The sequence below is a fragment of the Canis lupus genome, chromosome 8 (genome assembly GCF_011100685.1).
Source record: "Canis lupus familiaris isolate Mischka breed German Shepherd chromosome 8, alternate assembly UU_Cfam_GSD_1.0, whole genome shotgun sequence".
NCBI classification, from domain to species: Eukaryota; Metazoa; Chordata; class Mammalia; order Carnivora; family Canidae; genus Canis; species Canis lupus.
The window spans coordinates 6592067-6736245 of NC_049229.1; the positions used below are offsets into that span (position 1 = coordinate 6592067).

The window sequence follows — 144179 nt, forward strand, 5'->3', positions numbered from 1 at the left end:
CTGGAGGCTCTCAGGCTTATCATGAGTTATCACCTATTACTACTTCACTGTGAATGATATTTATCAGATCCTTTACAAATGATAATCAGCTATAAATATATTGTATATATAGTGTAGAGACTGTTCAGAATTCAAAAGAAAGAACTACTGCCTTGGGGTGTATTCCAGTTATCTACTCTTGTATAATAAACCACCACAAAATTTAGGAAAATAAAGCTATATTTATTATGCTCATGGGATGATTCAGTGACAGGGGGTAGTAGTTCAAGGGCTGAAGACTGTAACAGTTTGGGCCAGAGGGTACCCTTTCAAGATTCTTCACTCACATGTTTGGCACCTAACAGGATGCAGAAGAATGGGCTCCTCAAGGAGTGTTCATTGGTAGATCTACATGACTTTACTCCACATGATAGTAATATAATTGTTAAACTTGCTACATAGTTGTTTAGGACTCCTAGAGCATGTGTTCCAGTAAAGAAAATGGAAATTGCATAGATCTTTTACGACCTAGCTGTGGAAGTTAACCTGAGCATATTATATTGTAGGCACAGCCTTGCCCAGATTCAAGTGGAATCACCTGTCAATGAGACAAATGTCAAAGAATTTGTGTTTTAAAACTGCATCAGTGGAATGGATGGGAGAACAAGGCAATGGCATAGTTTAAACTTCAGATGAGCAGTAACATTAATCATAAGCTTTCTCTATTGCTGTCTCTAATTGTTACATATCATTTTAAATTTAGAAGAAATAGAAGTAAAAGAAAAAGAGATATCAAAGAAATGAGATCTCTATCTTTAAAGTTTTTTGTAGTTTTTCTTAAATAATGTTCTCTCCTGTGGCTTATGTAAAAAGTTGTGGTTTGGTATCTTTATGACAACCAGAGGTAACAGTAAGAAAATAATCATTTAGGAGGTAAGAATGGTGAAGATTTAGTCCATAGTGATTTCTTTAAAACTGTAATGAACACTGGGTGTTATATATGATATGTCGGCAAATCAAACTTCAATAAAACAAATGAAAACAAAACAAAACGAAAAAAAATTCATTTCATGCCACCATCAAAACAAAAGAGATACATTTCTACTTACTTGCACCTGTTAAGATTTGTCACAAATATGGCTTGGAAACATTTTAAATAAATTACTTTGCTCTGTTGGGAAAAAAAAAACCACAAACTGTAACTCAAGATATCTTGCCTAAAGGTTTTATAGTAATATAAGTGAAAATTCGGCAGATATACTTTTTGCCAATTGGGTTTAAAACTTCTTTTTATCCTTGTCTTTCCATTTATTTCTATTATCAACATGCAAGGTTATAAAACTTAGAGTAGGACAAAGTAGATTGGCATAACTTTTAAAGAAAATGAGTGATGAATGGGACAAATGAATTGATTTAATTAGTCAAAATGAATTCTTCAACCCAGTCAAGATTTCTTTTATTAATTGCTTGAGTGAGTTGCTCAATGGTTGCTCCATTGGCAGTATCTGCTGAGCTAGGCAGGTTTTCTGGTAAGAGATCTGGGCCTATAGCTAGGGCCATTTAAATTATCAGGAGAAGGTGAGTAAAATTTGTGAGGTTAAATTTTTATGGTTCATCTTAAGTTGAGGCAGAATGAACTAGGGATCTGTAGATAGCCATCTTTTGTTAGGAATATGAAGAAGCAGTGAGAGGTAGAAATAAAATTAGAGATCGAGGATAATAGGTGGAGAGAGAGAGAGAGGAAGAGAGAGAGAGGCAGAGGCTGCCAGAAATGTAGTTAATGTGCAGAGAACCAGAGATGAACAACTACTTGGGTGCACAGAGAGATAGACAGGGGAGCCTCTGTGTTTCCCAATGGCTTTCCAGTCTCCAGTTTTAGGTATTTATTAAATGTGGAGAGGAAAGTATCTGATAACTCTCATTTTAGTGAAACATTCATATACTAAAACTTAATTTGCTTTATTTTAAAAAAATTGCTTGTTTGAATTTGTACTCTTTATACCAAAATAGTACTAAGACTTACATGCAAACCAAAATGCTGAACATTGTGAATGGCGATGTGGTTAACAGAGATAAATTAGACATTAATCTTCTCCTAATGGAGACCACAAACCAAAAAAGGAAATAAGATATACACAAATAACTGCACGATAGTGTGTAATATGTAAAATAGCTTAAAAGAGGGAAGAGTCATTCTTTCAACTTTGATCTAGACGCTTGAGATATATTTGTGATCAAACATATTTAAATAATGCTATTATAGATCTTGCATCCTAGTAGGAAGAGATGGAAAGATAAGCATTGTATAAGTAAACTAAATAACATATTAGAAGGTGATAAATACCATGGGTAAAGAAATCAAAGAGATAGAGGTAATCAAGAGTGTGTGGTGGGAAAGTTGTAATTTTTTAAAAAAGATTTTATTTATTTATTCATGAGAGACACATACACACAGAGAGAGAGAGAGAGGCAGAGGGAGAAGCAGGCTCCATGCAAGGAGCCCAACGCAGGACTCGATCCTGGATCTCCAGGATTAGGTCTTGGCTGAAGGCAGCGCTAAACCTCTGAGCCACCTGGGATGCCGGAGAGTTGTAATTTTAAATAGGATGATCAGAGTAGGCTTTATGGAGAAGGTTGTATTTATCTAATGACTTGTCAGAGGTGAGGAATTTGGTCATAATGTTCTTGATAAAGAACACTCTAGACAAGATAAACCAGTCACTGAAAATGCCCCAGAATGGAGTATGTCTGGTGTATGTGAGGAATAGCAAAGAAGCAAGTGAGACTTGAGTAGAATGGACAATGGAAAAAGGAGTAACTGATGGGGTTAGAGAGGTAATGGAAATAATGATTCATGTAGATCTTTGCAGACTGTTGCCTATTGTATCATGAATAGTAAGAAAAAAACTTGTTAATCAGTTAGAAGAATGTTACAAAAATGCACACAAGGAAATAATGGTGGATAAGACAGAGTGATAGCAATTGAATTATTGGGAATTAATTTGATTTTGGATGAAGTCTGAAGGTAGAGCCAAAGGATTTTCTGATGCATTGTATAGGATTTGCAAAAGAGAGAGAGAGAGCTAGAGATGTATAAAAGACTATATGAAATTTTTGGTGTGAGCAACTGCAAGGATGGTATGTTTACCCTCTAAGGTAGGGAAGAGCAATTTTGGATGGAAGATCAGGAGTTCAGTTTGGAACATGTCATGTTTGAAAAGTTTATTAAACTTTCTGGTGGAAATATCAAGTTGATTACATAGGTCTGGGACACTGAAAACAAGACTGGGTAGGATAAGTCAATTTATGAGTCCTTGGCAAAGAAGTGGTATTTTAAGCTATGAGATTGGATGACTCACCAAGAAGTGAGTGCAGATAATGAAGAGGAGGTGATCATAGATCGAACCTTCGAATATCCAAAATTAGGAGGTCAATTCAAGGAGAGAGTGGTTCATGTGGAAAATACAGAGAGATTGGTTTATGTAAAATAAAGAGATTAGTTTGAGTAGGGAAAACACATGAATGAAATAATATTTCAATTGAGTCCTGAGAATAGGAGGCATTTGGAGTATGTAAAATTGGGGGAGAGTGTTACATTATAGTAAAAGGAATAGGATAAGCAATGTATGAATGAGAAACATCAAGTATTTCACTTGGACTGTAATATCATATATCAAGGTTTAGCAGTAGGTTACATAGTTAACATAGTAAACTGCAGGATAATATACTATGTTAATACATACCGTAGTATACTGCAGCCAGGAAAGAACTGTGGAAGGCCTTGACACAGAGTGACATGATGAAATGGTGTTTTAGGAAGAGTAAACTAGCAGCATAGTGTGGTTAGACTGAAAGAGGTTGGGTTTGGTTTCAGAGAAATGAGCTAGAGATTAAATGAGATGATATATGAGAAAGTGTATGTGTGTGTGGGTGGGGTTCACTCATACTTTGTCACTATGATGGTTAATTTTACGTGTCAACTTGACTGGATCATGAGGTACCCAGACATTTGATCAAACATTATTCTGCTTGATTCTGTGGTGATGTTTCTGGATAAGATTAACATTTGAATTGGTAGGTTGAGTAAAGCGGTTAGCTCTCCCTAATGTGGGTGAGCTTCATCCAGTGAGTTGAAGACATGAGTAGAACCAAAAGGCTGACTCTCCTACAAGGGGGAACTCGCTCTGTCTTTGAGCTATGACATTATTTTGTTCCCATTCTTCAGACTGGAACTACCTCATTAGTTCTCCTGTTTCTCAGGGCTTTGAACTGGAACTAATGCCCTCAGCTCTCGTTGGTCTCCAGCTTCCCAACTACAGATCTTGGGACCTCTCAACCTCTATAACTGTATGAACCAATCCCCTATAATAAGTTAGTCTCTCTCTCTCTCCTTCCCCATAAACACACACACATACACACACACACACACACACACACACACCCTTTTTGTCTAGAGAACTCTAACTAATACACTTACTAAGAAATTGGGACAATTATTAATCAGATGTGACTAATGGCAAAAAGGGAAAGTTATTCTAGTTGAATGTGGCCTCGTACCAGGCCATAATTTTGTACCAAAATTTTTAATATCTGCTCTCTAGATTAGTAAATTTTTCATATCAAGGCTTATACTAACAGCTGAGAGCACCAGTCTTTCATTCTTTAATTGCACAAAGCTTGCACTTAAAGTTACAGGTTCTGTTTTTATAGCTCAAAATACAGCTTTAATTCATATATTTTTAAAATTTTATTTATTCATGAGAGACACAGAGTTTTAAATAAAATTTAAAACAAAAACAAAACTAGATGCAGACTGACAAAAGTGTTCATAGTTTTAACCCTAAACTATTTAACCCTAGACTATTTCCATTTTTTGCATGATTATATATTTTCCCTGGAGGTAACAACCATGGTTCCATTTAAAAGTTTTATATATACTTTGAGATCTTGAAAATTAAGAGAAGATTAGTGTGTTTAAGTTATATGTTCCCAAGTAAAAACAAAAAAGGATCAAGAAGAGATTTGAAAGGTGTTACAAAAATATTTGAATGAACATGAGGTATTTATGCTAACGTTGACAAAACCTAAGGACATGGCATAATAGGCAGGAGATAGAGATGGCAGTAACTATGAAAAGGACTATATGGGATAGATGTGAAATATTGTAGTGGGAGAATCAGCATGGCCTCCCAACTGACTCCAGGTAGAAAGCAAGATGTCTGAACTAAAAATTGAAACTATTAAGTTTCAGGTATGAGTGATTGGCCTTTAGCCATTAGCTGAAAGGGAAAATGTAATAGGAGAAGTCATTTTAACTAGCAATCTGAGAAGTTCAGCTTTGTGAATCTGAGCTTTGAGATTTTGTTATGGTTTGAAAGTAGATTAAACAAATAGGGAGCTAGAATTGAGGATGAAGAAATAAGGTAGTAGGGGCACCTGGCTAGCTCAGTTAGTAGAGCATGTGACTCTTGATTTCAGGGCTGCAAACCCCATGTTGGGCATAGAGCTTATTTAATTTAAAAAAAAGAAAAAAATAATGTAGTAGATGTAGACTTACTACTGGGCCACATAAGTAATCCTGAAAATCATGAAGTATGGTGAGGAATAGCTAAGAGAAAAGAAAAAAGTAACAAAAGAGAAAGGGATAGGGGAGAAGGGATAAGGACACCTTTTTGGAAACTGGATTGGGGAAAAAGAGCCAGTAAGGTAGATAGGAGAAGAAATAGTTGTAGAAGGTCAGAGGGGAATCAGAAAAGGACATGGTCAGGCAGTGATAATCTGAGAGTCTCCAGTGGAGTTTACAGGTCATAGAAGAGGATGAAGAATAAATATATTTGAATTGATGAGTAAGTTATTGTTAAGCTTCAGAACAGTTTAAATTCTGGGGCAAGAATTAAAAGAGCAAATGGCAAGAAAGAGAAAAAAATGGAATAAATTAGTGTTTAGAGAAAAGTTGGCTGTATATAATGCTGGAGGTATGCACAAAAAAAACACTCACTGAATCTCAGTAATGATTTTTTATTTTAAATTTTATTTCATTGTGGTAAGAATATTTTACATGAGGTTGATTGATGCTTTTAATCAATTTTTGGATGTCGAATACAGTTATAATGTCCTAAAACAGATCTCTAGAACTTATCTCGCTTAGCTGAAGCTCCATTTGAGTCTGTGCTAAAATATTCGGAATAGTTTATGACTTTTTGACTCGTTGGTCTATTTTCCTGTCTTGAGGAAGCTTGTTTCTCTGGTTTTCAAACAGTTATTCTTCTCAGTTAATTTACAGGATAGCAGTGCAGAATTCACCCGATTAGACAGACAAAATGTAGAAGAGTTAAAGAAAATATTGATAAAAATGTGATTTGTTTTTGGAGCCCATCGGGCAAAATGAATATTAATCCAAGATCTTGCACAATAGCAGACTGACACATTTATCTCTTGGTGTATCAAATCATATTTATTTTTGATACATTGTTCATAAGAATTCTTTGGATTCAGTGCAACTGTCTTTTTTTTTTAAATTCAGGTTTATTGAGGTATAATTGACTTACAAAATTGTAATATATTAAAATGTTAGGGCACTTGGGTAGCACAGTTGATTGAGTATCTGGCTCTTGACTTTGGCTCAGATCATGATCTTGGGCTGTGACATTGGGCCCTGTGTCTGCCTCCCTGTTCAGTGGGGAGTCTGCTTCTCACCTTCTCCCTCTGGACCTCCCCCTGCATGTATGCATGCTCTCTCTCTCTCTCTCTCTCAAACAAAAAAATAAATCTTAAAAAAATAAAAGTGTACATTATGGTGATTTGATATACATATTTTTGTGAAAGGATTTCCCTCCAATCAGTGCAACTGTCTTAATGATATTATCCATAAACTTTTTTTGTTACATGAGAGAATATACTCATATTCTCAAGAATATAGCATTGTAGTGAGTTACCAAAGTAAAATAGAGGCCAGAACCACAAATGGGTAATAATTTTTGCAAGATAATCTGTCATACATCTTACTTGCATGGAGAGGGGAATCTTCTTTTAGATTTTAACTATTCTAAGATTTTTTTTTCATTAATATCTCCAGGATATGTGTGAGCAAGTGTTTATTGTTTAAACTTTAATTTTTAAGGACTATTAACACTTTTAAGCAACATCTGGAAGATATTCCTTTTTTTTTTTTTAAGATTTTATTTGTTTATTCATGAGAGACATAGTGAGAGAGAGAGGCGGAGACACAGGCAGAGGGAGAAGCAGGCTCCTTGCAGGAAGCCTGATGTGGGACTCAATCCTGGGACTCCAGGATCATGCCCTGGGCCGAAGGCAGATGCTCAACCAATGAGCCACCCCGGTGTCCCATGGAAGATATTCCTTAATGTTAAATAAAAATGTCAGAAAGAAACTTGCATATTTATGACCTGAAGTGAAAGCTAAGGAAGTTTTACATTCTTACATTCTTCCTATTGTAGTGAGTAATATTGTGAACTGAGCTTTCACTACTAAAATTGAGCCAATTTCAAGGGCAATGTCACCGTATGGCTGACATATTCGACTTTTTTAGCTTTCTTCTTTGCTATAAGTTTAATTAAACTTTTTCATATGACTTCCATCCAAAAAAAAAAAAATGGTGATCTCATCAAATTTTGGCATAGCAAGAATTTGAAGTGTTATTTTTTTTCATTGTTAGCATAGTAAATGAATAACAAAAAATAGTAGATGTTGTCATGATGCTCTTTCTTTGCTTTTGAGATTAGGAAATTCTCTTTTATCATTAGGTTATTTTAGCTAAACTATTTATGTATAATCATTCATACAAGTGACTTCTGGAAATACAAACTTGAGTCATTATTAATGAAAAATGCTTTGGAAAGATATAGACATTTATGTGAACCTTCAAGAATAACTTTAGTTTTATCCTAATAAAATAATCAGAGAAATGTTAAAGAATATATCAACCTTATTTTTTAGCCTTCAGAAATCTCATTCATATATGAGAATTTATGTTGATGAAAAGATACCTCAAAAGATGTAATTTAACTCAGTATTCTTAAAGAAACTGGGTTTCCATAGGAAATGACTTTCTTGTTTGAAGAATTAATGCTTAACTTCTAGAAGAAATGATCACAAATAAAACAAATTAAAAATAATATGACCTATGCTTTAGACAGAAACCCTTTTAAACAGCACAAACATCATTTAAGTAGGGTGGTGCAATTGCTGATCATACACTTACTTAATGAATTAAATAATTAATGGCAGTGGATATGTAGGTAAAGGAGAGAAGGTGGAGCAGCAGGAAACAGCCAGAGTTCCCCCAGGAGTGAAAGCCAATAGATAGTTTCCATAAGAGAACCAGGACTTGGCAAGGCTCTATGGCCAAGCATGTGATTATGATATAATTTTTGAAATACTGTTGATTGTATCCTTAATATTTTAAATGTTTTGAGCCTTATCTGTACCCATTAAATTGTAGCTGTTTATGCATTTTTGGGAGAAAAAAACACATGACATTTTTATTTGTCTGTATGCCTGCTTGCCTTTTATCCTCACTTAAATGCTTGAGAGTTTTTCCATTTCTGCTTTTTTAACTTCTAGTTTAAATATATTTTAAAATTATTCTATATTGCTCTAAGTAAGTCTATTGCTTCTATGTGGTGCTTAATATATTATGGTATATATTTTCTATTTTTTACTCTTGTTTTCATGAGTATAACTGAACCTGAGAAGTGAGAATTTTTTTACCTCAGTGAATTGCTGGTCTGTTCCAGAAGCCTAAATATTTATTGAACGTTATTTGAATCTGAGTTCTTTTCATGAAATATTGAAATAATAGGGGCTATTTAAATGAATTTTAAAAATATTTTACAACCCCTGATGTTACAGACTTGATTTTTAATTTAAGGAAATATATTTACAAGTCAAACATTTGTACAAGATTTGTGATTTCGTTATACTATAGATAGAAGCATTTCTAGGGGCACCTGGGTGGCTCAGTCTGTTGGATGACTGACTCAATTTCAGCTCAGGTCGTGATTTCAGGGTTGTGGAATCCAGTTCTGCCTCAGGCTCCACATTTAGTAGAAGTGTACTTGAGATTCTCTCCCTCTGACCCACCCCTCATGCTTGTTCTCCTGCTCTTGATCTCTCTCTCTCTGTCTCTCTAAAATGATAAATAAATCTTAAAAAAAAATAAGCATGTCTAAAGTCATGTTTATCAAGATTGATGATGAACATGATAGATAGACAACAAAAGATTTTAATGTAATCTATGTTTGGAAAACAGTACATAGAAGGTTATTTTTCAAATATATTTGATATAAATCAGTGAAATATAAGCAAAAATTAGAGTGCTGGTGTAGAGCCTAATAACACCTTGATTGGTGATCCCTGGGTGGCTCGGCGGTTTGGTGCCTGCCTTTGGCCTAGGGCGCAATCCTGGAGTCCGGGGATCGAGTCCCACGTCGGGCTCCCGGCATAGAGCCTGCTTCTCCCTCCTCCTGTGTCTCTGCCTCTCTCTGTCTCTCTATGTCTATCATAAATGGATAAATCTTAAAAAAACAAAAAAAAGAACATCTTGATTACTTAGATTCTAGAAACCCAAGTAGAGCTTGGGTTCATATCCTGGCTCTACCATTCACTAACAGTCCCACCTGTGGTTGGGCTCCCTATGTCTCTCTGTTTTCCTTATCAGTAATAATTTAAGAAGTGTGTTATATTTATTAAAATTGTCTGACATATGCTAAGCAATATATAAATATATGCTGAATAAAGAATCATTTACAAAAATACCTTTAACCTCTTGTGATTGATTCTAATTTTGTGTGTATGTGTGTGTGTGTGTGTGTGTGAAGGACCCATTTATTTTCATCTATATCCAGAATCAAGTTTGGGTAACTTTTTTTTTGGTCTGCTCTGTTAGGCAGACTTTCTTCTAATAATCTCTCTCTCTCTCTTCCCAGAATCTGGCACTCAGCATGACCTCTAGTCAATCTATCTCTGTGAGGGTGCAAAACCCAAACCACAGTTCTCTCCCAAGTTTTAGGATCTCTGGGTTTTTCCTTTTTCTTGTATATTTTTTTATTGGGGTTTGATTTGCCAACATATAGCATAACACCCAGTGCTCATCCCATGTGCTTGTTGGCCATGTCTATGTCTTCCTCGGTGAAATTTCTATTCATGTCTTTTGTCCCTTTCATGATTGGATTGTTTGTTTCTTTGCTGTTAAGTTTAATAAGTTCTTTATAGATTTTGGATACCAGCCCTTTATCTGATACGTCATTTGCAAATATCTTCTCCCTTTCTGTAGGTTGTCTTTTAGTTTTGTTGACTGTTTCTTTTGCTGTGCAGAAGCTTTTTATCTTGATGAAGTCCCAATAGTTCATTTTTGTTTTTGTTTCCCTTGCCTTCATATATTGCAAGAAGTTGCTGTGGCCAAGTTCAAAAAGGGTGTTGCCTGTGTTCTTCTCTAGGATTTTGATGGATTCTTGTCTCATATTTATTTACATCTTTCAGCCATTTTGAGTTTATCTTTGTGTGTGGTGTAAGAGAATGGTCTAGTTTCATTCTTCTGCACAGGGCTGTCAAATTTTCCCAGCACCATTTATTGAACAGGCTGTCTTTTTTTTTCCAGTGGATAATCTGTCCTGCTTTGTCGAATATTAGTCGATCATACAGTTGAGGGCCCATTGCTGGGTTCTCTATTCTGTTCCATTGATCTATGTGTGTTTTTGTGCCAGTACCACACTGTCTTGATGATCACAGCACAACTTTTGTAGTACAAAAGTACAACCTGAAATGCAACATTGTGATGCCCCTGGTTTTGGTTTTCTTTTTCAATATTCCCCTGGCTATTTGGGGTCTTTTTTGATTCTACACAAATCATAAGATGATTTGTTCCAACTCTCTGAAGAAAGTCCATGGTATTTTGATATGGATTGCATTGAATGTGTAAATTGCCTGGGTAGCATTGACATTTTCACAACATTAATTCTTCCAATCCATGAGCATGGGATATTTCTCCATCTCTTTGTGTCTTTCTCAATTTCTTTCAGAAGTGCTCTGTAGTTTTTAGGGTATATCCTTTACCTCTTTGGTTAGGTTTATTCCTAGGTATCTTTTTTTTTAAGATTTTTTAAAAATTTATTTATTCATGATAGACACAGAGAGAGAGAGAGAGAGAGGCAGAGGCACAGGAGGAGAGAGAAGCAGGCTCCATGCCGGGAGCTCAACGTGGGACTCGATCCCGGGACTTCAGGGTCGGGCCGTGGGCCAAAGGCAGGTGCTAAAGTGCTGAGCCACTCAGGGATCCCCTATTCCTAGAAGTCTTATGCTTTTGGGTGCAATTGTAAATGGGATTGACTCCTTAATTTCTCTTTCTTCTGTTTCATTGTTAGCGTATAGAAATGCCACTGATTTCTGAGCATTGATTTTGTATCCTGCCACACTGCTGAATTGTTGTATGAGTTCTAGCAATCTTGGGGTGGAGTCTTTTGGGTTTTCTATGTACAGTATCATGTCATCTGCAAAAGAGAGAGAGTTTGACTCCTTCTTTGCCAATTTGAATGCCTTTTATTTCTTTTTGTTGCCTGATTGCTGAGGCTAGGGCTTCTAGTACTATGCTGAATAGTAGTGGTGAGAGTGGACATCCTTGTCATGCTCCTGATCTTAAGGGAAAGCCTCCCAGTGTTTCCCCCATTGAGATTGATATTTTCTGTGGGATTTTCATAGATGGCTTTTAAGATGCTGAGGAATGTTCCCTTTATCCCTATACTCTGAAGAGTTTTGATCAGGAATGGATGCTGTATTTTGTCAAATGCTTTCTCTGCATCTATTGAGAGGATCAATTCTAAAATTCTTATTTAGTTTTATTTTCCTATGATCAGTAGCTGGTCCTGATGAACTAAATTTATATTATGATCAATTATATATAGTTTGAAAAACAGAACATTTATTTTTTGGTAGATCATAATGTACAGAAACTGCTTAAGCATGTGGAGATGTACAGAGAAAAGAAACATATTAATCATTTCTTAGACAGTACTACTTGTTTACTTTTCCATAGACATCTCTTCATTTAAGCCAAGTATAGTAGTTTGGATTCTAAAATGGACTTCCAAGATTTCCTACCTTGATCCCCGGGATAGTGAATATGATGAGATACTCTATCCCTGCTTTTTTTTTCTTACACCAAAGAAGAGTTTTCAGATGTAATTAAAGTTACTAATCAGCTGACTTTGAATTAATTAAAAGAGAGGATATGTGGATGGTCCTAACCTAATCACATGAACCTATTTAAGATCAGAGTTTTCTCTCAGTGGTGTCAGAAGGAAAGTACTAAAGGTGCAATAAGGATGTGATACACTTTTGTATTACTGGCTTTGGAAATGGAAACAGCTGGTTCAAGGACTCAAGTATGCCTCTAGTTGCTGAAAATAATGCCTGGCTAGCAGTCAGCAAGGAAATGGGAACCTCAATCATACAATAGCAAAGAACTGAATTCTGCCAATAACGTGAAGCAGCTTATAAGTGGATTCTTCCTCAGAGCCTCCAGCCTGTTTGATACTTTGGTCATGGCCTTGTGAGACCCTGAGCAGACAATGCTGCCCTGCCTGTTTGGACTTCTGACAAACAGAACTGTGAGATAATGAATATATGCTATTTTCAGCTGCTAAATTTATGGTAATTTGTTACACAGTAATATAAAACTAATATACTAGAATACACAACTATAAATCAAAATAAACTAATGATAAGAAAATAACTATAGTTTAAACACAGAAAAAAGGTATAAAGGAAGATTTTACATTGATTTTAAGTGTGGTTATGTCTTATTAGTACAAGCAAGAAAAAAATGTTAGTTTGTGGATGGTTAAGGTTGTTCCATATATCTTGTTTTTTTTTTTTTAAGATTTTATTTACTTATTCATGAGAGACACAGAGAGAGAGAGGCAGAGACACAGGCAGAGGGAGAAGCAGGCTCCCTGCAGGGAACCCGAGTGGCACTCGATCCCAAGACTCCAGAATCACACCCTGGGCTGAAGGAGGCACTAAACCGCTGAGCCACCCAGGCTGCCCTCCATATATCTTGTTAAAACAACATCTTGAAAAAGCATCAAAATGAGAAGGCAAAAACAAATGAAATTCCTAAATCTTTTTCGTGAGCTTATGCTATTTTTCATGTCTGGAAAGCTTTTTCCTTTATTTTATCACCTGAGAAAGAAACCATACCCTTTAGCTCTCATACCCTAATTCACTCATCTGTCTCCCCAGCCCTTAGCAATCACTATCACTATAAATTTCCTTATGATGGAGTTTCATATGGATGGAATTGTGTAATATGTAAATTTTCATGACTGGATTCTTTTACATAGCATAATGTTTTCAAGATTCCTTTATGTTATGTGTATTAGCACTTATTTTTATAGCAGAGTAATATGCCATTGTATGGATATACAACATTTGTTTATCCCTTTGTTGATTGGCTTTTGGGTTATTTTCATCTTTTGGCTTTTATGAATATTTCTATAAATGCTGTGTACACGCATTTGGACATATGTTTTCATTTCTCTTGGGTATATATGTAGAAGTAGAATTTCTAGGTCATATGCAAACTATGTTTTTAATCCATGGAGGAACTATGTGATTATCTTCCAAAGCAGTTGCACCATTCTGTGTGTCCACTGGCAGTGTATAAGGCTTGTAGTTTCTCCATATCCTCACCAACACTTATTATCTGACTTTAAATATCACCCATCCTTCTAGGCCTGACTCATATGCTGTCATTTCTGCAAAGTCATTCCTGATTCATTAGCAAAACATAATAATTTCTCCTGTGGACTTCCAAAGGATTATGTTTGTTTGTTTCTTGGGGCTCACTTCACACTCGTCATTGTATCATTGTTAGTACAGGTCTTACCTGCCTACCAACTTCATCATCTTTATTTTAGAATTTGTGTCTAATTTCCTAATTTCACCCTTCAAAGCACAGCTGTTCTAGGTGGCTTGAAAATAAGTTCAGAAAGTATTTACTGAGGGTTTTAGATTAAAAATGAACCAGATGAGCTAATTCACTGTAATATATGACAGTTTCTACCAGTGTGAGCCTAGAGAGCTTGTCTGGCTTAATCATACATACACAGAGTTATTCAATTTCAAATTTTGTGCTACCACTTATTAATTATGTACTCTTAAGGAGATTTCTAAACTTTCTAGGATGTTTCTCTATCCACAAATGTGAATTTTAATATTGTATAAGGTTATCATGAAACATAAATATGATAATTTATGTGGAACATTTAGTGTTATTCCTGACACATACTTGATGCTCATTACATGGTAGCAAAATATTTTATAAATAATGCTATATATAAAAGTAGTAATCCCTCTCATAGCACATTTCCCTTAATAGAATTATGATATATAGATTTAATTCTAGTTACATTTTATCAAATTTCAGTAATTTTTGGATTAAATAAGTGTGGATTACAGGTCACTTAAAATTGTAGAATCAAACACATTGGGTCTGGTTGTCCCATCTACAGCCTGCTATAAGGCAATATTGCACATCTGTTGTCTTTTGCATGTATTTTCTTGCTCACCTTAAAGTACACTCCATTCATGTTAATATGTTTCATAAAACACCCTTTACTTTGTGATGTGCATGTTACTGTCTGGTGCTTAAATTCCACATCGTAATACTGTATGATACTCAGTGATGTAAAATTTCAATAGCTCTGAATCTCTATTTAAACAAGTGTGGAATGGAGAGGTACAATCACCTAGAGTAGGAACAAATGAATAATGACAATACTCCAAGAGAGTAAGATATGTAGAGTCTTTAGAAGACAGTAATTAAAGTATATATGCAGTCTCAGGATGCTATGAGGCATACAAGACGAGGCTGCTGTTAGTCCTGCTGTTGCAAATTCTAATTGTCACACTGAAAGATCAGTGATAAGTGCATTCTTTAACTGTTTATTTGAATGGATATAAAGATTTTTACAGATTTCTTTTAATTTCTATATGATATCTAAATATTTTATCTGTGAGTTCAAATCATATTTTTAAAAAAATTTTACTGTTGTGTGGGAGAGATATTATGTAGAGAGGCTGCACTGTACTGGATACAATATACTGAAAACCAAAAAACTATTTTTATACAGATTCTACTGCTTGCAAGTCATTAAAATCTCTTTGAGTCTCAGTCTCCTTGTCTACAAAACAGATAATAGTATTACTTATGTTTAGCTCAATTTTTAGCTCAATTTGTCTAGAGCATAGCTAAGATAAGAAATGCTCAGATGGTTCCACTTTGCAATCTTCAAAGTGCTCTATAAATATGTATTATCATTAAATACTAGAAACTGATCCTTGGTACCGTTTGGCTTCCTATCCCCATCAGAATCTACTAGTAAGTTTTTAAGCATTACGGTATTCCCTACCAGGAATCTCCTTCCCCAGTATTTACTACCTAAGTTGTCTTTCTTTGGAAGATCCTTAATAAAATTATGACTCTTCCATATTAACTTTCCATGTTGATGTAGATATGGCCATTCCATAGTCCTCTGCCTTATGGTTCCAATCCATTTACTTTCCTATCAAACATGATGTTCCCTATTCTAATCATTGATACAATGATTAGATACAAAACGTAAAGTTTTGTTCAGAAAAATGAAAACAAGGAATCCCTGAGTGGCGCAGCGGTTTGGCGCCTGCCTTTGGCCCAGGGCGCGATCCTGGAGACCCGGGATGGAGTCCCACGTCGGGCCCCGGTGCATGGAGCCTGCTTCTCCCTCTGCCTGTGTCTCTGCCTCTCTCTCTCTCTCTCTCTGTGTGACTATCATAAATAAATAGAAATTAAAAAAAAAATGAAAACAAGCAAAAAGGGAATTAGGTGTTTATGGGGAATTGGGTATTTACAGAAGTATTTCAAGGAGGTTGCTATTGACCTTTTTGTTATAAGATCACAACACAATAGCTACGATAAAGACAGAACAAAACTCTGCTATTGCTCCTACTACTAAACTACCACTGCCACCTTATACCCAGATGGTTAGTGACAAGGGAGCAAGAACACACAGCCTGTCAGAGCTTGCTTTCTAACCACCACTACCTCCCAAGTAAGATGTGAATGTGACTAATTACTTCTAGAAACCTAGTTTATAAGGGAGTTGAAGTAGTATGATTTTTGCCTTCTAATCTCTCCAAGAGGAGGGTAAAGTGAAGTATAGGAAACCAAGTCTAAGAAACCACCACAGTTTCTGTGTAGTTAATTTCACTTCTTTAGTTCTTCAGTGAGCTTGGAACTTTTCACCCTCAAACCCTGTGTCCCAATATACTCATGAGATACTGCAGCTCCACCTTGGTCCTTTAGAAATTATGTGAGGGAAGACAAAGGGGCCTCACCTATGGAGCACGATCATTAATTAAGATATCATTCCTTTAACTCCTCTCAGTTAAGTTGGTATGTATTTGCAAAAGTAACAGAAAGGAATTCTTAGATATACATATTCTGAAGAAGCATGTAACTCTTACTGAGAAACTGAAAAACTCATTCAAAGATTTGTTTCATCAATCAAGAGAAAATGAGTATACACTTATAAATGGGTAAGTAGGGTCATTGGGTTCTCTTTTAATTTCCCATGTGAGTGAAGAGATATATTTATTCAAATACAGTGTTTGTCATCAGGCAGTATGCATGGTATCGATTTCATTCCCTTATCACTGTGAGAATGATAGAATTCTTATCTCCAATTGGAGGGTAATTGATATACATATTCTTACACACTTTTGGACATTTAAAAGTGTCTTAAAAATTTAAAAAAAAAGTGTCTTAACATTCTAGGACAAAATTCAGACCTTCTTTCAAAGATGTAGGAGGAGTCCAAAAGCTACTGTGACGCTCATGGAAAGGGACCTCATATCTCCTGTTGTGGGGAGCATAGTTGAAGACATATCCAGCTGTCACCTCTCTGGATCCACCAGCATGTCTACAATATGGTTGTACTTCCCTAAAATATACTGAGTCACTGATTAAGCACAGCAGGAATACTAATGTTGGCCTATTCTGATAGCAGATTGGATTCTTCTAGTGGGCAAGTCTGGGTTGGGAATCCTCCAACTTTTTGGCTGAGATTTTCTTAGAGTTGCTCTGCAACCAAATCTTCCTTCTTGCTCTTCTTCTTTCATAGATGACAGAACTGAGTCGCAATCTGAAGGTTTTCTTTGCATATTCCTGCTTCCTCATCTTTATTCTTTTAAGGTGTTACTCTAAGTTTCTTAAAAGACTGATGTCATCTCAGTATCTACTTCTCAGATGACCTGAACAATACAGTGACTTTGAAGATTACAAATTAGAATTTTAGTTTTGAAGATGGTAGACATAGAATTTCCATAGTCATGGAGAATAGGAGTGGGAAAATTGATTAAATTTTAACAAATGAAGTTACTTCAAGTAGCATTGTCAGATACAAAATCTTATAGGTTCTGAGATGGGATAATATTGGAAGACAAGTTAGAAATACACTTTTTATTTTTATTTTTTTATTTTTATTTTTTTTTTAGAAATACACTTTTTATAGAGCTTTGGGAGGAGAGATTGACTTATTATATTCATAACATATAAATATTGCCGAAATCTATGAACATTCTCCCAGAGTAGTAGACCCATTTGTTTTCAGCCATGAAATCGTGCTGTTGAACTGTTGATACTATTCCTAATACTAGTTTTGGACAAGTTGAGCCACACTGTAGGTTCAGTACACTCAAGGTTGCCAATTATCATTTATGGTATGTGTCTGCATACCATAATTGTCTGCATACCATAAATGTGTCTGCATACTAGAGTGAATGAATTTTGGGTTTCGAATATGGAACAGAAGCTGGTTGCAATATAGAAACTATTTGAGTTTTCTGTTGTTAGTGATTTAAATAAGAAAAAGTCACCTTTATTATAGCAAGTGCTCCTATCAGGGTTGTGGTAGCTCTAGTTTAGAAAACTTTCTTGTTTTCCCTAGTCACTCCCCAGTATTGCCCATCATTAATCAACATGTTTCTTTAGTATAGAACCCTGGCAGTTTTGCCCCCTCCTTAGGATCTGCTCCTGTATTGTAGCTTGCTTAAAAAAAACATTTCCCTTTTTCCCAAAGATCTCCATTTTAGGATGTGGGCAGAGTTCTGTAAAAAGATGAACATGATGTCTGTAACATGTAACAAGAGCAAAGAAAAAATTTTAACTATTCACATTTGATATTTCATATTAAACTGTTATCTTTTTGCAATAATCATAATTTGCGAGCCTGTTCAGAATGTGTGATTATTTTTCAAAATCTTTGGTAACTCATTCTTTGCACAAAAATATCAAAACTTAGATGGGAAATATTTTAAGTAATTACATATTTTGAATGCCAATCACTAAAATAACTCAAACAGATTTTAATGTATAAAGTTTTCTATTAGATGACTATATGTTTTTATACTTAGTATGATTTCAGAGATACATTTTTATGTACCTATTTTATATACATAAAATACAAATATAAGATTATATATATATATTTCTGTACTCTCTTAGTTTATCTTATCCTAGGTGTATAATTGAGGCAGTTTTCCTTCAGTCTGAGTTTTATGACTTCTAGGAGCCTCAGCTTCATAACTATTTTCTTTGGAAGGCTGTATTTGTATAAATATATTAAGCTTGATTTTTCACTGAAAGCAAATATGACTACATTTATTATTCCCAGTTTGAAAATAAAACTGTAAATCATAATCTCCAGATAAAGGACTTTCCTTTCATGGTTCTAAGTAAAAAGAAAATCTGTTTCACTGTTTACTTAACATTTGATGGTGATGCAATAAATAAAACATTAGCCAAAGAGTGACTGTGTCTTTCTCTGCTTTTTCTTTCTACAGGTTGTATTTCATGTGGATGTGGGTATGATGTGCCACAGCAACATGATGTCTTGATTAGGTAAGTCTGCTTTAAAGAACATCCTCACAAAAAAAAAAAAAAAAAAAAAAAAAGAACATCCTCACTGCAGAGTTCCCAGGTCATGACATTGTATTGTTGGTATTCCTAGCCTAAATGGTGACAAAAATGGGATCTTTTTTCTTTTCTGGTGATCTTTGGTAGAGAAAATTGAGTTCCAGTTTCCATGGAGACACTATTTGTTGGTTGGTTTATTTATTTATTTTTATGGGACTTACATTAAAAGTGCAATCAGGGAAATATCTAAGAAGCCTATTGAGGTAAGGGAAAAGAAATATCAAAACAGAAGTTATATATATCATCCTTTTTATAGAACAGCCATAGTAGAGATTTAGAGAGCTCTAATAGTGGACATGTCTTATGTTGAAACAGTTCATTATTTATATATGCAAGAAATAATATCTTAATTAATATCTTTACCCAATTGTACATATGTAATTTTTCTGCTAACATATATTGGCACCAAATACATAATTGTGAATGTTCACTTCCAAAATTTTCTTTTCCTTTTTTTTTTTTTCCAAAATTTTCTTGATTTGAATGTAGTCACTCTTGCTGATTGATGTTTTTCTTATTGTATTGACACCAAATGTAAATAGGTGAGCAATCTTATACTATGGCTGGTTAAGGTGCTAGAAGAACAGGCAGGTGAACATCTGAACAAATGGCTTCTCCTGTCTCCTTCATGACCCAGTGGGTAAGATCTTGATTCTCTTTGGCCAATAGAGGAAAATGTCCCAGACTTTTCATATTCCTGTTAGTTTCTGCTGCCATTTAGGTGTTGATAATAAGTAATAAAGGGAGTCATACAGTTAGTCTGGTGTAGTAAAGTGAATGTTCGCCAGTCAGGTAATCAGGTAACATCTCTTCATATGAATCTTGTTATTTTTTCTGACTGTGTGCGAAACATGTCACTTTTTACAGTCATAGTCTCTTTATCTGTAAAATGAAATACTCCTATAAGGTGATTCTACGTTTAATTCTAGGTTAGTGATTCTATAGATTTTTAATGAATGAACTTTTTATGTCTGATGAATGATAGTAGTGCTCTGGTTGCCAGAATGATCACCCTGTATGCAATTGGACAGATCGATTATTAACATGATAAGTATTTAAAGTAATGTGATTTTCTCATGTCTGGAGTATTTCTAAATAAAGCCAGAAGCTAGTGAATTGCTTTGTTTGATTCAAGATGCTATAGTTGTTTTTCTCCTTTTTCTAATTCTCTTTCCAGATGGCATGGGTGTTGAGTGAATGAAATATTAAGAACCCTTCCAATTTTATGATTTTATGAAATATTATTTGAGAACACCATATATTGTTATTGAAAGAGATGAGAACTTTTCCTGATTTCTGTTCCTCTTTTCTCTTCTTTTATTTTCCTCCTAGGAAAACAACATATCTTTTCTAGATGACCACATCTCTTTGTAGTACAGAATAATTAAAATATTCAAAAGCAAAGTGTCACTTTCCACCATCACCTTTTAAGAATGTTCAATCATATTTTAGTTGAACTTATGGGTTTATGAAAATTTCCTTTTCAAATCACTCCTCATACAATACTAAAATATTAATATTGACCATGGTGTGAATTTGTTAGTTTTAGTAGGAGTACTTTCAGTTGCTAAGTAATTAGTCTTATAAATAACTGATAAAAACCACTGTCATATCTGTAAGAATTTAAGCATCTTGTGACCTTTCCTTTTGTTGTAATTACATATTCAGATAGCTGGAAATATTTTTTTTTAACTCTTATCAGTCTTATTATTTTTAGTGAAAAGACACCGATCTCAGGATATTTATACATTTACCTGGGACATAATAGAAGGAATCAGTGATACATGTGGTACCAAGCACATTGTATATCTTTAATGCTTAAATATTTCAAATTAATGTATATCCTCCCCAGAGTGATTAGATCCTTTCTGGAGTTACAGTAACAAAGGCTTTACTTGCCTAAAGGGACAAAGGGAACCATTTAGGAGAATGAGGCAATTAATCAATTATATAACATTTTGAAAACATTTAGTATTTCCTACCATTTGATTTTTACTTCTGGAAGCTGCTTTTCTTACACTAGCAGATTAGAGTAGTTAGATCCCCATGCCCCCACCCCTGTCATTTTTTTCATTCTTTTTTTCACCATGAAATTATATGTTCTTTCATAAAAACATTTTCTGAAAAATTAATGCTTACATTGAATTTTTCAAACTTAGCAAAAATGATTTAAGATGTTTTACTACAAAGAATTAACATAAAATAATTTTTTTAAGATACAATTTTTTGAAAGTATTATCACCTCCAAATTGTGTCTTGCAAATCATGTCTGTATTATCACTCCCATATATTCAGGATAAGATGTAAAGCAAATGAATGAGGGATGCCTGGGTGGCTCAGCGGTTGAGTGCCTACCTTCCACCAGGGCATGATCCTGAAGTCCCCGGATCCAGTCCCACATCTGGCTCCCTGCATGGAGCCTGCTTCTCCCTCTGCCTGTGTCTCTGCCTCTCTCTCTGTCACTCGTGAATAAATAAATAAAATCTTTTTTAAAAAGTGGATGAAACAAAACAAAACAAAAGGAAGAAAATAATAGGGGAGAATACTCTTATCATAAAAGAAGAACAAGGGCAGCCCGGGTGACTCAATGGTTGAGCATCTGCCCTCAGCCCAGGGCGAGATCCCAGAGTCCCGGGATCGAGTCCCACATCGGGCTCCATGCATGGAGCCTGTTTCTCCCTCTGCCTGTGTCTCTGCCTCTCTCTCTCTCTCTCTCTGTGTCTCTCATGAATAAATAAATAAAATATTTTTTAAAAAATTAAAATAAAAAAATAAAACAAGAACAAAAGCTCTCAAAGAGAGCAGAGAAAAAGCAAGTGGAAAAAGTAGATAAGTAAATACAATCTGTGGTTGACCCAAAAATCTCAGTATAGTTTAACATATCATTATGTAGGAATACAAAATAGTTGCCAAAAATTGTTAACAAGTGCTAACACTAACCATATTAAAATATGCAGTTCTCCCTTCTGCTGGTTCCTCTTCCTTACAAAAATAATTAGCAATAAAATTGAAGGCAAGGAAACAAGGAGTGATGAAGATCTTGGAAAATCCAATAAATGGATTATCATTTTCTAACAATTGTTTATTAGGCTGTATTTCTTATGTGGTTATGCAGGAACAGTTTTTCCTTGCCTTCCTATATGTTAGGTACTGTGTTATACTTATCTTAGGCAGAACATCTAACATCTGATAAGAATTCTAAACATCAAATGATAAGATGATAGTTTTTTATCTCTGGGTCTTAATAGCCCTGGAAATCGCAGATAACAGTATTTCTTTCTTTCAAAGAGAAGAAAAAAACAGCTAGAAGAAGGTTAAGTGAATGAGTTATGTAATATGGTCACATAATCTTTTCTAAGTAGTAGCCTATTAGGGAGTTGGCAGTCTTCTAAAAAAGAAAATGAATTATGATGAGGAAACCGGGATTTGTTTCTCAGCACTGATACACTCTTGAGGAAGTTACCAAACTTCTTCGTGTTTACTTAACAGTAAAATGAGATGATACGATTAAATAATCTCAAAACTCCTTTTTAGTTCAGATAGTTTATGACAGAATAATGGTATATAAGATTTACTTAGGACTTAGTATGTGTCAGACCCATGGGATGCTATCACACTTAGAGTTTTACATGGATTGAATAATTGTCAAACAACCCAGTGAAGTAGATACTATTATTAGTTGGCGTTTTTTAAAAACTTTTTTTATTTTTTTTAAAGATTTTATTTATTCATGAGAGACAGAGAGAGAGAGGCAGAGACACAGGCAGAGGAAGAAGCAGGCTCGCAGGGAGCCAGATGTGGGACTGGATCCGGGGACTGCAGGATCACACCCTGAGCCAAAGGCAGATGTTCAACCACTGAGCCATCAAGATGCCCCTATTAGTTGGCTTTTATGATGATACTAAAGCTTAGGGATTCAAGTATCTTGAGCAATGCACATGTTTAGGAACAGCAGTGTTGAATGTTTAAATGAGGCCATCTGACTCCAGAGTCCATCAGCTTTAGGGCCATGTTGTACATCCCTAACATTATCCACAAGCCAGTCAAGACAGGAAGTCACATGTGTGTGAAACCTGCATTCTTTCCAACTTTATTTTTCTGGAGTCATTAGTTATTTGCCTATCAGCCTGGCTTGTGCTACAGTAAAACATGGTTCCCCTTTGGTTAACATTTTCTGTTCATGCTCATTCTTTAACTATAATCTAGAGAGTAGCACTTCTTTCAATGGAATATTTCTACAGAGTATTTTCCAGAGACTGCCCATGCGGTCATTGAACATGAATCAGAGGGAAGGTTTATGGAAATTATAAATGAACAGTCAAGGGAGAGTCTTTTGTAGCAAAATTATAGGAGTGTCTCCTTAGGTCAAAGTCAAAGTAAGGATGAATTAACTCCCGAAGCAATTTCGAAAAGGTGAAATTCAATGATATTGCAGTTGTTGGACCAGGTGTTAAAATGTTATTGGGTGTTAATTTAATTTTCATCCTGTCAACACTCATCTGAACTGTAACAGCTGCTAAACACGGTTCCACAAGAGCAAACCATCCACAGAAAGGAAGCAGATGCCTAATCAATAGGGCCAATAGAAATGTATGGCTCAGCTAAGCAACCTGCACAAGGGGGAATGAATCCCATAGGGCTTCGTCTTACCTGAATGGAAAAGAACTTTAAAGATAGTGAGACGATTTAAGCAGTAAGAACAGAAGACTGAAAGTCCTAGGTTGGCTTCCTATTGTATTGACTCTTTCTTTCTTTTTTCCTTTTTTTTTTTTAAATTCTACATGACCTTGGATTTACAATTCCTTGGTTTCTCAGTTCCTCTGAGGTTTCAGAGGTATTGAGACTGTTGTTTCAGATCTGTTGCTATCTTTACTGCTGTTATCATCACACAGTCCTTGCAGTCCAGAGTAAAAACTGCTTCTTTACAAAAGTTGTAACATAAAAGATATACCAATGATGATGTAATAGTATTTAATAGCTGTTCTTCATTCCATCTTAGGCGGATAGGAATAGATGACTTGTGACTGAGAAAGGCATTTTGAATTTGAATAATTTTTTGACTACTATACTTGCTAACATGATAGGATATGTAATTTCCCCTATTGGAGATTTTCAAATAGAATGGTAGATTACTGTGTTTATGCCAAGTGAAATCTTACCTAGAAATTGTGGATTGACTATATAAACCTCTTTAAGTGAATTAATTTGCCATGCATTTAATAATTTTTTGTAAGTTAGTACAGCTCTTCAAAAATATCACCTTCATTTAATGCATCTCAGACTTGACTATAAATCCTTCTCGGATTATATGATTGTGTGCCAGCAATTCTCTAAACTCTCCTCCACTGGAGAGTTGTGGCATCCTGGAGCTTCAATATTATTAGAAGGTTTGGGAGGGTTTTTTTGTTTTTGTTTTTGTTTTAATAAGGGAAAGCAACTGGATTTAAAGGAATAGAATGCAAATTTTGCATAATTTTTAAGATGATTCATCTTTCAAACAATTTGAATGTTGAGATACACTTTTTTGGCCTATATGCAAACACTTGGTGATTGTTCTCCTTCTTGGGATCAGCAGGGAAAAGATTCACTATGGCTACTCATCTAATATGTTCTGCTGCAGGAGAAATCTTTCATTTTCCTGAGCTTGTTAAATGTCAAAATAGCAAAACATCGCAAAACAAAGAAACACCTGTATTCTACTTAGAATTTCACAGTGCTTATATTATTCCCCTTCTTCTGTTTGTATTTCTGTAGTAAGTAAAAGCTTTAAGGAAGTATGCAGTGTGGGCTATTTTATCCTATATTGGAATAGTAGTACTGTGTCCTTACTGCAAAAAAGGATTAGTTTTGAGGAGATAGAATAATTGTGGCATTTAGGCTGATGAACCAGCCTTTTTTTTAAAAAAAATATTTTGAAGATAAGGTGAGTTATTATTGGGGAAAATTCAAAAGACCGTCAGAGGCATATTGAGAATTTTGTATTATGAAATTCTTAGCCCAAACGTAAATGCAAATAAGGCAGATAAAGGGAACTAAGCCTGCTTTTTCATAGAACAATAATTTTGAAATGGCTCTTTGGAGATCTTGGTAGAAAAACAAAAGGTAAAAGCAAGAATTATATTTCTTAGCATTTAACCAAAACTGGGGATAAGAGCCAGTGTTGGCTATGTTTAGTATGATAACATACTACATGGTTTCCATTTTGTGTTAGGTATTTGAAAAGCCAAAAATTTGGTGCAGGAGTATGATGTCAGATAAGCATTCTTTCCTTCCTCTCTCCTCTCCTCCTCTCATTTTCCTTCCTCCCTGCTCCTCACCCTTTTTCCTAGTGGTAAGAAATGAATGTAGATGGAACACTTTGGTGACTGGATTTTGTACAATTTCAGTGAAGAAATGTATACTTAAAGGTTAAATTGGGCTTTTAAATGTGTTCACACATTATCAGAGTTATTTATTATATAACCTGTATTCTTATGGCTGTGGATGAATTTCATTATACAATTTATATAAAATAGATAATAGATTAATGAATGTTATTATTTCCTTACTTTCACTAATTAGGTTATTATTAAATGAGATCAGCTAAATTCTGAAGCTTTTAATGGAAAATTGATGTAGCTTTTGTGAGCCCTAGAAATCTTATTTCTTTGTTCTATCACTGTAATATATGGAGAGATTCATCATCAAAATTTGATATTTAAATCAAATTAAAGGGTATGATCAGCCTTATAAAATTTATTTTAAAAATTAAAGTTCATAGAGAAATTAATGTTTTATCTTTTCACTTACAACTAGCAGGCTTTCTAAAAGAAAACTGCTTACAGCCGTTCACTCTATTTTTGATGATTTCAGTACAAAATGAACAATTTCGGGTGCCACTTTATTTTGACTATGCTGTCTAGTAACTAGTGTGATTGTTTGATAGAGCAAAGTAAAAAATGAAAGACAAAGGAGGAGACAGAATGCTAGCAACTGATTCTGTGATAACCCCTGAAAGATTTAGACATGATTTAATCTTACTTGGTTAGTTCACATTTCACTCAAGAATATAGTGGGGGAAGATATTGACATATATAACTATTTATTTTCCTATATAATTTATATAGGGCTGTAGGCTTATTGTAATTTCTTTGATATAAAGTTATAATAATATGACATCCTACTACTGTTATCATACAAATAAATACTCATTGCCTTTTTTCTATGGAACCTTGAAGAGTTTAGATACTTCACTTAGTAAATGCACTGTCATATACTCATTCTTTAAGTCTATACTTAAGTTTTAGAGTGGCATATCTTTCTTCTAGAAAGATGAATTATTTAGTGTTTGTTGTCTTCCTCAATGTACCTCTATGCTTATCATAATACCTGGTACAAGATGTGTTGAATTAAATTGAACAGAATTTCTCAGATACTCCTTTATATTTATTTGAAAGAGCTTATCCGCATTTGCTAGTTGGAGGAAACCAACAAAAAGAGATTAAGATTTTCTCATGATCTCATGATCTCTTGAATCACTAGAATCCTCATTTACTGAGTTTTATTCTAATGCTCTTCTTAAGGTAATACCATAATCCTTAAACCTAAATGTAGCCTATGGCTAATGAAAGCTGAATGCTAAGACATATATCTGAGCATAGCCTAGAATTCAAAAATGTTGGATCCTGCACTAATCCTGCTACTAATAAGTTTGGGAAAGTTTCTTATATAAGTATGAATATAAATGATCTTTGCAGAAATTGTTTTCTTGTTTAATAACTCTAAAAACATTATAGTGAGGTTATTTTAAATTATATTTTGAAGATATTTGGTACAACATGGTCATTTGAGAATTCCATACTTTGCTTTTTCTCCAGAGCACTTAGCATTATTTTACATTTATATATTTTATGTAAGTTTTTTCATTCCAAGTGGAAGCTCTGTGGAACTTTGTTTAGGTTATTCACTTCTGAAACACAACCACCTCCCTACCCCCCTGCTCTTAGAACCATGCCTGGAGCAGTACTGGTGCCCAGTTAACATTGGGTAAATCACTGAATGAATGAATCATACTTGTGGGTGATCAGCAGTGGCTCTACAGCTGATCCTCAATCTTGGTGAGCTCTGAACTACCTGAAGTGATGGCTATACTTTCTGGCAGTATCTTTGTTTTGATCTTGGCTTTGGCTTAGGTTGTTTCTTCATTTTTGTCTTTTGTCCAGCTGAATTAACTGATATTTTATTGTGGCTAGACATAAATGTAGGGGCTCCTTCCACTGTTACTGTAAGAGTTTAAGATTGTGGCAATTGTTGTTGCTTATAAGGAATGGTTTTTGTAGGGCAGACCAGTCAAGGATGTTAACTTGCTAAGGTGCTGTGATCACATTCAAAGATCTATGCTCAGGTGGCTCACTTGCGTAGGCCATCTACTGGTGAGGTTTACCTCAGCAACTGGTAACTGAAATGATACCTATATACCATACATCAAATAAAATAATGGTATAATGCCTAGCTAGTCTCAGAGAAAGAGAACTGTTTTGTGGAACAGAAGGAACCAATATAAATGCAATAGCTTATTCTAAACAGTAATTGTTACTCATTACTGTAATCTAATTTTGACTTTAAATTCCAAGCCTAAGTGTCTTACCCTGGATCTTTTGATAGTATTAGATGGCCCTTGGCTTTCCTTAAAGTCCAGACTCTTTCCACGTCCAGGTGTTGAAGACTTACTTTACTTGGTAGGCCAAATGACTGAAGAATCAATTTGTATATTTTAAAATATAGGAAGTATCACAAGAATAACGTAACTATGGCATGTTTCCAAGACATGATTTGGGAATAGATTTTATTGGACAAAATATATTCATAGTATGTGAGTGCTCTGTAAATTTTGGCCTACAGTAGTAGAATATGTGTTCATTTGTAGATGCAAGGGAGAGGAAAAATATAATTTGCTGCTATGCTGTGGTAATAATAAGTTCCTAGAGGAACATCAGGCTAAAAATAATTTATTGAAACTGCCCTCGATTTCTAAAGACATTTCTGAGTTGCATTTAGAACATAGCCATTGATTACAAAGTGTGATTTGAGAAGGCAAAAGAGGCCAATTTTCCGGCAAACAAATTAAGAGATGCATATTGACTGCAGGGAAGTATGTCATCACTGAGAAATCGAAAGCAATGGGACTTTAGGAAATCAATCAGCAAGCAGTCCAGTCAAATTAGACTTTTTTTTCTCATACGTAGTTGCTGGAACCCTATGTGGGATGTACATATTTTCAACAGATATAAACTTTTTGCTTTTATAGTAAACCCAGGTTAATAAAATGAATGGAGGGACAGGTTACAGGTTCTAACTCATTCACATTGCATATTTTCAGAACCCTAAAAAAAAACATAGAAGTTCCCTGAGATCCTATGTAAATGTGCATTCTTCTATAATAAATTTTGTCCCAATGACCCATTTTTCTTAGCAGTTTGGGTGCCCTTTGGGAAAATATGACTCTAATCTGAGGCCAATAACCAGTTGCCACATTTATTTGAACAGTTTGGGGAATGAGAAAAAAATCAGTAATTTTTTCAATACAGTAGCATTACATCCTAGTCCATTCAACATGGAACTCTATGCTATAAGATTTAAAGTTTTTTTTTTCCTTAAATCTGATAGGAAAATATTTTTAAAGATAAAATTCAAAAAATACTGTTAGATCTCAAGTACAAATGATTCATCTGAGCATATACATTTGCTCATTTTGATACTAAATACTCTTTGTTTTTTTAAGATAATAAAACAGTTTATTTATTTTTTTAAAGATTTATCTATTTATTCATGATAGACATAGAGAGAGAGAAAGAGAGGCAGAGACACAGGCAGAGGGAGAAGCAGGCTCCATGCAGGGAGCCTGATGCAGGACTCAACCCTGGGACTCCAGGATGACGCCCTGGGCCAAAGGCAGGCGCTAAACCGCTGAGCCACCCAGGGATCCCCCAATAAAACAGTTTATAATTAACAAGTGCACAATATGCCACAAATTTCTTATCTTCAACAGAATGACATACATTCTTTCCAGAAACCTTTTTAAAAAGTATTTTTAGGGAATTGAAACATATCCCCCAAATATATCAAGTTAGGATATATTAGGTGGTTAATAAAATGAGACTGACATGTGAATAATAAGCCAGTTTTAAAATACCTAAGTTAAATTCAACTTACCTTTCATTAAGTACTATGTGCAAAGTCCTATGTTAGCTGCATCAGAGTATCAAAATGCCTTTGATGCAGTTTTTATTTCTAAAGAGATTATACTCTAGTAGTGTGTTTATTTAATTAACATAATATAGCCTCATAAATAAGTAGTGGCACAGATCTGAGTGAATTTCTTACTAGACAGTGCCCATTTTCCTTCTATAGCTAATGTAGAACAATAAAAGTAAAAATATTTTTAAATGTTTTTAGTTTTTCTTTAAACTAGAAGATATGACTAGGGATATTAAAAATAATAACATGTTGTATATTTTATAATTACAAAAGTAATACATGCCCAGAGTAGAAAATTCAGATAGCATGAATTATCTTGAAAAAGAAAATAAAAAGGATTTATGATTCTCCTACTTAATAATGAACACTGCAACATAGAGGTAAGCCCTGTCGACTGCTATTGCAAATTTTTCCAATATTTTCTCCAGTTTCTTTTTAAAAATTTTTTTATAAATTCAGTTTGCCAACATATAGTATATGTTCATATATATGCTCATATAGATATAGATAGATATATATAGATATGTAACCATCAAGTGCCCTCCTTAATGCCTGTCACCCAATTACCCCATCCCCCCCACCACCTCCCCTTCAGCAACCCTTTATTTATTTCCCAGAGTTAGGAATCTCTCATGGTTTGTCTTCCTCTAATTTTTCCCCACTCAGTTTCCCTCCTTTCTTATAATCCCTTTCACTATTTTTTATATTCCACATATGAATGAAACCATGATGATTGTCCTTCTCTGATTGACTTACTCTGCTCAGCATAATACCCTCCAATTCCATCCATCCACATTGAAGCAAATGGTGGGTATTCATCCTTTCTAATGGCTGAGTAATAAGCCATCCTTTTCTGGCTCAAGCCTTAGTTAGCAATGACAGGTATAAAAGTAAATAAATGCGTGTATATGTAATATATAAATATGTATATGTATTATACATATATGTATATATATAAGCATATTGGTAAGTGGTAGACAAAAATTATGATTATTTCCTTGAAAAAATTAAATGGGATCAGATTAAAGAAGGAAACATAAACTGACATGGGAGGGGCCAGTTAAAAATGTTGATATTGTTTGGAGACCTGGATGGCTCAGTTAGTTAAGCACCCAACTCTTGATTTCAGCTCAGGTTATGATCTCAGGGTAGTGGGATCGAGCCTGCTGTTGGGCTCTGCACTCAGCAGGGGGTCTGCTGGAGATTCTCTCTCTTCTTCTGCCTCTCCCCTTGCACTCTCTCTCTCTCTCACATAAATTAATAAATTTTAAAAAATGGTTGGGATTACTCAAAGACTGTTCCTCAGACAAGATAGTGAATTGTCCTCTCCACTCCCACCCTAAGAGATTTATCAATCTGCACCAGGAAGCAGTGAGGATTTGACCCAGTGTGTTTCCTAATTAAAATATGCATAACTATAATAGATATCTAAAATATTTTCAAATTAAAAATCATCATTATAATATACATACCATTTTGTAACTAATCTGGCAATGTATTTATTGTAAAAAAGAAATATTGCCTGATAGATCATAGTCATCAGTTGCAGTGTAATTAATTTAAATATTTAAATACTTGTATTTTTTTTTCACTTTTTTAAACAAGGCTGGATTGACAATCTTTATAGGAAAACTTTCAATTTATTTTGTCTTTTATCAGTATAGCCTTTAATAAATTTTAGCATCATTTTATAAGATTAAACAAAAATAGGGCAACCCCGGTGGCGCAGCGGTTTAGTGCTGCCTTCAGCCCAGGGCATGATCCTGGAGACCCTGGGTTGAGTCCCACGTCAAGCTCTCTGTATGATGCCTGCTTCTCCCTCTGCCTGTGTCTCTGCCTCTCTCTCTCTGTCTCTGCCTCTCTCTCTCTGTCTCTATGAATAAATAAATAAAATCTTTAAAGAAAAAGATTAAACAAAAATAATATTGAGATTTTAATATTTTAATGTTAAATATTAAATCTACAGTATTTAAAAGGTGAAAGGTTTATATGATTTTTAAATTTTTATTTATTTTTTTAAGATTTATTTATTTATTTATTCATGTGAGACTCAGATAGAGAGAGAGGCAGAGTCATAGGTAGAGGGAGAAGCAGGCCTCCCACAGGGAGCCCGATGCGGGACTTGATTCTGGATCCTGTAAGCCAAAGGCTCAACCACTGAGCCACCCAGGTATCCTTAAAATTTTAGTTTTTAGGAGAGAGAGCACCAGCAGGGTTGGTGTTATGTGTTGGAGGGATGACAGGGAGAGAGAATCGTAAGCAGGCTCCACCTCCAGTGGGGAACCTGAGGGTGGGACTCCATCTCACCACCCTGAGCTGAAATCAGAAGTTGGACACTTAACCAGCTGACCCAATCAGGTGCCCCATGATTTATATGATTTGAGAGAAACCAGAGTATATTTAAATCTTTACCATATTTGCAATATTTAAACTTATCATCTATGTACAGTGATATCTCTTACCTTTTCCAAGTGTTTATATTTTTCAGTACTTTTGCAGCTTTCTTCATTTTAATTCTAGATTTTTTTGGACAAAGTTTTTATAAGTATTTTCATTGTTATTATTTTTTTTATTTGATAAGATATATATTGAGTTTTGCATATTAATTTTTAACTATCTTCCTCGGTTCCCTAATTTAAATAATTTTTAGTTGACTATATTAATTATAATTTTTCATGTACTCTCAGAGTGTCTTCTCATTGCCAAGTTGTTTTTTCAACACACGTCCTGACTCAAGCTGTATACATTTGCAATATCTGATTTTTAACCACATACTCTTCATCCTATTGACCCAGAGTGAAAATTGATACTCTTGTCTGAAGGACTGTTCCCTTGAGTATATTTAAACCAGACCGATCTCTGTGTTTAATCTGGGTTCATCAGGAACCATTAGCCTTGATTGGTTTGTTTTTCTCCCCCTCCATCTCAGGACTTGATTCTATTGAGTTAACAACTATTCTCCCCAGAGAATAGCTACCACAAGCCTGTTTCAAGTAATTCCAATCTCTTACTTATAGAAATTGAACTGATCTTTTTTTTTTTTTCCTTTTTAGTTTTATTTGAAGACCTGCTGTAATGAATTCTGTATTTGTTCAAATCTTTGAAGATCTGCGAGGACAAAACAGTTATTCAAATCTCTATCATGTTAGCATGCTATTTATCATACTTTCCAATCGTCGTTGCTGAATTATGCGGTCCAGTTGAAAAGAATAAGCATTATTTATTGAAGACTCATACGCTGATATCCAGTAAACCTCGTTAATCATGATTTGACCAACTTGAGATTTATGGTATTTCATAAAAGAACTAGGTATATGTTTATTTTTTGCAAAATATCAGAGAAATAGATTAGTAAGCATTTTAGTGATGTAATAAATAAGACTGTGGTAGAATTATTTGGAACAGACTGTACTTCTTTTAAAATATTATAGCATAACACATTACTCAGAAAATAAGGTAATCTATTGAATTATTGAATTTGCTAGGGAGCAAATTACATCTATGAGCCCCATCATAGCTCTTTTATAATCATGTTTAATTAAGTTGTGTTGCTAATATGTGTAATCCATCCCTGAGTACAGTAAAACTCTCATTCAGATTTTGCTACTATAATTCTGAGATAGAAAAGCCATTGTATTATCATTCAGAACATATAGTTCTAGTTCTACTTTTGAATATCTGTGACTTATGACCTCAAGTAAATAATTTATCTCTTCTGAGTCTACTTGCTTATCACTTAAATGAAAACAAACAAACACCACCACTGTGCCTACCTCACAGAGTTACTTTGAGAGTTAAATGAGCTTGAGTTTGAAAGCCATCTTAAAAATCATAAATCAACAAAATCCTAACTATTCATTATTATGTATTAGATTACTTTATTATAGATTCATAAGATGATTTTGTCCTCAGTTTTTGAATTCTTTATAGGAAGGAGCACAATGGCTTGTGCTAGCTTGTCTAAATTGTAATTTGTATGAAACAGCTTTGATAATTGCCTTGGCTACAATATTCTTGAGTAATTCTCAGTTTCATTTAAAATATTTGAATAAGTGAATAAATACCACTGATATCTTGGAAAAATAGTAAGATTCCTCATTTAAGCTCTCAAACCCTTTCCATTCTGTAAATTAAACTCATCACTTGTATTTAAAAGTATATTCTTATAAGCCCAAATTTACTCCAAAACTATTACAGCACAGATTTTACATGTGACAGGTTTTTAAATAGTGGTGCTGGGTACCTGGGTGGTGCAGTTGGTTGAGTGTCCAACTCTTGATTTTGTTCAGGTCATGATCTCAGTGTTGTGATATCAAGCCCATGTTGGACTCCATGCTTGACATGGAGTCAGCTTGAGATTCTTTCTCCCTCTCCCTTTGCCACTTCTGCTTATGCTGTCTCTCTCAAATAAAATAAATAAATAAATTAGTGAATGCTGTTTTTCCATGAAAACAAAAAGAAAACTCAATGTAAAGCAAACTCAAAATATATCCTTATAAGAAATTCTGTAGACAAATAACATAAAGGTTAATACTTGCTTATTAAGCTGTCATTAAGTGATTAAGTTCAGAAAATTATAACTTATTATTGAAGACTAAATATGGAAAAAATTAAGATATTTAATATTAAGTCTTCTTGTATACTGAGGAACTTTTCTTTTTCTAGATAGCCACTCACAAGATGCACCCCTCGTTTAGGGGAAGAGTTTCTCAAGAGAATAGCAGAACAAAGGCAAACCCTAATGTTCTTGCCTTTTATATTTTAAAAGATACCATCCAGGTATGAGACTACAAAATTAGGGAAAGGATACATACCACTCAGAAGCAAGTTTCCTTGCAACCTCTCCCCCACCCCACCAGAACCTTCACCAGACTAGAGAAAGATCCTTTGAGCTGAAAGAAGTTTAGCAAAAAGATACTATGTAACTTTCTCATCTCTTCTTGTTCCACTTGAGGTGATTCTAAACTGATGGAGAGAAAGTAGAATCCCCTGATAACTTTAGGGATTTGCAATTAGGTAAAATCTGTGCTGCTATGGTCCTATGCGTCTTCTTGGCAGAAGAGAATAAAACGAAATAGCTAACTGGGTCCTCCATGCACCAAGACTTAGAGTATAGGCGAATGACTTTTCTAAATAATACTGGCATAGCTTTTTTGAGTCAGAAATATTGGAGGATACTAGCAGCATCTTTTGTGGCATGAATCATATGATGAGACCACATGAGAATTGAACACCTCAGATGATACCATTATGAGGATTTTAATGCCAGAAGCTAGATTGTAGAATATACTTCAGTGGATATCACTATAGCAATGGTGATGGAGGACCAAAATGCCACTATCTCACATTCCACATCTCACCAAAATGACCTGAGTATTTATATACAATACCAGGAAGAAAAGGAAAGGTAGGAGGAATCCTTGAGTCTACCTTGAATTGACAAAATGATACCTCTTTTTGGTCTGGGACAGAATGGGATTAAGATTGAAACTAGGTTGAGTTCTAGAAAATAAAGAAAATTGCTGTTTTTTACAGTTGAGTTTGACAATATTGTACTTACTACTCTTGTCTTACTATTCTATTGATTGAGCTCTCTTCCTGATATAGAATTCACCACAGTAACTTATTTTTATGTATGTAAAACACAAAAGAGAAAGATAAGGACCCTGGCATCACCTTAACAAGTTTTCTCCTTTTCCTTTGACATATGCTAAATTTATCTACAAGGGAGGGGTCTCAGTTCTTTCTAGTGTCATGTTTGGATGCCAGAAATAACAGTTTATTTTCCTCTCTGCTTTTTTATCCACTTGAAGATGATTTGAAGAAAGTTCTCACTTTGTCTAAGATGGGTAGAAACTTTGTTCTTTATTAAAATCCTTTCAAGGTAATGGTTTCAGTTCTAAGTAATGATTTTTTATTATAAAATATTTTTAGCCAATGGTGGCTACTAAATTTCCCTCAACGAGCTTAGGGAGGCAATCTGCTTGGAAGATGGGGAAGTGGCTGCATTTATAAAAACATATATATATATATATATATATATATATATATATATATATATTATCTGGATAGAGGTAAAGGAAAAATTAACAAGGCTTACTCATCATCCTTCACCTAATGGAATCTGCAGATGACAAAACATTTCATTATTAGTTCTGTGTGCTGCCGTCTGCAATTGCTTGTATATTTTTTATTTAATTGCTAATATATTCTGCCTCAAATTTGGTCAAGGATTAGGTAGAGAAGATGATTCTCAATGGTTTTAGCCTAGCCAAGGAAAAATGTCCATAGAAAGTTCTTGGATAAGTTAGAACTGAGTTTATGTCTGGAAGCCTCAAAAATAAACGTAAAACTGATACCTTTGATCTTTAATTTTTATTTTTAAGGTGTCTTAAATTATGTAATAGAGAGCATTCTAGAACTACCTTTCATTGCTCTTCAGTGTATTGTACATTCCCTAATCCAACTTTCAGACTTAATTCTTCACTTAAATAAGACATGAATGTATCAATGTATTTAATCTTAAAATGGCAAGATAGCATTCTCCTATTTCTGGGGTGATTGTTTTATATAATTCTGAAACTTGGGGAGAAATATATTATAGGACCTAGAAAGTATATGACTTCATAACGTTGATTTCACTCTTCAATAAAAATACTGAGGATTTTGGTCCAAGTAGTAGAAAGTTTACCAGCCTATTCATTTAACAAATATCTATTTAACACATACAATGAAAAAGGCACTTGTTCTAAACATAAGGATGTAGTCATTAAAATGCCAATTCTTTTCTCTCAAAATCCTAGTAGAGTGAGTAGACAACAAGTAATACACTAATAAAATAAATAGCCAAATTATGTTTAGTACTATGATAGCAACAACAAACAACAGAGTTTTCTAATGAGTGCCTGGATGATTATTTTACAATAATTTTCAGGGAATGTTCTTCTGAGAAGTTAGTATTTAAGCTGAGTCCTAAATATAAGAAGAAGATAACTGTGAAGATTGGGACAGTTTGGGAGGCAAAGGACAATTATATGAATAGAAATTCTGGAGTGTCAAAAGTCTGCTAGATGAGAGTGATGGAAGCATGAGGGGAAATAAATTTAGAAGGGTACATGTGGGCTGATGCTGTAGGTATCAGGGAAATTGGATTTTATTCCCACAGTGATAAGAACGTAGGGTAGGTTTTAATACAAGAGCATAAAGTGATTTGTTTGATAATTTAAAAATACTACTGTCTGTATTATAATCTCAATGATAAAATAATATATCTGAAATTTGCTTTAAAACCATTTGTAGAGATGCCTGGGTGGCTCAGAGATTTGAGTGTCTGCCTTTGGCTCAGGGCTTGATCCTGGAGTCCTGGAATCGAGGTCCACATCGGGCTCCTGCATGAAGCCTGCTTCTCCTCCCTCTTCCTATGTCTCTGCCTCTTTCTCTGTGTCTCTCATGAATGAATAAATAAATAAAATCTTTAAAAAATAAAATAAAAACATAAGGAGAAGTGTTGGGTGGGAGCAAATGAGGTTCAGATGAAATAAGATTAGTCATGATTTTGAGACTTATCGAAGTACATGAAATTCATTATACCATTACCACTACTTTATATGTACTTGAAAATGTTCATAATATAAAGGTTTAAAAATATATAATAACCTCAACTTTCCCCTCAGTGTAATAAGCAATCTAGTGCCCAGATGTAGATCTGTAAATACTACCCCTCACAAAAGGAGACAGTTAATAGTATAGGTTGTGAGAGAGTGTTGGGCAGAAATATAGACTGGATGGTGATATATTTATTAAGACAGGAAAGACAAGAGTGCAGCTTGGAGAGGGCACTGGAAATTTAAACTTCGTTTTGGACATGGTAAGGGTGAGATGTTTATTAGACATCCAATTGGAGTTATTGAGTAGCTTTAGTGTGTATATGAATGAGGAGTTCAGAGAGAGGGTAGTGCCATAAATGGCATTATTCTTTCACAGGAATTTGTCCCTTCTTCTCCCTTACTATTTCTTCTAATAAGGTAACATATTTTTTACCCTGATACTTTGGATTTAGCCAGATAAATAGCTTTGGTCAATAGGATATGAAGAGACTTGAAAGCTGATGTATCTGAGCAAAATCTCTAAATGTGCTAGCATGTTTTAGTTCCATCCCGTTTTCTACTCTCTACTGTGAGAATAGCATTCTTTGATCTTCTCACTTGGGATCTGATGAGATGAAATGACACTGAGCTGCTCCTAGTCAAGCCTATCAGAGTTGTTAGCACTAGAGAAGTGGGCACAAGAAATAAGTGTTGTTGAAAGCCACTGAGATAATTACAGATATGTGTTATCTCAGTAAGGTCACCTGATATAGTCAGGGATAGAGATACGAATTTGGGAGTCATTGGCATATTGATTGTATTTAATGCCATGGTACTAGGTGAGATGATCGAAGGGAAATGGTGATCTTATATTGTTTTTTACAATGGAAAATGGGCTTGACAAAACAAGACAACCCCACAAAACCAAGAAGTTCTTGGAAATTTATGACTAAGAGGGCATTTATTTTTTGTTTCTGTAATGTTTAGGTTAGTAGGATTTCAAAAATTGGCAAGTAGATATTTTAAATCAAAGTTTGAAAAGGATTTTTTCGTGATATATACTGAGTCAAACGGAATGTGAAATGCCTTACCTAAATTATACATCACCATAAGACAAAATTTCTGATAGTTTTTCAAGTTTCACCATATAGTTGAAATTGGAATAAGTTCACTTGAAATGAGTTGATTGCTCTCTGCCTAAGGTTAGGTCACTTAGCTTTAAAACAACAAATATGATTTTAGATTATATTGTTTCTTGGTGTAAATTTCTATCACAACAGGTATTAGGCTTTGTTTTAATTAGATGAAATAGGCATTTCTAAATTGATGATAAATGTCTCTTTAAAGTGCATATGAAATTATGCTGGTGGTAATTTGTTAAATTATTATGGAAATTTCACACTTCCACAATAAAATGTTTCATTTGCTTTTGATTTAGGTAAGTGTCCCGTTATAAACTACCCACTCCATCTCCATATACACTCTGCTTAGCAATTTCATGGGCATCTACACAGACTTGTATTTTCCCTAAAACAGGGTCCCAAACAAATTATAGTCAATGTTGGGGTGGTAGGGTTAGTAGAAAATTATTCTTAAACTAATGCATCTCTTTTCAGTTTTCATGTTCCATTATTTTCCTTTGAGTGGTTTTTCAACTACGGTTTTAGATTTTATTATTATTAGCTAGTATATTTCTTTAAGGCAATCCCTTTCCTTAATCATTTTTATAACAAATATGGAGTTCCTTTTACTTGCTTGTTTTTATAGTTATTAAAGTCCTAGAAATAATACTGAATTGTGGTTTTATACTACTATAATCCATTCTATCTAAATTTATTTGACTGGTGGTAGGATTTGCCTCAATCCTTTGTTCTCATATAAAAATTTTATCATGTTTCATTAAGTTAAGGAGGGATTTTTGGGTGACCTCATGAATTCTGTATTTTCAGTTATTTCATTAGTTAACAACAACAATTTTTATAACTGTCATTTTTAAGCTCTTACTGTTTCAGGTATCACTATAAAAACATTACTTAACATATTTAATCCTCATACAGCCACCCTATGAGGTGGGTTTTGGTAATATTCTTATTCAACAAATGAAGGAATAGGCTAAATAACTTGTCCTGTGTTATGCAGCTAGTAAATTATGGAGTCAGGATTAAATCTTAGCTCTGTCTAATGCCAAATTCTTCATGCTTAACTCTGTTTTATATAGTTGCTATTGGAGTAGACTAACAGCTCTATCATATAATCTCCAAATCTCAGCAGTTTAAGAAGGTAAAAATTTATTTTTTTCTCATATCATAGTTCAATTGGATAATTGGTATCCAACCTTGTAGGTTCTTTCTATCTAGAATCTTTGTACTTCCCTAAAACCATAGTAATGGTGTTCATTGTTCATGTGGCTATTAAATTTCAATGGATTAAAATGAAAAATTCAATTCCTAGGTTACCGTAGCCATATTTCAAGTGCTCAGTAGCCACATCTGACTCATTAGTATTGAAGAGTGCAGATATAGAGCATTTTCATCATCACAATAATTTTACTGGACATCCTTGTCTAGAACCTCTGGTTCTTCCTCTGGGACTTCAGTTTTAAGCCTTACTCTAGTTTTTCAGGGAGATTTTTTGAGCTAGACTGAGGTCTAGTATATTACTTGATTCTACTTTCCACTGGACAGAATTCAGACAAATGACTGCACCTAAACGTAAGGGAAATTGTAAAATGTGGTTGACCTGTGTATCTAAGAGCAAAAGGGAAATGGCTAGTGAACAATTGGCCGGATTCTGTCTTGGTGTTGCTCTAAATCTCTCTCTATTCTAAACATTAGCTGAACACTTATTGAATAGCAGTCTCTAAGCATCTGAAATACATTTTAAAACCCTCACAGGAAATTGCGGGAAGATTAGATTATGTTCAGATAATTGTCTTTGCCTTTCCCCTTACCACTTCTGGGGCGGGGGGAGGGGGTTGTTTTCTTTCACACCTCCTTGATGTTGGGCCTGCCATATCATTTGCTTTGATCAATCAAATGTGAGCTGAAGTGGCATTGTCATTGTGTAGAACCTGGGTCTTAAGAAGCAGCACATTTTATATTTAAATACCTAGAAGCTTCAGAAATCCACCATGAAGAAACCATGCCTCCAGGTAGCGACTGCCCATCCAACTCAAGCCCCAGAATGGAGTACATGGAGCTGACCTGGACTTAACCCATTCACCAAGACATCTTGCAAACCTTTGAGCTAGAAAATAATTATTACTCTATGCCTACATGATTTTGTGGATTTTGCTATGTAGTGAAAACTAGCATAAATTTTTGAAGAAGCTATTATAAAGAAATTGAAATCTAGACTGGTTAAGTCCTACATCACATGGCTAATGAACAGTAGAACTGAGATTCATGCTAAATCCCTCTGATTCCAATATATATACTTTAATCATTATTCCATGCTACCTCTAAGTAAGCATATTATTTTCAGGTACAAGGAAACCTTATTTAGAAAATATGGCTTCTTATACTTCTCTTAAATATTTGTTATTAATTTTCTCACTCCACTCTTTAAGCTCTCCATATTTGTAGACTTAATTTATGTGTATATTTGTACATATACATGCATGATAACTAACAATGAACAAAATTTTGATATTTTCTAAAGAACATAATTCCTCAGGTGAATTGTTTGATTTCCAACAAGTTTCTCTTTTTGAAAAATGGCTATCTCTTAGAGAGGTGATCCTAATGGGTCATCACATTGTGGCAAACTTGAATGCATACAGTGCAGGAAATCAAGTTGGGTTTGAACAATGATCTCAAAGAGGTAAGCACCTTTTGGCAAGAGCTCAAAAGAGATGCTTTTAAGAATGCTCATTTTTCCATTTGTGCAAAGAGGCTTTGTTATTACTTAAGCAGCATATGGCTATGAAATGAGAGATGAGCTCTTGCTAAGCTGCCAAGAGCACTTGTGGACACTAAAAATATGAAAAATAAATAAATGAGCAAGATGCAAGGAAATCTTGTGGTTGAGAAAGTCTTAGTATAGTTGTAAAGTGTTAGTGTAGTTGAGAGTGTTGGCTACTGAACTAGATTGTTGCATAGTTAGGATATGCAAAGCATGTTCAAAGAATATAAAGGGGGGAATTTAAGAACTCTAAAGTTATTACATGTCCTTTTGTGTATTTTTTTCTTTTCAACTACATGGTGGTGTTGTAAGTTAATATTATATGGCTCTGTAATCATTGTAGCCAGTATGAATTTAATGAAATGCAAATTGAATATTCCCCTAATGTGATACAACCTTGTTATTTGAAGTGTGGTCCATGAACCAGCAGCATTTGGCATTTCCAAGGAAATTTTTTGAAATGTATGATAACTGTCCCTCCCCAAAACCAACTGAATCAAAATAGTTATTTTAACAAGGTTTCAAGGTTTGATGAAAAACAATGACAGAGAAATTAAAATTTGTTGTCCAGAAGTCACCAAATTGCAATTCTGTTATTAACCAGGCTAATATTTTCTTTACACAGTAGTCAGGAAAGGAATTATTTACTAACATCAAATGGAAAATAAGATGAGAAGAAATGCAAAAATATTAGCTCTCTTATGATCTGATACTTGACTACCAGTTAATGTCCAGAGCAGTGTGAAGAGATGTTGTTGTTATAATTGGTGTTGTTATTTTTAATGGTCAATAGGGAAGAAAATGTAACAATTCCATATCTTTCTTTAGTTTAAAATCCTATCAAGTTAGCATACATATTTTCTTTAAGTAAATAAATAAGGGCAGTATTATACTTACTTCATTTGACTAAAACCGTGCCCAGAGCATTAAAATACATAAAATGAATAGCTTCGGAAATTAGAACAAAATTAACATATCAATAATGTGTTAATTGTCTTTCCTTTCTGTTGACTTTAGGAAAATTTGGGCCATAATATATTTATAAGAATGTGATTTAGTTCTGCTATTTGATGCCATATTTCCATATCTTTGTAATAAGCCAAAAACATATTTGTTCCAATAATCTTCAATTTAAGATTGATGTGGATTTGCATAAATTATACTAGAACTCATGTTTGTTGAAATATCTGTAATAAATATTCAGGTAAAATTATTTAAGATTGTAGAGATTACAATGAGGTCATTGATATATTTTCTTTTGGTGAGGATTTTCATAAGAGCAATTGACATGTCCCTACTGAAATGGGTTTTAATTTATTTTCTAATTTATTATAATTGAGTCAAAAGATTGACTGCCATTTTACTTCCTAATTTATGCTGTTGTCTTTTTTTTCTCTTGTTTTGGTGGGTCAGTTTAAAGGAAGCTCTGTTTTGACTGAACATCCAGTCTCAGTGGGGTTCTTTAGCATTGCTTCTCGTGATATCTCCTTGTTTCTGTGTTTTATATGACCATTGATGGTCAAACTAAAGAATCTAATCTTATATGGAGGGGCACACTGGGCAAGAACAGAATGTGACCTGCTTATCTTTTCAAAATGAGGATATAGGTGGAAGTTTAGCACCTTTTCAAAAGTCAGTCACTAAAAAAAAAAAAAAAAAAAAAAAAAAAGAAGAAGTCAGTCACTACTGGATGCCGTTTGTCCAAACTTGGAGACTGCCTATAAGTCTTGTTCAAAAATATCTATTTCCTCATCAGAGGATACCTTTATTCTTCCTGAGTGCTATCAATTTAGTGCTTCCTGATGCTGTGGTTTTTTTTTTTTTTAAGGAAAGCCCCTTTGTTTTCTACTGCTGATTAATAGATTTTTTCTTTCAATTACATGACATTTATCTATTTCATTTTATTTTTCTTTCACTTTTTAATTAATTAATTAATTCTTAAAATTTAAATTGAATTAACCAACATATAGTACCTCATTAGTTTCAGAGGTAGAGTTATTTATCTATTTTAAAAATTGACACATTCTATATCATTTAGAATGAACTTTAAAAATGACAAATATAATTCTTAATATTCATCTGTGTGTCCACTTAAAATATTTTGATTACTATGAATTTTGAAACATTGACCTTTGGTCTGGGTAGTATTTTTTCTAATAACGAAGTGTGTAGCATAACTTGAGAGCTTAATTAATTGAATAGGCTAAATGTAGTAGGAGGTTGAATGGTGGGACCTAAAGCTAGTGACAGATGTCATTAGAAAGGCAGGGGAATATTTGAGACACACAGTGATACAAAGGAGAAATCAATGTGAGAATGGACATAGAGGTTAGAATGATATATAAAAGCCAGAAAATACCAAGGATAGCTACCAGCCTCCAGAAACTGGAAGGGGCAAGGAAGAACACGCCTCTAGAATCTCAGAAGGGAATATAACCCTGCAGATACCTTTATTTTGGATTTCTGGCTTCCAGAACTGTGAGAGAATAAATTTCTGTTGTTTTAAGCTACCAAATCTGTGGTAATTTGTCAAGTTGATTTTAAGAAACAAATATACTATACCAAATTTCAAAACCTAATGACTTAGCAAAATGCATGTTTATTGCTTATTTACATTTCACAGTCTATTGTGTTGGCAGGTGTGACTCTGCTTCATGCAGTCATTCACAGACCCCCCATTGTGTGACTCTGCTATTCTCAAGAAATGGCTCCTAATATCTCTAAAAAAGAGAAGAAGGAGTATAAACAATCACATAGATTTCTGTTTTTGTTTTTCCATGTGTGGAAGTGGCACACATCACTTCTATTCTCATTTCTTTGCCAGGTTTCAATCATATGACCCACACCCCTAACCACCAAACAAAAGGATGGTTGGAAAATGTAGTCTTCCCATGTGTTAAAGAAGAAGATATATTTGGTGAGTACAAAGTGTTTTCTCTGCCAGAGTCAGTCCTTACAGTATGAAGTATGTTTCACTGTTTCTTTTAAACATAGAGAACATTAATGATCTCTCCAGTGATGCAGACAACCCAAAGTTAATCCAGTCACTGCCTCCAGTTCAAAGTCTAGAATCTCTAGGTGATGCACTGTCTGTTCTACTGGACCAGCATCCTATAAATTGAAGAGCATTTATCTGACCCCCTTCTCTCAAAACCCAACAGTGACATGATACATTCTCATATGAAAAGGTGAAGAATGGCCTCCACATAATAGACTCTGGAATAGAGAAATGCTGAAACCTGCTTAGTGAACATTGTAAAGGCCAACAATCCTCCATTGTTTTAGACCAGCCTCATGTTTTCTCTTTTTGTCGATAGAATTCTGCTACAGATTTTGTGTCTTTTGACCTATTTATTTCTTGTCAATTCTATGTGCCAGTAGTCACATCTAAAGATCTTCCTTAGATATGTTACTGATGGGAGAGTCTGGGATGTGTGAATGGTGGTCTCCATTCTTGGATTCCACACGAATAGATTTATGTGAGGATCTGCACTTGAATAAAGATAGCCAGAAGGAAAGTAGCAAGCAGAAAGCAGTTTATTAAAGGGAAAATACACTCTTTAGTGTACTTAAGGTGAGAGAGGGGACAGATTCCATGAGGTGGAACAGTCCTCTAGGATGTTTTGGGACTGGTATTTGTTGGGTCTTTCTGGGCTGGGAAGAGATGTGATATACAGTGAGGTGATCTCTAATGGAGTTGCTTCCAGTCCTTTGGGAAACTCCGCTCACAGTTTGGGAAGGGAAGTTTTTGATCCTATAGGGTTTGTACTGGAAACTCATGGCACCCTTTCTCCATGGTGGGGGTGGTTAATCACAATGCAAATGCATTATAATGAGTCTAGGGATTACCCAGGGGCAGAGGTAGAAGAGGAGAGCACATACTCTACACCTGTGACTCTAAGGCCTTGGAAGCCACAAGATCAGGATGCTGTACCCCTGGACTTCTTTTTCTGTCTTTTAAAGATTTTATTTATTTATTCATGAGAGAGACACAGAGAGAGGCAGAGACATAGGCAAAGGGAGAGACAGAGACATGTGGAACTCGATCCCAGGACCCTGGGGATCATCCTGAGCCAAAGGCGGATGCCCAACCACTGAGCCATCCAGGTATCCCATGCCCCTGGGCTTCAAAGATGTACCATATTTATCACCACCCTTTCCTCAAGCTCATGTCTCTGTCATTTCCCTCTGAGGGACTTGGGATTTGCCTTGTGGTGTTCTTCTACTGCTCATATCTTGCTTCTACCTAAGAGCTCTTGCTCACAAATCTGTTTATCTCCTTTCTTCTTTATCATCAAGCTTCTGACTCTCTGTTAATACCAGCTCAATTCTTAAAGCTGTCAGTCTTTTTAGGAAGGTTGGATTACAAATTTGAATTTGGGCACAAGACTGAGTCACAGAGTGACTCATTCATAAAGATTTTTATGAATTCCTTCTCTTACTAGTTGTGGTCTAGAGACATAGAGCAAGGCCCAGCACTTCTAGATTTTTATTCTTTTTAATTTTTGCTTGCAAACCTAGCCACTTTTTCTTAGTCCATCTCTTTATTAGAACTATTACCAAACAGCAGAAACAACTGGCACATACTATTATTGGTTTTGTTCTCTAATCTCTTGCCTAGAATAAGTTCAGCAGGCACAGACTGCAGGTGGCAGTTTATAAAACATGTTCCTAGCATTAAACCTGTGATATCTGTTTCCTCATCATCTACCATCTGACCACTAAACCAATTCTATACATTTAACGCTTCCGGGTTGGCAGTACCCCACTTCAAGTTTCTAGTTTCTGTATTATTCAATGCAAATTGCTTTACTTGGTCAGTTAGGGACCCAGGCTCCTATCTTCAACATAAAATTCCAAAAGCCTGCAGAGGAGAATAGTGAGAATGCAGGATTGTACACGTGGTTTATAGTTGTGTTTAAAAGTGATATACTTCAATCCTACCCAAAATCTACTAGCTGGAACTAAGAGATAAAAGCCCAACCTAAGAACAAGGTAGTCTCAGTATTAGGTCTTCCTGTATTCATAGGAAAATGAAATGGTTTGGGAAACACATGGCGTTTTTCAAATGTAGGCTTCAATATAATCTTTTCTTTTTTCTCTCTAGCTAAATAGTCAAAGGTAGTTCCAAGTCAGAGGATAGTGACTAGGAAAGGGTCATGATCCATTCATCCAGCTCTTCAGGGTCCAGGCTGCAGCAGCTTTATCATCTTCCAGGTCACTCTGAGCTTTGATATCTAGCCAATAGATAGTAAAGGAAATGGGAAGAAGGAATACCCATTTTTCAAATATCTGGGCCAAGAAGTAGCACATTGCTTCCATCCATTTTCTATTGTTTAGAACTGGCCCCATTTAGATACAAGAGGGGCCTAGAAGTGAAATTCTAGCATAACAGCCTGTTTCCTGGTGATGATGCTAGAAATGAAAGAAAGAAAATTTGAAAGACAGACTGTTGTAAAGGGCCAACGTGCCTATAAATAAGAGAAGCTTCAAGACAGAAAAGCAAAGTGAGGCTAAAGGGCTTACTCACTCATATATTTGGCTAGATTTTGTCTTATGTGATTGATTTTTAAGTCTGTGATTGCCGGAATTTATGACACATTATTATCTTAAAGGATTTGTTTAATTTACTAGTGTTTTTATCTCTGCCTCATTGTTTGGGTGAGTGAGTGTCTTACCTTCTCAATTAGCTGTGGGTGTGACTTTATCTTTTGAATATCTGGACGTGAGTGCACAAGGCTAGAGTGTGACCTTTCTAGACCACACAATGAATCATTTTTTAATTTGCAATTTTTTAAATGTAAATAACCATGATGAGTCTTTTTTAGGACTGAGAGAGCAAGATCCACGGCAGCAGTAAACACCAGGAACTTTTAAAAGCAGTTTCCACTTAACAAAACCACAAGATCAACCAACCCATAGTTGGAACTTCATTGCTAAACTTTTTCACCTGTGTCTGAGGCAAGCCGAAATCTGACTCAACTGCCTTAGCTACTCCACCAGTTAAGTTGTACATTTACCAAGATTCAGCATGTGTGTTCCTAAACATGTTTATGCTAATTATGGATTATAAGATATTATTTTTGTATACATTAAATCACTGTTAAAATAGTTCTATTAAATACTGTTAAAAAACATGACACAGAATTAGTTGAGGGTAAAATGACTGTAAAGGCTTGGAGAAAACAAAATTATGAAAACTAAATCATCTAAAGGAATTTGCACTTTGCTTTCCAAGTATCTTTAATTTCCCACTACTTTAAAGGAATGGAACATTATAGAAAAAAGATAATAGCTTTGGTTTAATCAAGAAAAACAATGAGAAATTCCACCCAGGGACCCTGCCCTGCCACTCACAATAATAGCAGACACTGGGGTTGCTTGATGCCCCATTTACATCCTCTCTGTTTCCCTACAGTTTCAGTGCAGAGTACTCAGCACCTTTACAGAATCCATTCCGAAGTATGCATTTCTCTGACTTTCTGTCTAAGGAGTCTCCCTGGGGCTACAAAATCTTGCTCAGTCCAGCGCCATTTAATACTTGGGGGTCCTAAATCCCAAAGTGCTAAGGATTTAATACTCCTGAATGCAACTCTGATTCAATGAGGCATAGGGATCAGTGAATAAAAATACAGCCTGGGTCTATCTCTTTTTAGATGTACCACACAGTTTTTCAGAGGGTCTTCAGTATGATTGGGTTTCAAGAACCATGGCTAACACTACACATTTTTGTTTTTTCCACCATCTCTGAATTGCTTTTACTGCATTCTTTCTGGGATCACCTTCCAAATAAGCCACCTGCACTTAACATCTTGCTCAGTCCTGCTGAACACAAACTAATATACCTACCGAAAGAAAAAGTTTGGTCATATATGAAAATATTGTCACATCTGTGAATATCTCAATCTCTTTTTCTGTATCTGTTTATCTAATAAATTGCTTAAGGTATTTTTGTCCTCTAAGTGACCTTTTTGATTAACTGGTCAACTTTTATCTAGTACCTGTTATTTTAGATAAGATTTCTATCAAAGTTTGTTTTTTTTGTTTGTTTTGAGATTTGGATTAAGCTTAGTGACTAAAAACTCATACTTTGTATACTTCACTGCTTTGTTGAACAAATATATCTTTTAATATCATGGTATTTGGGGACGATAATCAGCTTTAAGTTCTAGGAAGACATTTGATAAAATACACTTTTGTAAATGAATGTCAGGGGTAATTAATTACATCCATACAACAGGAAATTGTGGGATGTCACCTGCAAGACCTAAAATTCTTGTCATCTCCCTCCCTCCCCTCCACCCCACCCCACCCCCCCACACACAATAAAACAACTTAAATTTGTTTTCTGGTCAGTGTGAAAATCAATATATTTTACTTTCTTTTCAACCCCTAGATTTTGTAATTTACTGACATAGACCTTCATAGGTGTATTTTTACAGCTTTAAAAAAAAAAAAAAAAAAAAAAAAAACTATGCACAGACGCCTGCGTGGCTCAACAGTTGAGCGTCTACCTTTGGCTCAGGGCATGATCCCACTTTAGGGATAGAGTCCCACATCAGGATCCCTGTGAGGAGTCTGCTTCTTCTCTGCCTATGTCTCTGCTTCTCTCTGTGGCTCTCATGAATAAATAAATAAAATCTTAAAATAAATAAATAAATAAATAAATAAATAAATAAATAAATCTATGCATTAATAATATGGGGCATTCACTTAGTTTAGGCCAGGGCTGAGCAGATTTAAACTGAATTTTATATCATGTTGGTTTTATGTCATGTGAATATCTACAGGATCCACAAAATTATTTCGAAATGATAATGTCCCTGATTTCAAAGTTTCTCAAATGAAGAGAACCTTCCTGGATTAGCATACAAAAAACACAGTAATTTAAGGTCTAGAATTCACCATCTATTTTGCATGAAGCATTTGTAGCTCACTTTATGCAAGCACCAATAGCAAAGTGCTACAAGCATTAATCCAGGAGTGCTTTTACTGTATGGTAGAAATGTGCTAGGGAGAGGAAAAAGATTTAGAAGTGGAAAGATTAGCTTTCTTTCTTTTGGATTTCTTAGTCATAGGATCTTTGTTAAGGAAGAGAATTTTAAAAGCCTTCGGACAAGTAAAGAGAGGAAGAACGACAGGACTGAGCAAGAGAAGTTGAGCAGGGTTTCCTGAATGTTCCAGAGTGAACAATTGGAGAGACCGAGGAAGTCATGATATTTCAGTGCAGTCACACAGTGTGTTTAAGTAAAGTTTTCTTTGCCTAAAATAAATGTGAAATGGAATTTAAATTCTAGCTAGGAATTAGGCATAAAATGACTCTCTTTTTCTATTCAGTTATTTTGTGAAAGTGTAGAAAACCTTTTTATGCACCTGTAAAATTGAAGGAGCAGACTATACTTTCTCTGTCTATTACACGTTGATTTTTACATAAAAAGAGAAAAAAGGTGTTCAGACTATTATGAAATATCCACTGATAGATTTCAGGAGTCTTTGGGGTAGGATATTCGAGAACATAAAGCAAGTTTTAGATTACAACCCAGAGTGGCAAAGTTATTCTCAAAATTTCATAATTCTGGGTCATTTTAGGCAAGTTATCTAAGCTAACCAATAATATTTTAAATTTAATAATAGCCAATTCCTCTACTGTTGGAAGCAGAGATGCTACCGCTTTTATAAAAGTTCTTGCCTTATTAACAAATGCTAATTATGAGTAATGGAAGTCAAATTAGTTTCCATTTCTCAAATAGCTGTACTGTAGTTGCAAAGAATTTTAAAGAAATTGAATTAATCTGAGTTTGTTTTAATTACAATTTGTTTTCATAACAACCAACTGACAGGTGATACTTACACTTGCTTGAATTACATCCACGAGTAATGTTTTCATGTTTGTAGCTGTATAAATTTTTTAGCTCAATGATAGTATTTAGTCATAAAATAAAACATATAAATATTTTAAAAACAGACTGAAGGTGTTTATTCCCTAAATAGATTATTACCTATTGTGCATGCACTTAACATCTGTGATAGCTAATATAAAATCCAAATTACCTTGAACACTCTCTGCTACATTTCCTGAAGAGTTTACATTTTCCTCTCATGAATTGGGTTGCCACATTTAACAAATAAAAATAGGCAATGCCACTGTATTTTCCTACATTTTTTCTTCCCCACCCGACTGTTAGCTCAAATAATAGAAGATATATATTTTTGCTTTTTAAAGTGGTAGAACTTAAAAAAAAGAAATTCCTTTTTCAGGGCAACTAATCATCAAGCTAATGTGGAACAGATGTGCCTCTTACTTGCTTTAAAAAAAGAGTTCCTTATTAGACACACTATGAGTATTTCTAGATAAGGTTCTAGGTGTAATGCAGTGGGGGAAGCAGAGAGAATTACAGCTATCAAAGGTAGGTTTTATGAGGGCATATTAACACATACTTAGGGCCAGGAATCTGAAAGATTTTTTTGTTACAGTAATTTTTTTTTGAACTTCCTTGAAAGGAATGCCCCATGGAAAGGGGGAAAAAAAAAAAGAAAAAAAGAAATCATAGGTTATAGGAGTTAAAGAGGAAGTCTAGTTAAATATTGTGGGATAAATCATTTAATTTCCTTGAAGTTCAAATGGTGTCTCTGGAAATTCTAGGTATTTTTGTCAATCAACATTTAATGATTCACAGTTTTCTTGCTCGCTCTTCTTTCTTTCTTTCTTTCTTTCTTTCTTTCTTTCTTTCTTTCTTTCTTTCGTGTTTTTTTAATTTAAATTCAATTTGCCAAGATATAGTATAACACCCAGTGTTCATCCCATCAAGTCTGTACTAAACTACAAGACTCATAGGAAGACTTGATTTCTATCAGCGAGCCCTATTGATTGCTAATCCTAATACTGTAAAACAAAATCTCAGTTGTTCAATGTGCCCTGATTTCCTCATCTGTGATACTAGATGGGACCAATCTGCTCTTAACAAAACAGAGGTAACATTTCTTACTTGTGCCCAAGATTGTGAATCCGAGAAACCACCAAGGAGCCGACACCGATGCAAATGCACGAGGGTTTATTTACAAGCTGGAGCTTGGGTCCAAGTGCACCTGACACAACAGAGCAAGGGCTTGGACCCCGAGGTTAAGAGGTGTAGCAGTTTTTTTTTTTTTTTTTTTAATCTTTTTTTTTTTAAACATTTTTATTTATTTATGATAGAGAGAGAGAGAGAGAGAGGCAGAGACACAGGCAGAGGGAGAAGCAGGCTCCATGCACCGGGAGCCCGACGTGGGATTCGATCCCGGGTCTCCAGGATCGCGCCCTGGGCCAAAGGCAGGCGCTAAACCGCTGCACCACCCAGGGATCCCGAGGTGTAGCAGTTTTATAGGGGCCGGTGGCCAATGGGGATTGTAACACATACAGAAATTTACATGGTCACATCGGTCCACTCGCAGGTGGCCAATTGAATTACAATTCATCCTATAGGGTCCGTTTGAACTAGCCTGTTATTCTGGTCAGCACTGGGGCGCGGGTTTGGCGAGCAAAGGGCGGGGTTTACATTCTTCAGTGGTTGGGGGTTCCGCATTCCTATATGAGCCGGTGGCTTGACTGGAGTGGGGGAGTGGTTTCTTCCTGTAAAGTTTAGCTCTTATTCACAGGGGCCTGAGATGGCTGTACTTGTGCTAATGCTAAACTTGAGGTGGAATGGCCTTAATTTTCTAGGCCTCCACATTACTGAATATTGGTCTTAACATGACCGAGGTTTTAAATGAATTACATCAACATTTATATCAACCTTCTTGTCTTTGCATTTTCTTCTTTTTGCGTTTTCTTTTTATGTTCTTGTTTCATCTACCCACTCCAAGGTTTAATTTTGATCAGATGTTTGAATATAGAATTAATAAAAATATTGTGAGGTTCACTTTCCCATAGAGTAGAAGTTTGGCACGTAATTAAATGGCTCTGTTTATTGCTATAAAAACTTCTTTCTCCTCCATCTTCTACTTCTTCTTCCTGTCTTCTTCCTTTTTAAAACTCTTATACTCCTAAATTAGGGATTACCAGTAGGTCAGTAATTTTTACTTTGTTGGCTATATGTTCTATTACACATTTTTACAAGTTTTCCCTGACTGATGGGAAACAAATCCAAAGGGAGTTCCTTCTGTTGGAGTTTATACTTTTGCTTATTGGGTCTTTCTTTTGAAAATATTTTATTTTAATTCCTGGATACATTTCAAAAGAATACCACGCAAGAGAAATTGGAAGAGATTAATTGGGTAGGCTTGAAATGTATAAAAGCATTACCTGCAGACCTGAGCTAGTATAATAGTGTGTAATACTTCTAGATGTATATGTCATTGCTTAATAATCTAGACATAAATAATTTTTAGAATACTTACAATGGCCAGATAAAAGATCTTCCTTAACATCCTTTATTTCTAAAATTGTTTCATTATTTTCAGCAGATGGTGTTTTTCCTACAAATACCACTTCCTAGTCTCAGATGGCTACTAACCAAAACCTCATTATTCCTTAGAAGATGACTTAAATCTCACTCTCCCTGAAGTTTGCTTCTGGTACCTGCAGTGAAAATCAAGAATACGTTTTGTTTTGTTTTCTTTTGTTTTGTTTAAGATAAGAAATTGATCTCGGCAGTCTATGTTGTGGCTGACTGCAGTGTCCTTATACACTGGGTCAGCTGGACACACTCTTCTATCTATGTTGACACAACGTTTCAAGAACTCATCTCTGAGCAGCATTCATCTTTCCTTGGAAGAAGGAATGGATAATGTTTAAGAATAAAAATAATGAAATCATGATGGGATCTGGATTACTTTAATGAATGAAAACAAAACGAAGCAAAATCTCTGGAAGAGAGATCTTAATATTTTTCTGTTTGTTTCTAAGTTTCTATGACATTCGGGAAATACTAGAATCACAGCCACTTTCGAGTGACAGTTGCCCTCCCAATAAATGTCCTTCCCCGCATTATGAAAGCATGGATTACTAAGGGTTTATTATCAATTTAACTTAATTTCATGTTATATGACAATGATAACATTAAAGAATCAAATTTTCCTTCCACCTGCTTTTTCAGGTCTTCACCATTTATCAGAATCTCATTTTATTTGAGACATAAATAATTATATGGATGTTTTATCAGGGAAAAAAAGGCAATCTGTTATCATTTTTGGGTTTCTTTATGAAGGCAAAATTAAATAGAAAGCTGAAATTATGATCTTGGAATTCTGCCAAAATTCTCCTCTTGAGAAAAATATTTGGAATCTGGGTTGTCCATATTGGCTGTGTTTATTTTCACATACATTCCACAATTACTTTTCTGTCCACATTATTTCTCTTGAGTTGATATATATTTAAAGACACTGTATTTTATGTAGTGTTAATTGTTTCTTAGTAGCCAGCTTACATAGATATATTATTATGAGCTTAGTCATTCACTGGAAAGCTGTTCTTTGAAAATAAGCACTTTTAAATACAATGGGCTACTTGTTTGCAAAAATTTACTACTGCATGACCCCTGGGATATTCATGTTGCTGAGGAAAGATTCTTGAATGCTATTGAAGTTTTATCAGTTTCTGTCTGACAAGAAATAGCTTGGATTGGCTGTGAATGGAATGAGCCAATAACCTAGATAAACATCAGATAATACGTGAGTTCTTAAGACACTTTTGAGATATGATAAAACATGTCAGGGGAACCTATCTCAGTAACCTTCGAACCAGAGAGTATTAGTTTTGAAAGATTAATCTTAATAGATTTTGAATCAATTTATGCCATTCCCTCACACACAATGAGACAGCAAGGTGCTTCTGTCTATTCTATTTATATTCCCTGAAGGTTAACTTTCAAAATGTATGTGTACTTTGCATTTGGAGAGCTGTCAGATGATTTTTAAGACTAGAAAACAGATTAGATTTTGAGACTGAATTTCTTATCCCAAAGGGAATTTAAGCAGAAAGCCAGGTTTTACGTATAAAAATGAAAGGAATTTGAAATTTCTACTTAATTTTTTGCTGGATAAATAACACAGAGTTTGCATTAGTTAAGCCATAGATAGGAGAATAATTCTTTAAAGTTTTAAATATATTTGAAAACAGACTGTGTACTCTAATTACATTGGATGTACAATTTAAAATACATGGTTTTAAAATCATCGAAAATTTTCTGAGGCACATATTTTCATGGAAATTCTTGAACTAGTATATATGTTTTATGCATGAACACTTGCAGTGGCAAGCCAAAATGACTTATTGAAAAGGGTGCATTTCCTGTAAGCACCTGAGCACTTGGGTGATCTATGCTTTTGGTACAGCACTAGCTTAACTAGATGTGAGAGGGTTAGATATTTTGGGAAGTAGGGTTATTAGCATAATGTGGGTTCTTCTGAAGCCAGGGGAATATAGGTGATCTAAACGCAATCAAGGTCACGAAGCAGCAACTGATGTTCAAGTCAGCTAACATTTTTTTTTATTTCGGCCACCTTGATAGAAGGATTTTTTCCCCCCTAAATATATGTAACCATGCTAAACCCATTATAAGATTATATAAGGAAAGTGATCATTATACTAAAAATATGCCTTTGTAGAGCTAATCCTGTGAATGTTTGTGATCTTACACATATGCAATTAAGGTAGCAAATAAGCCACTTTAAAGAAAAGGCAAATTCACTGTTGCAGCATGAAGTCAGTCTTCTTTGTTTATAAAATTTCTTTCTGAGTGGTAATCCTTAATGATGGTGAATTAGATGTGTTGTCTTTTTTTAAGACCAGGGAATTGGCAAGATAAGATGGCAACAATATGATTTGTAATTTTCTGTCTGGAGCTTTTATAGTTAATAAGTAAACCTAATTATAACTCTCCCACAGTAAATTATGACAATATGAAGTTGATGACTGCTAAAACTCAGTAAGTTTGCAGTGTTTTCCAGCAGCTATTTCAGGCTACTTTATGAAGGGTGTGAAACAAAGATCAGTCAATCAAATCAGGATGACATTCATTTATAAGACTTTTGAGAAAACTAAAGATACAGCTGAAATTGTAGCTCAATTATAAACCCAATTTAGAGAAATTATATGGGTTTGTCTACTCTTTTTACTCCTTGTCTTCTAGGTCAGACATGGTTTTATGTATAAGTCCAGAGTTGCAATTTGCCGTTTAAAGAATTACATAGAAAATTGCAAGAGAGAAAAGAAATTCCTAGCTTTGTACTTCTTCCCTCTGACATTGTCACAAGAAAAATGTAATTCATATCATTACCTTTAGGTTATATTCCATGATTCCCTCCCAGGCTCATATGAAAATTAATGATTAACATGGATATTATGTTTGAGGGAGGATTTCAAATATTCCTTGAAGCCTCTCTCAGGTTTGTAAATATTTGGATTAGACAAAACTTAGATGTAGGCTAATAATATATATATTTATATAAATATATGTATATATTTACTTGCAAGATCTAATCTGTAATTGCACACGATTTTATTTCTAGGCCCTTATCAATTATTTTGACCTTTTCTCACGGATCTTGACAAATCATTTCCATTATTCTATTCTGAACACATTCCAAGGTTTCCACAACTCTCTTAGTAATGGAGACACACAGAACTATAGTGATCTTTTTATGAACAAAGCTGAATGGAATCTCACTTGTTTTTCCCTCTGTTGCAAGACTCTGTGGGACTGTCAAGGAGAAAATAAATATTTGTTACTTTTGGTAACGAAAAAGTATGTGTGACTCAGCAACACATGGGGAGCAGATGTGTTGAGTAAGAGCCCACTCTTGTGCATCAGACCTGTCACTGAGTGAGTCTAAAAATAGAGAAAAATTAGGGGAGGATAAGCTACATCCCTGATTCTGCTCAATCACATTGATTGGAAATGCTAAAGTTTGGGTTTTGGATGTAACAATGATCCTGTTTGTATGGATGACGGGTCAACACATATTAAGTGAGCTATGAGGTGGAAAACAACTGTCCTTCAAGCCCCACAACCACATACAAAGGCAGTCTGAACAGTGAGGGTCTTCTGGATGTCGAAACAGAAAAATTCAGTGGTAGATGTCTTGCTTTAGAAATTGCTAGATTTGCCTGATTAAGTTGAGCATCCTGCCTTTTCCATTCTAGTAGGTGAGAGCTAAAATTTTATCTTGCCCATCATGGATGAGTAGGACTTGCTCTGGCACTTTTCACCAGACATGGTACTAAGATTCTAGTTTGCAAAGTAAATGCTTGCAAAACACATTGCTGGATGGAAATCTGCCCTAGCAAGTTGGCCATATTTTTTTTCCAGGTCATTTGTTCAGTTTGGGAATTGACAAGAAAACTAGATTTGGATTAGTAACTCTAAGAATTTAAATGTGTAGTTTACTAAAGGACCACTACTTAGTAAGTATTCTTTTTTTAGGCGCTGATTCCCTAGAAATAATATACTTGTGATTTTGCAGTATGACTGTTTTCAAGCTTGTATTAATACTTTGATACTTATAATAAACAATTTTTTTTTCATAGTACTTATAAGATGCAATGGAACATATCTTCCCTCATGTCTTATAATTTGTTAGATAAATGCTCTATAAACATAAGAAAAATGGCAGGGCAATTTGAGAGATACTATGAGAAAAGCCTACTATGTTATCAAATTGAAGTCTAGGAACCAGCTTTAGTCATATCTGTATTTGATAAAACACTAGTACATTCCTCAAACATAGTATATACTCTGTATTTTTGTCAGATTACATTAACAGTTCTCTCACAGCTAGCCACTATTAGAATGAAATTTTGAAACTTTCTCCCAAAACCTAACTTCAAGAGTGTTTTCTCTCCCAAACTATCTCTTGGTCGTTTCATAAAGTTCTCTTTAGTTATAATAAGGTTCTCAAAAAAATTGATAAGCCTATTAAAAAATCTACTTTTTGTTTTTTTTTTTAAGCAGGCTGGAAAATTTGCCTGCATCAATAAAGTAAAATTTTAACCCTGGGCCTTGATAGCATATAGCATATGTTCTTTTATTTCAAAGTTGAAAATAGAGTAATAGCTAAATGAAATAACTATGATCACTAGATTGTGATGGGACATACTCACTTTCTAAAACAGTCAGTAACTGAGACACTGCTTTGTTATTTGTACTGCAATGAAAAATTGATAAGAAATTTGTGCCACTTAAAAAATGCTGATTAAATCTCATTTAGGTAGGAGTTTCACACAGCTATGGGCCAGCATTTATTAAAGTGCCATTCTTTCCTTTTGCTTTCCACTCCCTGATTTTTCTTTTCCACTTGGTTGCCAGGACTGCTTATTCACTGAAAATTACTAACACTTTGACCTCTTGTTTGAGAATGACTTACTGATAGACATGGGAAAGATGGATAATTTGCAGAATGACCTAACTAAACTCAATTGCAAGGAAATCAAGAGGCCAATCTGTCAATAGTGGACACCTGAGTTCTTATCCTAGGAAGAGGTGTTTTTGCTCCTTAGGCTCATGGATAGTAGACAGTTTATAAGTTCTATATCCAAATGCTGTAAAGTTGAAGTAAATAAACTTTTGGGTTAGCTACAGTCAGGAATACTTTTATTTTCATTTATTTCCCAGGGAAATAAAAAAATACTCTTTGTAAACGTAAGCTTTCCTTTTTTACAGCCCCAGTTTTTCAGCCCCTTTCTAGTATCTTGAGTAAACTTCCAGACTCCCATCTCACTTCTTTTTCCTCTCTTCCTCTATTTATCTTAGGCATCAAAATCTCCCCAAATGAGTATCTCTTTCCCATAACTTAATGCACTATTTCACCGGCCTTACTTACAAATCCCCTGTTTTCTTACTATATGGAAAAATAATATAATACAAAATAATTATCTATATACAAATTAATTACATAGAATGTGGTAATACATTCTACCGTAATTATTGCTTATTGACATAAAATATCTGGCCCAAATCAGAAATTTCACTTGCAATTTTAATGGCTGTTTTATTTTCCTCTTAAGAATATATACTCTTATTTTCCTTACTGCTTCATTCTTAACTCAGTTTTATTTTAAGGGCTTGATCTATTATTGAGCCTTCTTGGCATATACATGTGTGTTCTCTTTACCCTAATATTTTGTAGTGTATAATGTGTATCATCACCAGTTCCCTATTTGTCATATATCTTGTCCCAAACCAAGTCTTGCCCATGTTAAAAATTCTATAACTGCCATCATCTTGGAAATGTCATGACATTCATGGATCAATAAAATCCTTTCCCAGAGAGGATGAGAAATATATGAAAAGAGCTTACTAAATTCAAACGGTTTCTTTTAAAGGTCCGATGGATGAGTAAGAGATTTGTATGAAAGTGATTTCAGGGAGGGGTTGTTGGATGAGAGTAGGATGACACTGACAAGGTAGGTTATAGTGGTGAGGAATGGTGGGGGAGAGGGAGTTCAATTTGAGATGCCTTTAAGATTCCTTCAGCCTAGAGATTATTTTCCTTAGAGTAGTGCGAGTAAAGGGGTGAAGAAATCAGGACTGCAAAGTGCAGAGGCTCCTCAGTGGCCATCACATCTCTGCAGTTTACTAGGCCACAATGAGATATAATGAGGTGCTTTGTATTCACTGTGTGTAAGAGAGAAAATCAGTTCACCAAATGCCTTTTTCTTGGGGAGTGGGGAGATGAATTATAGTCAGGGGGCAGCTTTGTAAATTTGAAGGAACAGAAGGATGCTGGAAGGAGCCCTGTGTGTCCAGGGAATTGGATAGAAAACAAAAAAGGATTTTCATGTCTGTGCCCTCAATGTCACCCTAGAGCAAATAAGGAAAGGGAAGAATTGTGTGATAAAGGCTGTGACATCAGAAAAAATGAGCAAAGTAATTTTGCAGTTATAGTTAGAAAATCATTAAAGTCTGATGTCTAATAGGTAACTGAAATGAAGAAGGTAAGCAGAATGTCAAGGTCCTTTTAAAGAGCTTAAAGATTGCAAAACAAATAAAAGGTTCTGGCAGCTTCTTAGACACTTGCAAGGTGGAGAATTCACAGAGCAACAAGATGCATGGAGTTTCTCTCTTTTCCATTCCTTAAACAAAAAGCAAATTTACACAAAAAAGGTACAGTGTATGTAGCAACAATGCTGCCAGATGTACATGATGAGACCTTTAAAACTTACCCATTTTCTAAAATCAAACTGAAATAGTTTGGTCTATTACTTTCTATGGATTCCAATAGGAGCAATTCAGATAGATATGCTTTTTCAAAGCATTTTTAAAAAGTCAAGGTCAACCAAAAACATAAGACAGTCCTAAAATTCAACAAGATCTTCTCCAAAAGGCAGAATTAATATTCTATACTTATGTTCCAAGGATTACAAAACACATGCTCTTTTACTAATATATTATTGATTAATGATGTATTAAAAATTAATTTTCAAAGTGTTTAAAGAAGTTAGAAAATTAATAATTGGATTAAAATTAACTTTTAATTTTTCAAGGTAACATAAGTATAGAGATTTTGCTTTTCTGTCATCCATTGAGTGGAAAGAGATAATGAAATTATATTTAATTCTAATTTTAAGATAAACTTGATAAATTCATTTCTGTAGGGCTTACTTAAAATTAATCCATTTAATAAACCTACAATAAATATTTATCATTTTTCAGTACTTGGATTTTGTGAATTTCTGAGGTAGAAAAACAAATCCATTTGCAGAACATAAAGTCTTCGTGGACCAGATATCATGGATTTGTTATAAAAGATGAGGATAAATATCAGATGATCTCACTTTTATGTGAAATCTAAAAAAAAAAAAAAAAAGAAAACTTTTTTTTTGAGATGGCCATTTTCAGATTTTTGAATAAGAATGACATGATTAAATGTCAGCCTAATCTGACAGTAGTGTTGTACTATAGTTTGGAATGGGAGAGACTGAGACGTGGAAGATAATTAAAAGATGGTGATGAGAGAAAAGAGCACCCTCAGCTTTCAGTGCATTCATGAATGTTAGAAGTGTTAGGAGAGTATAGGGGGCCTGTGAACAATTTTGATTCGAATCGTTTGATTCCTGTAGCAAAAAGAACATCCAGAGGAGAATGGGAGAGCTTATTTAAAAGTAACATTAGGCAGGACCACTAGAAGCCTTGAATGATGTGCTACAAACCTTGAAACTCATTTACTAGAAAGTTGAAATGGAATTATTGAAGGCTTTTCAGTAGGAAAACGACATGATTAATTGATGTGTTTGTTGTCATGGAATATGACTGCTAAAATATCATTAAAATGTGTATTGACTGCAAAAAACACATCATCATTAGTGTATTAATGAAATTGGATTATCTGAGACTTGAGGGTTTATTTATTACTGCTCCATTAGCACAGAACTGAACATCAACTCTGTTTCTATTCCATGTATCTGTATGTGCACGTTTTGTATCAGCTCTCAATTTCAAGAGTTATTATTGAAACTAATGTGATCAATATTTGCTTTATTCAAGTTTGAATACACAAAGGCATTTGATTAGTGTGCTGATATTACTTCCTTTTCCAGTTGCCATTTTTGACTACATGCTATAATTTTTCCATCCATTTCAAAGTACCATGTGATTTTTAATTGCTATGCACCAGGATCCTCTTACAGACAGTGTTGCACACAAAGTATATGATCTTTAGCTATATTTTACCTAGAACCAGATACTTAGACATTATTCTGCATGGACAGATTATGTAGATGTTAGACTTTCTTCAAATTTAATTGGTGTCAACCTGTATTCTAGAGAGTTTTTTTGTGTAAATTTGAATCTACTATTATTTTTTTTTAAGTAATCAAGTGAAGACTTGAGGAAATACCAATGAAAATGCTAAAAAAAAAAAAATCTATCTGTGCACGGGGCGGCTCTGTCCTCTTAAAACATATATCATTTTTGTCAAAGCTCTGAGTCACAATCATTGTCCTTAAGTTTTATTGAATGAGTTTTTGTTCATCTTCGTCAGATGTGCCTTCCTTGAACTACGTGAAAGCTACACCCTTCAATGTGATGAATTGTGGATAGGTTTTACAATACACAGGAAGACCCAACAGTACTTAAACTGGAGAATCTTTATACACAAGAATTTACTTTCACTTATACAGGAACATACACTATTAACCAACCTGAGTAAGCCTGGCATTTGAATCCTTGTTGAGGTAAAAGCATTGTTGACTTTACAACTTTAACAGGACTCCTGAATCCAAATGTTATAAATATTTTCCAACAATTACAAAAGTATAAAGAATAATGTAATAAAAAATGTTATATTCATCATGAAGCTTTGTCAGATCTTAACAACATTTGCATTGGCTGGCATCTGAAATAAATGTGTTTTTTTCTTTCTTTATTATTATTATTATTATTTTTAATTGGAGTTCAATTTGCCAACATATAGTATAACACCCAGTGCTCATCCCGTCAAGTGCCCCGCTCAGTGCCTGTCACACAGTCACCCCAACCCCCGCCCACCTCCCTTTCCACTACCCCTTGTTTCCCAGAGTTAGGGGTCTCTCATGTTCTGTCACCCTCACTGATATTTCCCATTCATTTTCTCTCCTTTCCCCTTTATTCCCTTTCACTATTTTTTATATTCCCCAAATGCATGAGACCATATAATGTTTGACCTTCTCTGATTGACTTATTTCACTCAGCATAATACCCTCCAGTTCCATCCACATCGAAGCAAATGGTGGGTATGTGTCGTTGTTTTTTTCTTTAATAAAGAAATAAATGCTAAGTGTGGAGATGGTAGACTTTTTCCCTCTCTTTTTCTCTCTTAATGACCTGCTGTTTTTTGCTGGGTTTCTTGTGATGTCCCTTAGCATATGAGTGCACAGTTTGATAGGAAGCCACTGAACCTGGAAGAATTTGATGTCAGGTTTTGGAGTTCACTTTTCTGTGGTTCGATCTTCTCTGGGAAGTTGCTCCTCAAACTGTAGTCGGCTTGATTGTCTCAGACTCCAACCTGTTACTTATCCCAGAGAGATCACTGCTTTCTGTAAAGGTGATGTTTTCTACCATCTGAGTGAATTGGAATATATCCTCAGGAAAAAATCCAGGATAAATGTTGACCTCCTGTCATGCCTATCTTCTGTCAGTGATAATCGCTCCTTCAGTTCCTTCTTTTAGGGACTCTTTAGTGCTTTTGAAAAGTTATGTCTTGCATATTACATAGCTCTTATAATTTTGGTAGAAGATCTATTCCAATAATATTTAGTCATTACCAAAATTCAATGTCAAATAGCTTCTCTTTTAAAATTTTATTTTCCTATTGCTTGTTACTAGTTTATGAGAATTCTATATAAGAAATTTTTATGAGCTAATGAATTATAAGAAAAATGAACAGCTTTCTCATTAGTTCTAACATTTTGCCTTTATATCCTTTTTCATTTTTTTATGTAGGAAATTCTTTTTTTTTTTTTTCTGTATATAATGGCAATGCTCTGGTTCATTTATAGTCCTTTTACTTAACATTTGTTTTTCTTTGTTACAAGTTTACCAGGACTTCTCCTTCAATGTTGAATAGATGATACTATAAATATACTATAAGTAAATATCAGAGTGAAACTGTGAAGAAACAAAGTTAAAAAAAGAGAAGCATAAAACAAAGGATGCACTGCTTTTAAAGGAATACCAGGGATCCCTGGGTGGCACAGCGGTTTAGCGCCTGCCTTTGGCCCTGGGCACGATCCTGGAGACCTGGGATCGAATCCCACGTCGGGCTCCCAGTGCATGGAGCCTGCTTCTCCCTCTGCCTGTGTCTCTGCCTCTCTCACTCTCTGTGTGACTATCATAAATAAATAAAAATTAAAAAAAAATAAAGGAATACCAGCCTATAAAGACTAATTATGAAAAAAGAGTAAAACAAAAATTACCAATATCAAGAATTAAAGAGGACATAACCCCAATTCTTGTTGACATCAGAAAGAAAATAAGAAAATATTATGAATAACTGTACAAATTTGACCATTACTTATAGATTTCTAGAAGAAATAAAAACACATCTGTATAGTCTGATACCTATGAAGAAATAGTATATGTTATTTAAAAATCTCACATTTTTAGGACTAAATGACTTTCCTTTATATATTTAAGGAAAGAAATAACATCCATTCTGTACAAACTCAGAGATTAGAACCAAATTGAGACCATTAATAACTTGATTCAAAAGTGTGACAAAGAGATTGATAGATGGAAATTTTAGGATATTCACCTCTTCTAAATATTGATAAATAAACTTATTTAAAGATGATGTGATTGTGTATAGAGAAATTCCTAAATACTCTATAATCAAACTGTTATAAATGACAAATGAATTTATCAGGTTTGCTCAATAGAAGTCAATGTAACAAAAATGGATTGTATTTCTTTCTATATTATAGCAACAAATAGGAAATAAGTAGTAATGACTGTAACAAAACCATTAGATACCTAAGAAGTAATATAACAAAAATATGCAAGAATGATATGTTGAAAATTTTAAGGCCTAGGTAAATAAAGGATGTATACCATGTTCATGTAATTGGAAGATTCATTATTGTAAAGATTTTTAATTATACCATAAATTCATATAGATTCAATATAATTCCTGTATTTGAAGAAATTGATACTAAAATTTACACACAAATGCAAGTAGAAAAAGTAATCATTGAAAACTTGAAAAAGAATAATAAAATAGTAGGACTTACACAAGGAGATATAAAGACATATATATATATATATATATATATATATATATATATATATATATATATAAAGACATTTTAAAGCTATAATTTTGGGAAGCCTGGGTGGTTCAGTGGTTGAGCACCTGCCTTCCTCCCAGGATGTGATCCTGGGGTCTGGGGATCGAGTCCCACATCGGTCTCCCTGAATGGAGCATGCTTCTCCCTTTGCCTGTGTCTCTGCCTCTCTATCTGCGTCTCTCATGAATAAATAAATAAAATCTTTAAAAAAAATAAAGCTTAGTTTTAAAAGTATATTATAGGCAAATGATAGGAAAAAATATATGATGAGATGGTAGAGTGCCTAGAATCAGACCTGTACTTGTACAATCACCTGATTTATGACAAGATTAATTTTCAGGTTTATTGATTATGTAATAGTCTTTTTAGTCCTTTCAGTAAGTGATGCTGTGCCAGTTGGTACCTATATCGGAAAAAATACAGCTCAGTATATCTTTACCTCACACCAGATACAAAAATTAATTACTGATATACTGCTGATATAAATGCAATCAGCAAAACAATAAAGCATTTAGAGGAAAATATAGAACTCTTTTGTGGTCCCACTGTACACAAGGGTTTCTTCAGAAAGACACAAAAAGCATTAGCTATTAAAAAATTGATACATTATAAAATGTTATAATTAAGAACTGCTATTGACTAAAAACCCACGAGGAGAGTTAAAAAGCACCCAAATAATGGGAGGAATTATTAGTAATAGGGTATATGACATATCTATTCAGAGTAGTTTTTAAAAACTACAATAGGAAAAAAGACAAAAGCTGCACTTGAAGAAAGGGGGAAAAGGTTGAAGAAATATTATATAAAAGAGAATGTCCAAATGAAGATTAAATTTTCAACTGCAGTGTTTACCTGGGGAATGCAAATTAAAACTCCCACCTATCACAATGGGGAAAATTGTTAAAAACTATCAAGTACTGGAGAAGAACTGAAGCAACTGGAAGTCTCATACTCTGCTAATGAAAATGTAGTGTATTAATTTAAAAAACTGGCTATATCTACTAAAGTTTAATATGTCCGCATATTATGGTTCAGCTATTCCTCCTATGAATACACCCTGAAAAAAAATGCATATATACAATTCCCTTAAAATATGCTATGTAGTTTGTGCCAGCATTAATAATGATAAAAAATCTATAAAGTACACAAGTATTCATTTAACAGCAGGATTGATAAGTATATGGAACTATAATTACACAGTAGAACACTGTATAGCAATGATAATGAAAATACTGCAACTATACACAACACTTTGATCAATTTGGTCACCTTATAAGTGTTTCAGATAAACTTGGATGTCGCTTGCAGGTTAGTTAATAGATGCCTCTTATCAGGTTGAGTGATTCCAACTTATTACCAATTTTATTTTTTTATTAATTTTTAAAGATTTTATTTATTTTTTCATGAGAGATACACAGAGAGAGGCAGAGACATAAGCAGAGAGAAAAGCAGACTCCATGGAGGGAGCCCGATGTGGGACTCAGTCCCGGGGCCTCCATGATCATGGCCCTGGGCCAAAGGTAGGCATTCAACCTCTGAGCTACCCAGGTGTCCCATATTCCCAATTTTAAAAATTCAGGTTATATGCTATATTTTAAAATCAAGTTTATTGTACCATAAGTTACGTACAGAAAAGCAAATAAATCATAGGTATACAGCCTATAACTTTCACAGAGTTAAAACATCTGTGTAATTAGCCCCCAAATCAAGAAGTATAACACTCCAGTAGTCCCCCTCATGCCCTTTCTCTTTTGCTTCTCACTACTCGTATCTGCCTAGAATAACTGATATTCTCACTTCTTTTTTTTGGGGGGGGATATTCTCACTTCTAACATTGTATGCTAGTTTTGGCTGTTTCTGGAATGCTTATAAATGATATGATACCATATTTATTGATTTATGACTTCTTATACTCAATATTATGTCTATGAGATATATCCATGTTGTTTTATATACCAGTAGCTGTATCTGTACAGTAAATTAAAATACTATTCTATATAACACCTATCTTTTAATTCCTAGGTACTTTTAATTCAGTTGTGATGTACTTTTTTTGTACATTGAAATAAGTTTTCTGAATCTTAAGAATCATTTCATTTTTCTTAAGAAATATCTGTCTATACTCTTTCTCATTTTGCCCTCATGTGATTATTGTATTCATGTAATGACCATTGTATCAAGTGAATTCTTTCTTATTTGAGCCTCAGGGACAAACTTTTTAAGAGAGAGCTTATTTGTTAATATGTGGTTATAGAAAGCATATATAAATTGTCTTAGGCAATAACATTTTGGGGGTGTGTGTGTGTGTGTGTGTGCGTGTGCGCGTGTGTATCAGTGTAGACTAGTAGTTTCAGTGATTCTTAATTGGGAAGCCATTTTCCCCCAAGGGGACATTAAGGTGATGTCTGGAGACATAATTGTCATAACTCTGAGGGTGCTACAGGCATCTAGTTTATAGAGGCCAACTATGTTGCTAAATATTCTGCAATGCACAGGGCAGCTTCTGGCAGCAAATAATTAAATCAGTAGTACTAAGGATTAGAAACACTTGTAGACTGACTGGATTATTTTAATGGTTGTAAATCTTTTACTGAGCCATGTTTGCAAGAAACATATTTTTGGGGCACCTGGGTGGCTCAGTCAGCTAAGCATCTGCTTTCGGCTCAGGTCATGATCCTGTGGTCCTGGGACTGAGGCTGGCATCATGCTCCTGCTCAGTGGGAAATCTGCTTCTTCCTCTCCCTGAGACCCTCCCACTGTTTGTCCTCTCTTTCTCACTATCTCTCTTCTCAAATAAATAAAATCTTTTTTTTTTTTTAAAGAGAAACATATTTTTCTAGACGTGTAACCCTTTTATTAAATGTTCATAATCATTGGCTATTTTGTTCTTAGTTTCCTTAGCTATTTTTAATCTCTTTATAATTAAAGCTCTGTTTGCTATTTATTGTTAATATTAACAGTTTGTGGGTGTTTGCATTGGCTTATGCCTTGTGCCAAAGGTATGCTAATCAAACTGATGCTTTTATATTAATTTTGTAGCTTAAGATTTGTGGGACCATACAGTTTGATAGTTTGATTTACAATCTCAGATCCATGTTAGGCTCTGGCCTATTTTAAATTCTTAGAGAGGGCTCTTTATTCATCCAAAGTCCATAGTTTGGATAGTCCATCCAAAGTCGTATATGTTAGTATACATATATCTCCCATCTTTTACTGAAAGCACACTCTCAGCTTTATGAGGGAATATTGGTGATAATTCCTTCTCTTTTTCAAACATAGAGTGTTATCCCCACCTGAGCATTGAAATCCACAATCCTTTATTTGTTAAGGAAAGGAGTGAACTGCTTCCCACCACACTCCAGCCAAGTGATCATTCATGTATCTCCTGTTTTTAGTTCCTTTTTCAATTTCAGTTCCTCCAAATTTCTCATAAGGATCATTTAAATATTGGCCAGGTAGTTAAAAGTATGCTTTAAAATTTAATCCAACATTTCTAGCTACTTGGGATCAGGTGGGTTTGCAAATTACTTAGATCATCATATTGCTGGAAACAGAAGTCGTTCTGCTATTTAAAATAAATAGCATTTTTTGTAAGTTATTTGAAGTAAATTTCTCATCATTTTGACTGAATTTATTTTTGGCATGCCACTTGTGATTTCAAGAGAATACCTTGATTTCATAGGATAAAGCTATAATAATGAAATAGAATAACATCTCTGAAATGTTTCTTCGATAAAAACAGTTTTGTTGATGTCCTAGGACAAAAAAGTCAATGCCAGGCCTTTTTCATTCTCTTATGTCAAATCAAAAATATATGTCAGTTATCTGATGTTGAGGCATTTCTTTTCTTTCTTTCTTTCTTTCTTTCCTTCTTTCTGTCTTTCTTTGTCTTTAGGGAGGATTTAGGGAGGGCGGTGGGGCTGCTGTGAGTGGGGAGTTGTTTTGTTCTTTCCTTCTTTTTTGCTTCATTATTTGCTGGCTTTATTCTTGTGTTATTTATGTTGGCTTGCTGCTTCTTCTTCTCTTCTTTTTTCCTCCTTCCTTCCTTCCTTCCTTCCTTCCTTCCTTCCTTCCTTCCTTTCTTTCTTTCTTTTTTAGTTCTTCTGGAGAAGTTCTCATTATAATAGGCAGCTCCCTCCTCATGAATTCTTGTCAGTCTTGGAAAATACAAAAAGTGCTAGCTTTGTTACTATCTAATGAATTTATTTAAGTATTAAAAAAACAGAGTCTTTGTAAAAGTTAAGGTTTTTCAATTATCAGCAACAGTGAATTAACTGCTAACTTAAGTATAAATGTATGAATTTAATGAATAGGTACTAACTTAACTAGAATAAAGGAAAAACCTGAAGAAGTAGGTTTTGAAAAACCAAGAACTACAGCAGTTTTAGGCATGTAGGTTTTAAGAATTATTGTATAGTTTCTTCAGAACTCACAGAATGAAACAGCTCCAACTCTTTTCAATGTTGTCACTCAGGCTGATTGAAATTCTCTGGAGAAGAAATCAGATTGACCTAGCTTTGGTCATGCGTCCACATCTCTTACCCAGCATAAGAAAAGCATCTTTATGAAACGTCTCACAAGGACTCACAAAGGGAAAGCTTGGTTTTTGTATGTATTAGATACAGTAGCAGTGATACTACATAACAAACAACCACAGACTCTCCTTGTCATATAATGACAAAGAATTATTTTTGTTCATGTCTCAGTGTGTTGGCTGGTGTTTGGCTGATCTTGGCTGGGCTTATCTGGACTTGGCTCCAGGACAGATGTTGTTCTAGCTCTGCTCCACCCACTTCTTATTTTTTGGGACTTGTGCACGGCAAAGGGACATCTGTTTTCCATGGCAATGGCTGAAGAACATCAAAGACACTGATACAAGTGTCTTTGAAGCCTCTGTGTCTTATCTGCTATCATTCTTCTGACCAAAGGAAATAACAGCCTATGCTGCATCAGTGAGGTGGGAAACTATACTCTGCTCACTATTGGAAAAACTGCCACAGTTAAGAATATAAGTAGGAGGAAATATTGAGAATAAAAAAAAATACGGTCTTCTCCTGCTTCCTAAAGGATGATTTGAGTGATTTAGCAAAAGATTGACAAAAAGATACTAGACTGGAAAAATTTCATATGTACACCACAATGTCTAAGATATTACTCAAAAAGTGCACTGCATGAAGAAGTGAATGTAAGGAAACTTGGTATTAACTATATTTTAGGAAAGAAAAAGTTTATTTTTTTAAATTGTATATAGTTTAATTTTGTAACATGGTCAGGTTTCAGTTTAGTCTCTCTGTGGGAAATCTGATAATATAATTTTCAAAGGTCACAGGGCTGAAACTAGGGGGCATCAGGTTATTTCCCATGTGTGTGTTTTTTAAAAAAGATTTTATTAATTTATTTATTCATGAAAGACACACACACACAGAGAGGCAGAGACACAGGCAGAGGGAGAAGCAGGCTCCATGCAGAGAGCCTGATGTGGGACTCGATCCTGGGACTCCAGGATCACGCCCTGGGCCAAAGGCAGGTGCTAAACCGCTGAGCCACCCAGGGATCCCCCTTCCCCTGTGTTTTGCTGTACACCCTCCCTTTCTTTGAAACCATTTATCTCTAGTAGATTAATATGTACATGGTTTCAGTCATATTGGAGAAAAGAAATGTATTTTGGGGATTTCTGAGGTACAATACTGAAGTCTCTTCACATTAACTTTATTCACCAATTCACCAATTTATGCTTTAGTTTCCTAATTCATAATGGTATATGTAAAAAAACATAGGGCCATTATAAAGAAACTACAGGTAAAAAGATAACAGATTGCATTTAAGGTTGTATATGAGTACCTATCCCTTAAAAGAAGTGTTTTCACGGGTTCTGTCCTTAAGTAAGATTGAGGGAAAGAATATAAGAGTTTAGGTAGAGGAAGTAAGATGTAGGAAAACATCAAAATGTGTATCTCTGTAAGAAGAAAGCAAAACTCTTAAAAGCACCATTTTAAAAATTACTTAGATGGTGTCTTAATTGCCTGGACTCTGTACACTTGAGGTTTGTTACCCTTACTGGAATTTTTCTATATTGGACATAGTGTCCACCCAGCATCTGCTTGCATTCCCATGGTGATGTGGTTCTTCTTAAATATTTCTTAGGTTTCTTCTCTGTTTAGTTTTCTAATATCTGAATCTGGACCTAATATCCAGGATACTGTCTAGCACGGTATGTGTGCTCACTGTCTAGCACGGTATGTGTGCTCTTTAAATTTTAGAGAATGAAGGAAAGCAAAAAATAAAAAATAAAAAGAAAGATAGAAAGGAAAGAAAGAAAGAAAGAAAGAAAGAAAGAAAGAAGAAGAAGAAAGAAAGAAAGAAAGAAAGAAAGAAAGAAAGAAAGAAAGAAAGAAAGAAAGAAGAAAGAAAGAAAGAAAGTTAGTTTCAGTTGCCAGTGTATTCTGAAGGGAAAACATTCTATAAGTGCCCATCTGTGGAGAACCTGGGTTTTCCCAGGAGTACACAACACTATACTGTTAGATGATGAGGACTTGGCGGTAGATTTCCACTTTAGAGATTCGGAGTTCTTGTTTGTTGTGACTATCTCCTCTTGGGCTTGTGTGCCTCTTCGTTCTTCTAAGCATGATAGTGATATCAGCTGAATTTCATTCCAACTCTTCTCCTGAAATTGGAAAGCTTTGAATTTCCCCGTTGGCTGTGAGGATCAAGTTTAAATGCTCTTTCAGCCTCTTGCTGCATAGGGAGCCTACAGGATATATTCTGTCCTTGCCATGGAGAACAGGCCTATCAAGCACGCGGTAGAAAACCTAAGGGGGTTGCTTGTATACTGGACTTGGCCAGTGTAGTGAGCAGCTTGCCTCAGCCCTCGTTGCAAACATGTTAATTCAGGCTTAGTTATGCTAAAACCTCGAAGGCCTGCCCTTTAAAAATTAAATCTGTTCTTTCACACAATTATTGGCTGAATATAAATTATACTGAGGCCCTAACTAAAGCTTTGCCACAGCTGTGAGAATAGTTAAGCACAAATCAGCTAGCTTAGCCTGAAAAACCGCCCATGGCATGGGAGAAGTAGAACTTTGGTCACATGTGTTTTGCTTTGCAGTGTGTCAAATTGCTGTCATGGCAAAGGACTGTTTCCTGAATACTATTTCAGAGCTCTGGGCTACTGCCCTTACGGAATGATCCACCTGCAAATTGGCTTATCAGAGAGATTTGAGGGGTTCAAAACTGTATTTTCAAATGATCCAGGGTATTAGTAAATTTGAATACTTATTATTTGGGTCTTTTATGTTTGGATTAGCATTAACAACTGAATAATAAATTAAATTTAACCATATGGAATTGACATTGTTCAACCATTTTTGATCTACAAAAATGGCATTTTCAGCATACTTCAACCTAAATGCTTTGATTTCTAAAGCCACTTAAATAATTCTTATTTTAGTGTTCTAGATATTTTAATCACTAAATTATCACTCAGTTGATAAATATGAACAGTGGGGAAACTGGCTTATCTTGATTCTCCTTTTGAGGCCTTAGAGCTTTGGGGCACATTTTTGCTTTGATTGATATAGTCCTTTAGAAAAGAAAGGAGTCTTCATGCTGATGTGGGAAACAAAGGCAAAGGAAAAATTAAATTTCCTTGCTACCTACAGCCCCACTGACAAGTCCTTAAAACAGGCAGAGTGACATTCCTCCAGGAACTCAGCTGCCTTGATGTTAATACTTTGCTAAGGGCAAAGAGCAATCTTAGCCCGACCCCCAGGATCCTGTAAGTCGACTTTAACATATAAAAATTCCTTTAGAAGCTTCATTTATGTCTACTCATCCCCTCACCCCCCGCCAAGATACATGTTGGCCATCATCCCTTAAGCAAAGCACCCATTGAAATACATTGGAAGGGTCTCATGACTAAGGTTTTATTAGACAGTAATAAATGGCCTTTTCCTAACAATAACTAGCCCCCTGAAGGTCCTGGAAACCTTGCTTCCAAAATTGCTTGGAGTCTTACCCTATCCCTAACTTGAAAGTATGTAATGGGCCACTCCTCATGATCCCAGGGCAGCTCTTTCTGCCCACAGATCCTGTCCCTGTGCATTAATAAAACCGCCTTTTGGCACCAAAGACATCTCAATAATTCTTTCTTGGCTGTCGGGTCTGAACCCTAACATCTTTCTACATCAATGCTATCCTTTTTGTTTGTTTGTTTGTTAATATTTCCCAAGGCAGATGTCCTGAGGGTTAGGTACTCCCAGCTTTTCCTCCTTCTCTGGCTCTTCTCTCTCTCTTTCTTTCTTTCTTTCTTTCTTTCTTTCTTTCTTTCTTTCTTTCTTTCTTTCTTTCTTTCTTTTTCTTTCCTTTTCCTTTCTTTTTAAATATTTATTTTTTTGAGAGTGAGAGCACACATATGTGAAGGGGGGTCAGAGAGAGAGGGAAAGAAGCAGACTCCCCACTGAAACACAGAGCTAGATGCAGGCTGGATCCCATAATCCTGAGATCATGACGAGCCAAAATCAAGAACTGGTTGCCCAACAGACTGAGCCACCCAGGCACCGCTCTGGCTTTTCTCTTTCAAGAAAGGTCCTCATCTTGTTCTCTCTTCTTGGTTGATAGTCTTGCATTAGGTAAGAAGAAAAAATTCTTCAAAGTTTTACTTAGAGTTCTGAAGAGGAACCTAGGCTTCTCTTTCCATAACTCCTAGAAGCCAGAATAAGCTCAAGCAGCTGCTGCTTGCTTCTGAGCCAGGGTACTTCATTGGCAAGAGCTGCCACTGAGTCAGCCCTCCTCTTTACTGATGGTGTCATCCTGAACAGGTTAACCTACCCTATTTGAGGAATAGTCTCATCACCAGTAAAATGAGGTTAATACCACCTTCCTCACAGGACTAATGCAATGACTATGTAATTTATAAGCTATGAAGTATGCTCTGTCTGTAGTAGATACTCAATAAACATTACATCCTTTTTATTTCTTTAGGTTCTTCAAACCCAAGAGAAATTTCAAGCAGAAGACTATGAATGTTGCAGACCTTCTTTTCCCTTCTTTTGTCACAGCTGATAGGGGTAACTAGAGAAATTGCAAGGAGTTTTATATTCACTTTTTTCACTAAAAGGTTTATTCCCCTAGTCATTGGACTCTGATCTAGGAGGGTGGTGTTTGGTGCCTTTGTTGTGTTCCATGGACTTCCTTGAAAAATTTGGAGTAGTTTGTGGAATATGCGGGAAAAGGAACTTGACCAACATGATTTTCCAAAAAAAGTTCAAAATTCAAAAAAGAGTATTTGTGATTGTGCGTATTACTGGTATGAATGCACTTTGCAATATTAGTTATACTATAAATTGAAACTGGTAGTTATAAGTAATACTATTACCATTCTCCAAATGCTAATGAACTCAATTCAAGTGCAGATTTGTATGATATACTTGTAGGTATGTCTATGTTAAATTCATTCTGAAAGTCTTGAGGATTGTTAAGGAGAAAGACACATGAAAAACTCTTAAACTAGTGACTGATTATAGAATATATAAGAAATATGAATGGTTTTTATTACCTAATTTAGCATTTTTTCAAATATCTACTAAAAGCACAGCTCTGTGCTAGGAGCACATAGTCTCTCTTGCTGTTCCTTGTCCTGCTCTGTACTTACCTGTATTTCCTTACTCAACCTCTTTGAAAGAGCTCTGAGAAACCTGTAAGCTTTCTTGGAAGTCTCTGCTCAGAAACAGAGAGCTCTCTGTTATATCTTTAGGGAACAGAATGGCTGTGATAGTTGATGGCTGTACTGGGTGCAAATACAGCTATAGAGCTGAGTGAACTGCCAACTGGAAATAGCTCCTTCCTAATTCAAATGAATTTCTTTATTTGTTTAATATTGCCCTCAACTGTTACTATTGCTTTGGGAAAATTCGATTCTCGTTGGAAATACAAGGTTAGAAAGGAGCCTAGAAGCATACAATGTAAGGATGGAAATATCAAATAATCTATAATGTTTATTGTTCAAATCATACTTTTATTTATTTATTTATTTCTTCAGGCTGTTGTATTCTCAGTCCATGAGAAGAGCTAAAGAGAAGCAAATTTTCACTTCAATGCTTGAGAATACATTTTACACATTATATATAACATTGGTGGGATTTAAACTATTTTGAATTTCTGTATTTATTTACTTTTTTTCTCATAATGTTAGATTCTTATCAAAAGTTTTCTTGTTGGGATCCCTGGGTGGCGCAGCGGTTTAGCGCCTGCCTTTGGCCCAAGGCGTGATCCTGGAGACCCGGGATCGAATCCCACGTCGGGCTCCGGGTGCATGGAGCCTGCTTCTCCCTCTGCCTATGTCCCTGCCTCTCTCTCTCTCTCTCTCTCTCTCTCTGTGTGACTATCATAAATAAATAAAAATTTTAAAAAAAAGTTTTCTTGTTAAGTGAACTTTGGTATAGAATTAATGTTTTCTATCCAGACTTCCCTAGAAAATATAGCAGTTGTGTCACTATGGATTAATGTTATATAACCATGATATACCTACTCATTTGTTGATGACCAATTTTAAAAAGATTCTATAATGTAGAATCCATTATGGAGAATGGGTATAAGAATATGTTTCTTACCTTTTTCACAAATGAATTGAGAACATCCATTTTGGTTGAATGCAATTAATTATTTTTACTAACTTAGTTAAAATATATGGCATAAAAATATAAGACTTAAATAAAAGCAGGTGTATATTTCCAAGCAAAATCCTTTTTACTTTAAAAGAGTTATACTCTGACCAAAGATAACTCAGATAATTGGACTATTGTCTAAATAGCCAATCTATTTTTTTAGATTGATCTTTTTGCTTACAAAATGCAAGTATTCCTTTGGAGAAATTTTCACTAGTTGTTCTGTAGACACACTTATTATGATTACTGATCTTATTTTGTTAATGGTGCATAAAAAATACACAGAGGCTTTTAGGTTAGCTAAATGTTGCACCGTAAATTTTTGAAAGACAGGTACTAGAATCTGCAAGCATATTTTATATAAGCATTAATTTATTCTACTGCATGGTTTTCAGATTATTTATAGTTTTTACCTATTGAACAAAACAAAGAACATTGACCATTGTAAACTGTTTTTTACCAAAACTGCATCCCTATGTCTTCAGGGTCTCTGTAGCTTTCACATATGTACAAGTGGTAAACTCAGTAATGGAGGTATGAAGAGTGAAGGTGATGAAGAGGGAGAAAGTCAAGAATGATTTGTAGAATGATTTTGTGATGGCAGAAGGGACAAGCGGAGGCTATTTTACTGTCAGAGTTGTCAATGGATGCGAACAAAAGTAAATTTGTTACTGACAGAATTATATTTGATACTGACAGAATTATATAAAGCTTGAATTATATAAAGATTGAATAATATAAAGCAAAGGGGTTCAGAAAAAATAAAAGAAAATAATAAAAAGCAATGGACAGATAATATGTGGTTTCCTGGCCTCTTTCCTACTTTGTTATGGTTGCTTACAATGATTTCATTAAATTCCATTGAGGAATGAAGATAGAAAAAATTAGGTCATTTAATAATCTAATAATACTCCATTTATTTTGGTCTATAGTATTCTAGATCTAGGTCTTGGAACAATTCCCAGTGGATATTCTACATACACTCTTAAACTCTTCATCATTCAATAGGAATAGCTTTGTGCCAATAAGCCCTCGGACAAAGATTTATGCCAAAAATCTGTGTTGGATTGGTGATACAGATCTCTAGTCATCACTAATTTCATTTAGAATAAGAATTCCCCCAAAGAGGTGAGTTTTAGCATCTGGGTAGCAGAATCCAACTTAAACCAAGGATACTTAAAAAGGTTGTATTAAGCATGAAATTTATAAATAAAACAAAAAGAATGAGGTGGAAATCTTGAGCGCCTCATATGAAATCATCTATATCAATTATTATAGTGTTATGTTCTGAGCTATCATCACTGAGATATTGCTGACATCCCTGGAAAAAGTATGGATGGGACAGTAGTGTTTTGGGATTCAGTTCCCTCTTCTGTTACCCTCCGATATGAATTGTCTCTCCCCCATTGTTCCTTGGAGAAGCCACACACCTTTAAGTTCCATCTCGTATGAGCTTTCTGCCTCGCCAACACAGATTTTATCAATGCGACTAATATAGTTCTAGGTTTACCTAATGCTATTTACTATTCCACAAATGTACACAATGCAAGAAAATCTTGAAGTCTGGAGGATTGTCTCTCTTTATCGGCAGATAGACTAATGCTTACTAAAAGAACCCCCTGAAAGAAATAACTCAGTGCTGGAGCTACCACTGGAAGGAGGAGAGTTCTGAGAGATTTTCTAGGTATTCAGTAGCTCTAAAGGTTCCTCCTATTTATTTACATAAACATTATGTCTATTCACATAAGCATGTGAATTCACTTAAACATTATAGTTCTTGTTTCTCAGCTTAAGCTGTCATTCAAGCGTAGGGTTAAAAACTATTTCACTCGCAGTATAATAGTGTCTTATTCAGCTTTTACATTGAAGTATTTTATTTAAGTTTAATTTCAAAAATATTTTTTAACTCCTTACCTGTGTGCTGTTTGATGGCCAAAAGTAAGTTAAAGGGGCTTAACATTAACATTAAGTATAGTACTCGAGTTAAGAAAAAAATGACCACTATAGAGAGACATTGCAAAAAGTGAATAGTAGGAGCAGGTCAGAATTGGTTGTAGTCTCATTACAGAAGTATGTGTTTGAACTTCACAAGATTTCTATGTATCAACCCAATGCCAGTTTCACAATGAAGTGACAATGAATACTTTGTAAAGCATGAGACATAAGCCATTAAGATAGATTTTGACCATAACACTGTAAGTAAAATAAATACATAAAGTTAGGATTTCCAAATTTAGACTTTTATTTCCTAATATTTAGGCAGTAATACCAGAGACAGATAGTAGACATATCTTGACAGGAAAATGTCTGTTTCTATACTAGGACTCTCATAGATCTTCATAATTCTGGGAAAAAATATGTGATTTCCTCTAACCAGGAGGTTGGACAAACCAGTAGTTTCAAACAAATAACAATGCAGATGGAATTCCAATATCACCAGCTGATTTAAATGAAACCCAGAGATGCTGTAGGATTCATTTCTTGTTCACTCTTGCCCTTGGTCCAGCTACCAACTCCCACCTACTCCTGAGAAAATACAATTTATAACATCTGTAATAAGGAGAGTAATGCTAATGTTGTGTTCACAATGAGTTTTTACTAAAGAGTTGTTGATTAAAAAAATGAGGACTGTTAATGCAATGCAAATTACATGGAAGGCTTGAGTTAGTGGCATTTATTCACTTAGGCAATGGTTAACTAATCTTTGCTTTTACAAATTAAATCTCCATTCAGAAAGAATTGTTACAAGTTTGGCTGCCAAAGACTTTTTATTATATTTATTCTGATTAATTGAAGGGACACTTATGATCTAGGAACACATTTTGAAATCACTTTTATATATTAATTTTATAAATATACACTGTATCTTCCATTCTGTGAATGGCTCAGATACTTCTTATCTCCTGAAAGTTCAGATTCACTATTCTAGATTGTATTTTTTCATTATTTATTTTATAGCAGCTATCAAATTAACTCAATTATTTTCTTTTACTGGATATTTGAAAAAAAAACTTAGTTATCCTTTCAAGTGAAGTAAACATATGCAACAGTAGCAATGTCAGTATCATTTACTGTTTGGAAGTTTCTTTTCTGGATTGAATGTTACTTAATAGTGTTCTAAAGTCATCATTTCTGCTACATGTCATCATCATAATCATTCATATTTAAATACTATTATCTATTTCTATATCTATATCTATCTATCTGAAACCAGAGTTTATATAATCTTAAATGAGAGAGACAAGTGATGGAAAAGATCATCCCAAGGAAAGATAGGTTAATAGTACATTGATTGGAACTGTGGTCAGCCTTAATAATAAAATTCCTTCTAAGGCTTTGAGGTCTGTGGCCATGGGAACACCCATTTTAACTTTCTGCATCTCAGTTTCCCACTGGAATGAGAACCCCTCTGAAAAATCATAACAATTTTTTTCCCACAAAATACTTACTCAAGAAATAGAATAACATTTAGAAATTTTTTAAAAAGTTGTGTTCTTAATTATGCTAAGTGACATAAGTCAGAGAAAGATGAATATCATATGATTTCACTTATATGTGGTATCTACAAACCAAAACAAATGAACAAATAAATAAAACAGAAACAAAACAGAACAAACAAAACAGAAACACTCATAAATACAAGAAACAAACTGTTGGTTGCCAGAGAGGCGAGTGGGTTTCAGGGCAGGCAAAATAGGTGAATGGGACTAAAAGGAAAAGATAATCACATTGGTCTCACATTTCTCATATAAAAGATTTGGATTAGTATCCAGAGATTTTCCTCAAATCTAAAAATTATCTCTGTGTGAAGACAACAGAAAAATATTCTCAGATTTCTTACATCCTCATCCTAAATAATACATTCACATTAAAGGAATAAAAATCGTGACTTGATGAAGGAATAAGTTGCTCCTACAAGGGATTAAAGCCAATTAAATAAAGATCTGTCTTATAAATTTATGTAGTTTTCAAGAAAATTTCCAAGCTTGAGAAAAGATGATTCCATAAAAGTAATTACAAAGTACTAACATTTCACATTTTTTTTTTAAACATGGGAAAAGAGTGATAGTCAATGGGAGAGGTTTATGAGGATTGGCATAGTAAATATTGGGTGCTATGCTTGGCAGGTTAATAAATTATTTTTTAATATCACTGATAACTAGACAAAATAATGTGAACTAAATATAAGCATAATAGATTACAATAAAAATATATCTTTCAAATCACTAGGGGTAAAAAGTAATGAGAACACACATTGGAAAGTTTTTAAAAAAGAATGTAATGGATAATCCCAGTTTTACAGATACATTTTATACATATGTAAATATAAATTATTCATATACATTTATTAACTTATTTGATTTAAAGATAATTACTTTTAGGTGTTGGTTGGCAGATTCTTATAGATTTTTCATTTGTTTTTATTTTACACATTTTTTACAACAATTATCAATTGTATAATTATACAAAATAATAAATTTTTACTAGTCATGAAATGTAAACTAATTTTATAAACATACAATGACATGAATTAATACTTCTAGAGAATTTTAGCTACTAGAGTGTTCTCAGTGACAAACTTGAGAGAAATTAAACTTGATTATTTGTGAATTACTTAATTTAAGTCAATTACCTTTATAATATATATAATGAAAACAACATTTATTAAAGAAACGGAGGTTTAGTTGTGTATTTATGATGTATTCAACTTAGTACACAATGGAAATTGAATATAGTCAATAGAACATGGGAATTGAGGGAAAATAGTCAAGGTTAGCCTTAAAATTGTACTGTAATGTAAATGCATGCATTCAACATTATCATTTTTTTAAAGATTTTATTTATTCATGAGAGACACGGGGAGGGAGAGAGGGAGAGGGAGAGAGAGAGACAGAGCCAGAAGCAGGCTCCATGCAGGGAGCCCAATGCGGGACTCAATCCCAGGTCTCTAGGATCATGCCCTGGGCTGAAGGCAGCGCTAAACCGCAGAGCCACCTGAGCTGCCCGCATTCAACATTATCATAAAGAGGCAAAGATCTCAAGATCTCAAAGAAGTCATATTGAAAAAAATGTTCAAAGCAAGGGCAAAATTGGGTTTCATTCTGTTTTGAGTCGTCCTTAAGAAAAGTACACAAATGCAGGAATTAACATTTTGAGAATGAACATATCTGATATTGATTTTAATAATTTTTAAAAATCAACTGTAACATACAGCATTATATTAGTTTCAGGTGTACAATATAATGATCCCACAGTTCTATACATTTCTCAGTGCTTATCAAGGCAAGTGTACTCTTCACCTCCTTCACTCCCCTCCCCTCTGGCAACCACTGATTTGTTCTCTATATTTAAGAGTCTGGTTTTTTGTTTGTTTTTTGTTTTTTGTTTTTTGTCTGTCTCTTCTTTTATTTGTTTATTTGTTTTGTTTCCTTAATTCCACGTAAAAGTGAAATTGTAAGATATTTGTCTTTCTCTGACTTACTTCATTTAGCATCATACCCTCTAGGTCCATCTGTGTTGTTACAAATGGCAAGATTTTATTCTTACAATAATTCTTATCCGCAGATTTATAATTGAATGAGAAAGGATGTTAAGAACTTGCCTACTGTTAGAATTTCAACAAGAAAATTAGTAAGAGATGACACATGTTTGCACTTTGGGCAAGAAAGAGCTTACCTCCAATTATGGGCTGATTTAAGGGACATTTAAAGTTGATTTGCCTGGGCAGCCCTGGTGGCACAGCGATTTAGCACTGCCTGCAACCCAGCGTGTGATCCTGGAGACCAGGGATTGAGTCCCATGTCAGGCTCCCTAGTGGAGCCTGCTTCTCCCTCTACCTGTGTCTCTGCCCCCCTTGCTCTCTCTGTGTCGCTCATGAATAAATAAAGAAAATATCTAAAAAATAAAGTTGATTTGTCACCGGGTTGATAATTCTTTTTTTTTTTTTTTTTTTTTTGATGATTCTTTACTAAACAGTTGGAAGCTCATCTTAGGAGAAAAGTTAATCTGTTTACAATTGAAATTGGATTGAGAAATCAAAATATCTCTAGATTTCGAAGTTATGTTGCAATAGAAACAAGGATTACATCCTAACTCATACAAGTACTCTTTTATAAAAATCTTGTATGTAAACATTTTTTATTCCAAATTTTCCTCAGAAGAGTTAAGTAGAAGAATCTTATGATCTAAATGTGCTAGAGCCTATTTTGGTCCTTGGAAATTGCATTTGTCACCCACTTTTCCCTTTCCAATACCCACCCACCACAGGCTGACTCAATAGGTGGAGCAGGTGTCATGAATTCCAGTGAGCTCATGAAGTGTTGAACGTTGTTCCCATTGCAGTCGTTACTGCACTCTTACTCTTCAATCCTTGTGGGAACTCACCATTCTGTGTTGACTTAAAAATTTAGTTGATTTGTACAAGAATTTAGACAATACTCATTGTGAGTTGCATTATTTTGTTCTGGTCTGATTATATTAAAGTGAATGAATCAAAGTTTAAGAGAAATGGTAATGCTTTTTTGAGCAGATATTTCAGGTACTGAAAGTCTCTTGAAATTGACTTCTATGTTATATTGGCTAAGCATACAACTTTCACTTAGGAAGCTTAAAAGCTTCTAAAATTTGAAGCCATTTTCTTCATCATAATACCATATATGAAGTTAGTCTCTCGTATGTAAAGTTTTAGGAGAAGAACTGAGGAAAGTCTTTCAGTATCTTCTTACACTCAGTTATAACAAAGTGTAGTGAATTCAGGGTTTGAGGAACACCTGGGTGGCTCAGTGGTTGAGCATCTGCCTTTGGCTCAGGTCGTGATCCAGGCGTCCTGGGATTGAGTCTCAATCGGCCTCTCCACGAGGAGCCTGCTTCTCCCTCTGCCTGTGTCTCTGCCTCTCTCTCTGTGTCTCTCGTAAATAAACAAATAAAAATCTTAAAAAAAAAAAAAGAATTCAGGGTTTGAAATCCATTGGTTCTTATTCCATAAATTAATCTCCTCTTTGTTTAGTTAGACTCATAGGCTAGCAAATTATTTTCTCTTATGTAGGTTAAGCATTGTTATGAAATTTTATTGTATAATTAAAAGAATAAAGCTAAATCACAACTATCTGTATGTGTAGGTAATTCATTTTTCCTGCTCATCCCTAAACTTAATTTGAGCTCACTTAAGTTACTGAACTTACATGAATTGTAAAGAAAGTCTGGTGTAGTGGAGGAAACATGGACACTGGGGAAAGACTTCCTCAGTTTTAAGCCTGGCCCTCCACCTCTTTCATATATTAGTAGTATATAACACTGGAAAAATTAATAAAAACTAAAAGGTTCATATTCTTCATCTATAAATGGGGAAAAAAGATTAATACTGCATAGGAACATTTTGAGGGTTTAATGAGGCAATATACTTTAAATACCTGATATTATTTAGTTCATGATTGGTATAACAAAGTCTTTTCTGCTTCTGATCATCTTTTGTTGAAAGTTCTAACCAGCTGTGAAATAAGTGTTCCAAAGCAGGCACAAAGAGAAGAAACCTAGATAATTCACAGACAAAAAAAAAAAAAAAAAATCTATCTCTGGATGGTCATCTGTAGTTATTGTGGTTGAGATAGATATTGTCTTTCTCACTCTTTTGCAAATGACTTTGAGAGAATTAATCTCTTACAAATGAGCATTCTGGGATCCCTGGGTGGCTCAGCGGTTAAGTGCCTGCCTTTGGCCCAGGGCGTGGTTCTGGAGTCCCAGGATCGAGTCCCACGTTGGGCTCCCTGCATGGGGCCTGCTTCACTCTCTGCCTGTGTCTCTGCCTCTCTCTCTTTCTCTGTGTCTCTCATGAGTAAATAAATAAAATAAAATCTTTAAAAAAAAAAACAAATGAGCATTCTGTGACATTTAGGATTTATCTATGTATCCAAACTCATCAAATTGTGTGCATTAAATATGTGCAGATTTTATATATAAATTATACCTCAATAAAACAAACAAAAAACCCCATAAATAATTATTCAAGATATTCCTTGGAAAATATGGTGAAATAATAATGTGTTATCCAGATTATCATTTTTAGTGTTAACTCATTTTCTTATACCTAATTGTACTAGATTTCACAATTCTGTTAATAGTTATCAAAGTAAAGCAATGTGTAATGTAACAATACAGGCAAATACTCCTGAGAATTATGTTCAGTGAGATATTTTTAAATTATAATTACATCAACTGTTGCAGAGACTGCTATGTATCTGTATCAGTTAGCTGCTACTTTAATAATGATATATAACAAACAGCACCACAGCCCCACCTGTCCCAACTCAGTAGCATATAACAACAAGCTTACCCTTACACTCACAGGTTTGCAAGTTGATCTTGGTTGGGCTAAAATGAGTTGCTCTGATTCAGGCTATGGGTTGGCTGGGCTTGCTTCCAGACTCATAACTGCTCAGGTTTTGGTCTATTTCACATCTCTCTTATCCTCTTCAGGGCATGCTCTTTTCAAGGTTAAGGAAGGAGTACAAAGGCAAGCCAAAAATCTCTAACTACATTAAAATTTTTGCATTCGTCACATCTGTTAATTTTTCCTTTGACCAAAGCGAGTCATATGACTGAAGCCAATATCTTTTTTAAGATTTTACTTATTTTTTTGAGATAGCACATGAGGTAGAAAGCATGAGTCGGGTGGGGCGGCATGGCAGAGGGAGAGGGAGAAGCAAACTCCCCCACTGAGCAGGGAGCCCGACGTGGAGATTGATCCCAGGACCCCTGGATCATGACCTGAGCCAAAGGCAGATGCTTAACCAACTGAGCCACTCAGGCGCCCCCAGCCAAAGCCACTATTAATAAGATGGGGAAATATATAGTGCTCACTCTCTATGTGACTCCACCACAAAGTCATATGATGAAAGGTATAGATACATGGAGAGAGTGAAAATGTGAGAAGAATGATCCAATCTACTACGATGTTCACCATTTTTTTTCCCTAAACACTTAAATCATATTTCACTTGTAGGTTATTGGTCTCAAGTGTCTGAATAATGCCAATGCAATGTGGTTAGAAGTGATGAATACCAGTTCCATGCTTGGCTCATATAAAATATTCTCATGCTATTCTCATGTATTCTTTTTACTTGTCTGCTGGCTAAATGTGGAGGGCACCAAGGCCCGAAAATAATATGCCTGAGTTAGACAACGGAATGAACCTGGACCTTCACTTTATATAATAAGAGTCCCTAAAAAGCCTCACACTGGTCTGTGGCATTGGGGATAAATAAACTTGTGTGTATCTATTCATACTTTTGGCATTATTTGTAATAACAGTCAGCCTACTGTATTTGACTCTGCAACTTCTTAAAATCTGTTCTAAATATTTAAGAGTCTTCAATAATTTGATTCATGACTCAAAGAAGAGATAAAAGATCATTCTCAAATTCCATCAAGAAAGTGGGGCATCTAATAGGACATGATTCCTGAGGCACTTCATTTGGCAGATTGAGGGGAGAAAATGGTTATAGACTTTAAGCCCATTACTCATAATAGTAGGGTGGATTTCAGTAGATGCATATACATATTTAAGGTGCTTTCAAGCTGAGTTATTTGACAAGTGTGGTTGGGGAAAAATTTGAGAAGCTAGGGGCATAAATTTTGTTCTTTAATCGAATTCCTCTTCCCCTACCAGGATTATTACATATACATGGCAAATAGTTCAAACTGTGAAAAGGATATATAATTAAAAGCTAAGTCTCAAAAAAAAAAAAAAAGCTAAGTCTCCATGTCTTCTTTCTAGATATAACTGCATTAATGATTTCCCATATAAATCCTCAAAAATTTTTTTTCATGTATACCCTGCATATGTCTTGTGGTGATTCTTAATGCTGGTGTAAATACTGATCTCTATACTTTTAAGAATTGAGTGTTAGACCTACACCTTTTTATTCACTGCTGTGTAACTAATGCCAGATGGTACCTTGACAATATCTGAGGTGATGCTGTGTGACAGTACCTATTGTGATGATCAGAATTCATGCTTCAAAGATTTTATGACTTGCAGAAGATGCCAAATTTCCATCTAACCAAAAATATTATGTTCATTCCCGATGCAATGTTAAAATATTCAAATTTACTTTGATTTATTTCTACTTGGGAATGCAATCTGGAATTTAGGGAATGTATGCTTTCTGTAGCAAAATGATGCATGATTGCAGGTGAAATTATGTAATTTCTGTGAGTAGAAGAACAAGGGTGTACAATCTGAATCAAAGCTGTTCCACTCACTTTTCCTTAAGTACCTTAGGTGAGAGATTATTTCTGTCCAAGTGACAGGGTCTTCTGTATACCTCTACCTCTGCCCTTAGGAAGTGCTTAGTTAGGGCCTGAGGGTCCAGTTTCCAAAACTGCAAAACACACTTTGTGTGAGGAAGAATTGTGAGAGGTCATTTGTACCACTGGCGTCCAGATGGCTTTGAAATTTTGAAGAAGCTCAGTGTGGAGGCTGTTTGGAATCAAGGGCAGATTTGAAACCATATGGGACTGTTTTAGTCTAGAAAAGTTAAAATTTATAAAGAGGAATGACTAAAAATAAACCTACTCTTGGGCAGTGGCTAGGGGAGAAGCAATCTCTCAGAGTTTGGAATACTGGGTTCTTGGCTCCCTGTCATAAAAATGTGAATTTTCTCCTCCCTCTGCTCCCCTTTCTTGGCCTTCTGTGACCCTCCATCACTTTGCTTCCTGCTTGCTTTCTCTGAATGGGGACTTTATAATTTTGTTGTTTACTGTCTGTGGTGCAGGGACTGTTATTGTCAGGTCTGTTGAAAGGCTGCCATGGAAAGGGTCAGCATAGTCATTTGTTTTTATGGAACCTCCTCTCTACACTGGCAAAGCCCTAAATCATACCTTTGTTCTAGTAGACAAAGTAATAGACAAAATGAGTATTTAAAACAGGGGGAATAAAACATCACTCAAAAATCCCTAACAGAATTGTTTATTTTACTCTCACCTGTAATCACAAGTAGAATTATTCTTTATTCACAAATACAGTGAATCTAAGCTTTTAGCTGAGCATTTAGTGGAACATCTACCCAGTAAGCTTTGCTTATGTTGCAGACAGCTACCCTGAGGAGTGATTTGAATTTAAATGTGATTCCCTTATTAGTTTCTGCTAACTGCAAATATCCCAGGCACTTAATTAAGTGGCTGAGTAATGTATGAATGCTCACTTCTGCTTGTCATGCAGAACAAAGTGATGTATTTATATTCCATGCACAATATGAAATTTAATGACACGGGCAACAGTAATTTAGAAAACCTTTGTTTTTATTGTCCTTGTTTTTGCTTTAGCAATTTCTCCGCTTTGTCATAGTTTGGCCAGGACAGTGATAGAAGACTTGGTCCAAATGTTAGCTGCTGGCAGGTGACATTTCCTAATAAACCAGAGGTTCTTCTGTGCCATCTGATGACTTAAAAGATGGGTGGGTTTTCATTAACAGTGTTATTTTGGCTTCTGTTCCTTACTATAATTTTTAAGTTAGTAGCAGAGAACAATTGTTTTATTTAGCTGTTTAACCATTGAAACAAAAGGGAAAAGGTAGATTATCCTAGGGTTGAATTGAATATATTGGGTTGCAAGGTAGACAAATAAAAAAGCAACCAGTACTGCTTTTTGAACACCAGATTGTGGGCAACAAAATATTGAGGCCATGTCTCCTGACAAGTGTTTCACAGAACCTTTTCATGTCTGTAGGTTTTCAAATCCAAAAAGCCGAGACTTTTTTGTTTGGCATTCAAGGTCAGTCCCAAAGCCTGGACCCCAGTTTCCCTAGTCTCTCTGTCTCTCAAGCTCATATAATACTTCAGATACCTTTAAGTTTAATGTTTGTGTTTTGGGATGTGCATATGTTTGTTCATTTGGACAGCTGTTTGACTTGTCAGAAGGTGGTACAGAACAGAAGGAATTCATGTCCTCTCTATTTCAGTTCCTTTGCTCCATGTGTGGGGTTGGGAGGCTCCTTTAATTGGAGTCTCAGCACTCTCTGTTCTGGAAATCCTAACCTCAATTAGTCAATTCTCTTTATTTAGACAATTTCATTTGTTTCTTAATGGACTTCGGTGGGTGATGAATTGGGTCAAAGTTGCAGCATATTACTTTCTGATATAAAACGTATTTCATAGCCTGAATTCTGTACTGCAAGAAAGCTGCAGTGTTCATCTGAACTACAATTCCTGACTGGATGGGAAACTGTGTGTAAACGATGTACTCCTGTTTTCACATACCTGCATCATCTCATTCCTGTCCCCCCGCTGCTCCGCACCACACCCCCAGCCACGGTCCACCCAGGCCCACCCTAACCACCGCAGAGTGACGTCAGGCTGCTGGGGGAGCAGGTCCTGATGGAGAAGCCCCACTGCACAGTCAGTTCTTGGCAGCACTTTTCCTTGGTGTCTCACTCTTCATAAACTATTCTGTGTAAAACGGTTCTTACACTCGGCAAAATTCCTAATTCTCATTTAGACATATTTCAGTCTGTGCTGCTCTTGTCTTATCAAACCCCCAATTTTAGGTGTGTTGACAAGTCACTGAACAAGGGAGTGTGAAAACACAGTAAAAGCAGCCCAAATGCCAGGAGCTCTTCTGATCTCCTAATTTCTGTGCACCTGCATTTGATGGCCTTTCTCCCCCTGGCTCTGAAATCAAATCTTCTGTCTCAGCCCTTTCAGCCACTGTGACCTCTCACCATATGCCCCTGACTGGACAGAAGCCCAGGCTGGCTGCTTGTGACCAGAGTCCACATATGTTGAGGGGAGGGACCCCGGAAGGCCACTGACAGTATTCCTTTAGCCAGCAATCCCTTCAGGGAAAATAAAGGTGCTTCCTATGCCTGCTTTTATGCTATAGACTTGTTCAAACTCCAGCTAAAAGTGACCATGGCCAGTGATGGCACCTTCCCTTAACCCTCCAGCTATAGTGCTCAGCTGTGGATCTTACTCATCTCGACAGGCAAATATCCTTCTCCTTTCTTTTCTTTCCTCTTTTTCTTTTCGTATAAAGAGCAGTGTCTCTCAATATTCAAATAATCAGCAGTGACAAGCCCCGTTTGACTGTTCACTTCTCCAGTGAGGCTTCCAGCTTTTAGGCATCAAGATTAGTGAGGCTGTCTTCTGGGTGGACCAGTTTGTTTCTCAGTGACATAAGAGCATTGCCTGGGGTGTGCACTGGGTAAGGCTTGTCAGTCGAGATATAATTTTGCTCTTTTGATGGATTTTCCAAATATTTACTACAAGCTAAAGAGACTAGAAATATATATGCTCCTCTGTCTCTCCCAGCCACATTAGATTCTTTTTATTTGAACATCTGAGCATATCATAAGAACAGAATATCAGGGTTGAAAAGATTCTTAAATGTTCAATCTATATATCTGTTTGGTGCTTCAGTCCTAGTCATAGAACCTTTCTAAGTGTCATCTAGCCTAGGTTTGAATGCTTTCAGAACCAGGGGACTCTTACTCTTCAAAAGCAGATACTTGGTTTTGGATAATTCTGTTAAATAGGGTGTGACTACCCCCCCCCCCCCCCCCACACACACACAGACACACTGAGCCCTTGCCACTAATTCACCTCTCTTCTCTCCTTCAGTTTACCATTGGGGTTTGGAGGATAGATGAAAGATGGAACACTTACTGTTTCTTTACAAAGTCCGGCTCCAGCTTCCCATAAGAGCCTATCAAGATATTTTTTTATCATGATCTGATATGCAAGGTATTTTTCTCTCCTCCTGATTTGACATCTGTAAGTGTGATTGGTATACATTACTGAGAAGTGGCCTTAAGTCTATAGACTTAAGTGGCTTGTGGGTAAGATGAGCCTTGGTTCTAAGCCTGGCACCACTGCATAACCCATTGTCCATACTTAGAGTTAGTTACTGGACCTCTATGAGTCTGTTTTCTTTTTTATGGTAAAAGTTCTGTTTATTACCTCCAAACTTAATATAACCATTAAAATGTTTAACAACAACAACAACAACAACAAGCACAGGATAAATTTTGAACTATTTTCCAGATATAATTGTTATAGCATCAGAATCAAGTAGTCATTCTCTTAAAAATCACTTTATTAAGGTATGGTTAACATATGAAAAGCTGTACATGTTTAATGTATACAACTTGATGAGTTTGGTGATAAATATATGTCAAACCATCATTACTATCAAGGTCATAGACATATCCATCATCTTCCAAAGTTTTCTTCCATTCTGTTTATTATTATTGTTACTGGGATTTTATTTTTGTTTTAAAAGCCTAAGATTTTTATCTATAAGAAAGGAAGATGTAGATAGTACTACTTCATAGGGTGGTTTCCAGGAGTACAGGGGATGATATAGAAAGGATGTTTTGCAAAATGTTTTGCACATACATGGGGTTTAATAAATGCCATCATTATTACTATTATTACTTCCTATCTTATGTTCAAACTGAGGGTCAAACTGTTTTTTTTAAAGATTTTATTTATTTATTTGAGAGAGAGAGAGAGCACATGTGTGAGTAGGGAGAGGGGTGAGGAATCATGGGGTGGGAAAGAGGCAGAGGGGAAGGGAGAGTGAAAGGAAGAGACTCTCAAGTGGACTTAGTACTCAGCGTGAGCCCGACAGAGGGCTCCATCTCAGGACACTGAGATCAAGACCTGAGCAGAAACCAAGAGTCAGACACTTAACCAACTGAGCCACTCAGGTGCCCTGAGGGCCAAAATATTCGTAAGGAGAGAAGCAAGGCCAGTCTCTCTCTCTCTTTTTTTTTTTTTTTTTTAATTTTAAAGTTTTTTAAAGATTTTGTTTTTTTATTCATGAGAGACACGGAGAGAGAGGCAGAGACAGAGGCAGAGGGAGATGCAGGGTCAATGTGGGAAGCCTGATGCAGGACTCGATCCCAGGATCCCAAGATCACAACCTGAGCCAAAGGCAGATGCTCAACCACTGAGCCACCCAGGTGCCCCAAGGCAGTTTCTTTTAATATATGTATAGGTATTTCTCAGATTGGTATGGATCAATTTAGTAAAATATCTGGATTTTTTTTTCAATAGTTAAGAACATAGCTAGTTGTACCAGCAGCCAACTAATTTTTATCGATCTTTCTCATACGATTATCTTGAGAGAGTTTTTCAATCTGCAATAAAGACTTAAAAATAAAGGTAGCTTGTTAATATTTGCTCTCCTTGAAACTGGATTATTAGGACTCACCTCTTCCTTTTCTTTTCTTTTCTTTTTAATCTAAGTATTTATTTTACTAAGTTCCTTGTAGTATTTTCTAGGAAATATTTCAAGCAGAATCTTCATCTTTTCCATTTTTGAAGATGCTAACTATATTATCTATCTCCATTCGTATAATCTTCAGTATTCTTCTTTTTTTTTTTCTTCATCTTCAGTATTCTTCTGTGGTCACCTGTCAAGCCAATATTATGTTTCACAAGTGTTTTGTTACTCTTGTAGGCATTCTTTAAGCTTCTCCTCCATCAATGTTATTTTAGGATTCTTAAAGTTGAGAGTTGTTAAACTAACTAGGCATTGTTAAATGATGAAAGGACAGCTATAACAATTTTATCTTAAGACCTAGACTTTGTGTCTCTTTAGAACCTGAGACTCAGAGAGTGATTCAGTAAAATAAATGTTCAGAAATGGAAAGAGACACACACATTCAAGTAGTCTATGAAGTATGTTCATTAGTTATTGTGATATAAAACAAAGTAAGGAAAATTTATTGAGCACTATGCGCCAAGTATTGTTTGAGCTCATTTCATAAACCTTATTTTATTTGCTTTTCCAAACAACCTCATGATGTAGAGTGACATTCTGACTTTTCATACAGGAACAAACTGAAGTTTAGAGAGATTAAAGGAATTTGCCCAACTACTTGTGTGAGTAAGTAGGTAGCAGAGTCTAAATTTAAACTAGGGTCTCGGGATCCCTGGGTGGCGCAGCGGTTTGGCGCCTGCCTTTGGCCCAGGGCGCGATCCTGGAGACCCGGGATCGAATCCCACGTCGGGCTCCCGGTGCATGGAGCCTGCTTCTCCCTCTGCCTGTGTCTCTGCCTCTCTCTCTCTCTCTGTGACTATCATAAATAAATAAAAATTAAAAAAATAAATAAATAAAAAAAATAAACTAGGGTCTCACAGATTTCATTTTGCTTTTACAAACTTGAGAAGAGTATATGCATCTTATAAATGAATCAAATACTACATATTTGGTATTTCATAAATTAGTATCTGTACTCAATTTCAATTTCATTTTTATTAAATGCTTTAGGGAGAAGCATACTGAATGTATATATATCTAAATACCATATGTATACCATCAATTTAGGAAAGTGGTTCTCTTTTCCTGGCTTTTCCAAGATAAAACTGGCTTGAGAAATTAAAATAGTGCTGCTGCTAGTGGTGATGATGTTGCTGCTGTTAAATATTTTAGAAGAAAACAAACTGTAGCAGAGCATACTAGTTTCAATTTGCTTTCAGTTTACTGAAATCAGCCAGACTAAACATGGTAAAAATAAGATTGGTTAGTGTTATGCTGATTTATAAAATGAATGACATTAGTTTACCCTAAAGTCCATGTTCTTTGAATAACTCTAGAGAACAGGTCAAATTCAGGATTACGAATACTATAGGACTAAGTACAAAAGAGATTTTATCTAAGAAGTCTGCACCTTCACTAACCTAAGCTTTCTGTTTACTGGAGAGAGAAAAATATTAAAAGCCTGTCCTATCTGCTAGTTCAAGTACACTTTATACTCCTGACAAGTTTCTGCAGAAATCTCACTAGTCATATGTTGGTTAAGGCTGGCAACCCTGCTTTTTCCCTTTCTCAGCATGCAATGCAACATTCTCTTTTTCTGAGAGCTTCTTGGAGTATAATCCAACTGTCTGGTCTATATATATATATAGATATCTGATGACATATATATATATGTATGTCATCAGATACCAGATTGAAAATGCTAATCTATATCCTGCTTTAGGAAATTAACATGACCCTAATGCATATCTACATTTGGTGGAATAACCTCATGTGGCCATAGAGTGACAAGAGGTTGCTTTCCAAGATGTGGAAGGTGTTGACAAAAATTTTTTTTAAGATTTACTTTTTATGTATTTTGAGTGGGTGAACAAAGGGGGTGAGAGAGAGAGAGAGAGAGAGAGAATCTCAATCAGAATCCCCACTGAGCACAGAGCCAGAGGCAGGGCTTGATCTCACAACCCTGAGATCATGACCTGAGCTGAAATCTAGAGTTCGATGCTTAATTGACTAAGCCACCCAGGTGCCCCAGTGCTGAAAATTTTTAAATGAGCTCTGCTCCTTGCAAAGTAAAGGTACCTCTGGAGTTGTAATTCTAGTCAAGTTCCAAACAAAAGGCTCAGTGTTGTTAAAAGATAAACTAAAGTACATTAAAATTTTAAGAGTTTATTTGAGTAATCATTGGTTCAAATCAGGCAGAACTCACAATCCGGGTAGATTTTATTGGAACATTTAGTGCATATAGTTAAATATTTCTTCTTAACCAATCAAGAGCATCACAATGTCCTCAGGAAGACATTTGTCCTTCATTTTTCCTATTAATTAGTTGGCAACACTATCTTATTAAGATGTGCCTGGCTGTGACAAGACTGCTTGATACTTCATGTAACAGTTTTTGTTCGCAATATAGAATACCAGGCATAATATTGAACAATTTTATTCTTGCTGATTTACTGTCACCCATGTTTGAGGGGTGGTATAAATGGCATACCTTTAGAAATAAAACTGTGGTTCTTTAGCATTTATTTTATTCTGTAGGAACTGAAAGATTTCTGAATAGTAACTTATAAGAAGACAATTTTCCTTCTCCTTTCCTTTCCCTTTCTCTCTCCTTCCCTCCCTGCCTTCTCACCTCCTTTCGCACTCCTCCCTTAATCCCCCTTTCTCCTTTCTCATTCTCTGTGTATCTATTCATCCCTCCCTACCTCCAAATTTTGAGCTCCTTAAAAGGTCAAATACTTAACTAACAAAATTATTTTATTTTGAGGGAGACTTTATAGGTCAATATTTGCTTCAATTTTAAAACATCAAAATCTCAAGATTATAATTAAAATAACAGTTCTATAATTATTAACTGCCCCTCCCCAATTAAATAAAAATAAACATATATTTAATTTAAACATAAAATGACTTCATAATCAAAGACTGCTCCATTTTCATTCAAGTTTTCAAATACATCTGTGAAAACTGAAGTTCTAAATTTTGTTTTCTGAGATTGCATATTTCTCATTTTCTGTTGGCAAACTTGAACATGTACATGTGAATATGCTTCATTCTATTTTACCTCTTGTAGTATCTGCATTTGTGCTTTTTCACATATTATTTTACACATGTAAAAGATGGCTTTTGGTTTTATTTTGTTTTTATAAAATTAAATACCCTAATAGCCAGAACTCTACTTATCTGTGTTCATATATACCTACTCTACAACAGTAAACATTGTTCTGTAATCAGATTGCCTCTCTCAAAACTTCTCAAATCCACAGCTGTTGGGCAACCCCGGTGGTTTAGCAGTTTAGCGCCACCTTAAGCCCAGGCGGTGATCCTGGAGTTCTCCCTCTGCCTGTCTCTCTCTCTCTCTCTCTCTCTCTGTCTCTAATAAACAAATAAATAAACCTTAAAAAAAATCCACAGCTGTATCTAAACCCAGAGCAGAAGCCCAGTCTCTCATGTGGCCATATTATCTCATTGCCCAGGGATCCCTGGGTAGCGCAGCAGTTTGGCGCCTGCCTTTGGCCCAGGGCGCGATCCTGGGGACCCGGGATCGAATCCCACGTCGGGCTCCCGGTGCATGGAGCCTGCTTCTCCCTCTGCCTATGTCTCTGCCTCTCTCTCACTGTGTGCCTATCATAAATAAAAAATAAATTATCTCATTGCCCAGAAGCACTTTTCAAGTTTTCCTCCTCTGGGAAGGCATCCCTTTCCTATTTTGGTTCTCTTAGTGTCTCTTCCTCCTTTGAATACCTTTTTCACTAGAACTCTGAGGCACAGATTTTAGTTATTTTGTATTATTAGTGTAATTCTTCAAGTAGATAGTATGATTCTGAAGGACCGCATTTCTTACTATGCTTCTTTTATCAGAGAAGCAAATACGGTGGAATTTAATCACACATATTGATTAGAGTGTACTATTTTTTAAAGCTCAGAAGAGGGATGCCTGGGTGGCTCAGTGGTTGAGTGCCTCCCTTCAGCCCAGGGCATGATCCTGGAGTTCTGGGATTGAGTCCCACATTGGGCTCCCTGCATGGATGGAGCCTGCTTGTCTCCACTTCTGTCTGTGTCTCTCGTGAATAGTTAAATAAAATCAAAAAAACAAAACAAACAAACAAAAAAAACATAAAGCTCAGAAGAGTACATAAAATTGCCAAATAGAAGTTTTTGTTATTTGTATTTTGAAGATTATTTGGAATATAATTCCTTCAGGTTTATAAGGTAGGAATAATTGGGCCATAGAGAAATAAAATTCCTTACTTTTTTCTGATATAAACTATAAAATACATATTTACTCTTAAGTTATATATTGAAATTTTATATTTTATTTCAATGCTCATATATCTAAATCACTTGTTATTTAAGAAGTAGTTGTTGCTTGATGAGTCATTTATATAAGTCAAATGAAAGCTTATCATATGTCAACTGTAAGTTAAACATGCTCATATTATAGTAAATCTTGAGAGTCTTTTTGATCTGTATTCAAGAATTTGATGGAGAATGTTGAAATCTTATTATGACTGATAAAATACATAATTGTTATTTGTTCTGCTGCCTCTTCAGGCAAAAAATCACATAGTTTAAACTTCATTAGTTGGAGCAGGGTCATGGTTTCTGGGAAGTTTTAGTGTCATACTATGCCAGATTAAGTGTCACCAAAAAGGTCCTAAGTTAGATAGCTTTTCTTAACTTCACTCAAACTCTGAAAGTTACCTCTAACATTAACAATTAACAATTTCCTTGTAGTCACATAGTGTTCTATATGCATGCTAGTGCAAAATGAAAGGCATTACACATTTATTATCCCAACTGCTCAAACTTTTGGATAAGTAGTAAATAATAAGAATATTCAATTTATTTTTGAAAACAACTGTTTTCTGAATCATCACATAACTCGCTCTCTATATCAGAGTAAGGGTCTCAATTTATGTTAGCTATTATTATTAAAGTTATCTAGCTCCAAGCTACGTGGTATCTATATTAAAAAGAAAAAAGATGATTACATAATTGCAAATGTTGTTTATCTTACTCAAAGACAAGGAAGCTCTGAATGTACAGAATTTTTGACCTCTAAAAGTTCACTTTCCCAGATTTTTTATTTGTAAAGGTGTTACAGCATTGTGCAAAGATTACCTCCTTGAGATTAAAAAATCTATTGCTATAGTTTTGGCTACATACTAACCTTAAGCTCATAATCAAAGTCTCTTTAGGCCTCACATTTATAACTTAAAAAGGATTGTGTTAAAGATAATTTTTAAAAGTCACTTTTAAAATTCTATCAGAGAACATGTGTTAAGTGACACTGAACTGATCTGCGGAGATGGAAAATGTGGTTCTAAAATGTCTTCCTGCTGTTCATTTCTGGCACTGCATTAAGAAAAATCTTTTTCCTTGAAGAAGTTGGAAAAGAGGAAGAGCCATACATTGGTGCAGATATACCTTGGTGTAGAATTGGAGTGGATGGAGAATACTAGGTAAGATATCCAGTCTAGGAGTTTGTGTATTTCATTGTGTATTTATAATTTCTATTCATTGTATTATGGTTCCATTGATACTATCAACATATCTTGTGATTCAGCTCTCACAGAGATTGAAGGACAGCATGTAACTTTTGAGTTAGCAGGCTTGATTCATTTTTTCATTATTTTTATTGAGTGCCTAGATGGAAATTGCCTGACAATTTCCCAGCTTGTTCACAGATTAGCTTTCTTATGTCAGACAAGTTATATAACTTCTTTAAATCTCTTCCATCATTTTTGAAATAAAGATAATATTCTGATTAAATGAGTTGATATGTTTATAAAGCTTTGAACCTAGAAGATATGAGCATTCCACAAATGCTAGAACACAATTCCACAATGCTATCTCTTGATAACTAAAGACCTTAAAACCTAACAATATTACAGGAAAAAACAAATAATCTATTATTTATAAACTTTGAGACAAGGGCAGCTATATATACTTTTAAGTCAATGTTCTCAGTTCTGGAAAAAAGTTTCAACACTATATTGTAATGAATAAAAAAGAAGTTGATAGAAAAACAGGAGGGAAAAACTATTCTCATGCACCCTCAGTTAAATTTATGTTGTAGAGAGTTTTATATCATTTAAGTAGGACATTTTCTGTTTTTTATTCTATTTTCCAATAGCAAACACATTAAGAGTAAACCATGAGTAGAATACATTTTAAATACATAAAATATGAGAGGCAATGAAGAGAAATTATAATAACAAAAAGTTGGATTGTTGCCTGATGTTGTGACAGAGTTCACTGAAATTTTTTCTAGACATTAAGCTTCTCTGGTATTGGATTTACAGGGTTATTAGTCAAAGAAACATCTATGTTCATTTTCTGTTGACAGAATTTTTTCTTTTTATTATGGAAATTCTCTATCACACAAATACAGAGAGAATACATAATGAACCTTCACATATTTGTATATGTAATCGAATATTGATTTGTAAAAATACTAAGGAATTTCAGTATCATATTAACTCTTCACTCCAGAAACTCAGTGTGGATCCAGCTTTTACAGTTTACCTGAATAAAATCAACTAGTGGCACCAGACCTCTATAAGCTTTAGTAAATATTTTTATTATAGCATATTCTCAGGGTGTAAGACATGGGTTGCACTGGAATGTATTGAGTATTAATATTTACTATTAATTTTAACATTGTCATCAGCCATCTTCTTATTAGTCAACAAAAGAGAATAAGTAAAAGACACAACCGAAAAGTTCTTAAATAGAAATTAGATGATGAAAAGGTATATAGTGAAATATAGTGAAATATAAAAAAAAAAAAATCTGCTTTGGAAGATGGAATATGGCCAGCCCAGGGGCTCAACGGCTTAGCGCTGCCTCAGCCCAGGGTGTGATCCTGGAGTCCCAGAATTGAGTCCTGTATCGGGCTCCTTGCATGGAGCCTGCTTCTCCCTCTGCCTGTGTCTCTGCCCCTCTCTCTCTCTCTCTCTCTGTGTCTCTCATGAATAAATACATAAAATCTTTTAAAAAAAGAAGATGGAATTCTTCAATAGTTCTTACTATTACTCCCATAAGTAAAACTGAAAATGTTGAACATTATATGTTAAAAACCAAACAAACAAACAGAACTGTAAGATACTGAGGGTGGTGAGAAGAAGGAAGACTGGCTAGGGAACTTGAGATCCAGCATGAGTTCTCTGTTTTCTTTTGCCTCATATATTCCCAGACCTGGAACAGAAAGAGCTGACAAAAAAAAAAAAAAAAAGCCCCAACAAAAGCTAGTTCATCTAGCCAAAGGCCCATGAAACAGACAGCCTAGAAAGACAAAGTTTTAGATAATATCTGCTCTACTCCAGTTAAACCCATGGAAAAACTATGGTCTCATCCTCCCCAACCCCATGCTAACAAAGGCCAGGTGGGAGCCTAGACCTCTTTTTTCATGAGCTTTTAAAGAAACAGCCCACCTAGGTCGTGTCAGTAAAGGTCAAGAGGGATATGGGTTATTCATTCCTGATGGCAAGTAATGAGACTCCCCCATAGTATCAATAGAGAGTTGAGATGATGAACCTGGATATACACAACATCCTACACTATAAAGGTGACCTCACTCAGGTAGGATCAGAGGAGGTCTAATAGTGAGTTAAACTTATACCATCACCCAGCACTAACAGGGCCATCTCCACCATGGAGTCAATGGAGATGACTCGGGGGGCTGGAAATACAATCTTTTCTACCAGTAAAGAGGAACACTGTTCCTTCAGGTGTCAATGAAGTGGAGTGGAAAAATTGGACTTCAATCTCTACCTGGCCCTAGTCAGATGCCTCCCTGACTTTGCCAATGAAAGTGGTATACAAGAAAATCAGTTTGTAAGGTTTAACTAAGAGAGTCTCAGAACACTAAAATGTTTAGGCTTTAGTTAAAAAAAAAAATTAGAATTGTAGCAAGAATCAGGAACATCTCAGACTGGATGAAAAAAAGGTAATCAATAGACACCAATGCTGAGAAGTTAGAGATGTTAGAATTACCTGACAAAGATTTTAAAGAAGCCAATGATAAAAATGCATTAAGGAGGGATCCCTGGGTGGCGCAGCGGTTTGGCGCCTGCCTTTGGCCCGGGGCGCGATCCTGGAGGCCCGGGATCGAGTCCCACGTCGGGCTCCCGGTGCATGGAGCCTGCTTCTCCCTCTGCCTGTGTCTCTGCCTCTCTCTCTCTCTGTGTGACTATCATAAATAAATAAAAATTTTAAAAAAAATGCATTAAGGAGCAATTGAAAACTGTAGACAAAAATGAAAAAATAGAAAGCCTAAACAAAGAAATAAGAAGTTTCAACATTGAAAGAAAAGGTACAGGGGATCCCTGGGTGGCTCAGCAGTTTGGCGCCTGCCTTTGGCCCGGGGCATGATCCTGGGGTCCCGGGATCGAGTCCCGGGTCGGGCTTCTGGCGTGGAGCCTGTTTCTCCCTCCTCCTGTGTCTCTGCCTTTCTCTCTCTCTCTATCATAAATAAATAAATAAATCATTAAAAAAAAGAGAAAAAAAAAAGATACAGAAAAGAAGTACCAAATGGAAATTTTAGAAATGAAAAATGAAATAAGCGAAATGAAAAGCTCAGACTTCTGGGGAAGATGGTGGAGTAGGAAGACCCTACGTTCCCCTGGTCCTATAGATACAACTAGATAACACATCAGTATAAACAACCCAGAAAACAACCCAAAGACTGGCAGAGTAAACTCTGCAACTAAAGTTAGAGAAGAGACCTCATTGAAGAGTCAGGATTAGCAGAGACGTGGTTGGGAGACATGGTTGGGAACTAAACAGACTTGTTGGACTGTCCTTGGGAAGAAGGGATGCCACATGTATGGAACCAGGAGAGAAACAGACCCCCACACCAGGAGCCCACAGGGGAAAAACAAATCTTTATAACATTTGTTTTTTTACACCAGGGGAACCAAATTTTATGGGTTCCTACAACCAGCAGGACTTAAAACCTGGAATTTCAAAAAATCAGTGGGCTTGGTTCTAGGAGAAATGATGAAGGAGAGGACCCGAGTCCCCTCTTACAGAAACAGTACAATAAACAGCCCATGGAGATACAGCATTGGAGCAGCAGTTTGACAGGCACCTGGGGCATATAAGAGGGAGAGTTATTTACTAATCTCAGAGTGCATGCCTGAGGAGCACAAATTGCTGGAGAACTTCTTCAGGAACAAATGAACCAGCAGGCACCATTTACCTCCCCTACCCCAGTATAAACACAGGGCCACCTGCAGGACTACCTAACTTGCTAGCACTACCAACCTTCTCCCAACCCCACCTCACAGGTACTTCCTCCAATCCACCCCTCTAGACAGCCTGACTCAGTTCCTGTGCTGAGAGTCCCCTCCCATGGAGGAATAGCAGCACAAAAAGCTTGCTAGCATCACCAGAGGACTACACTGTCCCCTTGAGCTGTGCTTTGGCAAATCCACCCTCTCCAATACACTTTTGGCCAGAGGCCATATAGAGCAGTGCCTTAGGCCTAGCAGTGTGCAAGCAGCCCCTACATTGGCCAGCACTATTCCAAACTGACTTCTGTCCTAGAGAGAAGGAAAGATGTCATATGCACCAGTCAGAGGGATGTCCCAGCAGTGGGCTAGAAGCAGACAACTGGTCTGACTGCAGGCCCTGCCCATGAACTAGAGTTTCTTAGAGTTTCTTAGTTTCTAGTTTCTTAGGGGACAACATAGAGAAAGCACTCTGCAGTTTGGTAGTACGGCATCTCTGGCAAACACCTGGTCTGATTCAACTCAACGCATTCAAAGACAGGCCCACTAACACAGGGTCCAAATACTGCATATGATAGGCATTGTAATCAACCAGACTGAGGGAAAAAGCTGGTGAGACATGCTAGTAGGGCAAACACATCACACACGGGAGACATTCTTGAAATTCCAGGATCTGATGAGTAGGTGACACCACGTGGCAGTGCACTACAGGATCTCTTCATAAGGTCATTAGTTTCAAGTGCAAGAGACAAAGCTGTCTTTCCTAACACAAAGAAACAGACACAGAGGGCTAGACAAAATGAGGAGACAGAGGAAAATGTCCCAAATGAAAGAACACAACAAAATCGTAGCAAAATGAAAATAAGTAATATGCCTGATAGAGAGTTTAAAGTAATGATCATAAAGATATTCACTGGATTTAAGAAAAGAATGGAGGATGTCAGTGAGACCCTTAACAATGAGATAAGATGCAGTCAATCCGACATTAAGAATACAACACATGGGGATCCCTGGGTGGCGCAGTGGTTTAGCGCCTGCCTTTGGCCCAGGGTGCAATCCTGGAGACCCGGGATCGAATCCCACGTCGGGCTCCCGGTGCATGGAGCCTGCTTCTCCCTCTGCCTGTGTCTCTGCCTCTCTTTCTCTCTGTGTGTGACTATAATAAATAAATAAAAAAATTAAAAAAAAAAAGAATACAACACATGAAATTAAAAATACACTAGATATAATAAATAATAGACTATAAGAAGCAGAAGAATGAATCCGTGACCTTGGGGACAGAGTAATGGAAAGTAATCAAGCTTAGCAAGGGAGAGAAACAAAAACATGAAAAATGAGAATAGAATGAGAATAGACTTAGGGAACTCAGTGACACAATCAAGTTTACACATTTGCATTACAGGGATCTCAGAAGGAGATAAAGAAAAGGGGGCAGAAAATGTATTTGAAGAAATAATAGGTGAAAACTTCCTGAATCTTGGGGAGGAAACAGAAATCCTAATCCAGGAGGCACAGAGAACCCCAAACAAAATCAACCCAGAAAGGTGAACCAAAAACACAATATAATTAAGATGGCCAAAAGTGGTGATATAGGGAGAATTTTAAAAGCAGCAAGAGAGAAAAAAATCAATTATTACATACAAGAGAAACCCCATAAGTTTGTTAGCTGATTTTTCAGTACTTTATAGGCCAGAAGAGAGTGGTGTGATATATTCATAGTACTGAAAGAAAACAACAACAAAACCTGCAACCAAGAATACTCTATTAAGCAAGGCTATCAATCAGAATAGAAGGAGAGATAGTTTCCCAGATGAAAAAATGTGAAAAGAATTCATCAACACTAAGCAGGAAATGTTAAAAAGGACTCTGAGTGGAAAGGAAAGATCATAAACAGGAGTAAGAAAAGTAGGAAGCACAAAAGCAATAACATTAAGTATGTCTATAAAAATCAGTCAAAGGATTCACAGAATAAAAGGATGTAAAGTATAATACCATATACCTAAAACATGGCAAGGAGAAGAGTAAAGAATGGTCTCAAACTTAAGCGATCATCAACTTAATAGAGTCTGCTATAAATAGAAGATATTATATATAAACAATAGTAGCCACAAATGAAAAACCAGTAATACACATACAAAAATAAAGAGAAAGGAATACAAGCATATTACTAAAGAAAACCAATTAATCGTGAGAGGATAGAGCAAGAGAAGAAAGGAATGTAGAAAAACTTCAAAAACAACCATGAAACAAATAACAAAATGGCAGTAATTAATTAATTAATTAATTAATTAATTAATGTCAATAATTACTTTGAATATAATGGGGAAAATGCTCCAATCAAAAGACCTTGGGCGATGGAATGGATAAAAAAACCAAGAGCCATCTGTAGGCTGCCTACAGGAGACTCATTTCAGACCTAAAGACACATGCAGATTGAAAGTGAGGGAATGGAAAAGCATTTATCATGCAAATAGATATAGAAAGAAAGTCAGGGTAGCAATACTTGTATTGGACAAAATAGACTTTAAAAGAAAAAACTATAACAAGAGACAAAGAAGGTCATATTTAATCATTAAGGGGCAGTATAACAAGATGATTGAACAGTTGTAAATATTTATGCACCCATTTGGTAGCACCCAGATATTTAAAGCAGTTAAAAACAAGCATAAAGGAAGTAATTTATAGTGATACATTAATAGTAAGGGGCATTAACAACCCATTTAAATCAATGGACAGATCATTTAAACAAAAAATCAACAAGGAGACATGGCTTCGAGTGGCACACTGTACCAGATGAATTTAACAGGTATATTCAGAACATTTCATTCTAAAACAGAATCAGGAGAATACACATTCTTTTCATGGCACATTCTTCAGAATAGAGCACATATTAGGCTACAAAACAAGTATCAACAAATTAAAAAAAGATCCAAACTATCCCATGTATCTTTTCTGTCCCCAGTGCTAAGAAATTAGAAATCAACCACCAGAAAAAGTCTGGGAAGACTACAAATACATAGAAGTTAAATAACATGCTACTAAACAATAAATGGGCCAAGTAATAAATAAAAGAAGAAATAAAAAAATACATGGAAACAAATGAAATGAAAACATTGTAGTTAAAACCTCTGAGATGCAGGAAAAGCAGTTCAGAGAGGGGAATTTATAGCAATACGACCTACCTCAAGACACAATAAAAATTCCAAATAAACAATTTAACCTTAGTCCTAAAGGTGCTAGAAAGAGAACAAGCAAAACCCTAAATCCAGTAGAAGAAAAAAGAATATAGATTAGAGAAGAAATAAGTGAAAGAGAAACTAAAAGAGCAAAGTAAAACAAACAAACAAAAAAACCCCAGTAGAACAGGTCAAGCAAACAAAAGCAAAAATAAACTATTGGACTACATCAAAACAGAAAGCTTATGCACAGTGCTGGAAACCAACAAATCTAAAAGACAACCTATAGAATGAGAGAAGATATTTGTAAATGACATATCCAATAGAGGGTAGTATCCAAAGGAGAACTTATAAAACTCAATACCCCAAATACAAATAATCCAACTAAAAATGGGCAGAAAGCATAAACAGACATTTCTCCAAAGAATACATATAGATGGCCAACAGACATGAAAAGGTGAGGCCAGCGTTGAAAACACTTTTCACTGTCAAGAACTAAAACTACTTGGGCTTATGCCAGATGTCTATGGTTCAATTTTTCCATAGGTATAAGGAAGAACTAGTCATTATAGTTACATATTTTATATGTGTGTGTATACATGTTTATGTGTATGCATATGTATAGCAACATATATATGTATTTGGGAATTTTTAGTCAATATTCTGCAATTCTGTTGCCATGTTGAATAATTCTGGCTTCTAGCATCTTTCCAAATAAATTCTTTTTGTCTCTTTAATAATTTTAAGTTGTGTTTTTTAATCTTCTGTATAAAGTATTGATTATATTAATAATATTAATTTATAAATTGATACTGTTCTGTATTTTTATTAACAGAATATTTAAATCAAAGTAAAGGTGAAAGAAAAGGCAATTTTTTAAAAAAAAATTCAATACTGCATAGCAATAGAAGAGGTTTTGTTTTTATAGAAAAAAAATCCCTGCATTTACCCCCTTATTCTGAAGCTATGATAATGTGTTAGATTAAACTAAGCTTTTTTGGGCACCTGTGTGGCTCAACTGTTAAGCCTCCGACTCTTGGTTTTGGCTCAGGGCCTCATATTGGGGTCCTAAGATTGAGTTCCATGACTTGCTCAATGTTCAACCCAGAGTCGGGGTGAGATTTTCTCCCCCTCTCTCTGCCCCTCCCCCCATGCAAGTGCATGTTCACTCTCTCTTTATCTCTTCCTCTAAAATAATGAAATAAAATCTTAAATATTATTAAATTATTAATCTTGGTAGATGCGCACTAGTGTACAACCAACTAAATTCTTCAGCCCGGAAAGAAGAGAATTTGCCTGCGTAGACAAAGGCTGGGACTAATACTCCCTCCCTTCTGCTGAATCTTAAAATTTGAAGAGAGGAAATTGCCTGATCTAAGTTTTGCAGGTGGCAAAACCAAATCTTTAAGTCACAGCAATTTTTTTTTTTTTAAGAACAGCAATTTTTAAGATTTCAAACTTCAGTCCAGCAGAGGTTGAAGTTTAGCAAGCATCGTGTTGGTCATTGCAGAGACCGGCATTTTGCTGTACCTTAAAACGGTTTTTGAGAAAAACAATGGCACTCTAGCCTGGTAGAGTCAGCTATGTGATACCGATTGGCTCTACCTAGGAAGAGTTGACTTGATAATGTAAAGAACCTCCTTAGATGTATGTAATTTTTAGTTTTGATAAATGAGTGATATCTATTTCTTGGAATTTCTATGCAAAGACAGATGAAAATGTAGTTCCAGACACACGCAGGTAGACGGCCTTGGCATATAAGCATAGACATGTTGACATGACTGACCAGAGGTGATTTAAACGTGATCATTTCGTCTTCAGATTGAGTCTAAGATACAGAGCTAGTTTTAAAATAATCCTCAGATAAAAATCTGCATTGTCATTATCGAATTAACTGACTTTTTCTCTCTTTTGGCCTCACTTTTTGTTTTCATATAGTTCTGCTATATTCACTAATTCGACTAGGCCATACACGGGGGCGATGTAGACCTCAACCATTTGATGGTTTCAGCTCCAGAAAGATGATGTGGGGGTGGCCTCAGGAGCGGCCCGATCGCAGAACTTGCGTATCCCTTGCCCCTGGTATGCAAGCATTCAGGGAAACCACCCAGTGTATGGGTTCTGTCCATCTCTGCCGAATGGGGCTGGACTCACGGATATCTAGCCGAAAAGGGGAGCCAGAGAAGCACACGCATACCAAAGCTGCTCGTCCTCCAACTTAAATGATGTTAATCAACCTGCAGATAATTCATACTAGAACTTGCCTTTGTCTAGATGTCCCTTAGATTCAGGAATGTATCATTTGTAGTGCTTGTATTGGTTTAGAATATACGATTTTAAGATCATCCACCCCTGTACTAAAACATTTCAATAAAATCATGCTACTTCTTTCTATCAAAAATATATATATTAAATTTTATATTAATATTAAATATTAATATTTAAATATTAGTTAAAATATTTAACTAAGCTTTTGGTTTTTAGTCTAGCCATTCAATACCATTAGACAATTTTATGTGAGTTATTATCTACTACTTTTTGTTTTTGGAATCAAGGAGTTAGGTACTATCAATAATTGGATGTTTAAAGTAAAGGCATAAGTTCTTGCTAAACTAATATTTAGTCCTCCTAAGAGAAAATTTTAAATGTATTATGATTCTAAAATTGATTCTATAGATTAATTTCTTTAGCAAAATTTTATTCTTGTTTGATTTTAATACATATCTTTTAGAGTTTTCTAAAGAAAATTATTTATTTAAACATTTATATAACTCATTATAAAAAGTGTGGAAAATTTAGAAAAGTTTAAAGAAGAAAATTATCTTCCATATTTTCAACTCTTAGAGATATTAGTTAATGTCTTGGCAATTTTCCTAGAAGTGTTATATAATGATGATTATATGGAATTTACAAAATTATATGACCCTATTAAAAATAGATTTCTTATTATAAAGCAATGCATGTTCACTTAGGAATATATGTAAAATAAAGAAAGGTGCAAAGTAAAACACTGATCACTTAGAATTCCAATTCCCAGTGATAGCATGCATATATACGTTGGTATATTTCTTTAGTCATTTTATCTATATATTTTAATATGAAAATGGTAATTCTGTATAAAGTAATTTAGGCATAATTGGCACAATACCTCCAGGTCCTAGATAGATAATAACACGGAAAAAGTATCCTAGGAAGAAATAATTTCTTCCACTGAGTGGTATATTAGTTTTTAACAATGATCCAGTTCACTATTATAAACCACATATTTTAAAACATGCCAAATACTTTTAAATTCTTTGGTTTTATTTGCCTTTATTTTTCTAGTTGAGGTCATCTATTTGAGCTATTTCTTCTATTTAAATATAGACATTAATTGCTATAAAATTTCTTCTCAAGTACTGATTTATGCCATTGCAGAGATTTTATATGCTCAATTTTTATTTTTATTCATTTGAGTACATTTATTTACTTTAGAGTTCCTCTTTGACACATAGGTTATATAAAAGTGGGCTATTTAGCTATGGATTTGCCAGAGACTTTTGTTACTTCAATCTCTTTAAGCTGAGACTTGTTTTTGCCCCAGATATGATCTAGTTTTACATTTGTTTGATACACACTTGAATAGATACTGTGTTTTGCTACTGTTGTGTTGTGTTTTATAATTGTCAATTAGTTCACTTTGGTTCATAGTGCTATTCAAGTCTTTTGTATTCTTACTGATTTTAAGTCTCTTTGTTTTATCAGCTCTTGAGAGAGAGGTGTAGAAATGTCCAGTTATAATTGTGGGTGTGTCTATTCCTCCTTATAGTTTATCAGGTTTTGCTTCATGCTTTTGAGATTTTGTTATTAGATACATAAGTTTATAATTCTTTTGTCATCTTAGCAGTTATCTCCTTTTTATTATGAAATGCTCCTTTTTATATCTGAGAACATTCTTAGCTCTGAAACTTACTGAGTTTGCTATTAATATAGCTACTCTGGCTTTTTTCATTAGTAATAGCTAGGTGTTATGGGCTGAATTATAAATTAATATTTTACATTCAACACCTTCTCTCAAATTCATATGCTAAAATTCCAAATCCCAATAACTCAGAACATGACTTAATTTGGAGACAGGGTGTTTCAAGAAGTAATTAAATTAAAATGAGGTAATTAAGGTGGACTCCAATTCAGTATGACTGGTGTTCATGTAAGAAGAGGAAATTTGGACACAAACGGGTACAGAAGTAAGACCATGTAAAGATACAAGGGAGAAGATGGCCATCTATAAGGTAAGGAGAAAAATCTCAAAAGAAACCAACTCTAACAACACCTGAATCTTGGACTGCTAACCTACAGAACTGTGAGAAAATACATTTGTCTTGTGTAAGCCATTCAGTCTGTAGCACGTTATTATGACAGCCCTAGAAAGCTAATATACAAAGTATGTCATGTATAACCTTTAACTTTTTAACCTATTTGTCTCTTCATATGTTTTATGGGTTTTTGGTAGTCAATATAGAGTTGAGTTTACACTTTTTTTAGCCATTCTGACACTCTTTGCCTTCTATTGGATATTTAGCTCATTTGTATTTATTTATTTGATAATTCATACAGTTGGGCTTAAGTCTATGATCTTGCTAATTTTATACTTGTATCACTTATTTACTTTGTTTCTTCTTTCCCTTCTTTTTGGTTGAGAACTTTTTATGATTTTATTTTGTCTTCTTTGTTGGCTTATTAAATATGACTTTTTGTTACTTTAGTGATTGCTTTAGGGTTTAGAGAACATATCTTTAAGCTTATCACAGAATAGCTTCCAATACTGTATTACTTCCTAGGTCGTATAAGAGTCCTACAAGAATAAACTTCTATTTCTGCCCCTTCTGGTCACTATGATACTGTCATACATTGTGCTTGACCTATTTTATGAGATCCATGCCACATGATAATGTTTTAGGAATCAGCGATGTTTTAAAGATATTTAAGTAATAAAATTCTTCTATATTTACCTTGCAGTTGCCATTTTCAGAGCTCTTCATTCTTCTATGTAGATCCTTCTTTTTAATCTGTTATTTTCCTTCACTTGAAGGTCTTTCTTGTCATGTGAGTCTCTTTGAGACAAATTAGTTTGCCTTTCATATGGCTGAAAAATATTTTTTCAATTTATTTTGAATTTTTATTGTTGAGTATAGAATTGTTTCAGTATTTTGAGGTGTCACTCTGTATTCTTGATTAGATTGTTTTAGTGAGAAATCTGCTGCCATCTATATCTTGGTTCTTCTGTTCATTTCTCTGCTTTTAAGATTTCCTTCTTTTTTATTCTGGTAAAACATACATGATATAAAATTAACATTTTTAACCATTTTTAGGTGTATAGTTTTTTTAACAAGAAGTACATTCACATTGTTGTGCAACCATCATCAGAATTTTTTTCTAGAATATTTTTACCTTCTTCAACTGAAATTCTGTAACCAATAAACAGTAAATTTCCTTCCCCCTTTCTTCCAGCACCTGGCAGTCACCATTCTATTTTTTGTCTCCATGTCTTTGGCTATCCTAGAAACCTCATACAATATGCACTTTAGTGATTGGTTTATTCTACTTAGAATTATGTTTTCAAGGTTCATCCATGTGTTAGTATTTCTCTCTTCTTAATTAATTTTGATATGTTGTGTTTGCATTTTTGTTTCTTTTTAATTTGGAAAGATTTTGGTTATTTTTTGTTCAAATATGTATTTATTTATCACATATATTAAATTTGCCATATATTGTTATATTTTTAAAATATATTTATATTAATAAATAATACATTTATAAATAATTAATAGTATATTTATTATCATATATAATTATTGATAATAGTGTCTATTACTATGTCTTCAAGTTCACAATCCCTTTTTGTGTAATGTTTATCCATGGCACTTTATTTTTAATACCAATTGTTCATCTCTAGATGTTTTATTTTTATATTTTATTCCATTTCCCATACTTCACCTTAACTATTAGATCATAGAATGCAGTTACAATAGGCTATTTTAATGTCTTCATCTGCTACCTCTAACTTTTGTATTAGTTTTGGGTCTGTTTTTATTGGCTATTTTATCTCCTTGTGATGTAGTTTCTTGTCATTTAGCATGCCTGGTTATTCTTGACTGGATGCCAGATATTCTGATGTTTAACTTTAGAATGCTGGATATTTTTGTTTTGTAATTAAGATTCTTGAGTACAGTTAAGGTACTTGTAAATAATATTATACTTTTGAGTTTTGGTTTTAAGATTTGTTGGGCAAGGGATCCCTGGGTGGCGCAGCGGTTTGGCGCCTGCCTTTGGCCCAGGGCGCGATCCTGGAGACCCAGGATCGAGTCCTACGTCGGGCTCCCGGTGCATGGAGCCTGCTTCTCCCTCTGCCTGTGTCTCTGCCTCTCTCTCTCTGTGTGTGACTATCGTAAAAAAAAAAAAAAAAAAAATTTTGGTGGGCAAGACCAAACCAGTGTTTATTCTAATGTTAATTATTCCCCTCTACGGTGTCAGGACTCTTCTGGATAGTCTATCCAATGACCTCTGATTTATAACGTTTTCAAAATTGGGTAGTGGAGACAAACATCATTGCTGTGACTGAGTGGGCACTGGGTACTTTTATTTCTAATTCTTTTGGGTGGTTCTTTCTCTAGCCTCATACTGTTTCCTCCCAGACATCCACTGATCTGCTAAACACTTGAAGAGTACCTAGCCAGTGCAGATCTCCATCATTCTGTATGCAGAAGAATCTTTTCTAGCAATCTTCTCTGTGAATTATATCTGCCTTAGTTTCCCTGGACTCTTTAGTTATGTTTCTTCAACTCAGGAAGCATGCTAGGCTCTACCTGGTTTCCCCTTCCTGAGTACTCTCTTAAAAGTCTTTCAAGGCAGCAAGCTTTGCAAATCAAAGGGCACATCACATTTGTTTTCTGTCTTTCGTTATTAGTGCCTTTTGTTGCCTAATATACAGTGTCTTGCAAACCACTGTTTCATTTATTTTGTCCAATTCTTTGGTGGTTTTTTGTAGAGGGTAAATCTTGTCTATGTTAGTCCATCTTACCCAGAAGAGGAATTTTTTCTTTTGATTTATCTCTTAGTTGGCTGACAAAAATACTCTTAGTTTTTGCAAGGGAAAAATATGTGATTTATTTTATGAGTCCTTGCCTACATGAGCATGTCTCTAAAAGTTTCCTTAACTCATAAAAAAAAAAAAAAGATTACTGGATTGGGCATAAAAATGCTTGGATCCTATCCTTTTGCACTAAACATTTCTTGGAGTAGAATTATATTGCATTCTGTCAGAATGTTTCAAAGAAAATCTTGAGTCTAATTATCCTTCAGTTTTTAGATATATTCTCTATATTTTTATTGTGAAACAGTACATTACCTGTATGTGCCCATTTTAATAGGCCGATTAAAAATTTTTATTTTATTTTAAGTAAACTCTGTGCCACACATGGGGCTCTAATTCACAACCCTAAGGTCAAGAGTTATGTGCTCCACCAACTGAGTCAGCCAGGCACCCCAATAGGCCAGTTTTAATTTTAGTTTTTTATCTCTTTCTTTGACAGAAACCACTTACATCCCTAAATAATGTGCTGATAGCCTGGATATCTTAGGTTTAGAGATTATCTATTTACTATGGAAGATGTTGATGTACTTTTTTCATCCCTCATTATAACCAAAACACATACAACTCCCATCTTCTAGTTACTTCAATATTGTTTATTATGATTTCATAAACTCTGTTTAGAGCTATGTTAAGTGCTATAATTAGTTTTCCTTTCTTTCAGGACTTTTTTCATCTTCCTGGAGTACAAATTGTCTTTTTTGCTTATATGCTTACTTATTTAGTTTTTTTTCAATGGACTTATCATGGATTTGTCTCTAATCTCTCCTCAAGTTGTGTAAATATTTTCTTAATGCATTAAAAAATATAAGGAATTCTGTCAATTTTGACTATATGGAAATATTGCTGTAAATTTTGATGTGCTCTAATCTGGTTGATCTACTTTAAGATGCACTGCGCAAGCATGATCTTGAAGGTTTCATTTGATAAAGCTAACAGGTTGCTGTTTCCTGTGTAATATTTCTTTCTCTTTTTTGATTTATTCCTTTATTTTATTATTATTTTTTTAACATTTATTGAGGATTCTTGCCCAAATCTGTCCATATCCTAATGGTTATAAACTTTCTAACTCTACTACTCCTTCCAGTACATTAGAGGGGGAAAAAGTTTTCATAATCTCCAAATCCACAACAATAAAACAATGTTAGAATCTGCCATAAGAACACAAGTGAAAAAAAAATATTTTCTAAGAACCGCAGGACTATAAATTTAGGAAGGACACAAAAAATTCTAAATGAATCAAACTCATCAAATTATATACATTAAATGTATAGCTTTTTAAAAAATGTTACTCATACTACATTTGAGTGGTTTAAAAAAGAATCATGCCAAAGAAAATCATGATTTTTAGCTTAATCCTGAGTTAAGAATATTAAGAATTTGCCCACAATGCATATGGCCTCCTAAGTACAATAGATGATTTTATATACAATTTAAAATCTAATACATTATGAATTTATGATTCAGAAGTACCCTTAAATATTTTTAAGCAGTAAAACACACAAGATAGTTACAAGTAGAAATAATACCCGCAAAGTGTTCCATATTATTATCCCAGAGACATACCATAGAGGTCTCAGGTTATTAAGAAAACATCAAAAAATGTTTTCTATATTAAAAGTATGTTTTCGGGAGTGGGAAAGAATAACAGCTTTCCCTTTGGTTTAAAATACTCAACAGCCTGAAGTCACGAACCTAAGAAGGTGTAGCCGTCTCTGGAGAAGTTGGAATTGCAGAGAAATCCAGCGTGGAAGCACACCTGTACTTTCCACTCCACCCCCCATCCCCAAACCCTCTGCCAGGCGAGGCTCAGGTTCCCACTTTAAAAGAAGTTAAGGTCACTTCTATTTCAAAAGGGCAAACTTTTGGTAGTATGAATGACTTTTTCTTCTTATTAAGTAGAATGAATGGTAATTTCTGAAATGCTCTTCCAATTTAAAATCTAAGAGCTCCTGCCTCTCAACCCACGAAGCCACAGGCCCCATGGAGGTTGGAGGGTAACATCTGCAATGCACTGGCCTGTGCCCCTGTAAGCAGGAAGCATGGATGGTGTGAGCAGCCCACAGTCCGGCCATCAGTGTCACCACGGAGTTGATTGTAGTTCTCTTTGTACCATTGATTATAATGACAGCTGTGTCCCTTATCCTGCTATCGAAAGCTCATTGGAGGCTTTTCATTAACACCTTATTCTTGCGAACACATTTGGGGCACAGCATATTGTCCTCCAGCTGTGGGGGTGGAAAGTTACAAGCGGGGAGCAAGAAGAGGGTGCATACTCTCCCCCACTTTTCAGGCACCCAGACTTGTCCTGCATGAAATTGCAGGTGAACCCAACCTTCTGTGTCTGCAGGCATACTTCTCCCATGGACCACACACCACTTGGCACCGTGGGCCTCCTGTGGCGATGCCACTGTCTCCATCTTCCCAGCCCTGACTGCAATTCTGGACCAGGAGGCAAACATGGAATCTGGGGCCGAAGTGGTCACAACAACAGTATTGACCCCCCCCTCCAGGAGAGCATCAGACCCCTTGGGGTGGGGAAGGGGGGCAGCCACTTCAGGAAGTTCCATCAGAAGGTATCTTTGTTCCAAGACTTTCCAGAGACATTTCCCCCTTGTCCATCATTAACCTTCTTTGTGTCTGGGTGAGAATCTTGGCCTCTTCTGCAGTGACAGGAATGTTCTTCTTTTGATCTGGGTAAGCATATTAGCAGATTCGCTTATATACATCTAATTTCTGGCCTTTGGTGCTCAGCTTGAGTTCTTGGCACCAAGCCCGCAGGATGTCTCGGTGAAGCAAGTTGGCTGGTGGCAGTTTCGAAGGTAATGGAGGAACTGGGATTTTCTTCCAAATTCTTACTCTTGTACTCTTTTGTGCCATCTTTTCTGAACAGGAAGCTTTGCCTTCTTTCATAGATCACTTCCATTTGGTCCCACTTGCTGAGGTTCCTGGTAACTTTGGTTCACCATACCCCTGCTGTTTCTCTTTGGCTTCTTCTGATACAGGTTGGGATTGGCCAGCCAGATAGTCTTCCCCCCACTTCGTGGAGCCCTTTTGGCCTTTTGCTTTCTCCATATCCAAAGAGAAGTCAAGGTTGACAAAAAGTCTTACTCCTGAAATCTATTCCTTTATTTTTGTGGAGAACATTCTCCAGTGGTTTCCTAAGTAACCATGCATTGGAGGTAATATATTTAAGCTCTTGCATTTCTCATACTGTATTTCACTACTCATTGATAATTTGTTTAGGTCAAGAATTCTAGGTTGGAAATCAATTGCTCTACAAAGCTAGAAGGCAGAGATACTGTTGAAAGGCTGATAGCATCATTCTCTTAATCTTTTGCAGAAGCCTATTTTTATTTCCTGTTTCTCTTTAAAGCTTTTTGGATTAACTCTTTGCTTTTAAGTTTTGAAATATCATGGAGATATCTTTATCATGAGTTTATTTTTACCCATGGTTTGAGGTATTCATTCAATGAATCTTTTCTGTCTACAAATTTATGTTTTTTTATTTTGAAGCATTTAAATGATAGCTTCCTTGATTATTTTTTCTCCTTTTAAAATTATTTTATCTTTTGGAAGTTCATTGATTTCTGTATTAGATTTCCTAGACTGATCTGCAGATATATATATATATATATATATCTCAGTACCCCTCTCAGTATTTTAAGATCAGGGAATTTTTTTATTTTATTGTATTATTGACTATTACAGTACACTGATATTCTTGGGCCAGCTGTGTATGTGCTGTTCCCTCTATTTTCCCTATTTTTTTTCTCTTACCATTGTGTTTATTTCCACTCTTTCTTTTAGTATCTAAGAGTTTCTCAAATCATTACTGACAATTGCGATTTATCTTCCTAAAATGTTAGCTATGACTTTTAATTCTCCCATTGCAAATTTTAATTTTATTATTGAAAATTGTTTTCTCAGCTCACTTATAGTGTATTTCCTTCATTTCTTGTTATCTTCTGGACTGTCTGCTCTTGTTTCTTTTTTTATTATATACTGTTAAGAAGAGCTCAGAAAAAAACAATCTGTCTTCTGTATGCAGACTATACTTGTGTTTTGTTTGGCTACATAACATTTTCTTTCTCTTGTTGTCATTCATTTGTTTTGTTGGTAATCCACATGATAGGAATGAAAAAGAAGGAAGGAAGGGAGGCAGGGAAGGAGGAAAGAAAGAAAGACATTTTTTTTTAAATCCCCAGATTTCCAGGTGTACCTGGGTGGCTCAATTGGTTAAGCATCCAACTCTTGATATCTGCTCAGGTCATGATATCAGAGTCCTGGGATGGAGTTCTATGCTCTATGCTCAGCAGAGAGTTTGCTTGAGGATTCTCTCTCCCTTTGACTTCTCCCACCCACATTCTCTTTCTCTGTATCATTCTTCTCTCAAATAATTAAGTAAATCTTTTAAAAAAATCCCTAGATTTCCAAAATGAGAAATCTAATATCAATAAGCCTATACAACATTTAGATGGTGCTGGTGAGTGTCGTCTCTTTAGACATAGTCTGTATTGGCCATTTTCCAGGTCTTCCTACCCTCTATTGACCCTTTGAAATTTTGATGAAACTATACTGGTCCCTGAAGATATTGAAATAGTTGGCTTTGTCTGTGTAGACTACTGAATTGAATTGTCATATATATATATATATATATATATATATATATATATATATATATATATATTATAACATGCACATCTTTTTCTTTTGGTTATTGCAGTTAAAGGAGTACTGTACTATGCCCTTCCTTAGCTTCTTACAGTCTTTTCTTTCTTCTGTTCTGCAATAGTTTTTTCTGTACATTTCTAGTCATTGTTTTTTCTCCTTACTCATCTTTGAATGGGAAGAGACCTTTTTAATTCAGTGTGTGTCCATAGGCAGGGTATGTGACCATTTCCTTGGCTCTGTTCACTAACACTTGAGAGATGCTAGAATTCTCTCCTCTGCTCTAGAGTTGGAGGGCACAGTGATAGGTACTCTTTCTTGCCCAGTTTCTAGTACCCAAGAGGCTCTACTTGACAACTTTTCTCCTATTCTGGAAATCTCATACACCAAATAGTTCATTAATTCTCTGGACTGGAGTCCATGAAAAAGCATAAGCTCCAAAATGCACTTCTAGAAATCTTGTTATTCCTTTCTTCTACCTAAAGTACTTTACATCTAGGGATAATGTCTATGAGAATTAACGTGTCTTCATCCACTATACTTAGAAAAATATATCTGAAATTAATTAAGCACCCCCCCTTTTTAATAAAAAAATGTTGTTGTCAATATGATTTCTTATTTCATTTTGGTCATGATATAACTGCATTTACTGATGATTAGAATTATATATGAAGATAATATGACTATCAAAAATACAATTCTATATCCTATAGTAACTAATTCTTATTATCATTTTCCTGTAATTATTTTATTATCTTCAATTCTCTAAAATCTATAAATGTATAATATTTAAAGAGCTGTTTCTTATTCTCTCATTTAGTACTAAAAGTTAGTACTTAAAAATTAAAGAAACAGTATCATAACCAGAATATTTCCTAGCTTGGGATCTGTACATGAGGAGGAATGGGATGATGTACTCCCTGGTGAACTTGGGAGGTATGTGAGCTTTGTGTTAGTACCTCCTGCTGCTGGGTTTATGATGTAGTCAAGAAAAGCCTTGGAGAGATTAATGAAGGATGATCCCTGGAAGCTATTTTGAAAGAAATTATTTTGCTTATTTACATTCAACAAAGCCAAATCAATCCACAAACAGAAGTAGGGAGTCAGCCTTTATTTTTTTTTTAAGATTTTATTTATTTATTCATCACACACACACACACACACACACACACACACACACACACACACAGACAGAGGCAGAACACAGGCAGAGGGAGAAGCAAGCTCTATGCAGGGAGCCCAATGTGGGACTCGATCCCCGGACTCCAGGATCACGCCCTCGGCCGAAGGCAAGCGCTAAATCACTGAGCCACCCAGGAATCCCGGGAGTCAGCCTTTCTTTGTGTTTAAATGTCTGTATTCCACTGTCATTTACTGAAATGACCATTCACATGGAACTGGGCAAAAAGTTTTGTAGAATGTTAAATAATTGCAGAGATAAGAACAATATTTGTCAAATTTCTTTTGTTTCTTTTAGCTGAATATAATGAGCACTTTAATATTTACAGGAAAAAATAAATGATAAACAATTGCTAAGTAAATAGAAACTGTGCTTAAGTTCTCTCTGAAACATTAAGTACACAAACTGACAGGTTTATTCAGTTCCCCAAAATGTCAGTTTATGAAAGTATCTGTATTTTCTGAGTTTGCTCTCACCATTGTTCTCATTATTAAAAATGCGAATGCTTCAACTTATCGTTTAAGATCTTCAGTAAAGAGATGCACTTGGGTAGCACAGTCCCTTTGGGCATCTGACTTCTAGTTTCGGCTCAGGTTATGATCTCAGGGTTGTGAGATCAAGCCCCATTTTGGGCTCTGCACTAAGCATGGAGTTTGCTTAAGATTCTGTCTCCCTCTGCCCCTCCTCATTGTGCTCTCTCTCTCTCTCTGTCTCTCTCTCTCAAATAAATAAATAAATATTTAAATATATATATAATAAAATATTGGGTAAGGAGAGAAAGAGTCCTATTTGGGAATAGGAGAGAAACATGTTTACTAATAAGAAATAAGATTTTTTTTTTTTTGGTCTCATTTGCAGTTGGGTATAGCCCTGGCAGTAAATTCTGACCAGTTATTTGAAATTTCCAGGATGTGTCTTCAGAGACAAAAAGTGTACCCTTTTCATTCCTTATTCCTTTGTGCTTACTGACATGTATAATGGTTGGAGTTAAAAATGCCACCTGGACCAGAAGGTAGAAGGCATGTATTAATGGTGGTGAAGCACAGAGTGTGAATGACTGATAACTCTTGAATTCTTATGTTTGGACTTCACTTATATGTGATAGAAATAAGTTTCTATCTCTCTCTCTTTTTTAGGCTTTTTGTTGTTGTTGTTGGTTACATTCAAAACTATTTCTGTCTGATGCAAAGTTTTTCACCTTTCATTCTATTTTTCAAATCTTATCTTATTTTCTATTACTAAAGTCCAGCCAGATTAGATGTTCATTGTTCCTTTAGTAAGCATTATGCCTTTTCAGGTTTGACCTTTTGTTCAGTCTACTCTTTCTGCATGATACAAGATATTCCCTGCTCTGTTTGGAGTTCTCTCTCAAGTACATTTCAGCTTTCTTATATCACAGTGGAGTGATCTTTCTCTAAATTCTTATAATATTCAATGGAATTTTCCATAAATATATTAGGTAATAGGCTACTTGCCATAAATATACAGTGAGCACCCGTTATATGTCAGGCATTAGGATAGAGATGATTGAGGTAGGAGGAGGATAGATACTGTGTTTCTGCCCACAAAATTTTCATAATTTAGTGAAAGGAAGATATTTTTACAAGTAATACTAAGAAATGAACACAACATAATGAAAAACACATTGTAGAATTACAAATGAAAAAGTGACTAATTCTTTTGAGGATGGAATGGGAAGGAAGCCCCAAATGATTTCTCCAAGCAGATGATATTTAGGCTGACCTCAAAAGATCAATATGCATTTATGTAGGAGGTAATATAGAGGAAACTGTATGAGAAAGGTGAAAAACAGCTCTGCATCTTGAGAGAGCTGTGGATATCCAGCTGGATGCAAGTGTTAATTTTGTGATGAAGAGAGTTGGAGAAATAAATGCTGTTCTTCATTAGAAAAGAAAGAACTGAAAATGCATGTAAACATGGAACAAAAGAACAAGCGCTTACCATTTGTATACTTTTGTGGGGTTTTTTCATAAAAAGGAAATATCTGAAGAAGCGAGGAGAAATAGATTAAATGGGAGTAATTGATATGGACAGACTGAAGGACATGGATCTAACACATTGACCAATGTGGCAACACATAAAACTGAAAGAGTTGAAAATGGTCCCTGTAAAAGAGATTTTGAATGAATTGTAAGGAAGAAGAAAGACTGCTTTGGCTAGCCTCTGAGGTTTTTTGGTAAATTTGGAGATATACTATGTTTCTAAGAGAAAGTTGCCATAAGATTGTGGACTTGGAAATTAAGATAAAGATTGAGAACAGCAGCTGTGGAGATTTGGAAAGAGAAGAAATGGAATGGAGAGGGACAGAGGGAGCTAGCTAGTGTGAGTATATATTTAAAGTGGAATGCCAAAGTATCTATGCCTGGGTTAAGAAGGAGACCAAGAACTGCCCAGTGGACCAAGGAAATAAATAGTGGTGAAGAAACTAGAAATTTCCTTACAACAGATGTAGTGGGAGTATTTTACTTCCTTGTTTTCCTTCATGGTACATAACACAATGCTTTCTCTTAATTGAGGTGTCATAAATGCTTATTGCATTAATATGCTGTCATACCTGTTAAATTATTGTATTTTTCTTATATTTTCATTTAAACTTTGTGAGCTCTTAGGGGAAAAAAGGAAAGAAGTTCTTCTGTAGAAAAGCTATTGGTTGTAAAAAAAAAAAAAAAAAAAGAAAAAGAAAAAGAAAAAGAAAAAGGAAAAAAGAAAGAAAAGCTATTGGTTATGGTGGCCCAGGACAAATTTATCTCTGTTTGTGGGTGTTCAGTAAAACCTCATGGGCTAAATTTAGTCAAAGTAACCTTGACTGTAGCTTTCTAATAGTGTTGATAGGGTTGGTTATATCTCTTTTTTAGCTGTTTTTATATAAATAAAGAGAATATATATTTTTCACTTATTTTGTGAACAAAGATGAGCTATACAGAGGAAAACACAGATACAGTGAAGCAAAGTCTACGTTGAGCGTTAGGTAAACAGCCCAGAGGCTCAAAGATTTGTCACAATATGCGAGGCTTCTCTGAGATCACAGTATTGCTTCTTATTAGAAAAGATCTAGCATTTATAGAAAGTGCCATTTAAAGGACTGTAGCTCAGAGGGGAAAAAAAGCAATATTCCGGTAGGCTGCCTTTTGAAGCAATAAACACCTTTTATGTCATTTAATAATGGCTTGGATAGGTTTGAAGAACTATGTGTCAAGTATTCTGAAAACAAGGAATATAAGTTTGGTAAACTCTTTCAATAATTTGAATCTTAAATCGTATAGGCCGATTAAATTTAATCTTAAATTTGTATAGGCCACGGTGTCTTAAAGCAGCTTATTTGGTTCATTTAAGCTTGTGGGTACAGTAGGGATAAAATTCCCATGCCTATTGTTGTTTCATTTATAGCTGATACGGAAGATTAATATACACTACTGTTTTCTCTTTTCTGTGGCCTATAACAAACCGATATATGGTTTTATGGAGAAAAAACACTTATGTTTTCCATGTTAATAATAGAAAAAACAAGCCATTTCTAAATAAAACAGATCATAACCCCCATTGAGCTCTAGGGCAAAGACTGGTAAATTTTGTTTGGGTCACAAATGATTGAACAGTATAGTGTTTAGAGTATAAGATTTAATTATCAATCTATAAAGCATGGTCCAATAGAATTTTCTTTTCAAATCCTTGGATTTTTTGTTTGTTTTACATGTTTGACGAATTTGAGGAATTATTTCTGCTAAACTGCTCCCAGATTGGAAATTGAAAATTATATTTACTTAACTTATCTTCCAATGAGTTTAGGTTGCTCTATAATAGATAAACTATCTCCTCCCTCCCTATCTCTGCCTGCCTTTCATTTTCTTCATATTTCTTTACACATTTTTGAAATAATATTATTCATGATATAAGTTACCTAACTGAGATATCTTAAGTATATCAATCAAGCCTCATGCAATGGTAATGTCATACGTCAATCATTTCATAGGCTATATTCAGTATTATTAACATATTCTGCATTCAAATAATCAAACTAATTCTATTTGAAAATATTCAGGCTGGTCCTTATATTCAGACTGCAGCTAAAAGTCTAGCTGCATGAGATTGTTATTAGTTTCCAGGTTAACTGCTGTCACCAGGAATGCTGAGATATTGCTTAGCCCATAATCTCATTGGATTGAGTTGAGCTCAAAAAAGAGAGAGAGACAAAAACAGCTTATAGTAGAAAATAAGTGGATTGAATTTTGTTCTGTTTGGGAGATTATAGATATATCTGGAATGGGCTTTTAACAAAATAGGGTAATGATTAATACTTTATCTCCTTTGTTATAACATTAATTAGAGATAATTCATTTAGTATTTGTGCGGACAGATTAAATAATTTCATATATAGGTCTTGACTTTGATTCTTTTTTTCTTTTTCTTTTTCTGGTTTTTTGTTTGTTTGTTTGTTTGTTTGTTTGTTTTCCTGGCAAACTAACATCCAATAACTAAAAGAGTAAGACTCTGGTCTAATGGCAACCAAGTTAAGAATAGATGAGTTATAATAAGTGAAACTTCCATATTGCTATCTCACTAATAAGAATAGGTGAATCTGATACTGTGAAGATAATAAAAGCAAGGTAGAGTATAAGTATTTATGTTTTTTTCAAATACAACTTATTAAAACATTTTGAAGTGTACTTCTGCATCTGTATGTATTTTCATGGGGCTAGGAAAGACTTTGAAAGGTTATCTGATATATTGTTATGGAGAATGTGGTCACATCTTAATTATCACATTGTGTCTTGGATAAGAATTCAGTGGGCTTTAGAATGAAATATCTTGGATTTGAATCTTAGTTCTGTTATTCATTAGTTGTGGGCCTGAATAATTATTTAATGTTTTTATATCTATCTTGCCATCTATGAATGGGACATGATTGTACAGAAATTGTAAAATAATCCATTTAATTTGGCTTCCAAAGTCCACTCAGTAAATAATAGCTATTGCTTTTGTTGGGGTTATATCTCTTGTGTAAATGCCTTAGTAAAATAGATTCCCTAACACCACTCTTTGTTACCTCAAGCTTAAATCATTTGTGTTGTTTAGTCTAAATTATTTCCACACAATGTAGGTCAATATTTTTCCTATGTCAAAATTAAAACATAAAAATTATATCTGCTTATTTTCTCATCTTTCTCTATAAAAGTTATCACTATTCCTAATGTTGTTTTACTATTCTACCTCTGAATATCTCATGAAACTTGACGGTGCAATTTTAATTTGTTTGCAGATTACTTAATTGAAATGTTTTGATCCTAAACAGCAGTAGAACAGAAAGAAAAACAGGGCTCCATATCCATACTTAATAGGCTAGGTGATTTAGAACACCTTTCCTATCAAGTGCAAAATATTGGGTAAAATAATTAGATATTTTTTTGAAATCACTGAGGTACTGAAAGAATGTCAGAAATTATAAGACAGTAATCTAAAAGAAAGCTACAACTAAGGGAAGAGGACCAATGGAGATTTGGTAAATCTAATGAAGCTGAGGTTGGCATGTGATTGCCTTTTAAGACAAAAATGAAAGGGATCAAAGCTTAAGGCCAGGAAAAGTCTATTAGGCAAGACTTTATCTATGAACCCAGAGCTCTAAAAGGCTATACTCTCAGGGCAAGAATAAAACAAAAGAAACCTGCCTCTTCCTCACAGAGAAGTAAAATAATATGCCATAGAAATTGTAACCACAAGCCTAGTAATTTACAAATATGCAGTCAAAATTAGTATTATCTGAATGTACTCAGATACACAATGTTCTCTGAATGTACTAAGAATTCTCAAACCAAAAATTCGGTTTAAAATGTTCCAAGACTCATGGTACTCCCAATTCTGTGGCAAAAACATGAATCATCTCTAGAGGAATATAGTTTGTCTTCAGTCTTAAATAATTTGCATGAATAAATTCTTGGGGAAGATGATAAAATCATAGGAGAAAAACAAACATACATGTGAACAAGGTACAATGAGTTTGAAATAAGTGAAATAAACAGAAACAAAAAGAGCAGAATCAGGCTAATAAATCTTCAAATTCTGAAACAATCAGACACAGATTATAAGCTAACAATAGTTGGTATATTTAAAGATATTTAAAAAAACAGGGTTGAAAATATTTATAGAAAAATAAAACTGTAAAACATGACCCGAAAATACAACAGTAGGAATTTAAAACTGAATGTACACATTTAAGGGCAGATTAGACACAGGTGAAGAGAGAATTAGTGAATTGGAAGACAAATCAGAAGTAATTAAAAAGTACATAAATGCAAAGTTCTGAAAAAAATATGAGAAAGCATAAGAAACATGGAAGATAGAGTGAAAGTTAGTTATACAGAAAGAGAGGGCAGTGAAAATGTGGCAGTAAACAATATTTGATTACATATTGCCTGGAACTGTCCCAGGACTGATGAAAGTCACTGAAGAATAGATCTAGTCCATAGGATCTCAAGCAAGGGAAATAAAAAGAAGTTCACACCTAGATACATTGTTGTGAAACTACAAGAACAAAACAACTGGGTGGGGAGGAGGGGAATCACAAAGGTAATTAGCTTTAAAGGAGCAGCAGCTAATGTCTCAACAATAATGAAATCTAGAAGGCAGTGAAATAGTTTCTTCAATGTTCTGACAAAAAATAATTATAAATGTAGTTTTCTATATCCAGCAAAAGTATCTTAAAAGAAAGAAGGGGAAATAATCATCTCCTCCCATTCCAAAAGCAAAAATCAGCTGTTTTCTTCTCTAATTTATTTTATCTATATTTTTGATAGCTGCATATTTTTTAGCATGAAAGGATTTAAAGTGTACCTGATTTAGATTCTGTTATCACTCAAAGATATGGACATTTCTCTTTCATTATAGAAATTAATGGGATATAATCATAGCCATTATAAGCAGAATTCATTAATATTCTCCTAAAGGAAAATAGGATTCTAGAGCAGAATCCAGAAGATTTGATAATTTTCCTGACATCTCTGTATCCCCATGGAATGTTTCTGGTACTTCTGGTTGGTTTGATAAGCTATTTGTTTTTTTAAGAATTATGACAATGGAATAAAGTTGTATACTCATCCCTAGTATAGGCCAGTAAACTAAGTGCTTTTTCGTGATCATAGATCATCATCAGTAACTCATAACATGTTTGAGAGCAAGGATCAGAGTGTAAATAAATCAGAATGAACACATACTTGCCATTAAAAAAAATCTCTTTTAAAGTATTTATCCTGCTGACAGTAAAGAATCACTTATAATTCATTAGACCAAGGGACTATGTAGAAAAACCATCACCACATTATACTTTAGAAGACTGAACTCTTTCTGATGTTAAGCCCATATGACTTTGGATACACTTATCCTCAATTTTCACATTCAGCAATCCAAAATAGACTGTTGTAAGTAGAAAACGGTCTGTAGGACCTTCAGATTCTCTCAGATAGGTACTTTCAGTGCTTTACAAAGTATTAAATTCATCTTACAGAGTTAGAAAGTATATCAAATACAGTAATGAGGAAAGGGGGAAAATCTAAGAGTTTCAGAGATTTCCTCTGAGACTTGTAAAATATGCATTAGAAGAGAGTAATTTAAGCACCAAGAATTTTATTACCAACCCAAAAGTTATCCCGAGCCTTATATTTTAGCTGATTTACATTCATACTGTCTTCAGGGGACAATAATGAGTTCAGTCTTGCTTGTATCTGGGTCTAGGTTGCATGGTGCATGCAGGAAAAGTTGCTTAGTTAAAGTAATATAAGCAGAACACTACATTATTATTTTATAATTTGTTCTCTACTTCTAATGAAAAATAGCCAAATGTAATATTTTTATGAAGTTTTTCCCAAGCTGGTGTCTTCCTATTCATTTTTCTTAATCTTCAATTCTGGTTCATGTTTCTTCTAGTTTTTCATTACAATTATTTTTTCCCCATTTTTCATTTTCCCACATAACCAAAAGAAAACCTAATGGCAAACTTGTATCAATTCATTTTTTTCTGTATCTTTATCTACGTATCTATCTATCTATCTATCTATCTATCTATCTATCATCTATCAATCATCCATCTACCTTAAGGTTGCACCTATTAATATTATGCTTCAAGAAAAGATCATATCAAACATGTTAATTGATATTATATAGTGAAGGGTTTAAATTAGTTTCTTGGTGGTTGGATGATATGTATGTTATGTATTTTTTCATTTATTTCTGGGAAGAACATCAAGGGAAACAAGAAGGTCAATATTATACAAAGTAAAACAGCCTAAATTTTCCAAGCTCTTGTTCTCTCTATACTCAGTAGCATATATTCCATTCACATGCAAAACAAAAACAAAAACCAAAAACCAAAGCCCTGCAAAACTGGGTTTGTTTCCTTATAAAAATATAGACCATAAATACTGTCAGTGTTATACCGTGTCTCTAGTTTGCAGTTGTCAACTGTCTCTTTGACTCAGCCATTTTAGATTATTAGCTTAATTTTCCAGTCTCAGATCCCACAACAATGTTGTGATTCACACTGTGAAATGTCTCCAACTAATTTTACAACACCAACTAAAAGTTCTTTCAATATATTGTCTTGGGTTTCCATAACTATTTATGTAATATTATTCTAAGTATCTTGTGGGTTAGCCACGGAGTGGGTCTGAGAGAAACCATACAAATATTGACGGCATTGCAAAAGCCATATCTAAGTAAATATTGTTAACATAGGCTTTTCTTTTTGCTAGTATGTTTATAAGTTTTGGTTCAACAATTTTGAATTTCATCTAAGATGATTGGAAACAACACATAAAATCTATGGTCTTTAAAATTCGATTTGCCTAAAACCTGCATCTTTTGAGATACATCCTTCAATTTGATTTGCCAATTGATTTGCTAATGTTCTCAAAACCAACGTTGATGATTCTGGCTGCAAAATTCTCAAAAGAATATCAATAATAGTGTCATTATAATCCTGCAAAATTAGAAGAAATGATGTGCACAATGATTTAATGAAATCTCCCCTATAGCTGATGATCAACATTAAAATGTTAATGTTAGTTGCATGCTTGCTATATGCCAAATATCCTAGGAAGCTCTTTATATGTATTATCTCACTTAATATGAATCATCACAATAATACCATTAATATGTTCTTTGTACTAATAAGGAAAATACTATTTAAATATTGCATTGGCTACTTAGTGCTGGAGACTGAATTTGACTGATTTCAGAATTTATGTTCTTATACTGTATACTATTTTGTCTTTCAAGAGGCTGCTGAACATCCTGGAATGGTTTTGAATATTTGATCTGAATAGAACAATGTGGGATTTTAAGGTCATTTAATAGCAAGTTGAACTGTTATTTCTCAAGGTGTGTTCTCTTCTCTGAAATTATAAAATGCTCATCCCATCTTGAGTCATGACATCTTTGATTGGTTCCTGAGCAGTTGTCAGCATCTTTGCCACATGGTTGGAGGCCAGATTCCAGTTTGTCACCATATAATGTATTCCCCCTATCTTGTTGGGAGCATAGAGCAGGTGCTTGGAAATCTTGCTGTCATCCATTCTCCACACATGACTGGTCCATGTTCAGCTGAATTATGGTGAATATCACTTGAGAACTGCCATAGTGGCTGCACTCCAAGACCTGGCTATAATCTTGCCTATAGTTTGATATTCAGCAGAGCACATAGGTGAAATTGTTAAAACCACTCAGATATGCTTGTATCATCATTATGTCTTATCATCTTATGGTAGCTGTATCAGTGTAGTTTGAAGGAGTTAAGCTTGACCTTGAGATTGGAACACATTTGAAACACCTATTTCATGGTTTGCTAGTAAACATTGTACTTTTTGCATATAATTTCTGATATTTTTAATTTGCTGGATTACAATTGGGAATTGAAATTGACAACAAAAGTTTATATAAACAGATTTCTGGAGACCAATTTCATTAATTCAGAGTATTTATATTAAACTTTTAAAGGATAAAATTTTGCCTTGATTTAGCAAATGTTAAAAACAAAAATTGAGATGTAAAAGTATTACAAATTAAACAAGTCCTTGTCACTTTGAAAAATAATTCCAATTAAAATTTCTTTAATAATACATATGAATACCTAATAAATAACTTGATTGAAATATATATTAGAATTTTCCTGTATCATATACCTAGTGTACATAGCAGATATCTACTCTGGGCTCTGGAAGCTTTATGGTAAGGTATAGATTTTTATATGCATAGCAAAACTCCAGGTGTTGGTGGACTTTGAATATATTTTAGAGGCAAATGTACTTTGAGACGAAATACATTATTTGAAGAAATCATACTTAAGTTATATAAGAGGGAAGCTTTTTTTGTTTCTAGAGCTCAGGTTTGAATTTTCTTCTGTTCATTTATTTCCCAGCAGGTGTCTCTATATAGCAGCTTTACTCAGAAAGAACAAGATGACAAGAACTAATTGTATAAAAATAATAATAAAAATGAAGCAACTAGAGAAGTGAACTGGTTATGGAGTATATCTATGTTGACAGTATAGAGTCAAAGTACTTTAAAGATATGTGTTATCTATAAGTAGTTAGAATATTTTTGTTTGTTTCCTGATTTTATTTGTGTAAGTGGCTTTCTCAAAAAAAAAAAAAAAAAAAAAAAAGCCTAGAAAGAGCCTTTGAAGCCATTTATACTATTTATAGCCTAAATGTAAACACAAACCTTTTCTACTAGGATATTAATTTACATTTTGAGATCTTGATCTGATAACTTCTTCATCATTGTGGATAAAACATATAAGAAATAAGGCTAAAATCCTTGCTATGATTCTAAACAGTGATTTAAAATTAGTAGTGAGCAGTAAAGAGATTAAAAGGTGGAAAGAAAATGTAAAATAATATTATACAAAGAAGTAATTTATCCAGTTTTTCTTGATCAGTGGATTACAAAAGTCATTTTGTTCTATTTAGAATGAGATGTAAAAGAACATTTTTAGTGTTTTATTGTCAATATGTAAGCTTTTTAACTAAACAAAATTTGTGCTTTGATGGATCTCAGTTGAATTTCTACCCCAATTTAGGTATAATCAAGAATTTTAACTTTACTAAAAAGAATTAAGCACTATCCTGCCTTTTTATTGTAATAGCAGATTTAATGCATCAAAATTCTGAAATGAATAGTGAAATCAATAAATCCTTAAACTTTTAGTGTTAATGAAATAGTTTTTAAGTTAAAATTAAATTTTAGCATGTAGAGTTTCTTTTTCCCAGGAAATAAAAATTTACCTAGTTTAAAAATGTTTGAAAGCTATAAATATACAACATGTAATGTTAAAAACATGAATATAAAAGAGTATTAATTTTATATAAAGGTTAAGCTGGCTAAAATTCTTGACTGGCTTATATCGGGGACAACATTTATGTGCTATATTTTTATACTGTACTATAACTTACTATTTATTGGCATTTTCAGTACATAGTTAGAAATTTTATTTTATTTTTAAAGATTTTATTTATTTATTTATTCATGAGAGACACAGAGAGAGAGAGGCAGAGACACAGGCAGAGAGAGAAGCAGGCTCCATGCAGGAAGCCTGATGTGGGACTCAATCCCAGGACTCTGGGAGCATGACCTGAGCTAAAAGCAGGCACTCAACCACTGAGCTACTTAGGCATCCCCATAATTAGAAATTTTAATACATCAGAACCCAGTATGCAACAAAAATATGTAAGTATTTTGGACAATTAGAACTTCTGGGATAGCAACAAAAATATATAAGTATTTTGGACAATTAGAACTTACGGGATAATTATACTCCATCAGATCCCAATTTTCCTTTCAATCTGATGCTACTATTTCTTTTATCTTCAGTCATTTAAGAAATACATAGGTTGAGTTGTAAGGCCACTGAAGCGATTTTATAGGCTGCCTCCGTACTTTCTGAAAGAAATGAACTTTTCTGAATCATTCTACTTGGATAATCTACTTAGACAGTTTCTTTAGAAATTATCAGATAATATCTTCTGGTTTGAGATGATGGATTAAAAATCCACTTGCTGCTCTTTTCTCTTAGAACCTTTTTTGAATGATGAAAAACATAATTACAAAAGCAAATTAGTAAGGAGAAACAAGGAAAGGAATAGTGAGAAGACTGGAAAATTTGAGAGTTCCCAGAAAAAAAAAAAGGGATACTGAATAGTTTTTTTTTTTTTTTTTTTTTTTTAGAAATCAGAATAGATAAGCTATGTCCCAAGAATAAACATGATTTTGTCCAAGGGAACCAAGGAGAGGCTCTAAATTCTAAGTCAACAAATTGAAAGGAGTGAGTCATAAGACCACAAAAATGGAGTCCATGAGAAAAAAAAGGAGTCATTTATCTTGTTCATTGCTGTAACTCCAACATTTAGAATTGTGTTTGACACATAAATCATTTAATACTTCTTGCAAAATTTTACTTCTGAAAGGGTAAAGAGAACCATATTTCTTTTATGGCTCTTTTATTTTCATAGTAGCTAATCAAGATGCAGAGTAGTATTACTTCAACTGTTTGCATTCTCAGGCTCCATTTATCCCTCTGGGAATCTTCCCAAGATAAAGGACCAGTGGTGTGCTGGAGTTGGCTTCTATAGCCTCTTGAGAACCAATTGTTAATTTTCTAGAAATTTTGTAAGAAAATTTTTATATGAAGCCAGTAACTAATTTTGTAATATAAACTACACTTAAGTAAGTTATATTAAAAAGAGGCAATAAATACTCAAAATTCATGACTTCCTAATTATTTTGCTACATTTTACTATTATTTATGCTTTTGAAATTATTTACATCTATCTACTTGGTAGAAAAACTATATAATGGTGTAGCACCAGGCACTTCTTCCCAATTCTGTGTTCAGTGCTAGAAATTGACTATGGTAAGAACATTAACACCACAGAATGGAACAAATGTTTCAAATAAGGGCTTTTATCCTCCCTGGGATACCTAATTTTTAAGTATTTACTATTATATAACTGTGCAAAATCCACTATTTAAAAAAAATTTGAGATTTGTTTCTCAACCTTTGATCAGAGGATAAACACAATTGCTATTTTAAAAAAATTTATTTTGACAAGTTTTGTACTTACAATAGAGAGACTGATAAATAAGCCATATGCCCTCTTTATCTCAGTTCACCAATTGTTAATACTTTGTCCCAGTTGCTCTAATTTGCTCTTTCTACATAGGCATTTCACAAATCCTCCCTCTCCCAATCCCTGCTGAACCATATACAAATAAGTTACTGACATATGATGGACAATCTCTTTACATAACCACCCAAATCAAGAAATTTAGCCTGTTTCATAGCCAAGAAATAATAACCTTGGTGTAATAACCATATTCTACCTACTGAAATGATGTCCAAAATGTCTTTTGTAGCTTTGATATAGAACCATTCAAAGGCCACCTACTACATCTGGGAATTATGTCTCTTTGGTCTCCTTTAATCTAGATCAGAATCCCTACTTTCTTATGTTTCTGTATTTGGTTTTTTATAATATTAATCTTTTTAAAGAGCCTAGTCTGGTTGTCATGTTGAATTTCCCAATCTGAATTGTTTGGTTGTTTTCTCATGATTAGTCAATATGATCTATTTTACATTGCATTGTATTAGGAGGCATATGAGTTTGTCCTACCACATGTTAAGTTTAATTGCTTAGTTAAGGTGCTAAACACAATGCTGTCCTTTGTAAAGGTGAATTTTCCCCTAAATGAATAAATAATATGTGGAGGAATATTTTGAGGTTATATAAATCTGTTGTTTCCCCTGACTTTTAACCCAGTAGTTTTAACATCTATTATTGGTCTTTATCTAAATCAGTATCATTATTGTGAATACCGATACAAATAATATCAAATCTTATTTAATGGTTCAGAATTCTTAAAATTATTGGGCAGCCCGGGAGACTCAGTGGTTTAGCGCCACTTTCAGCCCAGGGCCTGATCCTAGAGACCCAGGATCGAGTCCCACATCAGGCTCCCTGCATGGAACCTGCTTTTCCCTCTGCCTGTGTCTCTGCCTCTCTCTCTTTCTGTGTCTCTCATGAATAAATAAATAAAATCTTAAAAAAATAATAAAATTATTTGACAAATAAAGCACATAACATAATTATAATCATAACAATGAAGAATGAAAATTTTATAAATCATAACAATGTAAAACTAATAATACAAATAAACAATAAGTTCTAATTATTTCATTTTTCATAGCAAGGAGTCATTTAAATCAAAGATTGCTTTCAAGATTATTTTAAGGACATTATCTAAATCATATATGCAAATTCTAAAGCAAGTATTGTCAATAGCAGCACTATTGATTCTTTGAGAAAGGATGGTTCTTTGTGGTGAAGGGCTGTTCTATGTAGGATGTTTAACAGTATCCCATCTCTACCTATTAGACGCCAATAGGAACTCCCAATTGTTGCAACCAAAAATATTTCTGGACATGCCAAATGTTCCCTGGGGAACAAAATTGCCTTGTTCAGAACCGCTGCGTTTTATGATATAAATATATATACCAATATATACCCCAAAAGGGAGGGATGAGAGGCAGAATGTATTGTAACTGCATTGTGTCATTCATTGTAGCACAACATCCTTATATAACTGCCCAATTATGAAAAATTAAGAAATAGAGTTATATCATTCAAATTGATAATAAAGAAAATTATTAAAATATAAAATTTCCCATTTTGCTTCTGCAAAGAGGACAGATGAGAGAGGAGTACATTTCCTTGTATGTTAAGTTTTTACTGTTTAGAATTTTTCTTCACGGGGATCCCTGGGTGGCGCAGCGGTTTAGCGCCTGCCTTTGGCCCAGGGCTCGATCCTGGATACCCGGGATCGAATCCTACCTCGGGCTCCCGGTGCATGGAGCCTGCTTCTCCCTCTGCCTGTGTCTCTGCCTCTCTCTCTCTCACTGTGTGCCTATCATAAATAAATAAAAAATTAAAAAAAAAAAGAATTTTTCTTCACATGAGTATCATGACTTTAGTGAGTTAAAACTAGAATGGGTGTGAATATACAAATAAATGAATACATTTCAGGGAAAATAGTTCCTAAGCAAACTGCAAGGAAGTTAATTCTGTCTCTCTTTCCCTTCTTACACACATTTTCCTAATTATAGTGATACTTACTCTTGTTTTCTCTCCCAGCCTGGAGCCCTTTAGTTCCACAATACCCTTTTAAAATATCTGGTGCTAAGAAAACATTATTTACTCTAAGCTAGAGTCTTTTTATCATGCAGTACCCTCACTCCTTTTTACTCTATTGCATTGGGGTAGGAATATTGAGGACTGATGGGAAAGGAGGGAAGGGATCTTGTTCTCCTTTTGGATTTGTCCCTAAGTATTTGATTTTTCAAACTTCAATAAATCACTTACATTTTTAGTTACCTGAGAGCTTGTCTTTAAAATAAATGCAATTGTTTAGATGACTCAATTCTCTAGCAGCTCTAAAATTTCAAATTTCTTGGAACTCCTGAATCAACATTCTCTTTACACCTACCATGTATTATTATATTTGAATGAATGACAGAAATACTATTTTTGCAGAAAATACATCCAGAAGGATAATAATTGTAGTGCTTTAAGTTTAAATTTTGGAGGGTTAACCCATTAAAATAGCATTTATATATGTACTGATACATATATTTATGTATTGAAAAGCATTAAATAATGGCTACTTAGATACATTTATTGCATTTGAATGAGGAGATTAGTATACTTTACTTTTCAAAAAATAGACCCAGTTTATAATTCTTTTTCTTCTACGTTAAATCTTATTTCTGACAAGTGACTGGCTCTGTTGGCTTAACTTGAGACATAAAAATTACATAGAACATTTTTCTGGCAGTTATCTAAAAAGATGAAAATTTTTCTCTCAGGTAGGCACTTGGGCTTTTTCATGACACTACATGAATGACAAATAAGCACATTAATACAATACTCAAAGTCAATAGTCATTGGGGAGATGCAAATTGAAACCAGGAGATACCTTTATACACTCGTTAGGACTGCTAAAATGATACTAAGGGCTTGCAAAGATACAGAGCAACTAGAACTCTCATACATTGCTGATGGGAATAAAAATGATATAGCCATTTTAGAGAAACAGTTTGGAAGATTCTTATAAAGTTAAACATAAGCTTATCATATGACTCCGTAATTTTACTCCCAGATATTTATCAGAGAAATGAAAACTTCTGATCACACATAAAAACCTGTGTGCAAGTATTTATAATGGTCTAATTTATTACTGTTAAATATAGGGAAAACCTAGGTGTTCTCAACTGGTGAATAGATTGTGATATATCTGCACAATGGAATATTACTAGCAATAAAAAGAAACAAACTAATGATACAACAACATGGATGAATCTCAAATGCATATACTAAATGGCAGAAACTAAATAGAAAAAGTAATATACAGTATGATTTTATCTATATGGCATTCTGGAAAAGTTTGCCATGAGCTAAGGTTGTAGGAAGGGTTGACTATAAAGAGCAGCAAGAGGAATTTTTTTAGGGTGAAGACATTGTTTTGTATCTTAATTGTGGTCATGGTTTTATGACTGTAAGCATTTACAAAATTTATAGGACTGTACATCAAAAAAAGCAAAATTTATTTCATGTAAATTTAAAAAGTGACTAAAATAGTAATAGTGACAAAACAACAATAAAAGTCTAAATGAGAAATTATGCAAAAAACTGAGTGACCCAAAGAAAGGAAGTAACTTGAGATGCCTGAGTGGTTCAATTCGTTGAATGTCCGTCTCTTAATTTTGGCTGATGTCATGATCTCAGAGTCCTGAAATTGAGCTCTGCATCTGGCTCCAGGCTCAGTGGGAAGTCTGCTGGAGATTCTCTCTCCTCCTCTCCCTCTGCACCTCTCCCCACTTGTATGGGTGCTTTCTGTCTCTCTCTCAAATAAATAAATAAATCTTAAAAAAAATAAAACATCTATAAGATGAAAGAATAAAAAGATATAGTTTTTGCATAATTTGGGCAAGAGCAATATTATATAGTTTGCACATCCTAAGAAGCTAAGCAATTAGCCTCAGGATTGTCCAAGAAAGGCCTGCACATATTTGAGAAATTAGTTTAGGATAACAGTCAATCCCCACATTTAAATGAAATATTGTAAGGAGTTGGTTGTATATCACCGGTTTAGACATAAGAATAGGTGGCAGTATGGGATCACCTAATCAGGTTTTTTCCCATTTCTTTATTTACTTATGAAATTAAAAAGGTGGACTAAGAAATGTTGAGTTTGAGTTTTGTGTAAGTCTGCAAATCTAAGTTTGCTTGTTTGTGAACATATGGTGTCATGTGAACGTTGTTTTTTCATGACCTATCTCTATCAGTTTAATTCTGAAAAAAATTGTAGGAGCAGACTGATGTTTTGACTCCTTAGTTTATCAATATCATTCCAAGGTGGGAGACCTGACAGTTTATTCTCTGGAAGTCCTGGTTAATAAATAAGGATTGTAGTGATCTCGAAAAAATTGTTCTAACTTTCAATATTACTTTTTGCCAAGGATAAGGTTTCCCAGGTATAGGAGTTAGAGCAAGGGGTTGTTAACACAATTATTATCGCTTAGCTGAATATGGAAACTGATGCATTTTAGGATTTTTTTATATCTTCTAAGATCTAACGAACCAATCGGCAATCAAGAACATCGAGCACTAATATTAGAATATGGCTTGCAAGTCCATCTTAGTTATTCATTTCCTCGTCTTTTTATCCTTTCTTTATTCAGAAGTATTTATGTGATGTCTTTGGTGTAACTGGCCCTGTTCTGACTCTTGTTCCTTGTCTGAGACTTTTACTTGCAACTGGGGTCTTTGGAAATACATGCCAACACTCCTGCCATCTACTTATACTATTGATGCGACACTTTTGACAAGGCTCTATCTGTTCTTAAAAAATAATAATTTTTTAAAGATTTTATTTATTTATTCATGAGAGACACAGAGAGAGAGAGAGAGAGAGAGAGAGAGAGAGAGAGAGAGAGAGAGAGGCAGAGACACAGGCAGAGGGAGAAGCAGGCTCCATGCAGGGAGCCCCATGCGGGACTCGATCCTGGGTCTCCAGGATCACACCCTGGGCTGAAGGTGGCGCTAAACCGCTGAGCCACCCAGGGCTGCCCAAAAAATAATAATTTTGTAACAGAGAGAAATAGCATGAACTATTTTGCAGAATACTTAGGTCAGTCTTTTTCTTTTTCTTTCTCTTTCTTTCTTTCTTTCTTTCTTTCTTTCTTTCTTTCTTTCTTTCATTCATTTATTTATTTATTTATTTATTTATTTATAGAGATGCAGAGAGAGAGAGAGAGAGGCAGAGACACAGGCAGAGGGAGAAGCAGGCTCCATGCAGGGAGCCCGACGACGTGGGACTAGATCCAGGATCTCCAGGATCACGCCCTGGGCTGTAGGCGGCGCTAAACCGTTGCGCCGGTCAGTCTTTTTCTATATAAAAAAAGTAAAATGGTAACTTAAGGGATGGGACCGAAGAGGTTCCTCCAAAGAAAAAAAAAAAAAAGATGCTGAACTAAGTAAGATGTTTGAAAGAAGAACTCTCACCATCAGAGATATGGAAAGTGTAGGGATATTATCTGAATATGGATTGGTATTTATTTAGTGTAGAGAGTAAAGGAGACAGTTCTTTAAAAATAATTTGTCCCTGTCTTGCGGTGTCTCAAAACTTCAAGCTTAATAGAAAAAAATCGAAAGTAGGCTTGTCCAAGAATAGGGAGTTGTCTCTTATTTTGGCGATATTCTAAGACTAACATCCAAAGGTCCCATGATACCTTTATTAAATAAAAGACAAGAAAAAGTCAATGAACAATGGCTCAAGTATAATTCTTTATATCTCTATATAAGAACTAAAAAGACATGAGAGAGTTTACTAGAACACAGACAAAATTTCTTATGGCATTGAATGTAAATTTGGAGTAAAAAGGTTAAATTTATTTATTTTTTTTTTAATTTATTTTTTATTGGTGTTCAATTTACTAACATACAGAATAACCCCCCGTGCCCGTCACCCATTCACTCCCACCCCCTGCCCTCCTCCCCTTCCACCACCCCCTAGTTCGTTTCCCAGAGTTAGCAGTCTTTACGTTCTGTCTCCCTTTCTGATATTTCCCACTCATTTCTTCTCCCTTCCCTTATATTCCCTTTCACTATTATTTATATTCCCCAAATGAATGAGAACATATAATGTTTGTCCTTCACCAACTGACTTACTTCACTCAGCATAATACCCTCCAGTTCCATCCACGTTGAAGCAAATGGTGGGTATTTGTCATTTCTAAAAGCTGAGTAATATTCCATTGTATACATAAACCACATCTTCTTTATCCATTCATCTTTCGATGGACACCGAGGCTCCTTCCACAGTTTGGCTATCGTGGCCATTGCTGCTATAAACATCGGGGTGCAGGTGTCCCGGCGTTTCATTGCATCTAAATCTTTGGGGTAAATCCCCAGCAGTGCAATTGCTGGGTCGTAGGGCAGGTCTATTTTTAAGTCTTTGAGGAACCTCCACACAGTTTTCCAGAGTGGCTGCACCAGTTCACAGTCCCACCAACAGTGTAAGAGGGTTCCCTTTTCTCCGCATCCTCTCCAACATTTGTTGTTTCCTGCCTTGTTAATTTTCCCCATTCTCACTGGTGTGAGGTGGTATCTCATTGTGGTTTTGATTTGTATTTCCCTGATGGCAAGTGATGCGGAGCATTTTCTCATATGCATGTTGGCCATGTCTATGTCTTCCTCTGTGAGATTTCTGTTCATGTCTTTTGCCCATTTCATGATTGGATTGTTTGTTTCTTTGGTGTTGAGTTTAATAAGTTCTTTATAGATCTTGGAAACTAGCCCTTTATCTGATATGTCATTTGCAAATATCTTCTCCCATTCTGTAGGTTGTCTTTGAGTTTTGTTGACTGTACCCTAAAAAGGCTAAATTTAAAAAAATATTTGATCTCTTAAGAAAATCTATTAAAATTTTAATAAAATAATCAAAGAAAAAGGAAAAAAAAAAAAAAAACAAAGGGAATGATATTCATGGCATCCACTCAGTGAAGGAACCAAAAGAATGACTCACATTTTATGAGATCAATATTTCTCTTATTTAAAAAAAGTAAAATAAAAATTAATTGGTAGACAAGAACTCAAAACAAAAATAATATTCAAGAAAGAAATAACATTCAAGAATACTTTTAATAGGATTTTAATTGTTGAAATTACATAGAGAAATTAAAAAACTTTAGGCTTTAAATAGCATGAGCAGCATGTACACATTGTTATAACCACTATGCATAATGTAAGCTAAGGTATTCTTCTCTCAATGTTATTGACCTCATTCCATAATATTAGCAATCATTACAATAGCAAGCATTTATGCAGTATTTAAAATGTATTTGCTCTTTCTATGAACAGCATGACTAATATTCAAATAGCAAAGCCACTTTGGCAATATGTGGTTAAGTTTATATTTCTTAACTAAAGATCATAGGCTTTGGAACATTAATGAATGATAAATTGTATCTCATATCCTCATAGATGGTTAATAAGCACATATACAGATTAAATAAAAATGAATAGTATCAAAATATTTGTCAAGTACATTTATATGAAAAGGGGTTTATATATAAATGCCCTCGAAAGCTAGGCATTGATCTTAATTTTGCTTCCCATTTCATTTTCTCCTTTCCTTGCCTTTTTCTGCACTAAACTATTCTTTTATTTGCTGTAAAGCTAAGAAAACATATGCATCAGCATATCCTGTAACCAGTGGATCCTAAGAGTTAATTTATTGGCATATTTCATGCAAAATTAATAAGAATGGAAGAGAAATAACAGGCTGAGTGTATTAAATTTTCCCGTTAGAAAATACTACCTGATATTTTGTGTAGGCCTAGTCATATATCTCTTTGGTAGAGAGCAGGGCATAAAAGGGCATGTTTATAGCTATTAAATATTTATGCTCAAAAAAGAGAAAGTTCATATGACCACTGTTAGAAATTTTGGAATTTGGAAGTTTAAAAAAAACAACTAGAAACTTTAAGAAGTAACAGTTATTGTTTATGGTTTCATTCTCCCAGGAGATAAATTAGATGTAATATGGATTTGTGAAAAGAGGATTGAAACAGGAATCAGCAGGCCTAGCTAGAAGCTCTAAACCCTTCAGCAAATTACAGCTAAGTCTTTAGTCAATGTACTTTACTTTTCTAAGCCTCAGTTTTCTTCCCTTTTATTTGGGGAACAACTATATCTACTCTGAGTTTCTAAAGTTGTTACTATGAATAAGGATAATATAAATGAAAACATTTTTTATATTCTAAAAGTAGTACAATATATTCAGAGTAAGCCAAATGATGAAGCTGATGGCACAGTTTGGCTAAGACAGTATAGACTTCATGGTTCAGGCTACAGCATTTGAGATGACTATTCAGAGAAACTAGGGGCAATGTAATTAATGGGGTATATATCATTCCTGTGGTCAAGGAGGGAAGCCAAAAGTCAAGGCCACAGAAGACATAGGAAACATCATTTCCAAAGTGTGGGACAAAGCTGTTAACAGGAAATAATTTATAGAGTCAAGAGCCAAAAGAAACAGGAAAAAGACAAGAAATCTATTACCTATGGGGATAGATGGTTGTGCGGGAGACTGTTGACAATTGGAGGCCAAAAAGGCACTTTGTTGTGCTTATTTTATGACCCTGAGCTTGGAGTCTGATGAATTAAAGGGGCAATACTGTGCTGGGTGACATTTAAGAGAGAATACCTCTAGGCAATAACTTTCATATTAACCCTCATAAGGTCGATGCCATTCTCTCTTTTACAGCATGAACAAGAAATATTATTAGAGGGAGATGAAAGGATATACCAATTTTTCCATAGTTGATGGTTGCAGCAATATGGCCTATGGAAACTGTGTTTTTTGTTTTCAGACTTTTGGGAAAGGTATGGTCTACAGAGTTATCCATAAAGTTGAATTTATGTATATCCCACAATTGTTAATTTAAAGCTCATTCTTCAATGTTATAAGTCAATTAACTTTGTCTTGTAATGCTCTTGTTATAGTGAACTACAAAATCAGTAAAAAAGCCAAACTCCTCTTTTCAGATCCAATAACCATAAACAAAGTAGTAAAGTAGTACATAGAAAAGTTTTGTATTTTTATGCAATGGAAAACCATGTTCACAGTAATAGCTCTTACACATTAAAATTATTGCCAATCACATGAAATAAAAATAAAATAAAATAATAAAATAAAATAAAATAAAATAAAATAAAATAAAATAAAATAAAATAAAATAAAATAAACAATAAGTAAGGGGGAGCCTTGGTGGCTCAGCCCTTGGCTCAGGTCATGATCCCAGGGTCCAGGGATGGAGTCCCGCATCAAGCTCCTGGTAGGAAGCCTGTCTCTCCTTCTGCCTGTTTCTGCCTCTCTCTGTGTGTCTCTCATGAATAAATAAATAAAATCTTAAAAAAAAACCATTAAGTGAGTTAAAGAATTATACTCTATACTAGGTCCTAAAGGACATGTGAAGGTCAAGGCAACAGTTGGTGCTCTCATAACAAAAAAACATCTAAGTGTTAGTTCAAGCTAGGAAAAACAAACAAAGCATAAGATTATGCTGATCAATTACCTCATAAATGATACTAAGAAAATTGTCAGAGGTAGATAAAATCAAGTAAAATATATTTTTAATCCAGTTTTTAATACTTGAGTTTTTGAAAACTAGTAACATATGCAAAACCAGTATGTTTTCAGAAGTCATTCATGAACATCTATTGCTCTTTACACTGATTTATTGAGTAGTTTATTGTTCAATTTATCATATTTTTTGTTAACGAGGACATCTTGTCTATTCCACATTAACTGAATATGATATGCCAGTGTAAAAATGGGAAGAAAAATGAATTTGCACTGTTTTGGCTGTCAATTTTAATATTTTTCTGTAATTTTGATAAAAATGAATAAACAAATTTGCAGACTAGGTTTGCTCAGTTTGAGTGCTGGCCATGTTTCACTGGTGGTTTTATAATATCAGGGTTTGAAAGATCATCCAGACATGCTTTAAACTAGGTTTTAACATAACATAGCCATCAAATACAATACCTATTTTATGGAAGTTTTATTTATGACATCTTTACCCTAAGTATAATTATATCTGCACCTTTATCCTTCAGTACTGAAGAATGAATTAATTACCTTTATAAAAAAAGTCGAAGTTTTAAAAAACTAACATTTCCAAAAAAGCATAAACAAAACTCACAGGAGGAAAGCACACTTTATTTTTTTTTTGAAGAACCATTGTTGTTGCCTGATTTGTCCTTATCTTAACCCTAGTATTGTTTCTTTTTTTGATGACCATGTGAAATAATGAATATTTTCATAATTCTTGACCATTTGAATATGCTGATGCTAGTGAAAATTATCATATATTTTAGATATATAGAGAGGACTTTCAATCATATTCTCATCAACTCTTCTTCTTTCTCTAAAAGTGTTGAAAATACTTCCTGAAATTTAACCACACATATGCTTCCTTTTAATTCCAAGAAAAAGCAGAAAAAGTTGTTATCCTCAAAATATATACTTAATGAACTCTATGGAATTAACTTCTTTCTCTTCCCCTCCTCTTTGTATTAATAAAACAAAAAAAATAGATATTCATTCTTATTTTTAAACAGATTCATTTAAAAATTTTATTATTAGGTTAACATACAGTAAAGGGGCTTTTTGTGTGAATATGATTTCATTTATCTAGAATAACTATGATTGCTTTGTCCTATGCTGTATGTAGAACTTTATGAGAAACTTGTGAACTGTTTCTCAAAGAACTCACACCATTCCTATGAGCATTTTATGAAAGTTCCAATCCTCCCCATTCTCCTCATCCTCATCAACATTTGATATTGTTGGTATTTTTTATTTTAGCTCTTCTTGCCAATGTATAGATTTAATATGCGATACTTTTGAGTGGATGTTTTGATGTAAAACATCTTTTCCTGTGCTCATTTTTCACCAGCTCATCATCTTTAGTGACGTTTGTTCAAGTCTTTGCCCATTTTACAATTGGGTTGTTTTATTATGTTGTAGAGAGTTTTGATTATGTCATAGACAATTCTTAATATATGTATGTATGTAATGTCTGTATAATACATTGTAGATATTTTTTTGGTCCTATATGTGCATTGCAAATATAGTCTCCTGGTCAGTAGGTTTGTCTTTTTAATTTTCTTAATAATGCCTTATATGAAACAAAAGTTTTTAATTTTGGTGAATTCCAAAGTATCGGGTTTTTTTCTTTTATGGAATATGTTTGTGTGTCATGTCTAAGAGCTTTTTACTCAGCTGCAGATAATGAAGATTTTTCTCCTATGTTGTCTTCTAAAAGGCTTGTAGCATTCATTTTATTTTTAGATTAACAATCCAATTTAAACTACTTCTTGTAAATGGAGAGAGTGTTAGATTGAGGTTCATTTTTTTTTTTTTGCATATGGTTGTTCAGTTTTCCAACATCATTTATTGACAAAACTCTCAATTCTCCATTGAATTGCTTTTGCACCTTTGTCAGAAATCAACTGATCATATTTGTTAGCTCTAGTTCTTGACTCTTTTTGTTCCATTGAATTGTGTGTCTATTTTTTGTCAATGTCTTGATTACTGTAGCATTATTTTAAGTCCTAAAATTAGTTAGTGGCATTCTTCTCACCTCATTCTTCTTTTCCAAAAATGTTTTATTCTTTTTTTAAAGATTTTATGATTAATTTGAGAGGGAGAGAGAGAGCACAAGCAGGATGGAGAGGAGTGAGAAGGAGAAACAGGCTCTCCACTGAACTGGGAGCCCAATGTGGGATTCAATCCCAGGCCCTAGGATCACAAACTGAGTCAAAGGCAGACGCTCAACCAACTGAGCCACCCAGGCACCCCAATGTTTTGTTATTTTATTTCTAGTGTATTTTCAAAGAAGGTTTAGAATTAGCTTTACAGAGGAATTTCCCTGAGTTTCTGATATACCTTTTTTTAAACTTCTAGATTTCAGGGTTGTACAATAGATGAATTGACTATAGGAACAAATGGGTTAAAAACACATTACACAATTTAAATGAAGAGACAGGGAGCTTGAATTCTTACTAATAAGAAAGTTAAGTCATATTAATAAACCTAATAATGATAATATGTCAAAGCGATTTTTAAAAACTGCACTTATCCTCTGAGATGCATTACAGAATAGCTTCCAGAAACATGAAAGATTTGTTTAAAAAAGGAAAATTATGAAATGTTTGTACATTAGAATAAAAACAAACCTCCGTTAATAACAGAACAAAATGTACATTCTAAAAAATGTTTGAAAGTACTATGATTCCATAGAGAGCTTATGTGTATGAGAAGAGAAGAGGGAGTATGAAAGGGAAGGGCTTCCAGAAAATTGGCTGAAGGAAAAGTACTAGCCATTGAATTTGCCAAATCAAATAGACATCTGATGTCCAAGAATCAATTTGGGGAACATTGTTCCCATTACTCCACTGAAGCCCTTTAGTAACTAGCAGAAGGATATAATATCTCTCTCCATCGCCCCCTGTAGACTTTTAAACGGAACAACAGGCACTTTCTTTCAGAAAGATTATTAAAGGAAGAAAAGGGTATTTAAGACAATAAAAAAGATACTCTGTTAGGAGCAGAGGAAGATGACAGAGTAGGACGACCCTGAGTTTACCCTGTCCCACTTTTACAACTAGATCTCTGCATCCAAGTCAGTAAACCAGATAGTGATCTGAAGACTGACAGAACAAACTACACAACTACATATAGAGAAGAGGCTGTATCTGAAAGTTTAGAAGTCAGAAAAGCAGAGAGAGGCTGCCTGCAGGAAGGAGGGAGCTGTGCATGTGGAGATGGCCAAGAAATCAGCCCTAAGGGGTTCACATTGGGGAACAATCCCCATCGTTTTTTGGCTTTGAAAAACAGAGGGGCTGAAGCTTGTGAGTTTGCATAACAAGTGAGACTTGGAGTCTGGAACTTTAAAAGTCAGCTGACTCAGCACTGAGGGAACTGGGAAGGAGAGTGATATGATAGCTAAGTGGTCCAGTACAAATTTTGTTAACACCACTGTCCAGCTCCAAGTTTCCCAGTGGGCATACCCCTCAAAGCTGGCCTGTCTTGGTCCCACTAACACTACAGAGAGCAAGCACAGCCATCGATAGGCAGAGTCAGTGCATATGACTGCAGTGAAAGGAAATGTGTGTCAGACACAACAGCAGGACATAAGTAGCACACATAGGATACTCCCCTGAAGTGCCAAGTTCTAATGAGCAGGGGACACTGCAATGGGGCACTCCAGGACCTCTTCTTAATAAAGTCACTACTTTCAAGAACAGAAGACACAACTACTTTCACACAACTAGACACACAAAAACTAAGGGCATTCACGATCACTAAACCAGTCTTGCAAGAAATATTAAAGGAAACTCTTTGAATGGAAAAGAGAGGCTAAAGGTGACAGTGTTGAGGTAGGAAACACAAATGCAGTAAAAATTAATAGTTCTGTGTAAAAATCATAAGAAAGGATATAAAATGTAATAACATATACCTAAAATGTGGGGAAGAAAGGACAGAAGAATAGGGTGGAACTTAAATGACCTTCAACTTAATATATACTTTTTTATGCAGAAGAGGTTATATATAAACCTAATGGTAAACATGTATCAAAAACCACTAATAAATATGGAAAAAATAGAGAAAAAAAATCCAGTTATGTCACTTAAGAAAATCAGTAAAAAGTGAAAGAAAGACAAGAAACGATCAAGGAAAATCTTTAGAAATAATCACAAATGAGTTAATAAAATGGCAATAAATACATACCTAACATAATTATGTTGACTATAAATGTACTAAATATTCCAATAAAAAGACATAGAATGACTGAATAAAAAAATAGAAAAACCCCAAGAAACAAAAAACACACCACCAACAACAAACAAAACCGATCTATATGCAGCCTACCAGAGACCCATATTAGACCGAACGTGACCTGCAGATTGAAAGAGAGGATGAAGGCAGGGCACCTGGGGGCTCAGTCACTTAAGCATCTGACTCTTGATCTCAGCTTAGATCTTGATCTCAGGGTCCTGAGTTTGTATCTCATAAAAGAAAGAGGGTGGAGAAACATCTATCATGCACAAAGGTGTCAAAAGATAGCCACAGTAGCAATACTTATATGGTACAAAATAGATTTTATTTAATTTGTTTTTTAGGATTTTATTTATTTATTCATGAGAGACACACAGAGAGAGGCAAAGACATAGGCAGAGAGAGAAACAGGCTCCCTGCAGGGAGCCCAATGTAGGACTCAAATACTGGACCCTGGGATAATGCCTTGAGCTGAAGGCAGATGCTCAACCACTGAACCATCCAGGGGTCCCAAACAAAATAGATTTTAAAGCAAAAACTGTAATGAGAGACAAAGAAGGACACTATATAATCATTAAGTGCACAACACAAGAAGTTTTAACAATTATAAATATTTATGCACCCAATATCAGAGCACCCAAATACATATAACGATAACAAGCATAAAGGAACGAATCAATTATAATACAATAATAATAGGGGACTTTAATACCCCACTTACATCAATGGACAGATAATCTATCAAACAAGGAAACAATGGCTTTGAGTGACACACTAGACCAGATGGATGTAAAGGGTATATTCAGAAAATTCCCTTCTAAAACAAGAGAATACACATTCTTTTCAAGTGCACTTGGAACATTCCCCAAAACAGATCACATATTGTCCACAAAACAAACCTTACCAAATTAAGGGAGGTTGAAATGTAGATTTTCGGGCCATGCTATGGTACTAGAAGTGAATTACAAGAAAAAAATATGGTAGGACCACAAATGTATGGAAGTGAAATAACATGCTATTAAACAATGATTAGGTCAACCAGGAAATAAAAGAAATAAAGTACATGGAAACAAATGAAAATGAAAACACAAATATAACATATTTATATAACATTAACTATAAAACATATAAATATAACATTAAGTATAAACACTTTATAAGTACTTTATATATTTTGGATACTAACCCAAAAAATGAATAATCCAATTAATATGAACAGAATACATGAACAGATATTTCTCCAAAAAAGACAGAGAGTAGCCAACAGACACATGAAAAGATGCTCAATATCACTCATCATCAGGGAAATACAATTCAAAACTACAATGAGCTATTATCTCACACCTGTCAGAATGGCTAAAATCAACAGCACAAGAAACAACAGGTGTTGGCATGGATGTGGAGAAAAAGGAACCCTCTTTCACTTTTGGTGGGAATACAAACTAGTGCAGCTATGGAAAACAGCATGGAGGTTCTTCAAAAAATTGAAAATAGAACTATCCAATAATCCAGTAATCACACTACTTGGGATTTACTCAAAGAATACATGAGCACTAATTCAAGGAGAGAGACATGCACACCTATGTTTTTTGCAGCATTATTTACCATAACCAAGATAAAGAAGCAGGCCAAGTTGCCATCAATAGATGAATCGATAAAGAAGAAGCCCTATAGATATACAGTGGAATATTACTCTGCCATAAAAAATAATGAAATCTTGCCATTTGCAATGACATGGATGGAGCTAGACAGTATAATACTAAGTGAAATAAGTCAAGGGCAAAAGACAAATACTATAGATTTAATTCATGTGTGCAATTTAAGAAAGAAACAAGCAAAGGGAAAAAAATAAGACAGAAGCAAATCAAGAAACACAGTCTTACAGAGAATAAGCTAATGGTCATCAGAGGAGAGGTGAATGGCGGGGGATGGGTTAAACAGGTCATGGGATTAGGGAGTGCACTTATCATGATGAGGACAGGGTGATGTACATAAGTGTTTAATCACTAAATTGTACACCTGAAACTAATATAACATTGTATGTTAACTAACTTTAACTTTATTAAAAGTAAAAAGAGTCAATAAAAAATAAAAATGGCCAAATTACTTCATATTTTCCATGTTGTTTCATCTTTTAATTGTCATTCCGCTCCATGTGGTGGTTTGCTATATAGACTAGCACGTCTAGAGCAGAATATTTTGAAGAAAGAGAACCAAATGCATATTCTCTGGAGAACCAAAAGTAGCAAAAGGAAAGTAAGCTCTTAGGTTCTATAAATTTTCAAGTACAGTGAACCCATTTTGTTTTCTGTCCTAATATATCACATCTTCACGCAAATTATAAAAGTCAGTGTAGGTATAGTTTTTTGATTGATTTTTTTTTCCATATCATGTAGGAGACACACAGTATTCCCCCCAA

At 34.8% G+C, this 144179-nt stretch overlaps 1 long non-coding RNA gene and 1 pseudogene across 1 annotated transcript; one reads left to right on the forward strand and one right to left on the reverse strand.

The window, feature by feature from the left end:
- The first annotated feature begins 32302 nt into the window (after window positions 1-32302).
- LOC106559148 lies at window positions 32303-73739 on the forward strand. Its single transcript, XR_005363082.1, has 3 exons — window positions 32303-32555; window positions 43559-43651; window positions 72452-73739. It is a non-coding gene; the product is annotated as an uncharacterized LOC106559148 (long non-coding RNA).
- Window positions 73740-111098: 37359 nt separating this feature from the next.
- On the reverse strand, window positions 111099-112014 carry LOC100687243 (annotated as a pseudogene).
- Between the last annotated feature and the right edge of the window lie 32165 nt (window positions 112015-144179).